Source organism: Arachis ipaensis, chromosome B6 (assembly GCF_059453495.1).
Source record: "Arachis ipaensis isolate K30076 ecotype BB chromosome B6, ASM5945349v1, whole genome shotgun sequence".
In the NCBI taxonomy this organism is placed as follows: domain Eukaryota; kingdom Viridiplantae; phylum Streptophyta; class Magnoliopsida; order Fabales; family Fabaceae; genus Arachis; species Arachis ipaensis.
In genome coordinates this window covers 146,016,927-146,133,017 of record NC_142441.1, presented here as the reverse complement: position 1 = coordinate 146,133,017, position 116,091 = coordinate 146,016,927, and the positions used below count along the sequence as shown (strand labels likewise).

Below are 116,091 nucleotides of genomic sequence, written 5' to 3'. Positions count from 1 at the left end.
CACCAGCGGTTCTATAGTGGGGTGCGTAACACAATGTCATAACATGAGTATGGCAATTGATGAGGGACATTGTCCGGCAAAGGGTGCTGTAAGGTGGATATTCCTACCGGAATGACAACGGCCACAATTCAAGTAGCAACCTATCTCTACTGTAGCTATTCCTTTGTCGTCAAGAATGGCAACTACTCATTTTCGAAGGACCACTTGGAGAAGCTACCATATCAGATGTTCCCTGTGGTTTTTGATTGGAGTGTTGAAAACGAGACGTGTAAAGAATCTTTGAGCAGAGGTACCAACGCTTGCAAGTGAAATAGTACTTGTGTAGAGGCAGAGAGCGGATATGGTTACCGGTGTCAATGCAACCAAGGTTTTGAAGGAAATCCATACCTTCATGCTTGCACAGGTAACTAACTAATTATATTAAATATTTATCTATTTTTATTTTGTTATTTTTCTTTGACAACTTCAATTTGTTTTCTCTATTACTGCAGACATTAATGAATGTGATGTGGGAAATCATACATGTCTAACTAGCAATAATTGTCTTAATACAATTGGATCCTACCAGTGCTTTTGTCCCAAGGGACAATCAGGAAATGGTACCAAAGAAAACGGTTGCCACAAGAAAAATTTCCTTCCACGTATTATCATTGGTAAGAAATTTAATTACGTTTACATTTATAAATAATTAGTCAGATATTTTTATTTAAATGCGTAAAATATTTCATATTTTTATTTTATATTAATAAAATTGTAGATATCAGTTTGTATTTCAATAATAAATAGCTGTTATTATATTCTAATGTATATATAACATCAGAAAAGATAAGATATACTCCATTTTGTAAAAGAAAATTAAAAAATTGTGTCCAACACATTACATGCAGGTGCAACTGCAGTAGGATTCATGGCTATTTTGGTGGGGACTGGTTTCCTATACTTAACGTACCAAAAGAGAAAACTCACCAAACTAAAAGAGAAGTTCTTTAAGCAAAACGGTGGTCTTATTTTGCTACAAAAACTCTCTACAAGAGAAGAGTCCTCTCATACTACTAAAATTTTCACTGCCTAACAGTTGAAGAAGGCCACCAACACGACGACAACTTAGTCGTTGGCAAGGGAGGTTTTGGCACAGTGTACAAAGGACTTCTAGAGAATGACAAAGTTGTTGCCATCAAGAAGTCCAAAACAGTTAATCCTACACAAGTTGAGCAATTCATTAATGAGGTTATTCTTTTTTAAAACCTGAATTTTATCAATGTTTTCAGGTATGAAATCAAGACTCATGAAACTAAGGTAAACCCTTTTGTCTTGGTCAATTTTCCAGGTCAACAGTGTAATTTAGTACTACTTATCTTTTAAAAGCTTCTTTTCATAGTTTTCACCTTTTAATTTGATTTTCCTTCTCAAAGTAAGAAAAATTCAGCTTAGAACATATCATGTACCATGTTCCTGGTAAGTGGTAAGAGTAGAACACATTTATGTTCTTTATTTTTTGAACCTTGTTATATAATAATCTCAGCATTACTTGCACATTTTGAACTTTTCAAAGTACATATTTATCATATGCATTGTTGCATTATTTAGAACCTATAGCTGTAAGGAATAAAGAATGAACATTATTATCACACTAACTAGATCACTCACCTACTTTTGCTTGTTTGGAATAACAAGCAGAGGTTAGGCCGTTGGAAAACAGTTATTTTGGTACAAATAGAATGAAAATCTTATTTTCAAATTGATGATGCCTCAGAGAGTACACTGCTGCTAGATTTTTGAGATCTCCTACGTTGCCTCTGAAAATAAGGGTGGACATCGCGAACTCCATCCAAGTACAATGGCGTTTGCATTTCCACAAGGCGCGAGACCTGCCAAGCATTCCAAGAAAGAGCCAATGTTAATGATGTTCTTTCAAAAGGTTAAAAAACTTAATCAGCAGTGTTCTTGCTTCCACCGAAACTAAAAGCTGGGAGGTCACTACTTACAGCTCTATGAAAGGCAAACATCTCTTCTTGACCGGATAATCTGGATGTGATACCAACAGGAGTACCTCCTGAGCCCACATTGCCTTCTGCTAAGACATCACGGCAAAGTTTAGCACCTTCGGTCTATTTCAAACTGGAAACTGAAACCAAGACGAGATGGCAGAGGTTCAGTTAGCAATGCAACATTTAATTAAGATAACTAGAATACCACCACCAACAGAGTTGATAAGGCTTATACAACCACTAGTTTATACACTACTGAGAAAATTTTAATAATAGGACATACATAAATCAGTAGCTATTCATCTACGTGCCTTCTATCCCAAGTTTGATAGAAACCTGAGATCTAAAAAAAATTTAGATTTCAAATACAGGGTATTTAGGGCGTCCAACTTTTTAACCAAATCAATAAAACATCACTTTTGGAACCTATCAGTACAAATACTGCATTTGCTAACAATAGATATTGGTAAAACTGTTATTAAAATTCCTTATTGCCTCGCCTCACATATTATGTATGCCACATTTTAGCAATTGTAACGCGGTTAGTACATCAGTCAACATAGAATTGCAGCACACTTCCGAGATTTTGAAAACAATTTTACAGGGTCATTCCAGGAAATAAATACATATGATAAATGTTTCACAATTTCTTTATAAACAAGTCCCCCCCAACACCAGAGAAATTGCAATTCATGAAACTACCTAGATTTGGGAATTCAATAAAAAATATTTATAATCTGAGCCATCTGTTCCCAGCTACATGGCATCAGAAGAAAATTTAAGACTACAACCATAAGAATCAATTACCAGGTTAGAGCTCCTCTAAAGGATTCATACCTTTTAATCTGAAAGTTCCTTCTGCACAACATAAATAACAGAAATCAACAAGGTTATCTCTCCAAGTCAAAAAGTGTGCCATCCTTAGTTCCATGAAATAATTCATCAATTGAGGAGGATGCCAAGCAACAAAGGCAGCAATGATGATTGTACAACTCGTCAATTAGGGTTATAAATCTCCTTGCCTGAAAAGTAAAATATATACAATATAAAAATCAAAACAAGACAGGGCTATGCAGAAACAATTGTACTAATTCAATGTAATTGCTGTTATTTAGGAATATTCTATGAAACAATGCAGCTACAGAGTGAGAGAATACGAATTTCATAACCTAAAATTTTCCTTCGTAGTAAAATAAGGCAATTATCAGTACAGTTGAGGTCAACTCAACCTTTCAGTAACCATACCTTGTCACAGATGCGCATACTCATCACTGGAATATCAGATATGAAAACAGTGTGATAGTTTTCAGCAACTGCAATATAGTCGGCTGCACCCAACTGAAAGCTGAGAGAGAGAGAGAGTAAGCAAGTTGTCGTATATGCACAAACACTAGAATAAAACTTGAAAGCAAGTTAACATTATGATAACCATAAATCAAGTGGTGGTGAAGTTTGAACTACAGGTAACATAGAGATTCATCTGAAATAAAGAAAAATGAAAGAATGAAATTACCTGTGCCAACATTGCCATATATGTAAAGTCCTTTTGGAGCACACCAGACGCTTCGGCACGGCGCGAGCAGAGGGACAAAAATGGAGCACAGCATAATAAGGCGCGGGCTCCAACTGTGAGAAACACCACGACGGGGACAGCAGAAGAGGGATTACATCAGTGCTGTGTTCCGTTATACCCAGAAGAAACATAGAAGATGTATAAGCCCGATTAGACCACTGATGAGCGAAAACAAAAAACTAAAACAACGGCCCTGCCCACCTCCCTAAATCCAGTTGGGGATCTGTAATATTGGCTTCTTATTCCATTAGCAGGGTCTCCCTTCCACTACCAAGGCAAACAAGATTATATAGCTCTGTCAAGCTTATTCCCTGCAACCATCATCTTGCCACATGTCAATACATCCTTGCATCAGCTATGTCTATGGTGGGCCCATCCTATGTTAATCCATGATAAACTCTGTGAACTCCTTTATCCTTACTCTAAACTCTAAACTCGTTCTATCTGTCGCTCTCTATCCCACGTTCTATTTTCTTCTTTAACATACCTTCTATCATTCAAGCAACCTATTTTTGGGAAAAATCCTAAAAATAGAATATTTGATTTGCAGCCATTACACGCGGTAGAGTTTTTTTGTCAATGCAAGACTGAAGTAGCTTTGACAAATAGTGAAAAATGATGTATTTTTTTAATCTGTAATTGAATCAGAATAAAATAGTCTTACTTTCCGATTGAACAGAAAATTATTCCCCTTAGAAATGAAAAAACGAAGAACAAGAAAAAAGTTCATGCATACAATGAATGATATATATATACTACTATCAGGAGCATTTCACTCAAACTGCATTTCACTCAAACTCTCTCTCCCTCACAACTCTCTCTTCCTCACACCTTTTGTCTACTTTTTCTCTCTTCTCATGGAATGGACACGTTATTTTTTACTGTTCTATTAGTTCTTGTACAAGTAGTAGTAGCTAGTAATCAGTTATCTCTTAGTGGATTCCAAAGTGAGTGTTATGGTATTCAAATTCCATATCCATTTGGCATAGAAAATTCATATACCGTTGTTACCTATTTCTTAGAAGAATCCTTTGAACTTACGTGCAACACTACTACTTCCAGTTTAATATGGGACAATAAGCCAGTCATAGTCATAAACGTCTCCCAAGGTCAATTAGAGATATTGATTTCTGCCATCGAAGTTTGTTATGATAGTCGCCTTGGTAATTTCGCTAGTTTGACCCCTCCCTTCGGAATCACAAATAGTCTTTCTTTCATCATTTCAAGCAAAGACAACAAGTTCATAACTGTTGGCTGTAGTACTTTTGCCTATCTTACTATCTACAGCAACACCAGCGGTTCTATAGTGGGGTGCGTAACACAATGTCATAACATGAGTATGGCAATTGATGAGGGACATTGTCCGGCAAAGGGTGCTGTAAGGTGGATATTCCTACCGGAATGACAACGGCCACAATTCAAGTAGCAACCTATCTCTACTGTAGCTATTCCTTTGTCGTCAAGAATGGCTACTACTCATTTTCGAAGGACCACTTGGAGAAGCTACCATATCAGATGTTCCCTGTGGTTTTTGATTGGAGTGTTGAAAACGAGACGTGTAAAGAATCTTTGAGCAGAGGTACCAACGCTTGCAAGTGAAATAGTACTTGTGTAGAGGCAGAGAGCGGATATGGTTACCGGTGTCAATGCAACCAAGGTTTTGAAGGAAATCCATACCTTCATGTTTGCACAGGTAATTAACTAATTCTATTAAACATTCATCTATTTTTATTTTGTTATCTTTTCTTTGACAACTTTAATTTGTTTTCTCTATTACTGCAGACATTAATGAATGTGATGTGGAAAATCATACATGTCTAACTAACAATAATTGTCTTAATACAATTGGATCCTACCAGTGCTTTTGTCCCAAGGGACAATCAAGAAATGGTACCAAAGAAGACGGTTGCCACAAGAAAAATTTCCTTCCACGTATTATCATTGGTAAGAAATTTAATTACGTTTACATTTATAAATAATTAGTCAGATATTTTTATTTAAATACATAAAATATTTCATATTTTTATTTTATATTAATAAAATTATAGATATTAGTTTGTATTTCAATAATAAATAGCTGTTATTCTATTCTAATGTATATATAGCATCAGAAAAGATAAGATATACTCCATTTTGTAAAAGAAAATTAAAGAATTGTGTCCAACACATTACATGCAGGTGCAAGTGCAGCAGGATTCATGGCTATTTTGGTGGGGACTGGTTTCCTATACTTAACGTACCAAAAGAGAAAACTCACCAAACTAAAAGAGAAGTTCTTTTAGCAAAACGGTGGTCTTATTTTGCTACAACAACTCTCTACAAGAGAAGAGTCCTCTCATACTACTAAAATTTTCACTGCCGAACAGTTGAAGAAGGCCACCAACAACTACGACAACAACTTAGTCATTGGCAGGGGAGGTTTTGGCACAGTGTATAAAGGACTTCTAGAGAATGACAAAGTTGTTGCCATCAAGAAGTCTAAAACAGTTAATCCTACACAAGTTGAGCAATTCATCAATGAGGTTATTCTTTTTTAAAACCTGAATTTTATCAATGTTTTCAGGTATGAAATCAAGACTCATGAAACTAAGGTAAGCCCTTTTGTCTTGGTCAATTTCCCTGGTCAACAGTGTAATTTAGTACTACTTATCTTTTAAAAGCTTCTTTTCATAGTTTCCACCTTTTAATTTGATTTTCCTTCTCAAAGTAAGAAAAATTCAGCTTAAAACATATCATGTACCATGTTCCTGGTAAGTGGTAAGAGTAGAACACATTTATGTTCTTTATTTTTTGAACCTTGTTATATAATAATCTCAGCATTACTTGTACATTTTGAACTTTTCAAAGTACATATTTATCAAATGCATTGCTGCATTATTTAGAACCTATAGCTGTAAGGAATAAAGAATGAACATTATTATCACACTAACTAGATCACTCACCTACTTTTGCTTGTTTGGAATAACAAGCAGAGGTTAGGCCGTTGGAAAATAGTTATTTTGGTACAAATAGAATAAAAATCTTATTTTCAGATTGATGATGCCTCAGAGAGTACACTGCCGCTAGATTTTTGAGATCTCATACGTTGCCTTTGAAAATAAGGGTGGACATCGCGAAGTCCACCCAAGTACAATGGCGTCTGCATTTCCACAAGGCGCGAGACCTGCCAAGCATTCCAAGAAAGAGCTAATGTTAATGATGTTCTTTCAAAAGGTTAAAAAACATAATCAGCAGTGTTCTTGCTTCCACTGAAACTAAAAGCTGGGAGGTCACTACTTACGGCTCTATGAAAGGTAAACATCTCTTCTTGATCGGATAATATGGATGTGATACCAACATGAGTACCTCCTAAGCCCACATTGCCTTCTGCTAAGACATCACGGCGAAGTTTAGCACCTTCGGTCTCTGTTTCAAACTAGAAACTGAAACCAAGACGAGATGGCGGAGGTTCAGTTAGCAATGCAACATTTAATTAAGATAACTATAATACCACCACCAACAGAGTTGATAAGGCTTATACAAGCACTAGTTTATACACTATTGAGAAAATTCTAATAATAGGATATACATAAATCAGTAGCTATTCATCTACGTTCCTTTTATCCCAAGTTTGATAGAAACATGAGAACTAAAAAAATTTTAGATTTCAAATACAGGGTATTTAGGGCGTCCAACTTTTTAACTAAATCAATAAAACATCACTTTTGGAACCTATCAGTACAAATACTGCATTTGCTAACAATAGATATTGGTGAAACTGTGATTAAAATTCCTTATTGCGTCGCCTCACATATTATGTATGCCACATTTTAGCAATTGTAACGCGGTTAGTACATCAGTCAACATAGAATTGCAGCACGCTTCCGAGATTTTGAAAACAATGTTACAGGGTCATTCCAGGAAATAAATACATATGATAAATGTTTCACAATTTCTTTATAAACAAGTCCCCCCCAACACCAGAGAAATTGCAATTCATGAAACTACCTAGATTTGGGAATTCAATGAAAAATATTTATAATCTGAGCCATCTGTTCCCAGCTACATGGCATCAGAAGAAAATTTAAGACTACAAGCATAAGAATCAATTACCAGGTTAGAGCTCCTCTAAAGGATTCATACCTTTTAATCTGAAAGTTCTTTCTGCACAACATAAATAACAGAAATCAACAAGGTTACCTCTCCAAGTCAAAAAGTGTGCCATCCTCAGTTCCTTGAAATAATTCATCAATTAAGGAGGATGCCAAGCAACAAAGGCAGCAATGATGATTGTACAACTCGTCAATTAGGGTTATAAATCTCCTTGCCTGAAAAGTAAAATATATACAATATAAAAATCAAAACAAGACAGGGCTATGCAGAAACAATTATACTAATTCAATGCAATTGCTGTTATTTAGGAATATTCTATGAAACAATGCAGCTACAGAGTGAGAGAATACGAATTTCATAACCTAAAATTTCCCTTCGTAGTAAAATAAGGCAATTATCAATACATTTGAGGTAAACTCAACCTTTCAGTAACCATACCTTGTCACGGATGCGCATACTCATCACTGGAATATCAGATATGAAAACAGTGTGATAGTTTTCAGCAACTGCAATATAGTCGGCTGCACCCAACTTAAAGCCAAGAGAGAGAGAGTAAGCAAGTTGTCGTATATGCACAAACACTAGAATAAAACTTGAAAGCAAGTTAACATTATGATAACCATAAATCAAGTGGTGGTGAAGTTTGAACTACAGGTAACATAAAGATTCATCTGAAATAAAGAAAAATGAAAGAATGAAGTTACTTGTGCCAACATTGCCATATATGTAAAGTCCTTTTGGAGCACACCAGACACTTCGGCACGGCGCGAGCAGAGGAACAAAAATGGAGCACAGCATAACAAGGTGCGGGCTCCAACTGTGAGGAACACCACGACGGCGACAGCAGAAGAGGGATTACATCAGTGCCATGTTCCGTTAAACTCTGAAGCAACGTAGAAGATGTATAAGCCCGATTAGACCACTGATGACCGAAAACAAAAAACTAAAACAACGGCCCAGCCCACCTCCCTAAATCTAGTTGGGGATCTGTAACATTGGCTTCTTATTCCATTAGCAGGCTCCCCCTTCCACTACCAAGGCAAACAAGATTATAGAGCTCTGTCAAGCTTGTTCCCTACAACCATCATCTTGCCACATGTCAGTACATCCTTGCATCAGCTATGTCTATGGTGGGCCCATCTTATGTTAATCCATGATAAACTCTGCTAACTCCTTTTATCCTTACTCTAAACTCTAAACTCGTTCTATCTGTCGCTCTCTATCTCACGTTCTATTTTCTTCATTAACCTACCTTCTATCATTCAAGCAACCTATTTTTGGGAAAAATCCTAAAAACATAATATTTGATTTGCAGCCATTACACGCGGTAGAGTTTTCTTGTCAATGCAAGACTGAAGTAGCTTTGACAAATAGTGAAAAATGATGTATTCCTTGAATCTGTAATTGAATCATAGTAAAATAATCTTACTTTCCGATTGAACAAAAAATTATTCCCCTTAGAAATGGAAAAACGAAGAACAAGAAAAAAGTGCACGCATGCAATGAATGATATATATACTCCTATAAGGAGCATTTCACTCAAACTGCATTTCACTCAAACTCTCTCTCCCTCACAACTCTCTCTTGCTCACACCTTTTGTCTACTTTTTCTCTCTTCTCACGGAATGGACATGTTATTTTTTACCGTTCTATTAGTTCTTGTACAAGCAGTAGTAGCTAGTAATCAATTATCTCTTAGTGGATGCCAAAGTGAGTGTTATGGTATTCAAATTCCATATCCATTTGGCATAGGAAATTTATATACCGGTATTACCTGTTTCTTAGAAGAATCCTTTGAAGTTACTTGCAACACTACTACTTCCAGTTTAATATGGGACAATAAGCCAGTCATAGCCATAAACATCTCCCAAGGTCAATTAGAGATATTGATTTCTGCCTTCGAAGTTTGTTATGATAGTCGCCTTGGTAATTGCGCTAGTTTGACCCCTCCTTTCGGAATCATAAATAGTCTTTCTTTCACTCAAACTGCATTTCACTCAAACTCTCTTTCGCTCACAACTCTCTCTTGCTCACACTTTTTGTCTAGTTTTTCTCTGTTCTCACTTTCTCTCACGGAATGGACATGTTATTTTTTACTGTTATATTAGTTCTTGTACAAGCAGTAGTAGCTAGTAATGAAATATCTCTTAGTGGATGCCAAAGTGAGTGTTATGGTATTCAAATTCTATATCCATTTGGCATAGAAAATTCATATACCGGTGCTACCTGTTTTTTAGAAAAATCTTTTGAACTTACTTGCAACAGTACTATTTCCAAGTTAATATGGGACAATAAGCCAGTCATAGCCATAAACGTCTCCCAAGGTCAAGTAGATATATTGATTTTTGCCATCGATGTTTGTTATGATAGTCCTTGGTAATCCCGTTAGTTTTACCCCTCCCTTCGGAATCACAAATATTCTTTCTTTCATCATTTCAAGCAAAGACAACAAGTTCATAGCTGTTGGCTGCAGTACTTTCGGCTATCTTACTATCTACAGCAACACCAGCGGTTCTATAGTGGGGTGCATAACACAATGTCATAACATGAGTATGGCAATCGATGAGGGACATTGTTCCAGCAACGGGTGTTGTAAGGTGGATATTCCTACCGGAATGACAACGGCCACAATTCAAGTAGCAACCTATCTCTACTGTAGCTATTCCTTTGTCGTCAAGAATGGCTACTACTCGTTTTCGAATGACCACTTGGAGAATCTACCATATCAAATGTTCCCTGTGGTTTTTGATTGGAGTGTTGGAAACGAGACGTGTAAAGAATCTTTGAGCAGAGGTACCAACGCTTGCAAGGGAAATAGTACTTGTGTGGAGGCAGAGAGCGGATATGGTTACCGGTGTCAATGCAACCAAGGTTTTGAAGGAAATCCATACCTTCATGCTTGCACAGGTAATTAACTAATTCTATTAAACATTCATCTATTTTTATATAGTTTGTTATCTTTTCTTTGGCAACTTCAATTTGTTTTCTCTGTTACTGCAAACATTGATGAATGTGATAGGTAGATTCATACATGTCTAAGTAAGGATACCTGTCTCAATTCAATTGGATCCTATTCATGCTTTTGTCCTAACGGGCAATCAGGAAATTGATTAGTAATAGGAGGCTGCCATGAGAAAATTCACAAAATTATGCTTCCAGAAATTGTCACTGGTAAGCAATTTCACCACGGTTACATTTATTGTGCAAGCTAGAGATATTAATATAATACAAAAAAATTGTGTATACATCCAATTTTAGTTACAAGTTAAAAAGATTACGGAATCAGTTGGTATCTAATTGGTAGATATTTAGTTACACTCATTTGTTTCGATATGCCACATGCATGAATCACAGCTGAATCATTCATCATATATTATGCTCTCCAACAACATACTCTACCAACAAGGTACAAGATAAAGTGCAATATTTAGAACTCGGTTAAGTAACATGTAAAGTCTTCGGAACAATACCTTTCACCGTAAATTTCTGGAAAAAAAATGCCAATAAAGCTACAAGGCTACAAGAAATCTAATACAAAAATGAAGGTAGGGGCATATCTAATCTACAGGATGCTAGAAAAGTATGATACCCTGATTTCTTATTGCCAAGTACCATGAGCTCCCTTGTTGCGCTTCTTCAGTGACTCGCAGAAAAAGGGAAAAAGCACCTTTCATTTCATCTGGAAGAGGGAACTGAAGGGGGAGTACGAGGGGCGGGCGTGTATTATGTTGCAAACTTGTTTTTCGGGAGATTGGAATCGCAAGTGCTGGTTGCTGCTTGTTTAGCCCTTCCATAATAAAGGAAAATGCCCCAAAAGTGAGGCAACTCTGCAAGAGAGCTTGTGGCGCACCTGGAGAAAAGTAGAATATGAGTCCTAAAAAGAGAGAGCAGAGAACAAAATTTATATTTCTCTTTCATTAAGGAATCAAGGAGCGAAACTTCTGAATTTTTTTAATGTATTCCAACGGATTGGAACATCCAAAGCTCATCTTTCCAGTGAAAAATAGCATTCTTAGAGCAATTGTTACCAAAACCCATTAAATAATACAATGTTGTCATGCCCTTTATATACAATTCCAATTAGTCGAATAATGTGGGACTCAACTAACAGTAAATCCAAATAAAGGGAGAAAAAAATGATACCTGAAAAGCCTAGTGCAAGGCCAGTACAACATCCAGCTACTCCAGCATTAATAATTGCAGATATGAAGTTTAAAGTAATCAGAAGAAGAAGATTAGCAAAGCAAGAGTGCCATTTACAGCTGAAAAAGTTCCCACTCATACCATCATCCTTTCCTCGAAGTCTTTTCAAGATGCAAACAACCAAACTATGAACTCTAGACAAAACAGCAAACGTCTAACAACACAATAGAAAATAATGTACATTTATCAGCCAAATTGAACAATTAAGAAAACACAAGACACAAATACCAAATCATTAGTTTATTCTATGATAAGTTATTTAAGTTATCTCCAACAACCTCCGAATTCACCATAAGTTGCTGTGCTACCCCGCTCCCATCCGCGCTGCTGCTCGCTGTGACTGGCCCAATTTTTCATGTATTGCTGTAACTGTTCCTCGGCCAATTCTTTGAAGCTTCCTTGTTTTCATGTCATTGTGTTTGTAGGTGACCCAAATTCACAGAATTCATCATCACATTGTTCGCCGAACCCTTCAATTGCATATGGTTGCGATTTCGCTGCGGGTTCTCCCTTGTAACGATATACATCAAAGGTTTCAGAACGCCGACCTGAGCACACCAGACGCTTCGGCACAGCGCGAGCAGAGGAACAAAAATGGAGCACAGCATAACAAGGCGCGGGCTCCAACTGTGAGGAACACCACGATGGTGACAGCAGAAAAGGGATTACATCAGTGTTGTGTTCCGTTAAACCCTGAAACAACGTAGAAGATGTATAAGCCCGATTAGACCACTGATGACTGAAAATAAAAAATAAAACAACGGCCCAGCCCACCTCCCTAAATCCAGTTGGGGATCTGTAACATTGGCTTCTTATTCCATTAGCAGGCTCCCCCTTCCACTACCAAGGCAAACAAGATTATGGAAATAGATCCTCTCTATTTTTTTTAACACGAGAGTATAAAGTGTGATCTCTCATCTTTAATTCTATAAGTGGGACCAAAATTAAATAGGAGAGAGAGAACAATGAAGGGTGAGATTTTACACTGGATACCATCCAGTTCTTTTTGCACTGGAGAGGATCTACTCCCCAAGATTATAGAGCTCTGTCAAGCTTGTTTCCTGCAACCATCATCTTGCCACATGTCAATATATCATTGCATCTGTATACATACACGTGTAGGTGGGCACATCCTATGTTAATCCATGATAAACTCTGCTAACTCCTTTATCCTTACTCTAAACTCGTTCTATCTGTCGCTCTCTATCCCACGTTTTATTTTCTTCTTTAACCCACCTTCTATCATTCAAGCAACGTATTTTTGGAAAAAATCCTAAAAGTAGCTTTGACAAATAGTGAAAAATGATGTATTCCCCTTAGAAATGGAAAAATGAAGAACAAGAAAAAAGTTAATGTTTGCCAATAATAAATGAAATAAGAGAAATTTGAATTGAATCCTTATTATATAGAACCACCCATGGATGCAATGAATGTTTAAAATTCCGAATATATATATTTCACTCAAACTCTCTCAACTCTCTCTTGCTCATACCTTTTGTCTACTTTTGCTCTGTTCTCACTTTCTCTCACGGAATGGACATGTTATTTTTTACTGTTATATTAGTTCTTGTACAAGCAGTAGTAGCTAGTAATCAAATATCTCTTAGGGTGTGTGTGGTTGGAGGAATTATAAATAATTCTTAGAAATTTTAAGATGGGAATATCATATTCTCATGTTTGGTTCAAAGTTTGAAAAGTTATTTCTAAGCAAGTTTGATTCTAGGAAATCAAAATACCATAATTTCAATTCTTACCTTTTCTTTGGGTATCTTTAATTCTCATAAGAATGGAATCTTTGTAACAAAGTAATATTTAAACCACACACAACTTTGATGGATGCCAAAGTAAGTGTTATGGTATTCAAATTTCATATCCATTTGGCATAAGAAATTCATATACCGGTAACCGGTGCTACCTATTTTTTAAAAGAATCCTTTGAACCTATTTTTATTTCCGGTGCTTCAGTTTTGACAATTTTTTTATAAAATATTATCTCAAATTATCAATATCTGTTTTGCTATGATTGGTGAATTCATCAAATAAGACACATGCTTGAATTACCATAATGCAGCATTATCCAACCATCTCAATATGAATAATCCGTGAAATTAACAATAGAGTAGTTTCAACAAATGTCAAGTGACAATAAACCCCCTTTTTTTACATTACTTTTAAAGCAAATTCTTCACACGTTTTCTAATTCTTAACCAATAGATTTAGGGTTGAGTTTTAAGAATGAAAAATATTCATTAAAAAACTCGTAGCTTTTATATATATAATTGAATTTCTGAAATAAGGTTCAGATATTAATGATTCACTAGGCAAAAAGGGGGTAAAGTATATATCTAACTTATGCTCCACGCACGTCCTAATAACTTCTTACCGTTAATATCAAATGAAATAATTGATATTATTATGATTTATCAATCAACGTAGGCTTTTGTCTTTTTGAGGCATTTGGTTGCTTGGATTAACATGCATGTCATTGTTTCCTTGGGACAAAGGAAAGCAATAGTGAGCTTAGAAATTGAAGGTTCTAAAGACACCCACCACCCACTTCTTGCATATTCCTAGGTTATCTTCTGTGCATCATGAAAGAAATGAATTCTTTCTCTCTCTCTCTCTTTTCAGTTGATCTTATAATATTCAGAAATTATTTTTAATACGAAAATAGAGGTTATGTTTTGGTTGAATATTGATATTTAAAGTGTATTATAGTATTGTGGAAATCATTCAACACGCTCCCCACGTGTTTCAATACGCCCCCACGTGTCCAACACACCCCCACGTGTTGGTCAGGATGCTGCCACGTGTCCAACACCCACGTGGTACAACACGCCCCCTGCGTGTTACCCTTCTACCTGATATCTCTATCCATGCGTAAATACACTAGGTTCATCCATTTCCAGCCAATACACCACTCAAAACCCCATAATCAAATTTTTGAGCCTATAATATTTTGCTTTTTTTTTTTTTTTGCGTTTTTCAAAGGTATAAAATTTCACTGAATGATTGAATAAAGAAGGTTGGTCCAGTGGATAACCCAAAAATAAATAAATAAATAAATAACAAAAAGTGGGATCTGATCTCCCAACTCAAACTCACAAGAGATGAAAAATAAAATTATACTTTAAAAAGGACGTAATAGAGTCTATGTTCTTTTTTGTAATTCCTGAAGAAGATATTTGGAAGTTTGGACCACATACACTTGTTGTGTATCTACATTCTTGTCTTCAAATAAAAAATAAATAAATAAATTGGGAGACCCTAATCTCTTTTATAAAATCTCAGTTAATTCAAGTTAAATTAGTCGAACTTTTGGTAAATAAATTAAGTAAGTATCGGTAATTTAACTGAAAACGAATAAAGAAAGGAAAAAAGGCCCTCAAATGTTCCTAATAAAGGTAGGTAAAGGACCAAAGATATACAGAGCAAAAGAAATTCAGATAAAATTGTTTGTAAACATTGATCACTATTTGTGATACAATAATTTCATTAATGAATACTAGACTTAGTGATTAAAACTTTTTTACTATTTGAATCATCATGGATTTGTTGCATTCTTTTTCTTTAGCTTTCTTTTTTTTGGTGAAATAATTGATTATATTTTAATTGTTATTAATCTTTGTATCTAGTGCAAAATTTAGCAATAATGTATATTAAGATGATTTTACTTGACACATGTTAATAGAGAAACCAATTCATAAAATCACCAAGGGTACTACTGTAAATTTGGATCTTCTAACAATATACATAAGGATAAGGGTAAAGTATACTTTTTGTCCCTAAAATTTGGTAAAAGTTTCAAAAAGATTCCTAAATTTTATTTTGTTTCAATTTTATCCCAAAAATTTTCGATTTGCATCAAATATACTTTCGACGGCTAAATTTTTAAAAAATTAAAGATCAATTTAACAATAATACATGAAAATTATGCTTAATTTGCTTGTGTTGAGAGTTGCCCTTATGAAGTTGTTGTTGAATTGGTCTTAAATTTTTTGAAAAATTAGTCATCAAAAGTATATTTGATACAAATCAAAAACTTTTGAAACAAAATAAAATTTAAGAATATTTTTAAAATTTTAATCAATTTTCAGAAATAAAAAATGTACTTTATCCTATATATAAATATACAATATTTTATTCTATCATTTAACCAGAGCATCTAAAAGGAAAAAAAAAATACTAAATAATATTCCATGAACGCCACAACAAAATCAATCTTTGTTTGATACGGTCCCAAAACCTATCTTTATGGCATCCAACTTGGCAGAAAAGTATACATGTCTTGTCATGTTGGTGTTACAATCCATTAAGCAAATTAATTAGCAAATCAAGAAAATAATATTATTGCTTAAACTAAACTCTGTTTGACCCTACGTGTGGCCCTATAATGGGCAATTCCTTTGGTAGAGTCAATAAACAGTGGCCTCTGGCCACATTATATTAACGCTTTAATCTCTTTATTTGTCACATGAAAAGAAAGCATGATTACATCAATTGATTATTAATAAGGCTAACTAGGAACAGCCTGCACAAAAAGGTGTTATTAAATTGAAAGGGGTCCAACACATACCAACTTTGTTTATCTTTAGATTTTAAAATTTGTATTAAACCAATTTAGTAGTTAATCCTTAAATAATTTTTATTTGATAATGCTATATGATCAGATAAATTATTTTAGTAATTAAGTTTAATTAAGTTAGTTAAATAACTTATTAACACAAAAAAATTAATAAAAAAAAGAGAAAATATATAAAAAATTTAATTAAATTCCGTTATAAAAATAATTTGTCACTTAGTATTTTTTCATCAAGTAAAGAATACTAAGCTTTTTGTTAATTAAATATATTTTAATTTTTTATTTATCATATTTTATATCAATGATTCATATTTAAAATTTAATATTTAAAATTTAAAATTAAAGATATTTTATATTTTTATTTTTAATAGCAAATTAATTTTCAAAGAACATTATATTTTTTTCTTTTTTTTTCAAGCACATTAACATTAGCCAAACTTAATTTGTTCAAATAATTGTTTTTAGTATTTACTATTTGAATAGACGAATAATCATTTAAAAGAAAATTTTAAATGATGACCATATAAATTATTTTATATTATCGTCGGTGTAACAAGTAAACTTTAATTTATATATAAAAAAAGTTAGAAAAGTTTTAGTTATCTTTAATCCACAAAATTTTCGTTTAATAACTAGATACCGCAAAATTATATTCAAATAGGCCTCTCCTAGTTGATGCCTAAATTATATGCAAATGCTACAAGAGTCTTAATTAAAAGTGTAACATAACAACTAACAACCAAGCATTATTCGATCTTTCATAAAGACAAATAGGCATAAGACTAAACCAGGTCCTCATCAGTCATCAACCATAATCATATCCATGCAAATACATCCATATTAGAAACTAATTATTCGTTTAGAGTAATTAATTTGGTGCTATATAATCATTTGTTCATTACCGGTCATGTTAATTTTTCAATGTTCCTTTTTTTATTTTATATAATTTCTCAAGTTGCACATGCTAACTACTATTATATTCCAAACTACCTGATATGAGCTCTTAACCACTGAGCTAGAGACGGGTTTGCCACATCAATCAATAAAATAGTAACACAACTTATTTATTTATTTTTTTTTTAGTTTGGGATGTTCTAAAATATTGTTATTAATGTATCAAAAAAATATACATAAAGCATTTAGAAGAGAAATAGAAATGAAGAGATTGAAACTGGGAAATAAAGACAAAAATTGAAAAATTAAGATGGAGAAACAGAAATTGATAGACAAAAATTAAAATAAATTTTAATATTGTGTTTGATATAAGATAGGAGATAGAGACTCAAATAAGAATAAAATTTTAATTTAATTTAGATAAAGTTAGAATTAATTAATTGAAATGAGGATATTTTAGGTATAAAATATTATTAAAATTTCAGTATTTGTCTCCAAAAATTTCAATTTCTTATGTCTTTATTTTTTGGAGATATTAAAATACTAAAATTTTGAAATATAAACTAAAATTTTAGTATCAGTCTCCAAACATAATATTAAATAATAATCTTTTGATATTTGAAATGGATTCTCTCCAGTTTTTTTAACACTTGACAGAATCCAATATGATCTCTTACTTTTGATTCTATAAGTGAGACTATAAATAAATAAAAAAAAATAATGAATAATTAGATTAAACATTACACACCATCTATTTTTTTTTTACCGAAAAAGATCCACTCCCCATCTCAATATTTTAAAACAAACACTATCTAAATAACTCACATGCATGCGGATGAAGATAAAATTAAACAAAATGTATTTCAAAATAGAGATATTTTTCCTATTTCTATCTATTTCATTTTCCAAAGAACTTAATGTTCTTCTAATATTGTACTTTATTTCCGCTTTACTGATTGTATTTTTTAAGGGAAAAAATCTCTAAAATTAAAGTCAAATAACGAATTTAATCAGTGTTTAGTTTTTTATTATCAGTATAACAAACAGTTATAAATACTAACTTTATTTAGATTAAAAATAATCAAATCTTTTAAAGTAGAATAATAAAAGAATTTAATTTTAATAAATTGACATATTCATTGAATCTTATTTTTTTATTTGAATTACAAAATTAATATAAAATATAATTATTTTTATTTATTTTATAATGTATTAAAATTAAAAAATTATAATATTAAATATATATTTTATAAATTTAATTTTAATATATTAATAATATAAATATTTTATATAATTATCTAATTATATTTTTTAATTATTAATATAAAAAATAATTATTTTTATTAATATTTATAAAATTATTTTGTATACGCATCAAAATTAAATTTATATTTTTTCGTGATAATTATGCATAAACATAATATGCTGGCGTAATTTTGATATCTGTGATGGCCAGTTGAAAATCACGTGGTACGTGGGTGGCACAGTAGTAGGAAGTTAAGTAACCGTGCCTGCTCATTTCCGTGGAAACCGTAAAGACATGTTTTCTTTTCCACCATTAACTGCACTCTTCACTCTTCACTCTTCACTTCATGCCTCTCTCTCTTTTTTCTCTGACTTCACTCACTCACTCTACTATCTCTCCATTTTACAGTCACAGAAAAAATAAAATAAAAAATAAAAAATAGAGAAAGCGACTTCACTCGCTATTGGATTTGAAAACCGCTCCTCTCTCTCTCTCTCTCTCTCTCTCTTGCAATCTTTCTTCTTCACCTCCTTTTTTTTTTCAACAATAATAAAAATAATTATACAATTAAGATTTAAAAAAAAGAAATATAAAAATAAATTAGATAAATCGACGAGCAACAACTACAGTTTGAGTGTTACGGATCTTGATGCTGTAATAGTAGTGTGTGTTTGTGGTGGATCTTCTGATCGTGATCCTCTGCTTCTTCTTCTTCTTCACCATTTCTAATTCTGCGCTTTTCTTTCTCTTAGATCTCTCTCTCTCTACTATCAATCTATCAATGGTGTTCTCTATCCAATCTTTCATGGCATTTTGACTATCCTTTTTACCAGGTAAACCTATCATGACTCTTGTTGAATTTCACTCGCTTACTGTCAGAAACTGATCGAATGTTCTTTTTTTCTTTTAATTTTGAAAACCGTCAACTTAAGTGAGATTAGGATTTTTGTGCCGATTTGTTTTGTTATTATTATGACTAAGATTATGATTATGATGGTGATGATGACGATGACGAATATGCGGTCACAAAAATGGGGATTGGGGTTATTATTTGATTGATTATTTTGTTTTTTTGTTTGTTTGTGTATTTAGGCATTGGATTTATTTGCAGTTGTAGTCATCAATCGTGTATTGTTCATGTTTGGCTTAGTAGTAACAAGTGCCTTTTCTAATTGGTTGATGAAGCAAATGCAGCATAAGTGTGTCAATTTGGATGTTTCAATTTCAATTGTATCAGCACTTTCAATTATTTGAGGCCTGGTTTTGTTTCACCTATTCTGATAGGAATGAATTTTCACTCTTCCGAACTTTTCTTTGTGCATTAGGTAAACAAGAGAGCATTACTTATGAGACTATACAAACAAAATATTAGACATTATTGATGAATCTCCACCCCATGGAAATGAATTGTTTGTATATATTTTTCAGTGATAAATGATTTTGAATTTGTACGTTTCTCACTTGGGAAAAAAATAAAAAATACAACACTTTTGAATTATGATGACTGTGTTGCTTTATTCAATTTGACTGGTAAGTAACTTTTGAAACAACCTTACAGGTCTTCTATTTTATCATCTCAGTCCTAGTTCCTTCGAGTGGGTAAGTGGACATTTCAGAGTATACCCTTTATTTAAATTTGCAATGTGGATAAGGAAAAGGAAGAACTTTTGTGAGAAAATAACACTGGCATTAGTGATGATAAATTTGTTTACTATATAACATTCTTGTATCTCTAAGCGGCTATTCATTGTTTTCGTGAAAATTGTAGCTTGGTGCGAGTGATGGATCCAAATAACCTTTCACCTGATGATGGGGTAGAAAAGGTCCACCAAAATGGTGCTTTTGAGGAACCTGAAAAACAAGAGAATGGCATCGCTTTGAATGATGTAGACCACAGTGTCACCCAAAATACAGAAGCTGCGTCTCCAACTGAAAATTCCAACCAGCATGATAGCATTACAACTGATGACTCATCTACGAGAGAAAATGAAGAATCTAATGACTACATGAGAGGAAATAATGTTACCAATTCAAAGGTGAGAACTGAGAAGTTTTTGTTTTACTGGAGTTGGTTTCATTAGTTAGCTATATTATTCAGATCTCATGTGTGTGCTCAATTCTAGGAAGAGGAATCGAAAGCCAAAGACCAAACACAGCAATCAAAAGCACGGAAGGCTCCTGTGAAGAATAACAATACCAAAGCACCAAGTTCCAGAGGTGTACATTCTAGTTCGGTGAGAAGGGGAAAAGATGGAAAAGCTGAAGAGACCACATCTGCTGTTTCAAATGGTGCTTCAGCTCGTCCACGACAGCCTGCTAAAACCAGGTCATTTAATGATCGGCAGAATCAATCGTCCAAGGTAAACACTGGTTAAATTTGTTTGCTTTCCAAAATGTTTACTTGGGAACTCAGATAACCATTCATGCTTTACATACCTTCTTTCTTTTTTCCTTTTCTATTCTGTCTATTTAAATGCATCACTGATGATTTTGTGTTTTGTTTATCTCAGCACTCTTCAAAATCCGAAGCAGCATCTTCTGAGATACCAACGTCCGTAATGTTTTCATTTATTTGTGAATGTTTCATCATATGAAACTTACATAGAATTGATTATTGTAATTAGCTGACTGGTGGACTATAATATACTGGATACAGGGAGAATACAAAAACAAAATCAGTGAAAAAGGGACCCTCTGAGAAAGCTCACGGAGAAACAGAATCTTCAGTGTATCCTTTTAAAAAGTGGGTTTATATATTATTGTTCCGCATAAGTGAAAAGAGGAATGTGATGCTGTGTTATCGTGGTTTATCTTTAATCTATTCTGAAATAGCGGTGCAGAAGATGACAAACCACGTAGGGTGGGGACACTTCCGAACTATGGATTCAGTTTCAAGTGTGGTGAGCGAGCTGAGAGAAGAAAAGAGGTAAATATATGTTAGCACTTACTTTGGATTTTTTTTTTTACTATTATTATTTTCCCAAATAAGGTTGTAGCCTTGTAGCTAATAAACAAACTGGTTTTTTGGAGGGCAGTTTTACACCAAACTTGAGGAAAAGATTCATCAAAAGGAGGTGGAGAAGAGTAACATGCAAGCAAAATCCAAGGTGAGAATATTTGACATCTGACATTAAAACTAGATTGTGGAGTTTGCCATTTAATCATGCCAATCTTTAACTTCTTTGTAGGAGACTCAAGAAGCCGAGATTAAGATGCTTAGGAAGAGTCTAACATTTAAAGCAACTCCAATGCCAAGTTTCTACCAGGAGCCTCCTCCTCCTAAGGTGGAGCTCAAGAAGGTAATCTCTCTCTCTCTCTCTCTCTTGAATGTGTATGGTCCTCTGCATGATTCATGCTTCTGCAGTAGGCACTAATTAGTTACAGAAGATTTTTTGTTCATCTGAAGCTATATTTTATGTATGTATTCTATATCTGTGCTGCTATGTGAATGAAAGGGTGCACGGAACCAAGCTATTTTGCTGATGGAAGCTTTCTTCCTACTGTATCCACTTCTAGACATCATTGTCTGTCACTTTGTTGTATAAGTTTCTCTGATGTTCTTAAGTATCCTGTGATCACAAAATGGTTGATAGGTGAAATAAAAGGTTAGCTATTTATGTCATATGTATGAGAGTTGAGATGCATACTTCTTATATTGATGTTCATTATGTTGTCAATTTCATTTGGCAGATCTCAAAGCATTCTCAAAACTAAACTAGAATTACCAATTCAGATATTACTCTTCATATCAGTTAACTGCTTTCTTCAATATCCATGGGGAACCTCTAGATTTGGATCGTGATACAGTATGCTGTGACACTGCCATTCAATGAAATGATTCTGTTTTTAATAATTTTTGTTTAATATAGTGGGTGGCTGGGTCACAGTGTCACACTTTAGGTTGATGTAGCTACATAATTAGATTTATTTCTAAAACTTTTATATATTGGCAAAATGCATTCAAATTAAATCCTTGGGTGAATTATCTGATTGAGTGCAACTATATACTTTTAAATTCTTCTGGATCATTGATATTCTCTTTTATTCTTGTTGTGTAATGTGTTGTCTTATCAATCAGAAAATTTAATATTATAATAATTTGGACATTACTGACGTAGATACCAACTACAAGAGCAAAATCCCCCAAGCTTGGTCGGAAAAAGGGCTCAATAAATCCAGACTCAGATGGAAATACTAGCAGCAGTTCTCAACAGGGTCGGTTAAGTCTGGACGAGAAGGCATCTCAGGGTAAATTGACTAAAGAAACTGTTCCAGTTGAGCAAAAGAAACCGCCAAGGAAATCTCTTCCTACTCGACTAGCTTCTGAAAGGATACGACCTTCCAATTCAACAGCTGCAACAACTAAATCTAAGGTGGTGAAGGGCGATAAGACCTTGCCTAGTGCAACAAAAAAAGATACCAACTCATCTAGTGCTACTGCCGGAGAGGAGAAAGTTAAGGTGGCTACAAAAAATGAAGAGAATACTACTTCAATCAGTGGGAACATTGAAGCTCTACCTCCTAGGGCAGTCCCTTCTGACGATCCAGATGAAGCAGAACTTCAGGTAAATGGTGATATAGAAGTTGAAGAGAACCCTCAGCTCATGCAAAAACCGATCACAGCTGAGCATTAAGCAAAACAGCATATTACATGAGAAATGGATAGATTCATCTGGTGAATATCATAAAAAGCATATAAACAAAGATTAATTGACAATGGAGGCTTGCAGATTTGCATTATGGTTTGTGTTGTCATTTTGTCCAAGCAGCACTTTTTTTTCTGTGTTTACTCTCTCAAGCTTGCTGGTTTGGTCCTTATGAAATTCTCCTTTCTTGCTTGCAGCAATGTATGTAGCTATTTTGTCAGGTTATAAATTGTAGTTGATCTTAATTTTGGGTATGCAGCACTTGTTCTGTTCAGTTGATATAGTTTGATGAAAACAAATTGGAGAAAAAGTTTGGCAGCTGATGATGGTACAAGTGAATTTTGTTCAGGGCTTGCTTTGTTAAAACAACTGACATTGTCAAAATGTACAAGATGTTTGTTTTTGTGGTCACCTTATGCTAAATTATACGGATCAAATCTCTCTATTGGCACTATTAGGTAAGACTAGATCGATTTTCAGCTCTAATTGTTACCCTTAGTTACTTGGTGTGTTTGGTTAGAGGGTGAAGTGGGAGAAAAGGGAAAAAAAAAAGGGGGGGGGGGACTTTTAGGGAAATGTTCCTATGATCGTCTTCATAAAAAGATGACATTGTGAACCGTTAGATGATTCAGTCAAACATATTAAACCATCTAATAATTTACAATGCCATTTTCATGTAAAGATAGGAATATCCACCAAATTTCTTTATATGTAAACGTATAGTTTATCTATGAAAATTGGAATGGATTTCCAGGGTTATTGTTACTAGTTTTAGTGGTGTAATTAAACTATTTTTATAAATGAACTTAAATTACTTGTTACAAATTCTGCAAATTGTGATTGTGATGATTGTGGGTTTTGTTGGTATGGTGGAGTTTTTAAGCCTTCACTCTATTCTCATTTTATTGAAATGCTTATGCTCGTAATTTGAATCTTAAAATTGTAAGAGAAGCACATTTGAGTAACCTCGAGTTTTACTTTCTAAACTTACATAAAATGCGGTGATGAGTTAAGCAGCATAGAATTAATAACTTCTATTTTATGAACTATTGTTTGTAAACAGAGTGCCATTTTGTGTATTTTAGAGGAGTCAAATCCACAAACTCCAATACTCCGTTCAGTCCGTTGATATATTAGGACACAGAGTCTTTTAATCTCTTTTAAGTCTTAACCAAAAACGATGACATGTCAGATTACATGCTGAGCTATGAGAAATAAAAAGGGATCTAATTGTCTCTAAATTCAAATTGATTAAGGGTTTATTTGTTCTTATTTTTTAAATATTATATTTTTTAAATTATTTTTTATTCATTATATTAATATTCTTTTTCAAATAAATTATTGAATATATGGTATATTAAATACAAACTAATTTAGTAAATTATTCAAATTTAAAAATATCGTATATTATAAAACTAAATAAATAATTTTTAAATATATAAATAATAAACATTAAAATACAGTTAATACATTAATAATAATATAATCCTATGATATACTATTAGTATTATAATTTAGATAATTTTTACAATAAAATAGAAATTAATAAACATATTATTTGATATATAGTAAATTATTTTGGAGTAATAACAAACTTAATTTTGATCTTTTTAAACTATATTAATAATCCAATTTGATATCTTTGAACTAAAACACACTATCAGCAGCCTACTAATACGAAATGAAATAAAACATAATATATGTATAAATTATGGAAACCATTTATAAATTCAACAAACTCAAAATATTAATAATATTATTAATTTATTAATAATACATATTATCATAAGGTTACAAATCAATAAAAATTTATCAATATAAGAATAATGTAGATTAATTAAAATTTTGCGTAAATTAAAATTCAATTGCTTGTATATATAGTCATATATAATGATTTTTAGTAAAATATATATATAAATTTAATTATTAGTTATACTATGCAAGTAATTGAATTTTAATATACGTAAAATTTTAATTAATTTATATTATTTTTATAAATTGATAAATTTTTATCGATCTATAATTTTAGGACAATATATATTATTAATAGATTAATAATATTATTGATACTTTGAGTTTGTTGAGTTTATAAATAGTGTCCATAATATATATTATATTTTATTTAATTTAATATTAGTAGTCTGCCGATAGTATATTTTAGTGCAAAGATATCAAATAAAATTGTTAATTTAGTTTAAAGAGATAAAAATTAAGTTTGCTATTACTAAAAGAAAAATTTAGTATATATCAAATAATGTGTTTATTAATTTTTAATTTTTTGTAAAAATTATCTACATCATAATACTAATAATATATCATAGGGTTATTATTATTAATAATAAATTATATTTAAAAATTATTTATTTAGTTTATAATAATTTTATTAATTAGTTTGTACTTATTATACTATATATTCAATAATTTATTAAAAAAATATTAATATAATGAATAAAAAATAATTAAAAAAATATTATTTAAAAAATAAAGATAGATAAATCTCTAATAAATTCAAATTTAGAAACAGTTAGATCTCTATTCATTTCTGATTATTCACGTTGACACATAAAGACCAACTTAACAAATATGATGTGACAACTCATGTATGTAACCAAATACGTCATCGTTTTTTCGGTAGGACTTAATAGAAAAATACCTACAGGGACTATATTATGTCACAGAAATAGAAAATAAAAGTCAAAGTAAAACATTTTTATTTTAAAAGATCGCATTATCATTTTAAAAAAATAGACAAAAATCGAATTGGTAATTCACTATTTCTATATTACAATATTAGCACACAAAATATAGTTTCATGTCTTCTTTTCCAATGACCTTGTAAAATAAATGTCGTCTCATCGAGAGTTTATAAAAATAAAAAGCAACTTAATAAATCCATCAACACCAAAATCCTCTAATGAGTAACCAAAGAGTTATAGCTCAAATGGCATAGTCTTTCCTTACTCAATTAAGAGGTTGCGGGTTCGAATCTTCTATCTTTTGGTAAAAAAAAAAAAAAAAAAAGCAATTATCCAAGCTGTCCATTATAATATAGCAAAAGAATCAAGTCATTCCTTAGAAATTTGGGCCTAATAAAATAACTCTCCAAGAGCCCAAATAGTGGATGGCCAATTGGCCATTGCCCATTGGTTAATTAATCATTCATAAAGATGGATTCTAGGTCCGTTGATTAAAAACGAAAGATGGATCCTAGGTCCGTTGACCAAAAAGAAGATTGATAATGCTGATATTAAAAGTGAATCAAAATATATAATACCAAAAAACAAAGTTAATCAAATTGCCCACGTCCAAAAACTAAATTGAATCAAATTGCCAATAAACTGCTCAAATGACACATGTCCCCTTCTCCAAATGAGAGGTCTTAACTTTTGAGCCTCTCAAAAAAAAAAAAAAAATCAAATTAGGTCGAATAAGAGTTAGGCTAAAAAAAAGTGAATTCAGTTTACCACTTGGCTTATTAATAATTTTGTCCAATTGGCTAACTCACTTAAAATTTAGAGAAAATGACAAATAAATCCCTAACCTTTTATTCTGCGGATATTTTCGTCCATAACCATTGAAAAATACTATTAAGTTCCTGACCTTCATAAAATTTGGACGGATCAGTCCCTCCGTCCAAATGCCTCTGTCAGAGACTGATCCATCCAAATTTTGTGAAGGTCAGGGACTTAAAAATATTTTTTAATAGTTAAAAACAAAAATGTCCGCCAAGCAAAAGTTCAGAGACTTTTTTATCATTTTCTCTAAAATTTATGAGTTGGTTTAAAATCACCAGCGCTTTTTAATAATATGCGCATCATTGTATAAATTATAATTTACATATTACTTTTATTAAAAAAAATTTGTCAACTCTCCGAATGAGAGGTCTTTGAGGCTCTCCTAATGTAGCTTGACAAAAAAAAAAAAAAAATCAAATTGGGTCGAATAAGAGTTAGACTAAAAAAAATTGAATTCGATTTATTAATAATTTTATCTAATAGACAACTAACTGAATTCGAGCTCACAAACACTTTTTAATAATATACACATAATTATATAAATTACAATTTACATATTATTAGGGGTGTGCATGATCCGACCCGACTCGAAGATTCGGCCCGGCCCCGAACATTTTAGGGGCTATTTTGGTATGATTTTACCGGGTCTAAGGTCGGATAAGTGTCTCAAAAATAGACCTGGTCATTATTTCGGGTCGGGTCCGGGCTATGGCTTGGGTCACCCGAAGTCGGTCTGGTGGCCCGATCATCATACACAATTAATATTTTGTGTTATTAGTGATGGATGATGGCTATTCTTATGTGGAATTTAAGTATTGATTATGGCTATCCTTAATATTTTGTGTTATTAGTTATTATAAGACTATAAGTTAATGTTTTATGTTTAAAATGCATAAGATTTTAGACTAATATATAATATTGTGTTATTTATATTGATTTAAATATTTGGTGTTATTAGACAATATTAGTATTGATTATGGTTATGCTTTAATTTTAGACAAGAGTTGGTTCTTGTTATATTTTTCTAAGTGAATTTTACCATGTCAAATAATGGTTGGAGTCTTGGAAATTTGGATATTTCACATGCTAGCTTATAAGAAGGTATCAAGATAATGTAGTGTTAACGGCCCGATTTTCACCCAGTTTTTACCAGGTATAATCGTGGCCCGAAAGTGTATAGGTTTCATCGGGTCTAGGGTCGGATTCGGGTCTAATAAATAGGCCCAGTATATATTTCAGGCCGGGTCTGGATCACATCAAACCCGGTTTCACCCGACCCATGCACACCCTACATATTACTTTTATAAAAAAAAAAAGGGTAAATACCCTTTCCGGCCCCTGAGCATTTTAAATTAGGACATGTCGCACCTTTATCATCCAGAAACCTCAACCAGGTCCTCAACCATCAACATTAGTGGACGTATCGACCCCTGTGACCGGTTGCCAACAGGTTGCCTGGATGACGTGTCAGGTGGAGGCTGAGTTGTCAAATGCAGGTGCCACGTGTCATTAGAAGTTGTTGCAGGGACTAAAAACCCCCCTCTCTGCCCAAACTGTTCTCAGCCCCACCGGCAACACCCTCCACTCACCACCCCTCCCCAGCACTCCTCCACCACCGCCACCGCCGCCACCACTACAACCGCCTCACAACCTTCGCAAACATATAACTTTTCGATTCTACGAAATGCTTCAATAGCTAACATATAACTTTTCGATCTAACCAAGGGGAGTTCTTGAATGATTCCCCAAACTCTTTCTAGCTCCTTTGGGCTCCCCAAATATCCATACAATATAAGTAGAACATCGAATGTTGACCAATTGTTTCCTGTAATAGACTTTTCCACAGTTTGAACATATGCTTCAGTTGCAGTATACAACCTTGCCACTGCATGAGCAATAGCTAAAATGCAGTAAGATATCTCGTTCGGTTCAACCTGTGGCTTCTTCATCTGAGCAAAGACCTTTACCAAGGCTTCAAGATCATGTTCATTGGCTTCTATTTTCATCAGAATATTGTAGGTGGACACGTGGGGGGTGACCTTATCTGCGTGAGCAATTTCGGAATCAACTTCTTCCTGGAGGGTGAGGAATGCAGGATTATGAGGCGGTTGAAGACCAAATGTGAGATGGGATAAGCCAACTCCCTCATTTTCTTCATGTACTCAAGTGAAAGCTTTATGACACCTTTATCCAGCATTGCAATGACCAGATTGTTGTATAGCAACTCATTCTGAAACTCGGTTGGAATGCGAGGGAAGAGCTTCTCACCATATTCAATCCCATGAAGCTTAATTGTAAATTCCACAAGATAAGAGTAATCAAGTTCCCTAGGCCTACAGGGCCTCTCTCGGATCACCCATTCCATCACCTACAATAATTGTAACATGAGTTCAACTTAAGGGAATGTTTTTGGAAGTAAAAATCATATTTTTGGAAGCAATAATGATTGGTTGTTACCTCAAGTGCGCGTTTGTTCATGTTGAGCTTGTGAAGACGGTTGATGGCGTGGAAGACATGGCCTCTGTGAACGGGGAATCCATCGCCCATCCAAGTGCGGAAGGCAGACCCAACAACCTCCCCTTTCCAAAGCTTCTCGATCCTTCTAGACAAGCTCTCTGAGTTCTGAGGGCTCTCAGAATCGCTTTCGGAGGATTCTCGCGGTGATTGGATGCAAAGGAATCTGAAACGGAGGTGGGCAGAAGGTGCTCGACGCATTGCCTCAATAAACCTGCGTCGCAGCATGTTTCTCTTTTCTTCCCTCGCCCAACAGAATTGAACAAATGAACAGCACGTTATGAAATAGGTATTTATATTGCTCGGAGAGGTGAAAGAGTTCTTCGAGATTGTTGGGAAGTAGAAGCGGTGGTGGCGTTGGTGGTGGTTGTTGTGGCGGAGGAGTAGTGGTGGTGGTGGTGGAAGGTGTTGTCGGGAGAGAGAACCTCCATTGGGTGAAGCTTTGGGAGGTTGTGGAGGAAGAAGAAGAGGTGGAGGACTCGCATGAGTTGCGAAGGTTGTGAGGCGGTTGTAGTGGTGGTGGCGGTGGCGGTGGTGGAGGAGTGCTGGGGAGGGGTGGTGAGTGGAGGGTGTTGCCGGTGGAGCTGAGAACAGTTTGGGCAGGGAGGGGATTTTTAGTCTCTGCAACAACTTCTAGTGACACGTGGCACCTGCATTTGACAACTCAGCCTCCACCTGACACGTCATCCAGGCAACCTGTTGGCAACCGGTCACAGGGATCGATACGTCCACTAATGTTGATGGTTGAGGACCTGGTTGAAGTTTCTGAATAATAAAGGTGCGACATGTCCCAATTTAAAATGCTCAGAGACCGGAAAGAGTATTTACCCAAAAAAAAATTCAGCATACAAATTCTTCATCTAATCCATTGTCATCCAATATTTAATCAACCAAAGACAAAAAAAAAAAGTAGTGCTTGTTTCTATTTCTATTTTTTTTCTCTTTTTTAAATATAAGAATAAATTTGGTTTTTGATCAATAATATATGAGTTGTTCCATGAAATGTTAGATTGCACGGAATATCAATGGGACAAAAAAAAGATGCATACATTGACATAAAACCGATAGAAGATTTGAAACTTCATCGCTTAATTTCAATAAATAAACAATGGTAACTAGACCTAAAATAATAAATAAAAAAATAATTGGGAAATGATGAGTAGTATAAATAAGGATGGTGAATTTTACCGTGCTTATGAACACTCCATTTATTCATATACCTCATTATAAACATCTAGCACAATTTTAGTCTAATTTGTGAAAATTAATTTCTTTTATTTATAGTTAAAAAGATTTGAAATGACAGAACATCTAAAAATATTTTTTAATCAACTATCTTATTTAGTAATAAGTTTTGAAGTAAAAAGAATAGGCCAAATATTACATTATAACTATTGGATAATAGACTCTTTTTTTAAAATAGTTTTATATTATATAAAGATTACAAATCACCTTTTTAAAAGACTTTTTTTTTTTCCTGAAATTTATAAGCTCAAAAATTCATCTTTTTCTCTCTTCAAATTTCTTTCATTGTTCTTCATTTTATTCATCAATTTCACAAGCAAAATTGGTATTCCGGAACACCCGACAGTAATTAATCAACCACTGTCCACTTAAAAAAAAGCTCATTCATCTTTTTGTGACATTAGTGAGGTCTCAACACTTATTCTCCACTTCTATTTTTTATCATTAGTTCTTGTATTGTTTATTTGTTATTAATAGAAGTATTTTCCTCACAAATTTATTTACTCCAAATCTTTCATCTTAACCATTTTTCACTTAATTTATTTTTCACAAATCTCAATCAATGTCACACCAACAACAATAATAGTTAATATATATTTTAAGAACACATGTTAATTATTATTAATAAAGTTTTGTTATTATTAATTTTAATAAATATATTAAAAAATTACTTTATATGCTTTTATAAAAAGTTTAATTCTTAAAAATTGTTAGCTGTTGAAATATTTAATCTACTAGTTGAAATAATGATATGGTAAATAATTTTAAGGGTTAAGTACGATTTGGTCCCTAAGGTAGGAGTTGAAATTTTTTTCGTTCCCAACCTTTTTTTCGCTACAAAATAGTCACAAAGATTTCAGTTTGTTTTAAAATCGTCCTTCGGACAAAAATGTCCTTCCCCCTTCTTCCCCAAAATGCAGAAACAAAAGCAGAATGCAGAAATAGTGAAACAACAACAACTAGAAGAACAACACCAACAACAACAATGGATAATGGAATCAAAGCAACAACAAAAGCAAAACCAGAAAAATTAAAGAAAAAAGAGTAAATATCTTTTTCGACCCCTGTCCCTTTTGAAAATTGACAAGCCGCCCCCTAATATTTAAAAAATGACAAATCGCCCCCTATCTATTTCTTCCATTAGAGACCCTTTTGTGGCCAATAGATAGGGGTTGATGTGTCTAGCGGAAGAAATAGACAGGGGCCGATTTGTCATTTTTTAAACGTTAAGGGGCGACTTGTTAATTTTGAAAAAGGACAGGGCCAAAAAATGTATTTACTCAAGAAAAAAATGCTGCGGTGGTGAACTGTAAATCACGAGGGGAGGAGAGATGCGGTGGTGGTGGTGGATCGCGTGAAAAGGGCTGCGGTAGTGGTGGTGATGCCGCGAATTGCGACGAGAACGGCGATGCGGTGGTGGCGACAGCGGCGACGTGGAGATTCCCCACTCTCTATCACAAGCGGCGGCGGATACCTTTTCCACCCCCACTCTCTTTCTCCCCCCTCCCCCGCCCCCAATTCTCTTTCTCTCCTTCACAAGTGGCGGCGCTACCTTTTCCACCCCCCTCTCATTCTTCCCCCCTTCTTTTTCTTCCCCTCCCTTCCCCCGGTTTCCTTTCTTTCTTTTGTTTTTTTAAATTTTATTTTATAATTTTTTTAGGGATAAGTATTGTTTTGGTCCCTAACGTTGAAGGTCAGAATCGAAACCGTTCCCAACGTAATTTTGGGTTTAAAATAATCCTTAACATTTTTTTTGTATTAAAATCGTCATTTTTAATAAAATTTTTAATTTTATTCCTAAACTACCACTATTTTAATAAAAAATTATAAAATTAAAAAAAAATAAAAGAACGCGTGTGTGGAAGGGGGAGAGAAGGGAAAGGACGCGGGCAATGGGGTGGGGGAAGGGGAGAGGGGGAGGGGGGAGGGGACGGCGGCGGCGAAGCCTGGAGCCGCCGTCGTAGCCGTCGCCGTTGGGAATCGCGAAGGAGAGAGGAGACGCGAGCCACTGCCGCCGCTGATCTCGCTGCTGCACCTCGCCGCGTCGCCGCTTCATCTGCACCTCGCCCCCTCGCCGCCTCGTTTTCTACTTCTGCATCTTGCTTCTACTTTCTTGTTTTCTTGATTTTGCTTCTTGCTTCTGCTTCTTGCTTTCTTGCTTCTGCTTCTTGCTTTTTGCTTCTGCTGCTTCTGTTTCTGCTTTCTTGCTTTTAATCAGAAATAAAATCAAGGAACATTTTCAAGGTTTATGATCTGAGCACGGGATCCTGAGCCAATGCTACGATTTGTTGATTTGTGGGAGAAGTTGCTTCCTCCTTCAGTCCTCACTACCATATTGGACAACATAATCTTGCCAAAATTGTTTGCAAATACTTGGAAATTACATCGAGAGACCATTCCTATCCACACTTGGGTGCATCCATGGCTATTAGGGGTGAGCACGGGTCGGTTTGGTTCGGATTTATGGTAAAGTTAGAACTGAACCGATCAAAATATAATTGGTTCGGTTTGGTTCGGATTTGTATTTTTTTGTACATATACCCGAACCAAACCAAACCGATTAAGAACGGATTGGTTCGGTTCGGGTAATTGGGTACCCGATGATTTTGAAATTCATAAAAAAAAACAAATTTTTATCTTAAAAATTCAACAAGTACAATAAATATGTAACATCAATAGAAATAATCCAAACATGTTAAACACCAAATACATTAAAAACTAAACTCATTAAAATCCAAACATATTAATAATGAATAATCATTGTCTAATAGAAAAGCCATATATATTTTTTTATTTAATTAATATATGATCGGATTCGCGGGTTGGTTCGGGTTCCGCACCTCCAAAACCGATACCCGAACCAATCACTAACAAAAGCCATCGATTTGGTTCGGGTTGGACCCGATTACCCATTGATTTCAGAACCAATTTAATTGGTTCGGTTCGAATTCAAACGGATAATCGGGTACCCGCTACCCGTGCTCACCCTACTAACAAGGAAAGAGCACAAGTTAGAAGGTATTTACCAGGTCATTCATTTTAAATTGAGTTCTGTTCTTGGTGCCTGGCATCCAAGTGATTCCAATTAAATTGATTTCATTTTTTTTGGGTAATTAAATGGGCTTCTGTTATTCTAATTCATATCATGGTGGACATGATGGAGAAGTTCTTCTTCACAAAGTGGCTTCAGGTTCTGGTTGTGTTCAAATTCTAACTTTGAAGAAGTTATGAAGTGGTATAATGAATGGTAGTGGAGGGTATTTTTGTCCAAAAAGTGTTAAAAGAACGATTTTAATATGAAAAAAAAACGTTAAAGATGATTCTAAACCCAAAATTACGTTGGGGACGATTTCGATTCTGATCCTCAACATTAGGGACCAAAATAATACTTATCCCATTTTTTTATTTAGGGGTGAAATAGTAATAAAAATAAAAAATTTGATAAAAATGACGATTTTAAAATAAACTGAAATTTTTGAGACCATTTTATAGCAAAAAAAAGGTCGAAAACAAAAAAAAAACTTTTAACCCTTATTTTAAAAATCAAAATCATATTTAACGCTAATTTTAATCACATACGAAATACTATTATCTAATATCTAATATGATAACTAAAATTCTCTAACGACATAAATTTTCGTTGACTTTGGTTACCTTTTATTTTTTTTGTGGTGGCTCACATTTACCCTCTCTCCTACTACGCTTTTCTCATGTCATTTTCAACAAATGTCCTTGTTTAGAAACACACCAACACAATGCATTGAATCTAACTTTCCAAGTAATTTGCGTAGAAGCTGCTGCTGCCTTCTTAATTTCATCACCAAATTCTCTTAATCCGGTACAAATCCATCCCACTCTTACATAATACAAATCTTATCTTATAGGTTTATCTAATCTAATCTTAAAAAGCCCTATTAAAATTAGGATTTAACTAACTTATGCCTTAAAAATATATTTTAAATATATAATAATAAAAAAAATTTTAAATTTTTTTATGTATTTAATTTATTAAAAATATACAAAGATTTAGTTTTTTAATAATTTTTATAAAATATATTTTTTAGTGTTTTTAACTTCTGTTCTTAGAATACAAATTAACAAAACTTTTAAGATTATTATTTATAAAAAAACTTTTAAATTACTTATTTTAATAAATATATAAAAATAAATTAAAAATTTAAACTTCGTACATTTATTTCTAAAAGAATACTTTAGTTAATAATTATAGCATGTGCAAGAAACACATATAGCTAAACTCACATCTTAATTATTTTAGAAATGATAAGAGTATAGTTTTCGATAAAGTTACAATTTGAAAAAAATATATATTAAAATTATTAAAATAGTATTGAAAAATTTATGTCAATGACAAAAATAAATTCAAAAGATAATATCAATATATAACTATATAAGTTTAAGGTTTAAGCATTAGTATCTTGGGCAAACGAAAAAAGAGCTCTCAATAAATTTTGCTCTTTTTTCATGCACCTTTGAAATAGTTATTGAAATTTTTCTACAAAAATTCCAATTAAATATATAAATTATTTATCAAATATAAAAATCAGTTATGGTAAAACTACCAAATTTAAAAGGTAAAAATATATCATTTCTAAGTATGGTTGCAAATTTTGATATTGAAAATCGATTTTGTTTAGAGTATTATTTTCTTACCTGATACTAGTTGTTAAATAAAATTAATTTTTGAGATTATAATGTCATTATTGTTTTTAGAGAATATTATTTTATCTAAAACTGAAATTTTTAAAAACTAAAATAGCAGTTTCATGAATGATTAGTAGTAGTTAAGAAAGAAAAGAAACCTTCACTTTATTGGATACCCTTCTTAATTAACCACTCCAGATTTGCCACAAAACCTCATCTTATCAATCGAGTTATTGAATAAAATCATAAATACTTCTCTAATCAAACACCAAATTGACATTTCTTGTCTGAAATCAAGCTCTGTCATGTATTAATCATATTTGGCATATCAATAACATTATTGATTTTATTAATAGAATACTAGATTTTATGCTTAGAGAATCCGATATCACTTATTCAATTTGATAATTATATTAGTTTCTTGATAAAAAATCTTGCGAGAAAAACCAAAACAGCACCTAACAATTATTTCGAAAGACAACGAGGCCAAAAAAAAAATTCAATCATGTCTCTAATAATTACCTCGAAAGGATAACGAGACTCCTGTGCCAAAAAAAGTTAATGTTGTTTCTTTTTTGCACAGGGATTAATCAGTCCCAAAAAAAAGTTTAGGGATCAGATTTGGTGTTTTTTTTTTTCTTAGGAACCTCATTATCCTTTCGAGGTAATTGTTAGGGGTCGGGTGGAGTATTCACTCAAATCTTGAATTTAAATTCTAAAAATAAAAAGATAATTTTACTAAAAGACTTCTGTTTTTTCATAAATCTACAACTATAAAAAATATTGACAATTAGGTCGTTAAAGATTTTAATCTCAGACTAATTAATTTTTGAAAAAAATATCAATTTAGTCCTCCATAATAAAAAATAGTAGACAAATTATATCCTTCCATCAATTTATCATGTAAAATTTAATAGTGCTACTTATAATTCCGTTAATTACTATGATATGTCTATTTATAAATTCGATATCAAATTACTTATTCAATTTGATAATTATTTTAGCTTCTTGATAAGAAATCTCGAATTTAAATTCTAAAAAAATATTAGAAGGCTTCTATTTTTTCATGAACCTACAATGATAAAATAAGATTAATCGAATTTTTAATAATAAAATTCAAATAATAATAGTTCAATCATATTTAAAAAAAATGTCAAATTAGTTTATTAGTGGAGGAAAATGGGACATGTCTTTCGCAGAATCAATTATTAATGATTTATTTTGTGGGGCCAAAAAATAAAAGAGGGTTCATATATGCTTAAGTAATATGGAGCTTGTGCATGAACCTTGAAGCATGACAATGCATGTGAAGTTCCATGTGCCATACATTTTTTTTTCCTTCTTCTGTCAATAATTGTTGTTCCACCAACCTAAGATTATGTAAGTAACAGATTCCAAAAGCTTCTTAAAGTTCCGTGTTTTGCACATTAAATGCAACCTGGACGATTTGTAAACCAGACCACAGATTCATTTCCCCACCACAAAAACAACAAAATGTGAATGGCTAGATTTCATAATATCTGCTATTTTAATCATTAAAATCAAGAGTTTTGTTAACGGATACTTATTCAGACTATTACAAGTTAAAGGATTTTATAAAATATGTAATATAATAAAAATATTATTCACACACTAAAATCAACTATCATATATTTATATATAAATACATATAGATATATATTTTATATTTTAATGTGTATTCTATTTTGATATATAACTAATTTTAATAATTGATTTTAGTATATATCTAACATAATTGATAATATAAATATTATTTTTCAAAATTTTGTATTCATCTAATTCGTTAAAAAATATTTATTTATTTTTTATTTTATTCTCTTAACCAATACTCTTAGGGTTATATTTTAGCCAAGTCCTTAAATTAATAGTTTAATACTACTAAAATTCTTAAATGAAGGATTGTTTATGAATTTGTTCGTCAAAATGATTTTATCTACTTGTAGTTATCTTATTATAATAAAAGTTTGAATAAATAGTTAAATTTATTCTTAAAAGATTATTCGTTCTTTAAATTAGTCTCTAAAATATTTTTTTAATCAAATTTGTCCTTAAAAAATTTTAAATTAATTATGTTAGATTTTTTATTCTTTTTTTTGTTGACGGTGCCAAAATTTGTGGCACATTAAGTAATATTACAACACACGCATAGGAATCTTAATTGGCTATTATCATAATAAATTTATGAAATTAAATCAAATCAAAATCTAACTGAAGGGATGACAATGGGGTAGGATAGGGGCGTAAAATGCCTCCATGCTCCCCGTCCCTGCCCCTAAATTTACTCTCCATCTCCGCCTCTGGTCTTTACCATGGGAAATATTGCTCTCATCCCCATTTTTCGTGGGATTTCATTTCTTATGGGGCTCCATTTTTTTATTTCTGTGATAATTCTGACTAATTATTAATTTTTATAAGAGTAGAGCTGCAAGTATCCATTTTATATAAAAATATTAATTTGTAGACGACGACTTCATTCGAACTGACGCAGTAAGAAGATGCGACAGCGAGGTAGCGCACAGAGCAGGAAACGAGATGGGGACGCAACAATGGAGAGGAGAATGGACACGACGACGGAATGGCAGAGAGGAGAACGGATGCACTATTAAAGAGGAGAAAGAACACCGCAAACAGAGAAAACGGCACGGTGAGGGTTGACAGCACGATGAGGGATGATAATACGGTGAGAAGGGAGAGTGGCAAGGGAATAGCTGTAGATAGGTTGGATGGAATATGGACAATACTAGGGATATCAAAATGGAAGAAGGATTATGCAAATGAGAATTGAAAATTTAAGGTTTCTCTCTCTACATATATGGCATGTGAAATGACTAAAAAAATATGAGAAATAAATTATTAAAGACAATTAAATAAATTTATGAATTTCGAAAATTAACAGAAACGGAGATCCCGTCCGGTCCCTGCGCTTGCCTCATGGGAATTTCGTACCCGGTCCCCATCTCTACGGAAAAAATTTTTCACAGTCAGATCCCCGCGCCTTAGAGAGTAGGAGAGAACTTAGGGCATTGAAATCTCTCGATTTGGGGTTGAATTGATTTAAATTCATAAAATTATCATGTTAGCCGCCAATTAGTACTACTAGATATGTGTTGTGGTGTCACTAAACGTGTTAATCAACAAATTTTAACGCCGTTAGCAATGGAAAGACTAAAATAACTAACTTAAAATTTTAAAGGACGAATTTGATTAAAAAAAATTCTGAAGACTAATTTAAAGAATGAGTGATCTTTCGAAGACTAGTTTGACCATTTATTCTAAAATTTTAGTTTATTTTAGTAAAAATAAAAAGTAACTTGAGAATTTTAATTAAAAAATAACGAATATTTCAAACATAATATTTAGTAGCAATGTTAGGTTGTTAATTAATTCGAAAAACTCTATAACTAAATGAATTATCTAATCAAGTCTAACCAAGTTGTAACCTTTTTTCACATCACGCAGTATTTACTGTACGCGTGATTTTCTTCATCTTCTTCGAAGGCGCTTCTTTCTCTTTTGTTATTGTTGTCATTGTCACTACCACCACCTCCTCCTCCTCCTTCTTTTCTAATTTGATTTATTCTTTTCCTTTTTTTCTCTTGTTCTTTCATCATCATCATCATCTTCTTCTTCTTCGTTAAATATCACACAATTGGTTTAACGACGAAAAAAATACATCATGCTTAAAAAATTTCAATGTCAAAATAAAAAATTTTTATATCCTAAATACAAAATTTAAATGCTATTTATCTGATAAAATTTTGCACAATTCAAAACGCAAAAAAAAAATAAATAAATAAATACAGAATACAAACATATTTTTACTAATGAAACTAATTTTTGTTAGACTTAAACCAATTTAATTAAATTTAATTGTCAAAAAGACATAAACTTAAAAAGACATAGACTTGTGAGGAGACTATAACCAATTATGGCATGATGATTCAAATAGCTATGCAAATTGAAAGTGATATTCCCATCACAACTAAAAATGAGAAACTCTCGTCTACATGATTTCAAACAATAAACTTTTTGACTTCATGAAATACATTAAAATAATCAGATACGTTAATGATGAATAAAGATAATTTGTGATCACTCTTAATAAACATTTGTATCAAAACTCTAATTAATGTTGTAATAGTGGAAACGACATGGTAAACGGAAAGAATAATGTCTCTACAAAGGATTGAAGCATAATTTATCAGCATACTGTGAGAAAAATTGATGATTTATAACATACTAGTGAAAACCATAATCAAAGTATATACACGCATACCTTAACACATTTGCATTTGGAACCAAACTACAAATTTTATTCATAACTTTCCATAGCATTACAGCACAAAGGGCACATATGAACATTACATTGTATAGAAGTTGCAGTTACAAGTCCATAAAAAAAATGAAGCCTTGAGAAAACTAGGACCTTGGAATATAAAAAACAACCAACTTCCCAAAGGAGAGAGAAGAAGTTGTCATGGCAGAACTGTATAACCTGCTGCCATGGCCAAAGCCACTATAAGGACAAGGCATCATTAACTCTGAACTCAACAACTGCAAGCAACCTAAAAACAACACAAAGTGGAACCTATTGTGCCCTTTGAGTAAAAGGGAGACCCAAACATTGTGGCATATTTGGTAAAACAACATTGAAAAGACTCTGGTAAAAGTAGCTGAAAAACCATAGACATGGTGAAGAAAGATTCCTAAATCCAGAACCAGGTAACTATGTTCTCAGAGATAATGCAGCCATTAAGGTGGCAATCCCATGAATGGGACGCCAAAAAACCTTAGAACAGGTTACCATTTCAAAGGAAACCTGCAAAAAATTGTGGTGAAATGGCTGCAAGCCCCGAAAAAAAGTGAACCCGAGTCGCTGGATGATGATCAAGACCCAAAAGTTAATGGACCCAAAAACTACTGTGCAATACTAATCATAACTGTCCAACTAGCGTTGAGGTTGTTCCGATCCTGGGCTAACTTGCGGGAGGGAGATTAGTTGTTCTTGCTCATGAGAGGATGTCACACCTCCAGAGTTGTTCAACAAGCATGTCGACTGTGCTGCTGCTTATTGAGTTGCAGTGCTGGATGTTTAGTCCCAGAAGGGTGCTGCCTAATTTTTTCAAAGATGGCAAGCTCCTATCTGAAACCAAACTGCAACCTGACAAAGAAAGAATCTGCAGATTGAACTGCTTCGCTTCCGCCAGGGCTGCAATCCCAGTATCAGTGATCGCGCACTTGGAAACATCAAGGTCACATAGCAATGGGCAATTTTCAGCAATTGCCACCATGCTAGCATCACTGACATTCTTACAACCATCAAGGTTTAGAACCTCAAGAGTCCAACCATGCAGATTGACCAAGGATGAAACAGCTTTGTCAGTCAGATTTACGCAATCACTGAGATTAACTTTGACCAGACCACCTTCGTTGCTCTCAAGCAATGAGAGAAGCCCGGCATCTCTCACACCATCAAGTCCACTCAGTTCAACATGTTGAAGCTGAGGACACTGCTTTCCCAGGACAGAGAGGGTAGCATTACCAAAACCAGGGCAGTTAAGGATTGATAAGGACCGAAGAGATTCACAAGGGGATGATGGGGGCAATACCATATTCAGATCCTTGAACCCAAAGCAGCTAGTCAAAGAAATTGCCTTCAATATGGCACCACAGTTAAAAAGAACACCAAGAAAACCCAATTGGGAAATTCTGTGGCACTCTTCCAATTGTAGGCTCTCTAGAGATGAAGTGGCCTTCACAAATGATACCAACCCATTGTCTGACAAAAGTGTAGACTTGCGAAGGTGGATGGCTTTCAGATTTGGGCAACCCTTCCCCACGGCTTCAAGACCAACATCTGTTAGTCCTAGGCAGGGCCCAACTGTAAGTGACTTCAGCTTCTGCAATCCATTACCATTGCCCATAACCCAGAAACCCCTCTCGCTGACATTTGGGAGGGAATTGAGGACAAGATCCGTAACTGCCTTTCCATAATGTCCAATAACAGCAAGCGATAGATCGGAAATAGTCAGTGCTTGTAGTTTCACCTTCGACAGAAGCAAAGTTGTCGAAGAAAACAAGCAAGCAATTCCCTGATCACCAACACTACTGCAGTCCTTGATGGCTATGGACTTCAGATTGGAGCAGCTTTTCCCAATAGCACTTAGACATTCATTACCAATGTTAGGACAAGATTCCAATGATAACTCTGTCAGATTTGGGCATTTCTTCACAACTGCAATCAAACCCTTGTCCGTTATTGCTGGGCACTTGCAAAGGTCAAGCTTCTCCAGCTGTTGACATCCATTTGCAATCTCAATTAAGCCTTCATCATCAATTGTAGCAACATTCCAGAGAGAAAGAGACTTCAAAGAAGGGCATCCATGACCAACTGCTTTGAGACCAAGATTAGTCACCACACGGTCTGAATTGCTTCCACGGATCGAAAGCTTCCCCAATCCTCCTCGAGATGCAGTTCCAACTGCAATTGCTGCAAGTCTAATATCTGTTGCCTTCTTTCCTTCCAAGCTCCGGGAGAGGTATCCCTCGCCACCAAATTCCTCATCACCCCCCTCTTTTACACTAAGGCTGCTCTCTGGTGCAGCACTTTTGTTGCAGCAAATTTCGCTCTTGCAAATGTTGCTTAGACACATAAGCCAGCGCTTGGAAACGCAAGCACAGGCGCTCCTATCTTGTCCTGCAGGCAACCGCCTAAGGATCTCAAAGAGGCACTCATCTGGTAATGATTCAATAGATGTCTTCTGTTTCTGTTCAAGCCATTCTCCATTGAAAACAAACGGAGCACTGATCCGCGATCTCTTCCGAGGTGGAAAGTAAACATCAACTTGTGGACCAAGAGGAAGGAATAAACTTGCTTCCTTGGGGTTGCCACAGGCATATATTGACCCACCAGGGCAAAAATTATCAACTCCTGAAAACCAAACCAGGAACAAAATCAGAAACACAGAGATCATTCATATATACGTAGCAAAACATGAAGATTTAACCACTGAAAGGAACAACAAGAACTACATATCCATTTGAAGAAATATTTGACCTTACAACAAAAGAACCATATTTGCTTGAAAACTCAACCTTAGAAATCAACAACAGGTTCAGATCCACTTTCAAGTTTCAACGAGATTAATAACACATAGATACACAGATAAAATACTCATGGCTCAGCCATCTTGGAAAAACAATACATGACATAAATCAAGGACAAAACACCCTATCTATATCTCCATTAGCTGTTCATATCTTTATCAGAACCACTAGATACCTATCCATTCTATCAAACACGGAGAAAAAAGTACCTACGTATAAAAACTATATCATCTTCCTCAGCGTATACATGCAATTTGATTACACAGCTTCAAAATCGGAAACTTTTGTAACTTAACAGTTAACAACATGATGAACCATCACAAAACACAAATTAAGATATTCAAAGCAAACACATGATAAAGTTTCATCTTTTACTTATAAAAACAACAAATTATCAAACACTGAAGTTTCTCAATTCTAACCACAAAATACAAGAAACAAAGCCATGAATCGATTAACTCACCGGAAAAGCCGAAGACTTTAGACATTGGCACAGCTCAAAAAACCGTGAGAGGTCAGATCCGCACCGTTCTCCACAAAAGAACCCTCCAAAGAGAGCAAAAAAGACGAAGAAGAACACGAAGAAGAACAAGGCGGTGACTTCAGTTTTGGCTGTGTTTGATTCTTGAGAGCAATAAAGCATGAGATGAATTTAGGGTAGAGAAGATTGATTTTTGATTGTAGAATGTTGAAACCCTAAAACATAGGGAAAAAAGAGAGAGAAGGAAGAAGAGATGGAAATTGTGTGAATGGAGGAAAAAATAACGGTTGGTTTGAGAAAGGGAAGGTTTTTATTTACAACAAGTTGAGAGAGAGAGAGAGAGAGAGAGATTCATAGAATTAGAAAAGACCAATGCATTGAATTGGGGGGTTTGTGTTTTGTTGGCACATGCAATGTATGTGTGCATAGAAAGTGGGGTTTTCTTATTGTTATTACTAATTATTCATTATTCTTCTTCCTACCATGAATACCACAAACCAGAAACCACAATGATTTTTTTTTTCAAATAAATAATAATATTTTTTAATATATTATTATCAATGTTTCTTGTAAGAAAATGATATGTTTAGTGGTTTGGGCACAGGTCATGTTAAAAAGATAAGCATGTTTGGACTTTGAACGTTTCTGTGGAAGATGAGAGAATGGAGTGGATTAGGATAGAAGAATATAGAGAATACATATCATCATCTCAGTTTATGAATAATGAGTAATTATGATTTGAATTTTTTTATATTTTTATTTACATGGTGTCAAATAACTTTTTTTATTGTTATTATTTAGTATACAGTTTACTTCCAATTCCAATTTTTTAAATAAATTATTTAATTTTTTGAATAAACTTACATTATTATTATTATTATTATTATTATAGTACAATCCTCATAATAGCATAACATAACAATTTTCTTGTGTGTAAGAAAAGAGGAGACTAGTGATAAATGGGGAAACACAAGAGGTTGGGACTTGTTGGGGTAATTGAAGAAAAAAGGACACTGTACTTCACTGTATTTTTGACCAAGGATATTTATTCAGCTACAATGTTTACCCCTTTTTACTAATTCTTTTAGAATATTTAAGCTTTGTGTATGGTCTTTTAACGGTAAGCATGCATTTTAGTATTTTTAATTTTAGACCAAATTTTTAAAAAATATTTAATTTTAATAAACATCCAACAAAAAACATATTACAGAAGGTATTCATCTTTTATTAATTTGTTATGTAAAAACATTGACTGTTATTTATTTATTTATTTTTTGTTAGTGGGACAAAATTGACTCACTAGTTGCAACTTTTAAAATGGGAGTATAATTATGGTGATAATGATGGAAATTGCGTTATTCAAATGATTTGAAAAGCATGGAAGATGTTCATGAACCTGCAATGAATCAACACCTTAATTTCACTTTCAATATGATCCACAATATTATTTTATATACCCAACTTGGGAAGCAGCTAACTACTTTTATGCGTTATCACAAGACAAAGCGACAAGCCCAACCCAATACAAAGTACAAACTATTCAAATGCAAGGAATGCATAAAAGTATAAGTATTAATAATTTATTAATTTTACAACAACTTGACCAAACAAATTCAAGCCACTTGAGCAAAACACTCTTTCCTTGTTTTGAATTGCTAATTGCCAATTTGATTTGCTGTAACGCTCATGAAGACTACACACATCTTCTAGGAAGAAGAAGGAAAAAAAATAAGTTGTCTTATTTTATTTACGTCATTTTTTTAAATATTTGTATATATTTTTATTTTTGTATAAAAATAAAGTTTAATTATCTGGTCAGTCTTTATAGTTTCACTAAATTTTTAATTAAATTTTTATATTTTTTTCTTTTAATTGAATCTCTATACTGCTTTTAATTTTATAATTAGGTCATTTTTATATCAAAAACATTAAAATTTACAGACTATTTTTTTTCAAAATACATACGATAAAAAGTCTAGTTAGATTTTTAATTATGAATATTTTTAATTTACAAAAAAATATTCAGTTAATTCTAATATTTTTATACTAAAAAAGATTTAATTATAAAATTAAAAGTAATATAAGAACTCAACTAAAAAATATATATATAAATCTAACTAAAAATTTGATAAAATTATAAAAACTAACAGAATAATTAAATTTAAAAATAAATATAATAAAATAAATAAAATACAACAATTTTGTTTTAAAAAAATTCAACACAATAGAGGTGAAGCAAGGTGAAACAGACAAACAGCCAAGAACTTAACAACAATATATAACAACAAATAAAAAATAACTCAAAAACAAAATATGCAGAATTAACTCCACTTAATCATTCCCACCAGAATGATATATAAGGAAAAAAAATTAGGATACGATATTTTTTTTATTAATATTACGCCAATATCTTATTTTTATAATAGAAATTAGATTTTTAAATTTTAATTTAAAATTTGATAATTAGAATATAAAATATTGACTAAATATATAATATAATGAAGCTTCCGGCACAATTTTTTAAAAGTCGGTGTATATATTTGGCATTATTATAACATTTTGCTAAAATAGGGTTAATGAAATTTGGAGGATGAAGGCGATACTATACATGTCTGTGAATAGCTTTTTCTTCTTTAAGCTTCTAAAATAATAACGAATAAGTTTTTAAAACAATTTATTATCAAGTATGAACATGAATAGATCCTTTAATTTTGAGCATTAGTCTTAGCTTATCAGTTATCATATTTGAATTAAATAAAAATTCAAAAACAATATTTATTTGGACAGAAAGGATCGCATCATCAAGAAATAGTTTAGGAGATAAGGTATTAAATAAATCTATATAGTTACTTGTCAATGAGTTATACCTCAAATAATATAATTTTTTTATACTCAATTAAAAGGTTGTGGGTTCGAAATAAAAATAAAAAAAAATCTATATAGTTACTTCTGTATTACACAACAACAGATGAATCGAAGTGAGAATATAATTTTAATTTTTATTAGAAATGTACATAGCTACGTACATGATTATATGTACGAGGAACATGGGGTATAGCCGTTTCGGTTTCCTTGTAGACAGAACAAGCAAAAATAATGTATACTATTAGGATTTTTTTCCCCGTAATAAAATATATAAAAAAAAATTATTTCCAAAAAAAATATCTTCCCTTTAATTTTCGAGATCTATTCTTTTTTTTTTAGCGTTACATGCAAGTTCGTCATTCCCCTCCGGGAACTTGGTCATTTTAACAAGATTCATAGTACCTCTGGCCAAACTTCATACATTATGTAAAGTTCATTGTCCTCTTTGACGAACTTCAAATAAGTCATAAACATTTAATTATTTTCATATATTAAATAACCTTTTTTTTGTGTATATGATGCTTCTTGAGGTGTGTGATCAGGTTAATTAGACGTCGTATATATGCTGGCCCACTCATTTAGGGTATAGTTCCACATAGGATCGTTGTGGCTAAAGTTTTTACTGCAATAGTATGCCTATTTTTATGCTTTATTATCATCGAGTGGCATCAGATAGACTGCGTTGTGCGTCAGTTTGGTGGCCTTCAACACATTTTGATCGGACCACTGAATATTGATGAAATGCATGGACACAATGACAGATTTGGCAGAGACGAGTGATTCCTTGAGTTCTTGAGGGGATTGACATGAGCTGTAGGCAACTTGGGAAGACCGTGGACTTCAGATACATCATGCGATTGACCTGCACCCATCACAACTATATTTGAGATGGTACTTCAGTGGGCGCACATAGAGGTGGTTGATCAAAGCGACCAACACTTGGTGGTTGGTGGGGTTGTGCCAGATGATCTCCCAGTCCATCACCCGGATGTGAAAAAGTGATTCAGATGATCATATGGCCGAAAAATGGCAGGCTGTGTCAGTGCGATTTGTATATCACTGTAGTAATTCATTTCTTCCTTCTCCTCTTCGTCCGGAATTTTTATTGGTTCAATCTCAGCATCTTCACTGTCATGAGGGTTAACTTGATAGGGATCTACCGTCAGGTCTCTAATGGCAGAATTCTCATGACTTTCAACATCAACTTGTATCATATATTCATACCATCTTCACTTGGTGGCATATTTAGGTCAACTATCGTACTTCTAATATTTCTTCTAACTGCTCCACTTAAAGGGGTATCATCAGCAGTATCTGCAGTTGATTCTCCACCCAAGTCGACTGGAAAAATAAATAGTTTCAACAGATGGACATTTGTCTAACGGTTGTACCAAGTCTTAATAAGACATATGTCCTCATCATCACGTAACCGATACCTAATTCACAAAAATATAAAATCTTATCAAAACGGAGATTTAGAATAAATAATAATAATAATAATAATAATAATAATAATAATAATAATAATAATAATAATAACAACAATTTTAATCTATGATATACCTTTTGTAAAATAAAATATTATCTACTTCGGACGGATATCTGTAGTAAATTTTTTTCATTCTTTTCGTGTATTGTTGGCCAATAGCATATAATATCAAATTCTTCAACGCTAATAGACTTTCGATTTCGAGTGCAATATATGCAAATACTGATTCAGCAAAGCTAAACACGATAGATCATGTTTCATCATATAATGTTTCACTATTATAATGAATAGATAACAATAGAATTCCAGACATTGTATAAAGTATTAAAAGATCAAATCAAGGAAAATGATAAGCTACTAATAGTAATTTTCGTTTTCAACTAGGCTCGATAAGATTTTATTGACGAACTTATTTGAATTGCGCTAAGAGGTTCAGCAAACCTTGTTAAAATGACAAAGTTTGCTGAGGGGAGCGGCCAACTTGCGTGTAACGCAAAAAAAAAATGGATCTCGGGAATTAAAAGTATATATATATATATATAATAACAAAAAAAATCTTATACTATTACAATATTACTAGAAATAAAGATATGTCGGTTTTTTTTAATAATTTGAGTGTATTTTCTTATTCTTTCCTAGTTTTCTTTTTCTGAAACTTATGATATCAGCTATAGCATCCAATTTTGTGGAAGATGTGTACTGATATAGACACGAAATATGACATACAAACGCAATATAAAATATATAGACATAAATTTTAGAATAATGATTTGAAATTAGTCTCAAAAAATTTTAAAAAATGACATTTTAATCCAAAAAAAATTAATACACAGATTAATTTTTAACATTTTTTTCGTCAGACATAATAGTCTTCCGTCCATTTTTCAACGTGACTCACTAATAAAAAATGTTGAGTTGGCATGCAAATTTGCACGCGTGGCAATGAAGTGTCCACGTGTGCGAGAAGGACAAAACAGTCCCCTTCATTAACTTGCTTCCCAATTCACTTGACTCACAAACCATCTTTATCCTCCTTCACCACCAAAGTAACCTTCATTTCTCACACCATAATCACTATGTTCATCTTTCGCTCTGCATAAAGAGGCTACGCAATCATCAGCACTCCTTCACAAACAGCCTCCAAGACTGAGTTTCAATCGTAGTGAGTCGCAAAACTCTCATCGAGTCATGACTCAGTATCACTGCCTGTAGAGCCCATTCCTTAACCACTATTCCCTTTTCTTTCATTCTCTTCAAGAACCCTTCCGAAAACAACTCATTCGACTCGGTTTCGAGTTATCTGACTCAGCCTTAGCTCTCACCACCCACAAGAATCTCTGCTTGCTCTTCTCCAACCCCATAGTTATCTTCTTTAACTATTTCTTCGAAAATCTTCCTAAACTTCCAAAACTCAGCAGCACCACGCTTTGACTCGACTGCGAGTCCAGCCAACTTAGACACCCTTTCTCATCATTCCCACCCTGGTGTGGTGTCAGTGAAGTTTATGAAGTCCAAAACAATGGCTTTGATGTTTGAGATTTTGGAAATGGAATGGAGGATTTGGTAAAGGTTATGGTTGCCGTAGCAAAAAAGTTCGATGTAGAGGATGTGTAGGTGGAGATTGGCGAGGACTGCGACTATAGGGAGGTGAATGAAGGTGATGGAGGGTGCGGCGGCAGTGGAGAGGGCAGAGAAGCATTATTTTTTGAGGGGGTGGATGTGAAGGGAGTGGAGATGAGGAAGGTGATAGAGAGTAAGTGCTTGTTTGGACGCTATTATTTTGATAAAAAAAGATCTTTTTATTTTGAGTAAATTACCAATTATGCCCCCGAATTTGTAAAAACGCTGACAAAAATAATCCTAATATTTGATAACGACAATCATACCCTCGAAAAATTTAAAAACGCTACAAATCTACCCAACCGTGAGGAGAACCCTTCTCCGTTTAACAGAGCTTGGTGATGTGGCAAACGAAAATCCAACGTGGCTTCCGTATTAGGATCTCAATCCCTTTTCTCCCTTATATAGAATTGAGAGAGAATGTTTTCCCCAATTTGAGCATAAAGCAAAACCCTAACCATTACCATGCATGGTGGATGCTCAGTCATGTCCAGTTGTAATCGAAGAACATAGTCTATAGAAAATAGTAGATCTGAAGAGCTCGAAGAACATGTGAGCAAGTCATATGATGGTACATGCTTCTGCCATCTTCAGGTAGTGGCGTTGAAGTCGAAGACGAGGAGAAACCCAGGAAGATGGTTCTTCAGGTGTCCTCTGTGGAAGGTATGTATTAATTTTCTGCTTCATTTGTTCCCCTCATTGACAATTGAGCTTGATGAATGATTTTTGTGTTGGGCAGACAAAGAACACTGGGTGCCGTTATTTGCAGGCATCTAGACAGATGTAAAGACTTCTAAACTTAGGCAACCCTTCTTGTTGTGGGGTTGTGCTCATACGGCAAGTGGATCCTGGGTTGGCCTTACAGAGCTCATTCAAGTAAGTCCTTAACTTCAAATATTGGGATCCTAATACGGAGGCCACGTTGGATTTCCATTTGCCACATCACCAAGCTCCGTTAAACGGAGAAGGGTTCTCCTTACGGTTGGGCAGATTTGTAGCGTTTTTAAATTTTTCGAGGGTATGATTGTCGTTATCAAATATTAGGGTTATTTTTGTCAGCGTTTTACAAATTCGGGGGCATAATTGGTAATTTACTCTTTTATTTTTATTTTTTAGCGTGTTTGGCAAATTTCTAGTAATAAAAGTAAAAGTACCAGGAAAAAAAAACATCTTTTTTGAGAAACTGTAATTACATCTTTTTTAAAAGATCTTTTTTTTAAAAAAAAAAAAGATGTTTTTCATGTAATAAATAAACAAAAAAAGTACTTTTATATTTTTTATATCCAAACATAATTGATAGATAAAAAAGATCTTTTTGCATGAGATACCCAAACATAAAATTACTTTTACTTTTCTATAATATCTTTTAAAAAAAATAACTCAAAAAAATATATTTTCTTAAAAACTCACCCAAACAAACTCTAAAAGATGGTGAATGGCAACGAAATTTGCAAGTTCAAGCATGGAAAGGAAGTGGCCTCTATATGAGAGTTGGGCATAGAATAATGGCGTCCTTCTTCATGTTGAAGATGCAATAATTAAGAAGGTGAGTGTTAAACGCAACATTTCATACCAGAATTTAACGACATTATTTATTAGAAGGTGGAAATTGTTTTATCCTTTTCGTATACGTGAACATTTAACTGCCACGTATGTGAGTTTGCGTGTCAACTCAGCATTCTCTGTTAGTGAGTTACATCGGAAAATGGACAAAAATCTATTATATCTGATAAAAAAAACATTGAAAATTGATCTTTGTATTTTTTTTTGCCAAAAATGTCTATTTTTAAAATTTTTGGAGACTAATTTAGATAATTACTCTAAATTTTAAATTATTATAACATATAGATACTATATATATAATATAATATATATTTTAGATAAATTATAATAATATTTGATATTTTATTAATATTAAAATATAAATTAATTTTTATTTTTTTATATTTTTTAATTATATAAATATTTTAAAATGATATATATTATTTTTAAATTCAAAAAATATCTAACTGACACGTAATAATATTTAGACATATCAACACATATCTAAAAAATATTAATGTTAAACAAGAAAATGTCTTAGGTGGAGAAAGTATTTTTAAGTAAAAAAATTCTTGATGGAGGGTCTAAATTGCTGCAGGACACAAGTTATTAATATTGTTAAATTTGATCAAATATTAAATACAATTATGAACCGATATATGAGAATATGAGATGGTCTGCCTAAATCCACAATTTTATGACTTGATTTTATTTTTGGGTTAAAAAAAATTATTGATAGGTAGTTAGATTTTTTTGTTGGATGGCCTGTACCGACACAGTCCACCCAAACAATATTGTAATACATATCCATACCCTCAAAATTAGATAAATGAAAAAGTAAGAGTTAATTATTTTTAAATTAAGATAATTTGATTTATATACGATAGAAATTATAAATTTAGCAGTGATTAATTACGTACTTTATATTTTATAATTCTTTTTATTTTAAAAGAATTTTCTAAATAAAAATACTATATATATATATATATATATATATAAACCATTAAATTAATTATTACATATTTATATATAATAAAAATTTTATGTAAAATTGATAATTAAAATTTGTTAGATGATAATTTAGCCAAATTATTTAACGACTTTCAATTATCAATTTTACATGATAATTTATGTAGTTTATTCAAAAAATTAGTATCTATTTATCTATTTATCTATTAGTAATTAAAAAAGAGCTAAAAGTAGTCTATAAATTTATTATTAACCTTCTACGTTTTAACTATTATGCCACTTAGGTTTAAGTGATTAATTCACACAACTTGAGCATAATCTTCTATCTTTGCATTATGCCATAAGATTCTCATTGTATTTTTATCTTCTCATACTATCTTTGTGTTATTGCTTTCAATGTTAATATTAATTCTTTTCAATAGATATTGATATGGTCGTCATAAACGAGCTATAACTCGGCATGATCCGTTATAGCTCCTCCATTCATGAGCCATAACTCAGTCAGATAAATGCTCCCATCATAATCGACGATAAAACGGTACACAATTAAGATACGTTACCCACCTTTTCACAACCGACCATAATGCTAAAAACGTAACGGCAGAACAATTTACCATATAAAGCAAGATAAAGTATTTTCTTTGAGGTAAGTAAGAAATAGTACAATATACTGATTTAAGCTTCGGAGTGCCTTTGCAAGTATACTCCCCCCTCATTTGTTCGCACTGTTCACGTCACATTGAGAAGAAAGCTCGGACTCAAGGATTGGACGCTCAGCCACGGAGGTGATAGCTCGGCAAACATTCATCATCAAAGGCCGATCTATTTTGCAAGCAAGAACATGTATAATTTTAATTAAAATTTAATTCCTTCTCTTCTCCTTTCATACTCATCACTCATTCTTATATTTACTGTATAAATAAATATTCACTTCACACATTTTTTTTATCTCCTCTTATATAATCCCATACCTCATTTTTTTCTCTCCATTTTTATTAATTTTTTGTACAACTAAAATTTAGTTGATGACCATAGTTTTTATCTTTATTTTTTTAATTTGCTAAACATATGTATTAGGTGATTATGTGATTGTATTTATTATTTTTTTATTTTTTTTGTATAATTATATTCATGAGTTATATAATGTCTTTGTTGTCTATATATCACTTCTTTTTTCTTTCAACAATTTATATTTTTTTAGTATCATTTGGTTGTAACAATACTATTAAAAATATATTTTGTCATGATTCATAAAAATTAAAATTAAAAAATTGAATATCATTCTTAATTATCAAAACACTAATAATATTTACTGTGTAAAGCAACATTCACTTTACACATTTTTTTTATCACTTCTAACATAATTTCATACCTCTTTCTCTATTTCTTACTCCATTCTTGCTAATTATTTGTAAAACTAGAATTTAGTTGATGATCATAATTTTTTTTTTTAATTTGCTAAACGTATGTATTACGTAATTATATGATTGTATTCATAAGTTATATAATATTTTTTTGTCTATACATCACTTCTTTTTTTCAGCAATTTACATGTTTTTAATATTATTTAATTAAAATAATATTATTTAAAATACATGTTATTATTCATGAAAAATAAAATTAAAAAATTAAATGTTATAACATCCCAAACTTTTGAATAATTAAATTTATTATATTTGTTGAAGATTTTATTTTAAGAAAATTATTTTACTGAAAGTAATTAAATAAAATTTTATGATACTTTAAATTTAAAAATAATTAGGAGTTATATGTAATTTTTTATAATAATTTGAATTTAAATTAATTAAAATTTTTATATAATTTTTATTGGATATTTGGTATAATTGAAATTATAATTTTGGTAAATAAAAAATAAGAAAGAGTTGTATACTTTAATTTAAATAAATTGTATTATGAATGAATTATGTTATTAATTTGAACTCTTAAAAATTAATTTATTAAAAATGATTAGCTGATTTCTATAAATACTTTAAGTTTAAGCCAATTAATATTTATGTACAATTTTTATAAATACTTTAAGTTTAAGTTTAAGTCAATTTTTATTACGATGATATTGACGTGAGTATAACTAAAGGCTATTAATTTGGCCCTTATCATCGTCACTCTATTCAGAATATTTCATAGGGGTGGCAAAACAGGTTGAATCCGTCGGGCCGACCCGCTAAATATGCTAAAAAAAGCGAGTTGGGCTAGGATTTGGAGCCCATCAAATTAAAAAAACTGCTAAACCCGCACCGCCAAATTGGCGGGGCGGGGCGGGGCAGAGCGGTCCATCGGGCCGAAAATTTTTATTTTTCTTTTTTTATTAAATAAAAGAGTGATTACTATTATAAAATTAATAATTATGGAATTTTCAAACACTTGTATTTTGTTTTTGTTTTTATTCTTCTTTTAGTTATTAACTTTATTTATTTTATTTTATAATTTCGTATATTTGCTCAAATTATGTGACTTATTTTTTAAAATAAAGATGTTCTATTGACAAATATTATTTTGAATAATTTTATTGAAGTTAAAAATTAAAAAAAAAAAGATAACGAACAAAATTATATTATAATTTGACTATTTTTTATTTGTATTTGATTTTTTAATTATTATTTTTTAGTTAATTTTAATGAATTTATTTTTCAAAAAAAAAAAAGTCAAACGGACTAGCCTGTTGACCCGCCAATCTATCATAAAGCAGAACGGACTAGCATTTTAAATTCATCTTAATTGGCAGAACAGGCCGGCCCTCCCTGTTTATAGGGCTGGCCTAGGCGGGGCGAGTTGGCCAGCTTTGCCACCCATAACTTTTATTTCACTTGCTTAGATTACGAGTTCGTATGGGACAAACAATAAGTAGATCATGTTTACCAAATAATTGAGTTATAAATCTAGTTAACCACTAACATTGCCAAAGGGTACCAAGTAGATAGGACAAACACATTGATTAATCACATGGTCAAATAACTGCTGCACCAAAATTTTTGCCCATTTATACTACTGAGCAGCTATAGCATAGAATAATGAATAAGCTCCAAAATAAAATAAAAGGTTCATAAATATACCAATGATGATTTATTTTATAAGAATCGATGTCCTATCAAAAGTTCAACCAAGTTTAATAACTAAAGCTTAAGCTAGTTTTCCACATAACAATGATACAGAAATAATAGCGCTCTTTCTGTACTATATAATCTCTGGTGTCGCTTATCTCTCCCTTCTCATTTCAAATAACAAGAATTCTGATCTGCAAAGCAAGACCTGTGCTGTACATGCTACAATAAGTCAAAAGCTGTGACAAAACTTGTTCCGGCCTCCATTCCAGGACACCTGCAATATAGTGGTTTTATACAATTTTAGTCATTTACACAAAAGAAGATTCATCATTCACAAGAGCACTAATATGCAACATTCTCAGTATAAATACAATACATTCAAATCAAGCGTATTCCTTTGACTTTCACTTCCTTGAAATCTATATCCCAATGTAAACTGGAGACCAAATGAAACAGGCATAAACATGGCAGAAGGGAACTAAAAAGAAGTGAAGTGTCATAGTAATGAACACAATTCATAGTCAATAACAGGAACAGGCATTATTAGACCCAAAAAAAAAGAGAGAGAGGGGGGGAACCATAGATTTGTTAGCAAGTGATAATCTATTCTATGCATAGAATTAGTGATCAGTGCATCAGCATTTAGCATATGACAAACTAGTACTAATGAGAATAGATTCCCATTGATTACTTGAAAAGAAGCTCAGTCACAAACCTATTGTCAATTCAATGTGGGTAAAACTTAAACGGTAATTCACTAATTCAACTCAACCCCCCCCCCCCCCCCCTCTTATTTCTTCAGTTCTTCTAAGTTCTATATGCAGTCCAACATGTGAGCATGGTCGGCAACACCAAAACCAATGGTGGGGGAGGTATGATATGCAAATTGCAAAGTGAGTGACTATACCTATCAGCTATATCACATACCAATAATACTCCAACAAACGTATATATAAGACACACTATATGTTGATTTAGGGTTAGGGATTAAAAGTAAACACGATACAAAGACAAAGGTGATAAATTTCATCTCTAAGTTACATAACTTTAGCCAAAAGATTCTCTTTCTATCTCTAATATACTACTCAACAAATTATTACAAAGAAAAAAAAGAAAGAAAAGTTGATACATAAAGTAAAACACACAGATTAGTGCAAAAAACAGTGCAATTAAGCTAAGCGGCAACAGAAAGGAAAATCGATATGAGAAAACAGGGATAGTAACCTGAAAATTCAAGCAACGGTGAGGGATTGGGGATTTGAAGGTGTTAGACAACATATAATTTTTATAAGAAAATTATAAAAAGAAATAATTAGTTATTTGATAATGTTCCTATATATAATATTTATATATATTTTAAATTAAATTAAATCATTTGATAGTTGGTTATTTATTTAAAATTTGAAATTAACATCAAGCAAGAAGTGCAGGAACAGTTACAAGAAATTCAAATTTTCTGCAAGTGGTGTACAAATGGTAACTGTTAGCTGATATTAGGGTAGTCTATAAATAGAGCTTTAGAAAAACATTATAATCAGTTCAGTTCTTCTTGGAAAACGCTTAGAAACCCAAAAAACGCTCTCAACCCCTTGGCATCACAGAGTAAAATTGGGAATCTTAAGTAATTCCTCTGAACTCAAACAATTGTACTTTGCTTTTTTCCAGTTTTTATTAATAAAATTTCTCTACTTTTACGTCTTTTTCTCCTTTACGTTCATGTTTCTTCCTTCAACTTCTTTTTAATTTTCTGTTTGCTTTAATTTCTGCATTTTATTTTGCCTCCGACACCTTGCATGTTTTCTTTTCATCTTTAATTTTACTTTTGTTTTACTCAAATTTTTGTTCCATTGTTAACAACAAATAAATCAACAATTTTCGAGTTTTGTTTCACAATCTTAATTTAAGGAGCGAAAACGACTCCTTTTGTGGATGTCTCAAGGTCTCAATTGTAGTTTCGAAAGTAAAATTAAAGATGAAAAGAAAACATGCAAGGTGCCGGAGGCAAAGTAAAATGCAGAAATTAAAGCAAACAGGAAATTAAAAAGAAGATGAAGGAAGAAACATGAACGTAAAAGAGAAAAAGACGTAAAAGTAGAGGAATTTTATTAATAAAAACTGGAAAAAAACAAAGTACAAGTGTTTGAGTTCAGAGGAATTACTTAAGATTCCCAATTTTACTCTGTGATGCCAATGGACTGAGAGCGTTTTTTGGGTTTCTAAGCGTTTTTCAAGAAGAACTGAACTGATTACAATATTTTCTTAAAGCTCTATTTATAGACTAATCTAATGTCAGCTAACAGTTACCATTTGTATACCACTTACGAAAAATTTGAATTTCTTGTAACTGTTCCCGCACCTCTTGAGAATTTCAAAAGTTAAATAGATAACTGTTTTACTCAAATTTTAACGCTCCATGTTGATAACTGTTCCTGCATATAGCACGTCCTATAATTCAGGCTTAATTCAAATTTTGAATAAAAACTGCTTCTTTGCTAGTGAATTAGAAGCTTCCCCTAATATATTGAATCTGGCTTCATAAGTTAATAATAATATTATTTTATATTTATTTACTTAAAACAAATTATTTTTTCCTAAGTGATAATAATTTTTTGCCTAACAAGATGTCCCCCAAGATTTCTCACTTGAAGATATGCAATGATTGAAAGTGAGAAAACTTAGTTGTTTATTGACATTTTTCTTATTTTTGATATTGAGAGTCAATTGACATTTTAGACACATCCGCTTGACAGATTAAATACCTACTAGTAATAGACTTAACAGAATTTCTAAGTCTATAAAATTTTTACATTATTAATAGTTGAACTGTCAATGGGGTCTATTCTTTTGTATGAAATTTTTAAGTGTGTCAAATGATATCTGTTCTAATTTTGGCACATTAAATGTGTATCAATTGACCTTTGTTTTGACCTTTAATATTTCAATTAAGAGTTTTTTCACACACACTTTCATTGTTTTAATTGACACAATTTTCCTAACTTCAGAAGTAACAAAATCTTAACTTCGTGAAGTCGTTTCTTTCATATGTAAAACTCCAGGTGTCAATTAAATTTGATAAAATTCCTAATCCTATAAAATCTCCACACTAACATTCTAATAGTTTTGACTCCAAGCGCTAAGAGACTCAAGAGAATTTCTAAGTCAATTAAGCTTTTGTATTTATGAAGTACATAGCCAAATGTCAATGAGAGATTATTTTTGTCCAAGATTTTAAACTTGATGCATTTTTTTAAATAAAAACATTCATATCTATTTTACACATCTCAATATTTTCAGGATTAAATGCATTGGTATCCACTGTCAGTGGCTTGACTCCAGGATTATACATCCTGAATTCCACATGCATCTCATCATAGTAACATGTACTATTGTCAGTAAGAACTTCTTCCACTCCTCCATCTTCATTCCAGAAAATCAATTTTTGATGTAAAGTGGATGGAATAGCACCCATTCCATGAATCCAATCACGTCCCAAAAGCAAGTTAAAACCAACCTTTGAGTGGACAACCACAAATAGAGTTGGCCTATTGACAGAACCCAACCTCAATTGATAGCAGAACCACACCTCTAACAGAAGAAGTCCTTCCACAAAAGGAGTCGTTTCCGCTCCTTAAATTAAGATTGTGAAACAAAACTAAAAAATTGTTGATTTATTTGTTGTTAACAATGGAACAAAAATTTGAGTAAAACAAATTGGCACGCCCAGTGGGACTTTGTCAATAGATTGTAGTTTGTCAAAAGAAAAATCAAGATTTTTTGAATTTGCATGTGGTTGCGCAGTGGTAAGTTCGTGCGTCCAGAGCCAAGGAAATCAGCGTCAGTTGACATGTCAAATACTTCTGTAGTATCTTCTTCTACTTCTAGTAATGAGATTAGAGGAAATGAATCCGAAAATTCTCCTGTGGTTTCAAACGTAGAGCCTACCTTGATATCAGTGAGGCATGATGGCGTTGGCCATGCCCATACAGGGTTAAATGCAACTCACATAAATACCGTGGGGTGGCCGCCATATGGCTTGCCACCGGGGTATGTCCCCTCCATGGTGACACAAGGATTGCCTGTGCCTCTCTACTCAACTTTTCAAAATCCTATTTATCAAAATCCATATGGCATGTCAAATGTACCTGTTTCTGGGGCGTCAGGTTCACACGTATCACAACAAAATTTTTCACATTCTATTAATACAGGAAATAACAGTGCATCTAATTCTACTACATCCACTGTCACTAGGGTAGAAAATTCTAGACCTGTATTTTCTGACATGTCAAGAGCAATGCCTGTTAATCAACCTATTCAAACTGTGGGATCTTTAGCAAATATTAGGCAACAGATGGATGAAAGTCACCATGATCTAGTAAACATGTTAACTCATCAAATGGTGACAGTTTTAAATCTTTTTTAGAAAACACAAACACTAGAATTGAACAATTAAATAGGCAAGTTAATAGGATTGCTACTGTGGTAAATTTAGAAGAAAATGATAACCAGGGTTTAAGATTTGATAATGTCAATCAAAATGGTGGAGCAATTCCTAATTATGATGTCTATATGCCTAGACATGGTCAAAATGCTGATGATATGTTAGAAAGACTTAGGCAAAACAACTTAGGGGGCATTATAATCTAGCAAGAAATATTGAACAAGTTTTAAACCGTTTGGGATTTAATGTTGGTTGCTTAAATAGGCCATATTTTGTGTCTGCTTTTCCTGAATGTGTCCAACAAGCAGAGCTCCCAAGGGGTTGGAAAATTTCAAAATCCCTTACAAAATTTTCTGGAGAAGAAAATGAGTCTACAGTAGAGCATATTGCTCGATATACTGTTGAAATTGGGGAAGCAGCTTCTAATGAATATCTCAAGATGAGATACTTTCCTTCTTCTTTAACAAAAATGCATTTACATGGTTCTCCAACTTGAGACCAAATTCTATTCATTCTTGGGCGCAGTTAGAAAGAAATTTTCATGATCAGTTTTTCTGAGGTGAATTGAAAGTTAGTCTTACGGATTTATTCTCTGTCAAACGTGCAGAAGGAGAATCCATTGATACTTATTTGGCACAATTTAGAAACATGAGAAATAAGTGTTTTACTCCGATTCCGGAAACTGAAGTTATCAAAATGGCTACTAATGGGTTAGAATTTGGAGTTAGGAAGAAACTTGTCAATCAACATACTTTAGATCTTTCCTAGTTAGCTGAAAGAGTAAGACAGATAGAACAAATTAAGAAAGAAAAAGAAAATTTTAAAAAGGGTTCAAAAAAGGTTGCATATGTTGATTGTTTTTCTGATAGTAGTGATTCAAATGAGAAGGAGATTTATATTGCTGAATTACGTGGGAGTTCTCCTTATGTATGCAAATCTTTGAAGCCTGTTAAAGGAAAAGAAAAAGTTTCTTCTTATTCTAAAGTTGAAAATAAGACTTATTCTTTTGATATTTCTAAGGCAGATCAAATATTTGAGGTTTTATTAAAAGATAAACAGCTTATTTTACCAGAAGGAAAAAAGATGCCTTCAGCTGATGAAATAAAGAATAAGAAATTTTGTAAGTTTCATCAGGTATTTTCTCACACCACTAATAATTGCGTCCGTTTCAGGGACTTGATACAAAAAACAATTGAGGAGGGAAGATTGAAGTTTGAGGATAAAACTACTATAAAGGTGGACACTGAACCATTTGCTGCTGACTCAAATTATGTTGAGCCATTCAATTTGTCAATCAACATGGTAGAAGTTGATGCCACAATGGTTAGTGCTAAAGATGAAAATAAAGACCTGAGAGTCTTTGAGCAAGATAAGAAGCCAGTTTATCCTCGTCCTGGTGAGGATCTGTTAGATTTTTTGTTGAGAATTAAAGAATCTGACAGCACCATCACCATGTGCCCAAAGTGCAATGATGTTTTTGACAAGAAAGCTGCAAAAGAGTTTGAAAAGTACAAAGTTGAAGAGAAAGATAAGGTTGAGTTGAGAAAGAAGATTTCTGAAAAAGAAAATGAAACTAACGAGTTAAAGCGGAAGATAGCCGATGGAAAACAAAAGTTGGGCGGTCAAACTCCTTTGAACAAGTGCGTCAACAACACTGGGGTACAACCCGTCAACCAGAAGATGAAGACTGTGGTCATGATTGGTGGAAAACCTGATGGATTTTCTCAAAAGACAAGAGTTCCTCCCACCAAAATTTCAAACAATAAATGGGTCCAGAATGTGAGAAATGTACAGAATCAACCTACTACTTTTGCAAGAGGAAAAAACAAATGGGTGAAACCTAGACCTTTTAAGCCCAGGTACTATGAGTCTCAGTTATGGAACATGAATCATGCACAAGATGGAGGGAGTATATATATTCCAAAAAATGTGCCTGTTCCCTCAAAGCCAATTTATTCTTGTTATAATCCTAACATGCAGCAGGTTCCTAATTATTCTCCTTGGCCAAATTGTCAAAATATTCCAAAATATTATCCTTTTACAACTTTTGAGCAGAAAGAGAATATACCTGAGTATGTTCCTTTGGATCCATACAAGGGACATGAAGTAGATTTTTCTCCTTTGCCAATCATGGCCAAGTCTGTAGAAACAGGCAATTATTCTAATCACCCTAAATGCAATAAAAATGTCAAGATGAATCTTGTTGGGAAGAGGGTAATGGTTGAAAACAAGGGAGAAAAGGATAAAGATTTAATTACTGATAATTTTGACACTGATTTTGATGACAGCTTAGAAGAAATATTTGGTGTTAAGCAACCTATAGCTGTGGTGTCAATACTGCATGAGAAGTATAGTCAAGTCCATGAAGTAGAGTCATTAGAAGATGATTGTTATGATGTCTTCCCTGGAAGCGAATGCTTATTGCTAGATGACAATATGTGTGGTGGAGGATTATTTGAGAAGCCTACTGAAAATGATAAGGAACACTTGCGTCTACTGCATATCAAGGCTCGTGTTGATGGAAGGATAGTCAATAAGATTTTGGTTGACGGGGGAGCTGCTGTTAATCTCATGCCTGAAAGAATGATGGGAAGGCTTGGAAAGAATGAAAAAGATCTGATTAAAAGTAGCATTGGGGTAACAAATTTTAGTGGAAGGACTTCTTCTGTTAGAGGTGTGGTTCTGCTGTCAATTGAGGTTGGTTCTGTCAATAGGCCAACTCTATTTGTTGTGGTTCCTTCAAAGGCTGGTTTTAACTTGCTTTTGTGACGTGATTGGATTCATGGAATGGGTGCTATTCCATCCACTTTACATCAAAAATTGATTTTCTGGAATGAAGATGGAGGAGTGGAAGAAGTTCTTGCTGACAATAGTACCTGTTACTATGATGAGATGCATGTAGAGTTCAGGATGTATAATCCTGGAGTCAAGCCGCTGACAGTTGACACCAATGCATTTAATCCTGAAAATATTGAGATGTGCGAAATAGATATGAATGGTTTTATTTTGGTCCCTAAGGCTGGGGCGAATATGGCCTCAGGAGAAACTTAGATGAGCTTGACGAGCCAACTGGCTCGGCTGTTAGCCTATATGGCAGACAGAGAAGGGTGCATTGACAATGTACCTTATGATTGTATATATGATGATGGTCCTTTAGGTTTTGAAAAAAATAACATTGACACTGTAAAAAAGTTTGAAGTGCAGGATCCTTTAGAGGAAGTAGATATTGGTAACGGTGATTATCCTAGACCAACATATGTGAGCAAGATGCTGCCTGATGATTTCAAAAAAGAAATGGTGGAGATTTTGAAGGAATATTGCGACTGTTTTGCATGGGATTATGCAGAGATGCCAGGCTTGAGTCGTGAATTAGTAGAACATCAATTGCCATTGAAAGCCAATGTTAAACCTGTCAAGCAGCCACCAAGGAGATTTGCTCCTGAAGTCGTGCAGAAGATTAAAGAAGAGATTGAAAGACTTCTTAAGGCTAAGTTTATAAGAACAGCAAGGTATGTCAACTGAATTTCTAATATTGTCCCTGTCATGAAAAAGAATGAAAAATTAAGGGTTTGCATTGATTTTAAAGATTTAAATTCTGCAACACCAAAAGATGAATATACAATGCCTATAGCTGATATGTTGATAGATTCTACTGCTGGTCATGAAATGTTAAGTTTTATGGATGGATATTCAGGTTATAATCAAATATACATAGCTGAAGAAGATGTGTCAAAAACAGCATTTAGGTGTCCAGGTGCTTTAGGAACTTTTGAATGGATTGTGATGCCATTTGGGCTAAAAAATGCTGGTGCAACTTATCAAAGGGCGATAAATAAAATTTTTTATGACTTTATTGGAAATTTTATAGAAATTTATGTTGATGATGTGGTTGTCAAATCAAATGCTAAAAAAGAGCATCTAGAAAACTTAAAAAAAGCATTTGAAAGAATGAGAAAGCATAAGTTGAAAATGAATCCCTTAAAATGTGCTTTTGGTGTGAGTGCAGGAAATTTTCTTGGTTTCTTGGTACAGAAAAAAGGGATTAAAATTGACAAAAATAAGGCAAAGGCTATCTTAGAGGCTCCCCCTCCAGCAAACAAAAAGCAACTACAAGTATTTTTAGGGAAGGTCAATTACCTCAGAAGGTTCATTTCCAATTTTTCAGGAAAAACCAAGGTTTTTGCGCATCTGATCAAGTTGAAAAAAGAGGAAGAGTTCCAATGGAAAACAAAGCATCAAGAAGCTTTTGACAACATCAAGCAGTATTTGACTAATCCTCCTATTATGACACCTCCAAGGCACGGAGCACCTTTAAAACTTTACGTGTCAGCTTCTGAAGTAACAATTGGTGGAATACTGACTCAAGAAGATGAGAATGGCAACGAGAGAGTGATTTATTATCTAAGTCGTGTGCTAAATGATGTTGAGAGCCGTTATTCTCCAATTGAGAAACTTTGTTTAGCTTTATATTTTTCTTGTTTAAAACTTAAGTACTATCTAATTCCTAGGAATGTTTATGTAATTTCTAAGTTTGATGTTCTTAAATATATGTTGTCTTCTCCAATATTGCATGGTAGACTAGGAAAATGGATGCTGGCCTTAACAGAATTTTCTTTACATTTTGTTCCTGCAAGAGCCATTAAGGGTCAGGTTCTAGCTGATTTCCTGGTTGATCATCCTTGTATTGACATTGATGAGAGTTTACTGAGTTTCATTGGTTTGGTGCCTTGGAAATTATATTTTGATGGTTCATGCCATAAGGGTGGTGTTGGTATAGGAATTTTAATTATTTCTCCAAGTGGCGAGCCAAGCAAATTCCTCTTTGAATTAAATTATTCATGTTCCAACAATGAGGCAGAGTATGAAGCATTAATAATGGGACTAGAATTATTATTAGAAAGAGGAGTTAAAAATGTGGAAATTTTTGGAGATTCACAGCTTGTAGTCCGTCAAGTATCACTTGAATATAGATGTGTTAGTGAAAATTTAAGAAAGTATTTCGATGTGGCTACAGAGTTGTTGAGTAAATTTGATAATGTCATTGTAAGGCATGTTCCAAGGAAGTTAAATCAAGAAGCAAATGAATTAGTTCAAATTGCTTCAAGATATAAGATCAAGCCCTCAACACTAGAAAAATTGGTAAGGATAAAGGACATATTTATGCATTTGAGAGAAAGAAAAGTGTTGTCATTAGAAAAACTAGACCCAAAAGATTGGAGAGTACCAATTGTAAAATATTTAAAAAATTCAAGTCTTAGTGTCGATAGAAAACTTAAATATAAGGCTCAAAGTTATGTTCTAATAAGTAATGTCTTGTTTAAGAAATCTGTTGATGGAAACCTCTTGATATGTTTGGGAGAAAAAGAAGCGTATAATGCATGAGGGAATTTGTGGTGCCCATCAATCAGGGAAAAAATGAAATGGGTGATAAATAGGAGAAGATTGCATTGGCCAACTATTCAAAGAGATTGTATAAATTATGCCAGGTCCTGTGAAGAATGCCAAAAACATGGAAGCCTTCAACATATTCCAGCGTCAGAACTGCATGTTATAATTAAGCCATGGTCATTTAGAGGTTGGGCTCTAGATCTTATCGGACAGATTCACCCACCTTCTTCTAAAGGTCATAAGTTCATTTTGGTTGGTGTTGATTAATTTTCTAAATGGGTAGAGACTATCCCTCTGAGGGAGGTGACTCACAATGAAATAATAGATTTTGTTGAGAAGCATATTGTGCATAGGTTTGGAATTCCTCAGTCTATTACCACTGATCAAGGAACCATGTTTATTGGAAAAAAGGTCATGGAATATGCCAAATCTAGGGATATAAAAATGCTTTCTTCTACACCATATTATGCCCAAGCCAATGGACAAGTGGAGGCAGCGAATAAAATTTTGATTGCATTAATTAAAAAACACATTGAAAGGCAGCCAAAAAATTGGCACCAAACTCTCCGTCAAGTTCTTTGGGCTTACCAAAATTCTCCAAGAGGTTCTATTGGAACCACCCCGTATAAGTTAGTTTACGGTCATGATGCGTTGTTGCCAATTGATATTAATCTGCAAAGTGTAAGGGTGGCTAGACAAGACGAGATACCAGTAGTAGATTATTGGAATTCTTTGCATGATGAGCTCAATGAACTAGATGACGAAAGGTTGAGAGCTTTAGAGCGGGTGATTCGACAAAAAGAGATTATGTCAAAATCATACAACCGTCGTGTTAAAGCAAAGACATTTGCAGTTGGAGATTTAGTGTGGAAAACAATTTTTCCTATAGAAAAAAAGTAAAAAACTTATGGTAAGTGGTCTCCAACTTGGGAAGGACCTTATGTAGTTGACAAAGTTTATTCTGAAAATGGCTATAAGATTATTGAAATCGGATCAGGAAGAAGAATTCCTTCAATAAATGGAAAATATTTAAAGATATATAGGCCAGGCATACATGAGATAAACATTCCACATGTTTAAGGACACGAAAATATCTAGTTGAAGTGTCCAAAGAAAAAAAATATGGCAAGTGTCCAATCTCCAAAATAAGGATAGAGTGCATTCAAAAGAGCGAATAATAAACAAAATTCTAAAAGTTCAAAAAGTGAAGATTGCAGACACATATTAAAATCACAAAGGTTCACATACGAAATGCAAGAGTAGGTTTCAAAGATCTCCTTCAAGCGAATAACTTCAGCTTGGAGAGCGGTTTGGAAGTTCCTGACTTCTTTGGCAGCTTCCTGTGAGGAGGGCATCTTCTCTTCAAGTGACTGTAAGGCTGCATTGCTACTGTCAAGCATGCTACTTGCTTTGGCAAATTGAGCCTCATTCTTTATCAAAGCAGCATCCAACCTACTTTTTGCTCCTCTCTTGACAGTCAGCTGTTGTTCTAAGTCTCGAATCTCCTCAGATAGCTCATGAGCCCGATCTTTAGCTTTTGTAATATGGGCAGCCAGGGTAGCTTTGAAAGCCTCAAAAGAGGAGGTGTCTTGTTTCAATTTAGAAAGAGATTCAGTTAATTGTTGACACGATGAGATGGCTGCCTGAGAATCTGGAAATTTGGCATAAAGATCCTCATAAACCTTTCGCAAGTGAGCCAACAAAAGATCAATAGTCTCAGGATGTGGTGTAGTTGAAAAAGTTTGAATAATAACAGAAATCTGAGCCTTAAACTGCGGATCTATAGCAAGTGTCAAAACAGGTTTGGATAGAATGACACTGAGTTGTTGGCTTAATGGAAGCAGGATGGAATTGTCAACAATCTTGGTTGTGGGAGGTGTAGTATGGGGCTGCTCTGTTGAAGGGTGAATTTGAATGGTAGAACAAGATTCAACTATGGCCTTCTGTGTATTCATGCTACATGCATATGCTTCATTTAGAGTTTCTAAATCAGCCAATAAATCATTCACCACATTAGGGGTCTGAGCATGGATGAAAGTGATGGGTATTTATTTTTCTGACCGCTCACTTGGGGGGATTTCAGAATTTTGAAGCTAGACAAAAAATACAAAAGCAAATGTTAACATAAAAATAAAGAAGATACAAGGAAGAGATACCAACCATAAGGCTAAATGACATGTCATACCTTATTTGCATTGGTTTTGGGTATAGGCTTATTAGATGTGGCAGCCATCATATTTTCAGTATTAAGCACGATCAAAAAAATGGTAGGAGTCACAGTAACCTAAATCAAAAAGTGAAATGAGGACAAAGGTAATAAAAAGGGGACTCAGCATGAGAAGTATCATCACCATGTAAGTTCTTTAAGATGATGTTATTTCAATATGGAAGACGTGAAAATATATAAAAATACCTGAGAAGCAAGCCGGTCACTGGGGCTAAGAACATTGACATCTTCTTCTGAAGAGAATTTACTGACTGATTTATCACTTGACGAGGTGTTCTCGTTGTCCCTTTCATTGTGTTGAGAGATTACCAATCCATCAAGATTGTCATTGGATGTATTTGATGTGTCATTCTTATCATTACTACTTGAAGATATTGAAACTTCAATTGGTTCAAGTCTTCTTTTTACCCGGCAGTTTGAACAATTAAAATTGCATTTCTTTTTTCCTACAAGCTTACTAGAAGACTTTCTCAAAAGAGGATTTGCGGCAAGTGGGGTAGTTGTGTTCTCTGTAATAATAAAAAAAATATATAATAATAATGAAAAAATAATTAAAACAGGTGCCATTGTGATAGCCTTAGAAGACATTGTGCATGAAGAAAATTAATAGCAACAACACAGAGAGGACATGTTACTAATAGAGAAAATTACCCTAACTAATAATAATAATAAAATGAGCAAATAGTTTAGTGGTAATTACCCTTTTTTGCTCTTCTCACTTGTTGCATTACAAGAACAGTGGTCATCCTTTGACAGCAAGTACTGAAAGCAACTTCAATAGAGGAGTAATAGTTTTTCCACCAAGAAAAGAATGAATACATGGTCAACGGACAAGGCTTGAAAGGGAACAAGTGGAATTTATTCCTCCGCGCAACATTATCTTTCTGAATGCGCAGCAGATCTTCTAGTGAAATAGCTTTGTCATGCAAAGATTGTGACTCTTGATGATGGTAAGGAGATGGAATGGCTTGAGCTAACCCAAATTGTCTTGAGACGACATTTGGCATATAGACCGCTGTTCTTAGGTCATCCTCACCCGGGAATCCAGCAAAAAATAATTGGGGAGTTAAGAACTGTGACCAAATAGTGATGCTTTCTTTTTGTGTAACCTTAGCTGGGGTAAGCGATTGTGTCAACCATTCCGGACCAATTTGATAATTAGTAAAAGGAGTCAAATTGATGTTGTGGTCTTTCTCTGGCAAGTGATAAAAAGCACGGAAAAAGTGTTTCATCTTATCATGTGAGGGCATCAACTTATCAGGAAAGACTAAATTGAGCAAGCAGTGTCCGGCAATTGCAGAATATGTAGGACCTTTTTGGGTCGAACGTGGTTGTAGTTCAGATTCAAAAATAGCGGACAGCCACAACTGAAAAAACCAAATGGGACCGTCAACATTAGTGATTCTTTTCTTCTCCCTCATATGGGCTGTGATCCAATCTAGAGTGAGATATAGTCGAGCCAGGAACAATTTGGCCAAACACAATCTCTTACCTTCAGCTAACATAACGGCCAATGGGACATAGGTGATTTCAACTTGAATACTTATGGCACAGAAAACAACGCCACTCAACCAATAGATAAGAAAGGCCATGTGCTCATTATCAGAAACAGGTTCTCCATCTCGACCTCTGTTATTAAAAATGAAACTCTGGTAGGTAGTGGAAGAAATGTCAATGGCATACTTAGCGCCTGTGGTTGACTGGGTAGTGGTTAAAATTTCCTCTCCCAAGGGAGGTAGGCCAGTTATTGCAGCCACATCCAGAAGAGTAGGAGTAATCATACCGTAAAGGGTGTGAAACGTATGATAAGTCTCGTCCCAGAAGTACAATGCACCTCCCATTAATCCTGAATTAACAGTGTAGGAATTTTTACTAAGCTGAATTAGGTCATATATCCCAATTTCTTTCCACAAGGTCTTCTTCTCAGTTTCAACCCTACCCAACCAAGCATGGTAACCTCCAATGTTGGTCTTTGGAGAATTTCTGAATAGTCTATTGTTGGAGTCGAAGTATCCAATAGGAATGGAGTCTTGAAAAGCAACAAGTTTTCTTTGAGGGTGACCAGGAAAAACACTTTTTATCCCGTTTGCTTCTTTAAGAGAGACAATAGGGCCAACAAAAGCTGAGTCTACACCGTCAATGGTCAAAGGGAGTAGCACCTGAGATTCCCATAATTTTGATTTCGAGGCCTTTGGTTCAGGAGCAAAATCCTTGCCATTCTTGACAACATGCTTATCGCAAGTGGCCACGTTAGATGAAGAAGGAAGAATTGTTGACAAATGGTTGCTTGAGGTTGCCATAATAATGCAGATTGAAAAATTCAAGTATTGGATGCTGAGGTTGTCAACGATCAACAAACAAGCTGTAAAAAAAAGAATGTTCTTTAGAGTAAGATTCGAGTACTCATAAATAATACAAGGGATACTTTGCATGCCATTTTTGGGGTTAAGGTTCTTCACAATCATTAATGGAAAAGAAAAGATAAAGATGGAGCTAGCAGTAAAACCTTACCTGAAATATTGAAAAAATTAGGTATAATCAAACCCTTGTGAACAGAGAAAGCCAATCATAATAGATAAAATTTGGGAGAGTACGTGGGGATACAGAGTTGAAGAAAAAGTTTAACACTAGCGTATTATCTTTCTCACATGTACCACAAGAAGATAAGAGGACTGAGTGATTTTACTTTTTGTTTAGCCAATTTAAATAAATAAACAAAATAACAAAGAAAAAGAAAAAGAGTACAGTAATCTTGTGTACTTTCTAAATGGTGTTTCAAAATTTCATCCTTATCAACATTTATTGTTATCATTTATATACTAAAAAAAACAAGAAGATAAATAAATAAATAAATAAATAAGCATACGTTTGTATATACTTTTCTTATTATTATAAACAACAAAATTTTTTCACTTTCAATCCCTGTATGACTTCAAGTGAAAAATTTTGGGGCATTATGTTAGACAAAATATAATTCTTATAAGAAAATTATAAAAAAAAATAATTAGTTATTTGGTAATATTCCTATATATAATATTTATATCTATTTTAAATTAAATTAGATAATTTGATAGTTGGTTATTTATTTAAATTTTGAAATTAACATCAAGCAAGAAGTGCGGAAACAGTTACAAGAAATTCAAATTTTTTGCAAGTGGTGTACAAATGGTAACTGTTAGCTGATATTAGGCTAGTCTATAAATAGGGTTTTAGGAAAATATTGTAATCAGTTCAGTTCTTCTTGGAAAACACTTAGAAACCCAAAAAACGCTCTCAGCCCCTTGGCATCACAGAGTAAAATTAGGAATCTTAAGTAATTCCTCTGAACTCAAACACTTGTACTTTGCTTTTTTCCAGTTTTTATTAATAAAATTCCTCTACTTTACGTCTTTTTCTCTTTTACCTTCATGTTTCTTTCTTCATCTTCTTTTTAATTTCTTATTTGCTTTAATTTTTGCATTTTACTTTGCCTCCGCACCTTGCATGTTTTCTTTTCATCTTTAATTTTACTTTCGAAACTACAATTGAGACCTTGAGACATCCACAAAAGGAGTCGTTTCCGCTCCTTAAATTAAGATTGTGAAACAAAACTCGAAAATTGTTGATTTATTTGTTGTTAACAATGGAACAAAAATTTGAGTAAAACAGAAGGTTGGAGAGATTTGTTGTTGCGATTGTGATCGGAGAAATCTTCGATGTTGTAGATGACGGTGATGTAGAGGGAGCAGCTAGGGCAGCGAGCGATTTCCTCGCCAAGCTTCAAATCGTCCTTGGTGATCTGAAAGAGGTCGCCGCAGGGGCAAGGGTACGTGTACGCTTGAAGCTCCGCGTTCCACTCCATGTCCTCGATCTCAACGTCGTTGTACGACATCGTTTCGTTTTGCCGCTTCTTCTTTCTTTGGACTTTCGGAACAACGAACAAGAAGAAGCCGAATAAGAGAGCACCGTGGAGATTCTGGTTCTCTTCTCTTCTCCTTTATAATTATTCAACCTAGTAATTCACAGATTAATTAACAATTATTTACCCCATAACAAGTTCACAGATTATTTAATAATTATTGTTAAAATAAAAATACCTGGCAATGAAGCATAGAATAGAGGTGGCGACGGAGGCAGGAACAGAGATGGTGCCGGCGACGGTGGAAGAGAGCTTCGCGACGGAGACAGGAGGCGAGCCCGGCGACTGTGCTTCCACTGCTGAGAGTCTGAGACGTTAGCTACACGAGCAGGAGTGAGGGACCGAGTGAGCTTCGAAGCCCCAACTTGCGACGGCGTCAGGACCAGTCCAGCGGCTGAATGAAAAGGGAGGGACTGATCTCGCCGGCATTGAGAGGAACGACCAGCTCGAGGGTGATGAGAGGGACGAGGGAGGGAGTGTGTGCTGCTGCTGCTGCGCCGTTGGAGACCTGGAGTGAGTGAGGGTTGGTAAGGGTTGGGGAGGTTACTGGTTAGTGGATCGTAATGCTAAACGGCTGCGTTTTCGCTTTTTTGGGCAAAATAAGAGAACCGGCCGGGTTCCAGTTCGGTTCGATCAACCGGTTGCTGGCCGTTCAGCAGTTCAACTTCGATTTTTATTTTTTGCGGTTTTAAAATATAACTGAACTGTAATTTTTAGGGATGTCAATAGGGCGGGGCGGGGCGGGGCGGGGATGCCTCCCTACTCCCCGTCCCCGCCCCCAGTATTAATCCCCGTTCCCGCGGGGAATAATTGTCCCCATCCCCGTTCTCTGCATTCCCCGCGTTCCCCATGTCCCTATGTTTAATATTTATATGGAAATTATAATAAAAAATATCAAAAAAATCAAAAAACAAACTACAAAATATTATTACAAACACACAAATATATCGTATCCAAGATTATAAATTTAGAAATATAACATAACAAATCATAGTCCATAAAATAAAATCTTGAGCAATAGGGTTAGTGTTTTTCAATGAGTGAATTACTAAAAAAAACCTATATTAGAAATAAAGTAAGGGTTATTAAGTAAGTTCAAAAATTCGGGGAATTATTGGGGATGGGGCGGGGATTCCCGCTCGGGTCCCCGCGCCTGTCTCGGGAGAATTTCGCTCCCTATCCCCATCCCTACGGAAAAAATTCTCCACCATTGGGGCCCCATTCGGAGCAGTCCCCGCAGAGATTCCAGCCTCCTGGAAATTATTGACACCCCTAGTAATTTTCATCGATTTTCGATTCAATCGATTCGAACCGGTTTTCATAACATTGTTTATAACAAAAAAATTAAGAATTAACATACACATTGTTTTTAATTTTTTTATTCTTATGAAATACAAGTTTTTTAGACTAAAATAAAAAAATATATTTTTAATCAATCATATAAATTTTTTATTAAATAATATAATTACAAAATTTGTCAGTATTAAATTATTATGAAAAAAATTATACGATTAAAACTAAATTTTAAAATTTATAAAAATATTTGTATTTAAATAACTTGTGAAAAATATAACTAAAATTAGTGTTTTAAAAAAATATTAAAAAAATTTAAATTTATAAAAAAATGAGGAAAAACTAATGAAGAGACTAATTTAGTGTACAACATTCAATTTTAAGGACTAAAATGAGTTTCTTAGTACAAAATTAGGGATCAATTTAATACATCTACAATGATGATATCGTAGATAACATGTGGACGAATAATATGTGACATATCATAAAATAGTGTTATAGCACATGACATAACATCCACGTCAACATGCTATATGTGTCACTAATAACCTTATATCGCTACACGTGACCAGGTGACACATGTCACTAAAAGGCCACGTCAGTTCATCCAGTGATAAACCCAAAAAAAATTAGCAGTGGAGACAAAAATATAATAAAATTTAGATATATATAAATATTTTTGTTGGCTTCCCACAATACCTAACAAATTAAGGACTAATTCATCGTGAATTTGAGTTCCATTTATGAGTCTGCAATTGGCCGACAATGAGTTGCTACACATACGAGACGGAATTCAAACTCCCAATACTTACTTAAGCGAAAGACTAAGCTGATCACTTGACAAATCTAAATTAGTTTAGATATATTTAAAATATTAAATTAGAACTATCTATACATATTGATAAGAACTAGAAATATACACACAATCACTTATTATAATATTTAAAATAATAAAAATATAATTTTATACGCACATTATAAAATTTAAAATAACAAAAAAAGTAATTTATAATGTCTTTCTTTTTATTTTTAACATGACTAAATATTATTTTTTTATATTTATTCTTAAACAATTATTTTATTTTTTATTATCTCATATTTAATTATCAAATCTACTTATTACAGCCTTTATGATATAAATAAATTTTTTAATCAAAATAATTACAGTATATTAATATATAAATAATATGTTTTTTTATCTTAAATAATTTTTAAAAAATACTAATAATTTAAGTTGTATTTAATTAAAATTTTAAATTTTAATTTAATTATTAATTCATTAGATAATATAAATTATTTTTTGAGTTTATTTATTTATTTTTATACTAAATTAAATTTAACAATATAATTATTATTATATGTTAAGTTTAACAAAATATTATTTTAACATAAAACACAAAAAAATTATTTATGTTTTATTTTAGGACAAATATAATATTGTTGAGCCATCGTGAGAAACTCTCAACCACTGGAAAGATTTTAGAGAAGAATCAAGTGAGAGAACATAAAATGAGAAGACACCACATTTAACTCAAAACCTTTAGGTAATAAGTTAATGTGTCTTTCATCTTATAAACTCCCCACTCTTTCTTATTTTTTTTAATATGAAACTAATTTCATACACTATATCTCACACTTACAATATTAATAAATATAACAAGTGGTATATATATATATATATATATATATATTAGTTTTTTTAAAAAGAATTTGTGGAAACAAATGTCTCTTTATTATTGATTGTGGATCTGTCCCTAAACGCAGAGGCGGAGCTTTATTAGGGCAATGGGGCCATGGCCCCCCAAATTTTTTATAAAAAAATTAGTAGTAGTTCTTCAAACAATAAAGAGTAATTGAGTTTGCTTAAATATTTTACTATAATTTAGAATAACTAGGTTCAATCTCTATCTCATACTTTTATTGCATAATAATTTTTAGTTTTAAAGTGAGTCTTTGTTGGCTTCACAACACATTAAAATTAAAAGATAAAATCAAATCATATCAAAAAAGTTATCTAACAAAAAAAAGATAAGAATAAAAAAATATTATCTAACAATCAAATCAAATATAAAAAGTTATCTAACAAAAAGAGATAAGAATAAAAAAAATCATCTAACAAAATAAATAATGATGAAAAATCAAAGAATTGATGTATTTTTTACGAGGAAGTCTAATATTTAAGAAGGAGAACATATAACTTCTACAATATCAACACTTGGAAATAGTTCTTCTACTTTAATGAATTACGAAGAAATTGAGATACAACTTTAAAAAATTCAAAGAGTTGCATCTGATGAGTTTGACCTTAATTCTTTGGAATGAGACCCTGAAAAACGGTTTTAAATTTGGCAATATCACCCAAACCAGAGAGATGAGGTTAGACGAGTTTATCTTAAATGGAGTTTATATTAAAAGTATTTTGACAATTATCCTCTATCTTGTAGAATTATTTATTTATTATCTTATTAGTAACAAACTTAAAGAATAATTATATTTATAAATTTTATTTGATATAAATATTAGGGATAAGTAATGTTTTGGTTCCTAACGTTGAGGGTCAGAATCGAAACCGTCCCCAACGTAATTTTGGATTTAAAATCATCCTTAACGTATTTTTTGTATTAAAATCGTTCTTTTTAATAAAATTTTTAATTTAATTCCTAAAATATCCCTACTTTAATAAAAAAATTATAAAATTAAAAAAAAGAAAAGAACGCGTTTGGGGGGAGAAGGAAATACTTTTTTTTGGGGGGGGGGGGCGAAAGGAAACGCGACGGGGGGAGGGGAGGGAGAGGGGAAAGGGAAAAGGAAGAGGGGGAAGGGGGGAGGGGACGGTGCCGGCGAAGCTTGAAGCTGCCGTCGCCGTCGCCGGAAGAAAGAAAAAAGGAGAGGGGCTTCGACGGGGGAGAAGAGAAAAGGGGAAAGAGAGAGGGAGCGTTGGTGGAGGGGAGGACCGTTCATGCATGCTTCTGCCGCCGTGGAGTGCGTCGCCGGGAAGAAGAGCCCAACACGAGGAGGGCGGCGCGCAAAGGAGAGAGAGAGAGAGAGGGATCCGAGGCTGAGCTGGTCCGCGCACGCTCCGTCACCGGTCCGCGGGTGATGGGTGGCCGAGGAGAGAGAGGGATCCGAGGGTGGAATGCGTCGCCGCCGCTGCTGATGGGTGGCCAAGCACCGGTGGTTTTATATCTGCTTCTTCTGCTTCTTCTGCTGCATCTGCTTCTGCAGCTACGGCTTCTGCATCTGCATCTTCTTCTTCTGCATCTGCTTCTATTTGAGTTTCTATTTCTGATTCTATGACTGCCTCTGCTTTTGTTTGTGTGACTGCTTCTGCTTCTAATTTTGATTTGTTGTTTTTTGATTTGGTTGTTGAATTTGGGTTGATTTGTTGAATTTCTCATTTCTGGATTTGTTGAATTTGGGTTGATTTGTTGAATTTCTGATTTCTAGATTTGTTGAATTTGTGTTGATTTTATTGATGTTGTTTTTCTTGGTGGTGGAGGTAAAGGTGCTAGTAGTAGTGGTGGGAGTAAAGATAATAGTGGTGGAGGTAAAGGTGCTGGTGGTGATGGTGGGAATAAAAGTGGCGGTGATGGTGAAGGTATAGGTGTTGATGGTAGTAAAGGACATTTTTGTCCAGAAAAATTAAAAGGACGATTTTAATACGAAAAAATATATTAAGGATGATTTTAAATCCAAAATTACGTTGGGGATAATTTTGATTCTGACCCTCAACGTTAGAAATCAAAATAATATTTATTCCTAAATATTATTATTAAATTTTTATGTTAAATTTTTGCTCCCAAAATTTTGTTTCAAATTTTGACACTGTCTAAACGTATCATTAATAGAAAAAGAGTTAGAGATTAACGTGATATAATTTTACTAATATTAGAAATATAATGAGTGTAATTGAAATTTTATAAATGATTTTAGCGTATGATGTGGTTGTCGAAGACAACTTTGGAGAGTTACTCCATTCAAATTAAAATTTTTAGTGTACATGTGGACTGCTCTAATTAACTATTTTCTATAGCATAATTAATCACCATGCCTCTAATGACTATATGGTACCTTTGAAACGTTTCTTATAGTATAAACTATGTTTAAAAGGAAAATTGAGATGGAGATTGAGATTGAAAAATAAAAATTAAAAAATAGAGATAAAATTAAGTTTTAGTATTATATTTGATATAAAATGTATTAAATTGAGTTATATTTTGATATTATATTTAATTTAAGATAACTATAAAAATTAAAAGATAAATTTAAATGAGAATATTTAAAAAAATTAAAATTTTTATTTTTATTTTTTAAAATCTTAATATTTTATATTTTTATTTTTTAAAAATATTTAAAAAATAAAATTTTATATTCAATATCTAACCAATAAATATAATACTAAATTCTAATTCTCAAATTTCAGTTTTTAAAAATAAACGCTACCTAAAACGAAGTTATTCATTGCTCGGTGTAGTTAGCATATCGCATAAGTTATACGTCATGATTTTTTATATATATTTTTATAATTTCATTAGATAATTAACAAAAATATAATCCACAATAAATTAACAACTATTTTTAAATTGTATTTTATATTAATTAATTATTATTAATTAATAATTATTTAAATTTTATTTTTTTAAAAATATAAAATTATTAATTATTAATTATAATTATTTAAAATTGAATAATTAAAAGTTATTTACCTATATTTTTCATATTTTTATGGATAGTGTTTTGTTAACGGTAAAACTTTGGAGGTAAGTGAAGTAACACTAACCAAGAGTCATGTCTATTTATATTTAGACATTGTCTCCGAAATAAAAATATAAAAATAATGAATTTAGATATTTATTTGAACAGTTTTTTCTTTTTAAAAATAGAGATCAAATATTTACATCTATCTATCCCTTTATTTTTTTTAGGTGAAAATTCAGGTAAAGTCGACTTCACGTAAAGTTGATATTTAAAAACTGTTAGATGATTTGACTGATTTGACTAAATTTTCATCCAATAATTTTCAAGTATCAATTTCATGTGAAGTCGACTTGACATGAGTTCCTACCATTTTTTTTTACCTCTTATTTATATTTTAGAAAAAAGAAACAGCATTGACATACAATATAAAATCATTAGAAGAAAAAACAGCAACGCATGATAGTGAATATCACGTGTTGGCACCGTGCATGTACTAGCTATAGCGGAGATGCCTGCAGGCCTTGATTGAAACAATACACGGGTGCCTGGGTCACCGATGAATCCGGCAAAACAGCACCAACCTCAAACGTCATCACGTGTATCGATATTCCTGAAAAACGACGTCAACACCGCCAATTATAACTAGGCTCATTTTATTATCATGGAAATATTCTTAATATAAAGATAATACTTAAAATCTTAATATATATTGTATTCATTATGTTACATGATTAATAGCTAGTAGCTACTGCACACTTAGTTGAGAGTCAATTATGATAAATTAAGTTAGTTGAGCTAGTTTGTTAGTTTGTTAGAGTTTTGACCCATAACTTATGCATCAAATAAACTTTAGAGTAAATAATTATTTTAACATCCAAAAATTTTGATTGACAAAATGATATCTAAAAAATATTAATAATAAAATAAGTAAATAACCTTTAAAAATGGATCCGATTTTCTCTAAAAGTATAGTCACTTTAGAAAAAATATACTATTAATCACCTTTGAAAATTAAAATAGTAAAACTTACAAATAATAAATATTACAAATTCAAAAGTAATTAAAGTACCACCTTATTATTTTACTAACATTGTCACTTTTGAGAATTTTTTTTTCAAAAATTATATTTTTTGCGACAAACTGATTCAAACGTTAAGTCAATGATTAATTTATTTAGTCAATTGGTAAAATTTACATAAAAATATTAATTTATCTTTATCTTTTCTTATAAAATTACAAATTTATCCATACATTCTTCGATCACCATTACTTACTATTAGCATTAGGGGTGGCGAGCCGGTCCGCCTAAACCGCCCCTCTCCGCCTAGGCCCACGCCACAAACGGGACAGGCCGGCCCGCCCAGCCAATTAAAATAGGTTCAAAATGCTAGTCCGCGCCTGCTTTATGGCGGATTGGCGAGCCGGCGGATTAGCCCGTTTGATTTTTTTTTTGAAAAATAAAATTTATTAAAATTAATTAAAAAATAATTAAAATTTTAAATACAAATAAAAAATAGTCAAATTATAATATGATTTTTTACTATTTTTTTTTAATTTTTAACTTCAATAAAATTGTTTAAAATAATATTTGTCAATAGAACCATCTTTATTTTAAAAAATAAGTCACATAATTTGAATATATATACAAAATTGTAAAATAAAATAAATAAAGTTAATAACTAAAAGAAGAATAAAAACAAAAAAAGTATTTGAAAATTATATAATTATTAATTTTGTAGCAATAATTGCTCTTGTATTTAATAAAAAATAAAATAAAAGCCTTTGGTCCGACGGGCCAACCTGACCCGCCAAAAATTCGCAAATTTGGGTGGTGTGAGTTTGACAGATTTTTTTTATTTGGCAGGTTTCAAATCATAGTCCAACCCACCCTTTTTAACGAGTTTGACGGATTCGACCCGTTTTGCCACCCCTACTTACTATTATCTCCCTTCATTCGCCCACTATCCCTATTCCAAATATGTGTAACAGTACCTCCTCTTTTTGTTCTTGTCACCCCCACTTCCACTACCATCATGATAACCAATTCAGTTTTTTAGTTTTTCACTGCCTCAACTCCATCCTCCTCAAGCGCGCGCGCTCTCTCTCTCTTACACACAAATCAAACTAATTTGTGAGATGTGATAAAGATAAATTCTGACTTCTAAGAATGGAAATTAGGGATTTTACTTCTTTTGTTTTATATATTTTTTTCTTCTTTACTAGAGTGTTCAAAGGAAGGAAAGAGTTGCTAGATGTTTTTGGCGGCGCCATAATCCAGAGTCTAGAGGAAGTTGCTAGGTGTCGCAGTGACTAGCGGCGTCGGTTCTCGACGGCGACGTCAGATTCGAGCAAGGGATGACAGGAGAACTGGAGAAGGCGATGACAGGAGAACTGGAGAGGGAGAGGGGAGGAGAACTGGTGTTGGAGGGGCAATGACAAGCAGGTGTCCTTTCGATGATGGAGCACGATGAAGGGGCGACATCTCTCTCTCCTTTGTCTCCTTTTTTGATGCTCTCTTTGTGTCTCTATCTCTGTTTCAATCTCCTCAATCGTTTTCTCTATCTCTATTTCTACCTCCTCTCCTCAATGATTTTAATATGTTATTGTTGATGATGATTTTAGGTGTATGCGGAGATAAATGTGTTAAGAGTTTGATGTTTCACGATAGAGGTTAGAGTTGGTGAGAGATAGCAGCAGTGGGTGGAGTGTAATAGTGCTGGTAGTGATGATGATGGTGATACCAGTGAGTGAGGCCAGTGATATAGGATGATGGCCGAGGAATGAGGATAATGGAGATGAGATTATGATAATAGAGGGGGTAAATTTGTAATTTTATAAAAAAATTAATTATTAATAAATTAACCATTGACTTAACGTTTGGATAATTTTATCAAATATAATATATTCTTTAGGGGTCATTTTATCGTTAATATTTTTTGAATATCATTTTGTTAAAATTACAATTTTACGAGTGCTAAAATGACTATTTACTCTAAGTTTTATAATTGCATTATAAGTATTGACGTGTACCCCAACAAACTCGGCAACTATACCACTAACGTAACAGACCTAATAATTCGGGTTTAACGGCACAAACTTGATCACGATTCTGTGCAAGTCAAAGATACCATCAACGGCACTCACCAAGAATATCGGAACAAACGGACCGAAACTAACACACCATTCGCTTATAAATCCAAGCCAAATAGTCCATGAACACACAGGTTATAGAGCTCACTCTAATTCATTACTTTCACTTCTTATAACTCACACACTTACTTGAGCGTCGGAGTGCTTTTTGCAGGTGCTCCCGCCTTCGTGTTTCAGAGTGCCGAGGTCTATTCACAGCGCAGTCCCTGGACGACGTATAGCTCCGCTCAGGAACCAAGTAACAGTCCAGGAAGCCACACACCTCGGCTCGTTCAGGACGAAACATTTGGCGTCCACCGTGGGGTCCGAGAGTAAATCTTACCCCATTATTTCTTATATACTGCACATTGTGTTTCTCTTTTGCGCATGGTTTCTCAACCTTTCAATATGGCCGATAACGGAGTTCACCAACTCACTCAGGCTGAGCTTATAGCCCAGATGGCCGAGCTACAAGCAGAAGTTTGAAGACTCGCTGAATTGTCCACCCAAAACAACGCCAGTAAACATGAGGAAAACAGTTCCAAAGGACCAGCCAAAGGCAACGCAGACCTTCTAAGCGTCAACCCACCAAAAGAGAAGCTGACCTTAGATAACCCATTCTCGGAGGAAATCACCAACTACCAGATGCCAAAGAACTTCACACTACCTTCCTTGCTCGAGCCATATAAGGGGATTGGTGACCCATGGGCTCATATTAAGAAATTTCAGTCTATGATGTTTTTCAATGGCCCTAACAATGAGCCTGTACTTTGCAGAGCTTTTCCTACTTACCTTGACGGCGCTGCGCTGCTTTGGTTTTCAAAATTACCTGCAGGTTCAATCTCTTCCTTTGAAGAACTGGCAAAGTCCTTCATCGACTACTTCGCGGCAGCACGAATATACGTGCATGGATCAGATTATCTCGGCACCATCCGCCAAGGTCCCCAAGAAAGCTTGAAAGACTACCTAACCAGATTTGCAGAAGCAACCATGGAGATACCCAATCTGGACCCCGCTATCCACCTACATGCCCTGAAGGCCGGTCTCCGACCCGGAAAACACAGGAGAGACGCATTAATCGCAGCACGCCAAGCGAGACAGAAAATCCCTTGACTCCCTTTTACCACTGAAACAAACTAGGCCCAACAACCCAAACCCAACCCAAACAAAAAAACAAAGAAAAGCCCGGTTGAACAAAGCTTGCCTGCCACTTAAAGCACAGAGACAGACAAGCTTGGAGGCTATGACGTGTACCCCAACAAACTCGACAACTATACCACTAATGTAACCGACCTAATAATCCGGGTTTAACGGCACAAACTTGATCACGATTCTGTGCAAGTCAAAGATACCATCAACGGCACTCACCAAGAATATCAGAACAAACGGACCGAAATTAACACACCATTCGCCTATAAAGCCAAGCCAAATAGTCCATGAACACACAGGTTACAGAGCTCACTCTAATTCATTACTTTCACTTCTTATAACTCACACACTTACTTGAACGTTGGAGTGCTTTTTGCAGGTGCTCCCGCCTTCGTGTTTCAGAGTGCCGAGGTCTATTCACAGCGCAGTCCCTGGACGACGTATAGCTCCGCTCAAGAACAAAGTAACAGTCCAAGAAGCCACACACCTCGGCTCGTTCAGGACGAAACAAGTATATATTAGACAACACCTTAGTAGTTAGTAGTTAGTTGGTTCATTTCCATTTTAAGAAGCTAATGCACAATGTTTTTTTTCTCTTTCTTCAAAATTGATTTCATTTCTCTCTTTTTCTTTTTTTTTCTTTTATCTGAAACCTCCTCCTTGTTTTCCACTCATTTTTTATATTCTTTAGTTCATTACAAAAAAATTGTTAATGACCATTGAATTTATCATCAAATTTACTGTCCGATTTTGGTACACAGTTTCGTCAAATTTTACATAAAATTGTTATAATAATTTGCTTGGCCAAAATATTACCGTCAGATTTAATCACTCATCCCAAAATTCGATGGTAAATTTTGGCACGGAACGAAAATTTGATTGCGCCAACATTGATGGCCACTGCAACCCTCCTCAACGCAGCCTTTCCTTGGTTGTCGCCGCATTCTAGAATGTAGCCATCGTTGTTGTGGGAGTTTTCGATCACAACTCGCCACGTTTCCACCCCCGTTATCACTGTGCTGTCGCCGTTGGCAGTCACCACTGCGTCACCATCATTGCCACCGAGATCCACCGCGCCAGAGGGTGACCAGTTTCTCCATTTTTTTACCTTTTCAAAAGAGAAAAATCCTAAATCCTATTTCACTCAAACAGATTCCACTCTTTACCCCCATTCACTGCTACACCACCCCACCACCGCGCCGCCACTCAACCATAGGTAAATTTTCATTGAATTTTTCTTTTTACAGTTTTTTATTTTAAGGCATTATTATAACTTTTATTTAATTTTTTATGAAATGTGTAGTTAGGATTTTAATGTATCGTTTGTTAGATTAATTAGTCTAATTGAAAATTAAATAAGGTTAGGTTAGGTTAGTTTTAAATTAAAGTAATTAATTAGATAAATTAGTTTTTAATTTTTTTATTAATTTAGGATTTTATTAAAATTTTTATTAATTTTTTATTAAATTTTTTATGAGATGTGTGATTTGGGTTATATTGTATTGTTTGTTAGACTAATTTAGTATAATTAAAAATTAAACAAGGTTAGGTTAGGTAAATTTATAAATTAAAGTAATTATTTAGATAAATTAGTGTTTTTTTGTTAATTTAGAATTTTATTAAAATTGTTATTAGATAAGGTTAAATTTAGTTTACGGTTGAAGTTAGAATAATTTAGGGTTAAATTTAGGTAAAGTAAGTTAATTTAGTGTTAACTAAGATTTTGAATTAATGTTAAGTAGTTAATTATGTAGATTTACGGTTGACAACTTATTGGATTAGTTTAGAATAATTGGGTTCATTAATTTTTATTAGTATTTTTAAAAATTTTATTAATTTTGTTTATTAGGTTTTAATTTTTACTAACTTCGTGTCTGTTTTAAGATTTTTTTTTGGTTTGAATGTTGTGTAGTGTTATCATAGATTGTTCGTGCTGCTTATATAGGTGGTTGTTTGTGTTATACTGAAATTTGTTTTCTATTTCTAGACATGTTAAATTGTTTAAGCTTTACTTAGACTAACTTTTTTAGGATAAAGTTTTAGAACAAAAATGGGAAAGGTTGCCTATGATACTTTTTCGAAACTCTTGTTTGCTGAAAAATTATGGAGTAATAAAGGGTGCGCACTAGAATGACTAAAATTTTATATTTGCTTGAATGTTTATTTGCTTAATATATGCTTGCAGTTGTTTAAATTATTAAAACTGAGAAATTTTTGTGGTAAAGATTCTTGAATTAAGAAAAAATTCTGCCGAATTGTTGTTATAATTGTTTAAGACATGTTTAGTTTCAAAAAGTTCAAAATTACATTCGGTGGAGGTCGTTAATTATAGCTAAAACTTTGCTGAAATTTCTGAAAGAATTTAAAAGATGTGGTAGTTGTTTGTTTTAATATATGCTTGCAATGATTTTAACTATGAAAATTGAGAAATTTTTTTGTGAAGATATATGAATTAAGAAAAAATTCTGCCGAAATTTCGTTAAAATTATTTAGGATATATTTGGTATTTAAAAGATAAAAATTACATTTGGTGGAGATCGTTGATTATAGCCGAAATTCCTAAAAAAAATTAATAATTAAGTTGTATTGTTTGTTAAATTTCTAGGTTGTTTGTAGTAAAATGATTCTAAATCATCACTTTTGGATGTATGATAGGGAGAATGGCAAATGAGGGGAATAAAACTTGAGTTTTTTGAGGGGTTGATCAATTTGTTTCGTATGTGTTCAACATAAAATTTTATAGGTCTCAATGGGTATCTAGGTATCCATGTTATAAGTGGTGGCTGATCAAGTGGCTAGAAGCTTTGGATATAACCATGCACCTTTATTGTAATGGGTTCAAGAATGGGTATTGGGTGTGGACTGAATACAGAGAAGTTGATGAGCAGGAAATCAATCGGTCTGTACCTATTGCCAATTGGGACGAGAGTCGGTCAAAAAAGGTTAACCAACTTAGTTAGAGAAGCAAATATGGAAGATGTGAATTGGGAGGGTAACTAGTAGAGAGGCAATGAGATGGTCTTTAATACAGTTTGAGTTCAAGATACGGAAAGTGTCGAGAAATAGCATAACCTGGATGCGGCTATATTTTATCATCTGTTAGAGTCTGCCGTACAACTGCTAATTGATGGTTGTGTTCACTTTAAGTTAGTTGCCTATGTCCGAATGATGAGTATTAAGTCCGAGTCAACCACAACCAAGATTCATTTAATAAGTGAGCCATCCTTTGTAATGAATTAGTACTAGTTGGAACCTCTGGGATCCTTCATAACCATTATGAGGCAAAGAAGCTTGCTTTGAAGCTAGGAGTAAATTCGGTAAAAATTGATTGTTGCACGAATGATTGCATATTTTATTATAAGAGGGATGTAGAACTCACCGCTTGCAAATTTTGCAAGACACCGAGGGATCAAGCAGGGAGAGAAGATCGGTAAACGTAATATAACATACTATCATATCTATAGTTATCTTAACATTCACATTGAATGTGTTAGGATTTATACACCCAAAACTTTGAGTCCGTGACACAGCAATCTTAGCATACGGCAGACGATGACAATGCCTCGAACATATTTGTGATGGATCCTGATGTCGTGTGGCACCAGACCATATCCGAGCCGTAGAAGAACTGCATCTTTAGAGTGGATGTCCACCTTCAGGCTTCCTCCACGTTGGCCACCAGCACTATAGGATCAGAGTCACCAACTCCATTTGTCTGAGGAGAGGTACAATGATATCCTAGCACGCAGAGTAGAGAGGGATGCTTGGGATGCGGAAGTGGGGTCCTTGAGGTATGTGCTTAAATAGGAGCTGGGGCACATACGATGCATGCAGCAGCCGATGGCGGTCTACTATAAATAGATGCGCGCAGGGACAACGATGTTGGGGGGTGACTCCTCATCTCCACTTGCATTAGCACGGACACTAGCACTCATAGTGCTGCCGCATCAGAACCAACAGCGAGACCATCAGGTGGAGGAGGACGACGACAATTACAAGGACTCGTAGGATTTAGTGTTTTTTTATGTAGTTTGACATTATTATCCATTTGGATTATATTGTAATTTTTATTTTAATTAAATATATTTATTTTTTATTAATTTTTAATTTGAATATTAGTTATCACAATATTATTTAGTTTTTATCAAGTTATAGTTTTGATAATCATAGCTAAAAAATATTAAATAAAATTTTTTTATTGAAAAATATTACCGTTGAATTTTGTATGGAATAAATTTAACGGTATTTTAATTTATTTTTTAGTATTATTTTATTACATAATATTACCGTCGAAATTTCAAAAAAAAATCGACAATAACTAAAGCACAAAAATTTTAAATGGCACCAAATTTAACGTCAAATTTTGTCTAACAATAGTAATGAATAAAAATGGTCATCTTAAAAGAAATTATTGTAAAAAAATTCCAACAATAATTAGCTTTGGATTCTTAAAATTCGCCAATAAATAATTACCGGCAATATTTACATTGTCAAATTTCATCCAACGATGTCACCAAAAAAAAAATTTCATCCGACAATGACATTATTACCATTAGATTTTTTTAAAAATTTTACCGATAAATCTGACGATTTTAAACTTTTTGATAATGGTTTTTTTCTCCCTTCTTTCTCTTTTCTTTAATCTAAAGATTACATACTAAAATTGATGAGAGTTGCTTCACCTTTAAGTCACAGTTCTTTAACAAATTAGTTTAAGAAAAAATGTCTCAACTATCATCTATTACTAGTTGAAAATAACAATAAAAATTGGTCCTTCAAAATTTATTAATGATTAAATTCTTCATTTTAAAAAATGAATTAAGTTAATTGTTTCTTTAGTAATCTGCGTGGCATACTTTTAGACAAAAGGGACATGATCGATAATTAAAGTAAAAATTTACATTGTTTTTTATATAAAATTAATAATTAAAAATATTAAATAATTTAATATATTTATTAAATTAATATTTAATTATTTTTAACCATACTAAATATATATTAAAATTAATTATCAAACCCAGTTATTAATATAAAATATATATTAAAATATAAATATATATTAAAAATAAATTAAATAATATATATATTTATACATAAATATATTAGTAACTAATTATAATGTATAAATAATAATTTTTTTTAACTACGAATTTGATATAAAGATAATGCATCTGAGTTTTTATCTTTAATTAATTTGGTCTTTCAGAACTAAATTGAACACAAATGGTTAAAATGTGTGATCTAGAAGTTGAATTAACTAATGGTCGATATTGTCTAGCATAGTAGCATGTTATCTTGGTCCTAAAATAAAATGTAACGAAAAGTAAAAGAATGAATAACACATACCGTCATAGAAATCCATGCGAACAGGGATGTTGGAAAGGACATCCTCGTAGTACCAAATGAAGTCAATCTTCTCCCAAACATTACAAAGGATGCCATCAGTGACCTGGGTTCCAAGATAAACAGAACCATCAACCATGAAATCAGGCCTGGGAATCCCAACCTCGAAATCCTCCACCCTGCAGGTTCCGTTAGGCCCCAAAGTGTAGTAGAACGTGGTGCCATTGTTCCACTCGATGTCGTACAACACATCACTTAACTGTCTCTGGAATATGTTCACGTTGCGTCCCTTTGGCCAGTCGTACCACAGGTCACTCAGTTGGAGCCGCGTGCTGCTCAGGTTCATGTACAGCAGCGCGTGGAATTGCTCCGGCCATGGTGTAGGACTTGGGATTGGGCTTGGGCTTGTAAAACTGGTCCACAGGAGGGTAAGTATTAGACAATTTGTGCAGAGTTTGATCAGCTTCATTTCCGTTTTGTCCCCACGACCCCCCCTTATGGTTTGTGTTTGTGTTTAAAGAAGAACAAGCTAAAGGCTGTTGAGGATAACTGCCATATTGAGTTGAGTGGTTGTAAAAAATAGACTAATGAACACAGCTTGATTGGTCGAGTAGTCAACACACTCATTCATTTAAGTAAGTATTAGAAGTTCAAATTATGTCTTGTGTATGTAACAATCCCTTGGTCACCCTTAAATGGAATTTAGACAGCGAATAATTAGTTCTTGACATGTCGAACTAAAAAATATCATGGGCAAAAAAAACACCTAACAAATAACAATAAAAATGTAGATAATTTTAAATTTCTCTATAAAATTTATACCTTATTAATTTAGCTCTTGAAGAATTAACACCTTTAACATCTATTTCATCAATTCTCCTAATTAGATGTTTTTTTTTTGTTTTTTCCATACAAAAATATTTAAAAAAGAATATAAAATCAATTCAACTAGTTTAACATTAATTTACATTCTTAATTTGTTTCTTATTTTATATTTTTTAATTACTACTAAAATAATTAAAAAATATTAAATATAATAAATGTATACATGTGTGACTACGTAAATACACAAGTGACAAAACTGTGTAATTTGACTTTTGAGTACTCAGGAAAAATACACGTCGTCTTCTAAATATACGACAAGTGAATACACAAATACAATGACTCGGCGATGATTTGTCTTTCTAAATATTCACCTAGTCAGGTTTTGCTTGGCACCGTTGCTATGCTATCATCGTCATTTCAAGCTCGAAAAAATTTACAAGAAAAGAGAAACCAGATAATTTGCAGTAGGAATTTAATCAATGGACATTATAAATTAATTTAATCTAATTCATTTAGAATAGAAGCCTCATAAAGGGAGTAACAATAGCTTGCAAACAGTTACACCATTCACAACAATTCTCTTGTTTTAAAAAAAAAGATCCTTGGTCAGTCATATAGACCCTCTTGCTCCCAAATATCAACAAGAAAGTCAACCATTTCCTGACACCAAAATAATCAATTAAGGATATGACACAAAATGAAAACCTTGTTCTTTAAGCAGTCACTTTACTTTGAATTAATACTGTAAGAGAAGAATGTAAATAGATGAAGCAGCAGGTGCTTACTCTCAGAGGGATTGGTTGAGGAAAGTGTTTGTTGTTTCCGAGAAGGTTGTCGTAGGTGGCGTTCGAACTGTGGAAAATAAACTCAGAATTAGAGATTGACATAAACTTCAAAGGAGTAACCGTGGAGTGAATGCTAACTTTCTGTCTGTTTACCAGTCTCTTCATATATCAAGAGTGCTTATGCATGAGATCAACAGTCAAATTTTTGTCCTTGCAAAATTTGTGATTTTTCTATTTTACTTTCTGTAATATTTTTGTTTTGGTCTTAGTTCAGAAAAATTAGGAATCTTCGGTTTTGGTCCTTGCAGTTAGTTTGTCTCTGTTAGATGCTGACATGGCAAACCAGATGCGGCATGCTAGAATTGGATATCCGTCTAGCACACCAACATTTAACAAAGAGAACCTAAAGGCAAGGACCAAAGCCAGACATTTTAATTTTCCTTGACCAACAGAAACACAAATACAAGAACAAAACACAATTTTACAGAGCAAAACAAATTAATTTAACCCTTTTAAATTGACAAATATTGACAAATACAAAGGGCATTCTCTTAAATTAAGACTTCAACCATATAGATAGGAGACATTTGGTAAAAAGATGGCTATCAGCTAAAGCATACCCAACAAAATAATAATCTTGTCAGCATGGATGGGTGCTTCTTCCATGAAATTTTTTAAAAACGGATTCATAAACTAGTTCCCAAAGAGGACAATGATCACTAGTTTATGTAAACTAGCAGATTATACTTTGAAGCAAGTAGTCAAAGATACCAAACATAACTCCCTTTGAATATGGATGAAAGGGAAATAGGGAATGCTACCATTTCCTTTGTAAGATGTTTGATATTACAGCCCAATACTAACTCCTCACTTAAGGAAGCTAATATATAGATATACCTTATTCTCGGTTCTCGAACTTCCTTCTGACTCTCGGAGATTTTATTCCCAACCCATTGCTGTCTTATCTGATGCCAGAGAAGAAGACCTGCACAGGTGAAACTTCTTTGTCATTAAAAATAACTAGTATGGTTGATATGCAAGAATATGTTTAGAAAAAATAAAAAAATATATAAATAAGACATCGGAAAACATATGAAACAAAAATAAAGAACTACATACATAGAAGCAAGAATTTTTACTCCTACACAAAGATGGGAAAAACTATGTTTTTCAATGTCTTTTTCAAAAGGGGAATATGAAGCAAATGATAGCCGCTCATGACAGTATGATAATTCAAATGAGGCTCTCACAGAGAAAGTGGGTACCAATAGAATATATGCATACTTTGATAAAAGTTTAATAGTTAATACTGTCAAATGAAGCAACAGATGAAAACTTGCCATGGTTGACAAATTCAGCCGGACCAATTTCACTCCCGGTACTACTTTGAGGATCAGAAGGATTATTTGACATTACGATCGATGAGATGCTTCTCTGGGACTGTGCAGCACTATTATCCATTTCAAAAGTGCTGCTGCTCCAGATATCTTCTGTTCTGTTGTCTTTATTTACTGTTTGACCTTGAGTTCTTAGTCCTTTAGATGGCTCATCCATTGGAATAGTTACTGAAGGTTTTGTGAAGCATCCAAGGCAACCTCTGCTCTGTTACAAAGCAGATTCAACCAAAAGTATGATTAACACCAACTAATAACTATACTTAGTTTTTTCGGTGTTGAATTAGAACATGATGTTAATGATACAGCAATGCAGGTACCAGTTACAACTCAAATTGAATAACACAACCTGGCATGATAGCTTCACTATATTTGCAGCACTTCCGAATAGATCCACAGAAAAGGTATCCCTTAAGCAGAAACTAAAATAAAGAGAAATGTAATTGCCTAGTCTGTTTGTAAGTTTGTTGAATCCTTATACTAGATAAAAATTTTCAATGAGGTCCTTGCTAACTGTTTTTTGTTAAAAAAAAAATGAAATATTCTTAGAATATTCTTTTCGTGTTTGATGTAGGATGAATTGTGGAATATTCTAAGATTGCTTTTTCTAAAAGAGTAGAGGATCTATTTAAAAACTTTTATCTAATATAGAGAGCCAATCATTAAACTGTAAGGACCTAATTAAAAATTTAGTAAAACTATAGGAATCAACAGAGTAATTAAACGTTCTTGATATTAATCAATTGACTAGGCTAATACCACATGCATTATTATGAGAACAACCTCTAAAATGCACCATTAAAACTAAGAGACCTCCTTAACAATTATTCTCTTTAAGGTTTTGAACTAGGAACTTCAATATTCTTCTTGAAAATGCAACTCGCCTACTATAGTTTGTTTGAAAAAAATACAAACTATTGGTATTAAAAAATTTATTTGTTTGAATCAGTCAATTCAATCCATATTTCAGTTACAGAAGATTATCTGTTTGATTATAACCATGCATTAAAGGTTAAACAGTACATACTTTGATTAGTGTTGAATAATGCCATGGCAAAAAAGAAACTAAAGTTAAACACGCGTGCACAAATCATTTTGTGCATAGATTACCACTGGAATTTATAAACATATACAACAAAAATCTAACAAATCCAATTGTTGTAATTGATATACACATATAAGAAGTATTTGTAATAGAAAGTTATGCAGTAAAGTATCCCAAAACTTACAACATAATCTCCACTTATTCGAATTTTTATTACCCAATTACCAAACCTTGAATTTAAACACCGAAACACAAATCAATTAAATCTATTATAAATGAGATAAACCAAGCCTAAGGGACCTGAACTATTCAAGTTTCTTGACACTTAAATCCTTCTACTCTTCTCATATTAATTAAAAAGAAAAAAGAAATCCACCATTTACCTTAACAATAAATTTCCTGAAATCAAAATTAGCATATAATCGACTCTCACTTACACAGAAAACCCCCTTGCATTTGAGCTTTAACTTTTCCATAGAAGAAAGCAAGAGAACGCGAAAACAGGCACAACAAAACAGTAAAAATGACCAGCACGGTTTCTTCCCAGAGCATACACCAAAATGTGCTAAAAAGCAACATCTAGAATACATACCTCCCTATAAAACCCTATAGAGGAAGCAAAATCTATCTATATATCTTAATGGAAAACTTCCAAAGAATCCAATGAAAGAATGACAAACAATAAAGCCTTATCAAGGGTTAACCCTGTTCACTACATCTTATTTATTATGCTTGCTTGGAAACAAAGCAAGTACAAGCAAAGATTCCCAAACATGATTAGAAAAACACAACAAAACTATAGAAAAAATATTACGACCTTAACTTGCCTAGAAAGGTATTTGATATGAAAAATAATAAAACTTTCAAATTAATAGATTGTAGTCTCTTGAAATTCCAGAACTACAGCATCACATCAACTAAGATAACTACTGATTTTGGATCTTTCCTACCCTAAACCCTAAACACAAAAATTCAAAAACTCACTTGGCTGATTATTCACTTGCACAGATAGCTAAAAGGACTGAAACTATACTAATAAATAACAATTCTATATTAAATTAGAAAAGAAAAAGCATTTCAGTTCAGATTAACAAGAACGGTATATGCGAGATTCAAATGGAAATCGAGGTTTTTGTTTTTTCCATCTACCAAACAAATAGAAGCAGAAAAAAAGAGCATAGAACTCACCCCATATACGCAAGAATTTGACAAAACCAAGGTGGAAAGTATCTACAGAATTGCATTTACAAGTCAAAGAAGAGATTTTCCAGCTAAAATTCTGAATCGCCGAAGAGAATTTAATACCCTGCAATCACAATAACAATAATAAAAAAAAATTAAACATAAAAATATAAATAAATAAATAAAAAGCAGAGAATTTCCTGGACTTTAATAAAGAAAAGAAATGGAGGTGGAGTGGGGGGACAAAAAGCAATGAAATATTCGAATTGTTTGGTTCTCCAATGTATAAATAAAAATATTGGCATGTTTTGGTTTCAGAAAATTATTGTAACGGAAACCTGAAAGATGACATTTTTTATTTTTCAAATCTGGGGACAAAAATTTAATCCTTTTTGGTTGGAAATAGCAGCGCAATCGATTTTTTGTCAATCGTATTATGCTGATTTTGGAGAAAGAAATGGGGTTTGGTTTGGGATGATTGGATGAAAATAATAAAAAAAAGAGCTGAGAAAGAGAGAGCGAGACTGGGAGAGTTCGGGTCGGTTGGCGCCTCCGGGTAGCGGATTTTTAATAAATAAAATAAATAAACAAAAAAATAAAACAAATATTTTTTTTTTTCCAAAATAGAGTGGTTATTTCACTGAGTTGCTTAAGCAAATGTCAAGATGTGCTTAAACACATCCAAATAACATTCAGTGTCGTTAAATATTTATAATTTTTTAAGAAAGAAGTATTAAATAAGTTATTAAAATTTACCATTGTAATCTTTTCAATTTTTTTTAATAATTTTGGTGATTAAATAAAATTAAAAAAACAATAAAAAAATAGAAGGTCTCTTAATATAATAATTAAACTCAGTTCAGATATAATAATTAAACTTAACTTGATTTAACTGATTTAACTAAGTTATTTGGTCAGTTATTCGATTATCTATTTGAGTCGAACAATTTTTTAAATCGCTCTTACATTAAATTTAGTAGAATCTGTCTTAATCTGATCGATTTTTATAGAAATCCAATAACTTGGCCGATTTTTAAAATCTAGATTTAGACAAATTTATTTAAAATAAAAAATATAAACAAGATTATTTAATCTCAAAATTTTAAAACTGTATTTAAAAAGAAGACTAAGACTGAAAAATAAAATTAAAAGACTAAAATTGGTTTAAATTTTTATATTGTATGAAATGTAAAATATATTAAATTATGTTTGATTTTAGATAAATATAAAAATTAAAAAATAAATTTAAAATTTAATAAATTGAATAAAAATATTTCTAAAAAAAGATATTACAAAAATTTTATTTTTTATTTCTAAAAATTTTAATTATCCGTATCTCCAAAAAATATTAAAATTTAAAAGGACTAAAATTTGACATCCAGTTTCTCGTGTCCAAAACAGAGTCTCCCAATTTTCCAGTTTCTTGGTCTTCATTCACAAATCACAATCGCTGGCGTTCCCCCGTAGTTCGTGTATCGCCGCCCTCCTTGGTCTCGTCGTCGCCGGATCAGTCGAGAAGAAACAGAAGCAACCAGCAATCGCCGCCTCTGGTTCGGACATCGTCGTCTTCTTGCTTCGTCGCCTCCTTCTCGCCGGTTCCGTCGCCAAGCCGCTGTGGTGAGTCCTTGGCTGCATTCCCCTGTTTTCCCCCTGGCCCTGTCTTCCGTGGTTCACACTCTATCCTTCACAGCTTCTTACATTCTTCTTACCTAATTAATTAATTTGTCATTTTGCTGTAATTGTAATGATGAAGTTGATTTAGGTGTGGCTGTGCTGAAGCTCCGAACTCTGAAGCTGCTCCACCTCTGAATCGACTTCTACTTCTGCTTCTGTAGGTGATTTTTTTTTTTTCAGTTATTCTTTAATATCTATTAATGTTTTATGCTTAGTATTTTCAGTTTTAATGTAGTTTTGGATAAATTGATGCTAATTGGTTTAGATAAATTGATGATTAGTTATAGTGATTAGATAATATGTTATGAAGATGAATAACTCTCATGGTAGTTTTGATGGAAAGGATTGTTCTGATATTGTTCTGCAAAGCTGTTCAAGGGGAAATTATTCAGGTGTGTTGCTTACTTTGGCAGCAGCTATGCGCATTGTTTTGAGCTTATCAATAGTGATAAGTAGGAAGATGATTGGGTCAAGATTGGCAATATCTAGATTTATTAGATAATGAAATGAGGAAAACTTTGTGATGTTTATTTATCTATCAAGTAAGTAAGTTGTGTGTGAATGTATGTGGATATCATAAGAGAAGAAACATTGAATTTCTAAGTTTGGAAGTGACCACTACAAACTTGCGGATCATAATTCTATGGAAGAGAAGCGTATTAAGGAGTGTTTGTTTTGTTCCGTACCATGCTGAATCAATTGTGGAAGGCGAGAAACTCCATGGTGTTTGAGGATTGGGAAAAGCTAGATCACTCTTTGAGGAATTTTAGCAAACCCAGATCAGAGAGGAAACGAGGACAAGAGGGAATGAGCAGCAGCGTCCATCAATGCAAAATTGGGAGTGCCCACCAGACTCTGTCCTGACTCCTGAAAGTTAATATTGACGCTGCAATCTTCAGAAATTTTAATGGTGGTGTGGGAGTGGTAGTTAGAGACAATTGGGGCCAAATAATGGCAGCAGCTTCATGGGTCATACCGTACCCACTTGAACCCCGAGAGGCAGAGGCTTATGCAGTCTTTGTTGGTATAAAATTAGCAATGGAGTGTTGTTTTACTAATATTACATTAGAGAGTGACAATATAGAGGTTGTGAATGCTCTCAAAAAAAAGAGGTAATTTGGACTCTTGTTTTGGAATTTTCATTGTTAATGCTCTAGATCTAGTAAGTAATTTTAGATCAGTTAGTTTCAATCATGTAAAGAGAGGTGGAAACAAAATTGCTCATGAATTAGCACAATTAGCACCTGCCAATCCAAATTCTTTGTGGATGGAGGATGCTCCTATTCATGTACTCAATTTGGCGTTGCTGGACCTTTTGGTTCCCGTTGAATGAATTTCCTCCCTTTCCAGTAAAAAAAAAAGTCTCTTTGCTTGTTTATATCACCATGCCTTTTGATTATTTAGTTAATATCATTCTTAATTTTGTTATATCAAAGTCTGTACTTGTTTACATAATAACTTTTGAGTGGTAATTGAGTTTATATGCTTCAAATTAAGTGAAGGAATACATAAACAACCATGGGTAATTGGGTATGTCCTTTGCATTTAATGTCTATTTTTTATATATGTTATTTTTAGGAAGAGAATGTCTTAGGAGAGCCAGCACTTTTTATTATAATTCCATACTATTAGATATAATTTTACACTATTAAAAGTATTAATAATAGTTAATTAATGAGTATAAATTACCAAATGTACTAATTCCCTAGCACTACTGTTTTAGAAATTGAATTGAAATTTGATTATTGTTAAAGTGTCAACAATAATATATATTTTAAATTTTAATTTTAACCTTTTAATTATTTTATATCTACCAATTCTAAATTCAATACTCTTGAACAATTTGATTCTAATAACTATACCCCTAGAATGAATTAGCATCGGTCTCTCTTGGAAATTTGAGTAGCTTCCAAAATACTCTTTCCAGGTTCCAATCACTCTGAATCCGAGTAGATCACCGGACTCCACGTCCTATGACTCCTATCTTATCTAAACTAATTTGACTTTTATAATTTTATACATAAGCAACATAACAAATAAGGAGTTAATACTCAAATTGGCCCCTAAAATTTGACTCCCCGACTCAATTTAGCCCTCAAGGTTTCAATTGACTCTAATTGTACCCTGAAATTTTGCCTCGAACCTCAATTTGGCTCTTTCGGCGTTTTCCGTCACCAGAGAGTTGACCTGACAAATTTAAATGACACCTGGCAGTCTCAAAACGACGCCGTTTTACTGTTGGTGCCGAAATTGTTAGAAACGACGCCGTATCCCTTAAGAAGGGGTTAAATGAAAATCCAAACACTAACCACTCCAAAGGTGAGACTCAGTTGACCATTTCTCTTCCTCCACTTCCTCTCGTTTTCCTTTCCGTCAGAGAAGCACCATGGATGTCACAGTAATGGAGCTTTGAAGCTTTTCTTACTTCTTTCTACTCCCATTGTGAAGATTAATTACTTGGGAGTCATCTTTTGAAAAATAGGTTAGTAACAAAATCGATGCTCTCAACTATCGTGCTCTGTTTTTATCAAAATGTTGGTTGTGTGTTGTTTTTCATTTTTTTCACACTACTTGATCAGTGAAACTTTGGGAGAATGTGGTTGATTATTGTTGTTGATGATGATAGAATTTTTGTATGTTAGGATTTAATTTTTTTGCATGTGTGTGACTGTGATCAACTGAATCGTTCAATTCTTTATCCGTTTGAGTAGTCTTTGATTCTTCATATTCCATTTTAAAATAACAATTATACTCCTTCATATCCCATTTTAATTTAATTGTTGATTGGATAATTTCTTGTAAAAATAAAATATTTTCTGTGCTGAACATTATATGCATCAATGACCACCATGAATGTTTAAGTGATAATCATGAACTGAGGATTTTGTATTTTGGCCAGTCATTGTAGTGTATTTAACTTTTGATTATTGTTTCGTTAACAGAGTTTATGCTAATTTTTTTCATTATGTTCGTCTTGTTCTAGATATTCCTTTCTTCCCTTATCCTGGCATAGTTTTCTACGGATCCTTATCACATTAAAAAATGAGCTTGTTTACATATTTTCATCTAATATAACAGAACACATAAATTGTTAATATAGGACAATTCTTAAACTCAGTTGAACACCATTGTCAACTTATATTATATTGATAAGATTGTAGATTATATTAATAATAGGGTTGAATATATGCATGTGTGAATTCTATGGATGAATCTTGTGTTTATCCTAGAAGGTGCTTCATTAACGTTAGTTGACTTCAAATCTTTGCATATCAATTTGTTAAATGGAAGAATGTGCTATTTTGGTAAAAAATATTTGAAGAAGTTTGAGTAAATGGGGATTATACCGTATCTTTAACTTTTCTTCTTAATGTTTTAATTTGAATAGTTTCTCCCATTAATCACTTATGATCACTTTTAATATTCCCTTTAAATGGGAACAATTATATATGTAAGTATATTCAAATTTTGTTGATTTTACTTGCTTTATTCTTTCATGTTTCATGATTAAGGATTGCATGAGACAAATTGAAATTAGTGTTGTTGTCAATTTATTGAAGTTAATGTTGTTTTTAATCATTGTCTCCTGAATCTTATTTATAGATGGATGAACGTATAACGATTGTGTACATCATAGAGGCAATTTTGTCACCAAATCAAATGACAGTTTGGTTTATGACAATGATCACACATTCACACTGATGAATTGACTGGGCTGGATGAGGACGTATTAGAAGTATTTTCACTGAGAGACTACTACAAGGTTCTAGGTTATGATAACATGGTTGAGTGTTGGTGGCTTGTTCCTGGTAGATCTATGAAGAGTGGACAGCGAGCACTAAGTCATGACAAAGAGCTAGTAGAGATGTGCTTCTATGCAAAGAACAATAGGGGAACAATGCACATATACTATGAGCATGGAGTTTCCCAACCCATGGTAGAGGAATAAGCACCTGAATTGAGAGAGCTAACACCCAATGCCACTGGTGTAGAAAACGTTGTCGAAGGGACCACACCTAACCCAAAGAATAACAGGTACTGAGGTAGCCAATAATTGCTTAAACATAGTTTAGATTAGATAGTGACTGGTTTGTATTCATTTAATTAAACATAGTTTAGATTAGATAGTGACTGGTTTGTATTCATTTAAGTGTTCTTATTTGTTTCACTATGTTTTATGTCTCTGGTGATTAGTCTCTATTTAAATAGATTGTTGGATACTGTTTCATAACATCTGTCCTTGTAGGCATGCCGTGTGTCCATGCATGTGCAGCCATCTCCAAGATAAATCGAAATGCTGGGGATTTTTGTCATCATTGGCTGACCATGGAAGCTTATAGAGATACCTACAAGCACTCTCTCAATCCAATACCAGGACAAGATCTTTGGGAGAGAAGTGAACAAAATAGGTCTTATGCACCTAAAATGAAGCGAAAACCAGGGCCAATAACCCAAAAAAGACAGAAGGATGCTGATGAAGAGTCATCTAGTGTTAAGAAGTCAAAAACTGAAACCAAGCTGAAGAAGAAATACAAAGAATTCACATGTACTTACTGTGGTACGAGAGGGCATACAAAGAGGAGTTGCGCTCATAGGAAAGCTGATGACCTTGCTAGTGCCCTTGTTAATGCAGCAGCGGCTGTTGTTGCAAAAGAAAAAGGTTCTAACTCTGGAGAGGGTACAGATCCAGCAAACGTTGCTACTACTAACACCCAAGCTGCTGAGATTAATGAAAATGCTCCATTAGCACCAGGTCAAGCTGTTGCTGATGCAAATTCTTCAGAGTTTGTACTCACCCAACCCACTTACTCATAGCCGGAAAATCAAGAACAGGTAGTGTTTGGTTTCTAATATTTGATTAACTGTTAACTGGTTTATATTGGTTTATAATACACGAGTAAATGTTGGGTAGATCTAACTGATTGATACTATTTGATAACATATTGATTGGTTTTTATTGGGTTGTATTGGTCACTATTTCTGTTCACAATTTTACTAGGTCCCTCCATCAGACCCAACTCCACCTCCACAACAGGTGACAAGGCCTCACAAGTTGCAATCTAAGAGGAAAACAACTTTCAATGTGGACCCAATGCAAGGAACAAGTTCTGGGATAGCTGCATGCTTGGTAGAGTTTATGACATTTGTTCCCACCCCAGGCTTCAAACCACCAACAACAAAATAGAAAACGCTTTGCAATATTGACTGGAAGTTGTGTAGAACATATTTTGTAGAGAGCATTTGATCAAATTATGCTCTTTTGATATTTTGTTACTATGTTATGTAGAGTAATCTGTTTTGGTTTAGGATATTTGAAACTATGTTATCTAGGGTATCTAAGGTATGATACAGATACTGCTATTGCTAATGCTGTGATATTGACAATGATTAATGACTATGAATTACTTAATGAATTACTTATTTTTGGGTCTTCTGTCAAGTGCAAGAACCACACAAGGTTCTATTAGATTTTCTTTTGTCAAAACATCTCATCTATTTATATCTTTTTTTACAAATGAACTATACACTTAAATTTATTCACTAATAGAAGTGCATACTACATATATAGTTATTAGAGCCAGCTCCTGATCTTGTCTTCATATACAGACTTATAGCAGCTTCATATATAATCTCAGTTTTAAAGAATTTTTACAGGATATATCATTAGCAAAGAGAACATAAAATTTCATTTCTATTTTCTCATTAAATACATAACAATGCTTCATTCACATAACTGATATACAGTTACATATATTTCATCCCACCTAATCCACAAGTTACAATCACAATTCCAAAAATAATAACAAACACAGACAACATAATATTCCACATTTTTAATATTCTAATTTCAGCTTCAACTGCACTAATTTTCCATCCCAGAGATATTTTTCAATGATCTTCACTAACTGAACTTTCATTTCTTCCAACTATGGCTTCTTCTTCTTCAACATCTGCCCATTTAAAAAAGCCACACCATCTCTTACCGGTAGTCTACAACACAAAAAATCCAAAAAAAAATTGAGAGGAAAAACAGTTACAAAATCAACAAGCATTTGAGAAATAAGACACACAATCAACTTGCAATAATTCAACCAACTCACATTATAGTTAGAGCATCCATAGAATGGTCTTTCTGGATTGGAGTCCGTCCCAGACCACCGAAGAATAGGACGCAACCCACAACTGCACCAATGCGGAACCTTCCCACCTCTGTCACAATGTGTGTTTTTCACCCAGCCACCATGCGAACGAGCTCTACTAGAGCTACCTGAGCTTTGGCTGCTGCTTCGCAACATTCTTCTCACCTCTTGGAGACACTCTTCGATTTGGAAAAATTGGAACTTCTAGGTTTTATTTGAAATTTTTAGGGGTTAAAATGAATCCTTCAAATATTTTGCCACGTCATCTAACTGCTAGGGTGCCAGGTGTCTACCAAAATTGCCAAGTCAGCTCTCCGGTGACGAAAAACGCCGGAAGGGCCAAATTGAGGCTCGAGGCAAAATTTTCGGGTACAATTAGAGTCAATTGAAATCTTGAGGGCTAAATTAAGTTGGGGTCAAATTTCAGGGGCCAATTTGAGTATTAACTCAATAAATAAGAGTAGATTATACTAATATATTTTTGGTGAACAACAGATTATACTAATATATAATTATATATAACGTTTTTTTGTCCAAAGTAGTATATATAATGTTAAATAACCAAAAATGAACTCATAATCTGGGCCAGATTGGGATGAGCCCACTTGATCTGTGCTCATCCTCTTAAAAAAAGAAAACAAATTTTGGGTGATAAAAGTAGGGGTATACATGGCCCAGCCCGACTCGAAGACTCGGTCCGGTCTCGAACATTTTAGGGGTTAATTTAGTGTGATTTCATCGGGTTTAGGGTCGGGTAAGAGTCTTAAAAATAGACCCGGTCATTATTTCGGATCGGGTCCGGGCCATAGCTCGGGCCGCCCGAACTCGGCCCGGTGGCCCCGTCATCATACACAATTAATATTTTGTGTTATTAATGATGGATGATAGTTATTGTTATGTGGAATTTAAATATTGTAAACCATAATATTTTGTGTTATTAGTCATTATAAGATTATAAGTTAATATTTTATGTTTAAATGCATAAGACTTTAGACTAATGCATAATATTGTATTATTTGTATTGATTTAAATATTTGGTGTTATTAGACAATATTAGTATTGATTATGGTTATGCTTTAATTTTAGAGAATGGTTGATTCTTGTTATATTTTTTTAAGTGAATTTTACTATGTGAATTGTGAAATAATAGTTGGAGATTAGATAATTATTACATGCTAAAGACCCGGTTTTCACCCGATTTTCATCCGGCCCGAAGGTGCGTAGGTTTTATCGGGTCTAGAATCGGGTTAGGGTCTAAAAATTAGGACCGGTCTATATTTCGAGTCAGATCTGAGTTAAGCCAAATCTGGTGTGACCCGACCCATGTACACCCCTAGATAAAAGTATTATATTTTGTTTTTTTTCAAATATTATTATTTTTTATTAAAAGATCATCAAAATTTTATTAATTTTGGTTATTAGTCAATCATCAATATTTAAATATATGAGATAAAGTATATTATTGGATTATTAAACTAAAAAAATTAAACTAAAAATTAATAATAAAATAATAACTAAAAATAATAAATTTTAATAATTTTTAATAATCTTTGGTGCACGGAAAATAAACGGTGATTTACTTGATCAAAGTTTTGGCACAATAATCAAATTGATTTGGTAGAGTGATTATTTATTCGGAAAATATTTTAGTACAGTGAACGGGAATTGGGTTATGTCTCAATAATCACGCTAATCCCGTCCCCCATTCCTTTCCGTTTCTTCTCGTTCTTTCTCGGTCCCTATTTCTTTCTCTTCTCTCTCATTCTCAGATGCTCTCTTCTTTTCGATTGTTTGCGTCTCCCTCTTCGCCTTCGAACCTTAACCCTCTCCTTTGGTGAGTTGCTCTTCATTTCTATTGGTTTGATTATCATTATTCAATTTATTTATTCATTGCTGATTCCATGTTATATATAGCAACCTACCTTCTTCTCTGCTTGTGTTGCATGATTCATTGAGTTCATGCCAGGCTAGTTGTAAAGATTCTATCTTCTTTACAATTGAACTTTAAAAATTAGATTTTGATTTTGACGGGGATTAATAAAAATCGAGTTAAGTAGCTTAATGTTTCATGCTCTTATCTAACTCGGCCTTCATTTCTCTCTCTGTTGCAGGGTTGTTTGTAATAATCGTCATTCGAAGCCTTTTCTACTACTTCATTCATGTTCTTTTAGTTTTTCTCTTTAATTCATTTCACCTACATAAATTCTGAAGTTTTCCATTTATAGGCCTTTTTGTAATCCCTGTGAATTTATCATGGGTTCTTATAGAAAGGGAAAGGTTGCTCTTGATTGTTTTCGGACCTTGGCTTCAAAGGTTCTTCCCCAAAATAAAAATTTCCAACGTGGTTCGAGGATATTCCAATCTAGGTATTTGGATTCGGGTTCTAAGGTGTCGAATGCCAATGGGTTCAAGTCTTTTTCTTCAATTCCTACTAGGGTAGTCACATGGGGTGGTGGATTTAATAGGAACTTGCACAACCGGTTTAATGTTGGGGGTAGGAGGTTCTATTATGTGGATCCCTACAATGTGCATCATTTCAGGCCTAGAGGGCCAAGGAAGTGGTTTGAGAATCCTAGACATGTATTCATTGTTGTGGTGGTTGGGTCAGGGATATTGATAACTATGTATTTTGGGAATTTAGAAACAATTCCATATACCAAGAGAACCCACTGGATTTTGTTATCTAAAGCCATGGAGAGGCAACTTGGGGAGGCTGAATTTGAGAAACTGAAGGCGAGTTTCAAGGGAAAGATCTTGCCTCCTATACACCCTCAGAGTGTGAGGATAAGGATGATATCAAAGGAAATCATTGATGCCTTGCAGAGAGGGTTGAGCAAGGAACAAATTTGGAGTGATGTTGGTTATGCATCAGCACATGTCACAGGGTTTGAAGGGCATACTGAGGAGACTTTGAAATCGTTGACTGATGCTAGTGCTGATGGCAAGGCAGAAAGTGGTTGGCCCAAAGAAGATGAAATCCTTGATGACAGTTGGGTTCAACAAAGTAGAAAGAAAGGCCACGAGAAAGGGCCAGCTACCTCGCATCTCGATGGATTGAATTGGGAGGTGCTTGTTGTCAATGAGGAGGTTGTCAATGCCTTTTGCCTACCTGGTGGTAAGATTGTTGTATTCACCGGATTGTTAGAGCATTTTAAAAGTGATGCTGAGATTGCCACTATAATTGGACATGAGGTATAATTGTGCTTTCTTTAACTAATTCTTTTTTCAGTTTAAGATTTGTAGGAGTTCTTTTATTAACTTGTCTGAAAGATATCTATGCTTATTGTCTGTTTTTACTTCTTAATTAGGTTGGCCATGCTGTGGCCCGACACAGCGCTGAAGGTATGACGAAGAACTTGTGGTTTGCTATCCTGCAGTTGATTCTTTATCAATTTGTCACCCCCGATATCGTCAACACAATGTCTTCTCTTTTCTTGAGGCTACCATTCTCTCGACGGTATAACTTCATTCATGTCTTTCTAATAAGTCAATTTCAGCGGGTGGTTCTTTGATTACACTTGTTGCATTTTACTTAACATCATGTTTGTCATGACTGTCAAAATAGTGTAGAATGCTGTTGTGGATTGCTTTAGTGCTTTATTCCAGATAACATATTAGTTCATAGAAGATTTTGATTGTTCCAAGCAAATAAGAACTCCATTTCATTTACCATAATTTCAATTAAGTGAATGATAGTTAATATATTTTCTGAATAAAATTTGAGTGAGATGGGATTTAATAATTCATTTGAAACTGTGGTGTTGTGATACAGTAATCAAATTTTGACATGTCTTTTCTCATTCATCCTCAATTGTAGTTTCCTTGAGATATTATTGCGTGCCCATCTATCAGCATGTCAATGTTGTTTTAAATTTCGTATTATACTTGAATAATCATGTACATGCTGCTTGTACTTGTTCCTCGTGGTAGATATTTTGTTAAAGTGGACACTTTTTCTTCCTTCAATTTTTTATAACTAAATCCTGTTTTCAGGATGGAAATGGAAGCCGATTACATTGGCCTGCTCTTAATTGCTTCCGCCGGATATGATCCACGGGTAGCACCCACAGTGTATGAGAAGTTGGGAAAAGTCACCGGTGGTGACTCCGCACTCAGGGACTATCTCTCTACTCATCCATCTGGAAGAAAGAGAGCAGAGTTGCTCTCCCAGGCCAAAATAATGGAAGAAGCATTCACCATATACAAGAATGCTAGGTCTGGAAGAAGTATTGAAGGATTTCTTTAGACTAGCATAACTTGTATTGGCACACCAGAATCAATAAAGAACCTGTAGATGAAACTGAAAGGAATTCTGTTTTAGCCAAAAGAAAAGTTAGGCGATTTTCTGTATGCTGAATTTTTTCAACAATTTGGTTTCATAGATAGATGTTTGCTATGTGAAGTGTTAATTGTACAGCGTTTCAAAGAAAAGTATTGATTAGATCATCTGTTGTAACATCTCAAAAGTATTTCTAAGGTAAAAAGTGACTATTTTTTTCATGTGTTCAATACATGTTATTGCAACAACCAAATCAAGTGTATACATGCTACTATGCTCATATAAAAGGTTAAAAAAGTATTCGTCAATGTATTAGGGAAGTTTTCTCTATTTGGGAAGAAAGGTAGTGCTGCTTTGATAGAGTGAAAAGGCTTTTGATATTACACTGTTGAGAGATGGGGAAATGGTAGTGCTGCTTTGATAGAGTGAAAAGCTGTTCAGTCAATTGAACCTCAAGTTTATGACTATGCATGCAAGGTTGATATTATCATGCTTACAAAGGATTATATGAAACTGGGGGCAGGATAAAGGATTAGGAGACAAGACTTTCACAACCGGTTAAAAAAAGAGGAGGAAGGATGCTTATGGGTTCAGCCTCAATAGGTGATGATGGTATCGATGTTGACAAAGGAGGTGGATGACAAACAGAAAAAGAATGTTAAATGCCATATATTTTGTTGAGATAGTTAGCACATTTCTTTGAATGATATATCAGTATTCTTTATTTTATGATGAAAAATATAATAAATCATGAAGCTAAACCACCTTTCTAAGTATTCTTTTTATATAATTTTTCAATAAGAAAAAATAGTTAATTTCCATATAATTTCTTTGTTTTCAAAATAATTTTTTTTCAATATTTACTTATTTTAAAAATTAACAGATTGTTATATATACAATTAGAACTCCTTACATATCCTTAAGAATTTATCATTGGCCAATAGAGTATTACATGTAGAAAGGAAGATTAATGAACTAACCACTCAATCGCACTAAATTTTATTATCTGTCTTATTTATATCCAAAATATTTTAAGAATCTTTGAAAATAGTATATTGTAAGTCAATATCCTTATCCTTTAAAACCTTGTATCAATTTAATTATTATGTTATTTTCTATTAAAAAAATTTGCTTATCAAATCTGGTATGGTCGATCTGATTTGCATTAAATATTTGCATTTTTTATGATCGAATCTAATATCTATATTCTTTATGCTTGAATCCGATTTGCACATTTACAATATATTTATAAAATAAAAAATATATTAGAAAAATTTATTTCTACATAAGAAAAAGTTAGTAAAACTCTTTTTTACTCTGATAAACCTCTTTTTTTACCCTTTTAAACATATTTATTCTAAAAATATTATTAAACAAATTTTTTTAAATAACAAAAAATAAAATAATATGATATATATGAATAATAATTATTAGTAGAAATAAAACATAAAAATAACATATATATATATTATTTATTTATTATTTATTATCTTCCTTTGTTCTGAACTTCTTTTACCACCGATTCCAACAAATAGTCTCTCTCTTGCTTCTTCGTTTCTTGCTGGATGTTTTAGTTTTAGCCTTTTTCTGCTTCCTCTTGTCATATTATTGCTACCGCCTATTGCGAGTTCAACATTTGAGACAATTTGCATTCCGCCATGGTCTTCTTTCACTGCTGGAATTGGTTCAGGTAAGGCATAATTAGTGTGATACTGTGGGCTATGGGTATTGGTGGGAGGTAGGATGTGTTGGTGGTTGTGTGAGAGGTCTGGTTCTGTATTTTGGTTTAAGTTTTGATGTTGCTTAATGATACATAACGTATACCTCGGCAATCTTCACAAACTTACATCTCGGCAGTCTTCACAAACGAATATCTCGGCACAAGACAGGATCAAACAATAACTAACCCACAAGATCCGGACGAGCTATGTAAAACTCGACAACGTCATTGACAAGTCAAACGTAAACATTAAGGATAACTTCCGGCAAAAACGGAGGATCCCGAGATAGGCTATAACCGAACAACCTAAAACGCCTATATAAGCAGATAGGTAACCTCGGAGTAAAACAGGTCATATAACTCACTCTGATTTATTATCATCACTTCTCATAACTTATATTCTTACTTGAGCGTCGGAGTGCTTTTTACAAGTGCTCCCGCCGCAGTGTTTCAATTCAGCCGACGTGTAACTAGGGCTGGCAACCCAACCCGCGGGTTGAAAATTCTATTAAAACTCTACCCTACCCTACCCGTGGGTTGAGAATCTCTCAACCCTAACCCTACCCGCACCCTAAAGTTCTAAACCCTACCCTACCCTACCCTACCATACCCGCAGAAATATCAAATTTTTTCAAAGTAAATATAAATTTCAATCATTTCAAATTTTATACATATTAATAACATAAAAAATAACTAACTAATGCTCTAAATTACTAAATTAACTAACTAGTTTAGTAGTTGTTCACTTATTGTAAGTCATTACATAAGAGAGGTTGTGGGTTTAACTCTCACTTTCTTCACTATATACCTAATTTTTATAAAATATGTGTTATATTTGAGGTGCGGGTAGGGTAGGGTACACCCTAACCCGTACCCTACCATACCCGCAGGCATACCCGAACCGTACCCTACCCTACCCGCAGCGGGTAGGGTATTCTACCCTACCCGAACGGGTTGGACCGGGTTGGGTACCCGCGGATAGGGTATGAATTGCCAGCTCTACGTGTAACTCTCCCACCCGAATTCGATCGGCAGCAGAAGAAGTTACCATACCTCGACTACATATGCACGGAACACTTAGTATATTGAAATGTGTGGTGGTCAGGACGAGGTTCAATATGGACCAGGGTTAATTGGTTTTAGTGATTTAGTAGGGCTTTATTTGTCTCATTAACTGCAAGGTTTGAAAAAAATTTTAGGAGGTTTACAGATGTTGTTTTCATAGAGGGCTTGTGCTGATTTGATTCCCGTTTGGTGTTCTTTTGGTTTGAGTTTTTTTTGGTCTTTAAGTCTCCATCCTATTTAAGTGGCTCTCAACTCTGAGCTCCAAGCCTCCTTTACCCCTTGATTCCTTGCAGCAACTTCAATAAATTTAGAGCAGTTTCTGCTTTCATGTTTTATGGCTTAGTTTGGGTAAACAACTTAAATAAGCTCTTTTGGAAATTCCAAAAGAGCTTAAAAGTATAAGGACTTTTATTAATAGCAGCTTATAAATAGGTTATTTTGTGTTTGGATTTTTAGTTATAGAAGTACTTATTTTAAAGTTGTAGCGTTTGGATAAATAATTCAAAAAATGGATATTAAAACAACGATGATAACAAATACTTTTCAATATTGAATATTAGATTTTCTATAACCTAATCACTAAGACTTAGTGTTGTCAGAACCGGACCGAACCGGCCGGTCGGACCAAAAAACCGACGAACCGGTGCCATAATCGGTTTGGGTAAGCTTTCGAACCGAACAAAGAATCGAACAGGATTGAATCGGCCGGATTTGATCAGAACCGGCGAACCGGCGGGTTTCATTTAAGCCGGACCGGTTCGAACTCTTTTTTTTTTTAAATCCTTCGCTTGAAACGACGTCGTTTCTTATTAAAAAAAAAACTAAAGCTGCTGATTGCTGAAATGGAACCCTAGCCCCATCGTGTTCACTCCATTCCCTGTTTCCCTTCCCAACCCTTTTGGCCATGAGAGACCACCATGACTCCATGAGAGCTGAGGCCTGAGAGATAGAGACTAGAGAGTCTGCTTCAGTTTCAGCCACCTCGTCGCCAGCGCGGATCGAAGACCTGTTCAGCCTCAGGCAACGCGGCACTCACCACCGCAACCACACAGCCACACCAGTGCACCACTCACCACCTCCAAGAAGCACGTCCACGGTCCATCGAAGATTCAAGTCGTCGCCTCGTCGCCTACTACCTTCTGCTCGTCAGTCGTCAGTCGTCACCTTCGACCTCCCTCTTCTTTGCTCGAGTGCTCATCCCTCCATCCCTCTAGGTCCAGCCCAGGTATGTATTTTTAATTTTTTGAAGTTATTCAGGATATTAAATTTTCAATAATTTAGTACTGGTAGTTAGAATTAATTGATTATTGTAGATTGATTATGTATGTTGGTTTCTGTTTGAGATTGTTGATTGTTCACATAATCACATATGTTTGATTTCTGTTTAATTTCTGTATGTTGGCAGATGAGAACATGAATACTTCCACATGTTTTTCTGTTTGATCTCTCTTGTTTGTTGATTTATTTTTTATTTTTGTCCAGTTTGTTGATTATCCATTGTTGTTAGATTATTGATTGTTGATTATCTGTTATAGTGTTATATATGTTGGTTGCTGTTGTATATTATTCTTAGTAGTTAGTGGATTGTTGTTGTGCATTATTCTTGGAGATTAGTGTTATATATGTTTGCACACATAGGACACTCCTTGATCCTGTTTTCTTAAGCACTTGTTTGGCTAAGCCTTTGATTGCAGTCACATATAGCTTGAGTAAGGTGTCAGAGTTCATAGCTCCAATTAGGACTGTTAGACTCACAAGGGATAGAAAACAAGATTGTGATTTGGTGTGTGGAAAACAGGTGACTTGGTAGTATGTCCAGAAGGAATAACTTGTAGGGAGCCATACCTATTAAGATTTAGCTCATTGTTTGCTGTGTTGCTGATGAAATAGTTTCTGTGGCTATGAATGCTCATGTCAGCATGTTCTATGGGACCACAGCGGCAGGCTTGAAGTGTTTGGACCCCATCTTCTTCTTCATGAATCCTCGGCCATGTTACCACATTCACATTATGTTTATTTTCGTATTACTACTTATTTTTAGGATTTGAGACTTAATGTTTATTAAAATGTTATTGGAGATATGTTTTTAAACTGTTAATTTTTAAGTTTTTAGCTATTTTATACGTTTTACTTATGTGGGACCGGGTTAATCGGTTGAACCAGTGACCCACCGGTTGAACCAGTGACCCAGTGATCCAGTAACCTGACCGGTTTGATCACCGGTTCGGTTCTGACAACTATGCTAAGACTACAATTGTTTAGGTAATTAATTCTTTATTTGTTCTCTTATTAGTTCTATTTTTTAGGTAGAAATTGGTCCTTCTACTTCATCTTCATCCATAACGGTGTTGTTGTATGTGATAAATAGTAATAAAATTTTAATTCACAAGAGGATACCTTTTCTATCTTTATGGCGTCAGATTCGCGTTCGAAAAAGACCTGAAACACATTGTCACCATAAGCATTGACTCAAAAGCCATCGGAATGGTTCCAGATTGCACTGCCTCCATTATGCCCCCACTAAAGCCTCTATCCGCCATGAGTCTTCCTATTAGACTTCTTGAGCAATTTTCAATTCCTTTACGTACATCTTGCTCTTCCATGTATACTATCTCCTCTTCCTCTTCTCCTAACAAATCTGGATTTTATGTTTGCCTTACTTCTTCTGCTGCCATTTATTGGTTAAATAAGATGTCTTTTTGTGATGAAGAACAAAGTGAAACTCTTCCGCAATTTTCTTATTGTGATGTAGATTAATGGAATCCTCAATTGAAGAGAAACAAATAGGATCTCTCCCGCAATCCCCAGTTGAGATGCAGCAGAATTATGCCTCACTAATAAATCAATGTGGCATAAAAATGAATGTGTGTTCACAAACTAGGATTCTCCAAAGAATAGTCATAGCAGAGCACAACTAGCCCTAGCACAGCACAACTAATATATTAACATACAATTTGTTTTTTTTTAAAGATAGTAGGTTATATTTTATAAACATACAACTAATATATTTTTTTGTCCAAAAGCAGGACAGCATAATAAAAGGTGGGAATTTTCCAAAAACACTACACTAAAGGTATTCATCCAACGGTGCGTGGTCAAAAAATGAAGAAAATTCTTAAAGAAGAAAGAATGATAAATCAAATTGAATGAAACTAAGAGCTTGCCTCATGGATATGACGACCTAAACTGAGAGTTCTTTGGATTTTACGGAGCAACTTGACAGAGCTTGCTAGAATGGCAGACGGCATTAAAGTAGAACCTTCAAAAATCAACTGGTTGCAAGCTTTCCAGCAGTTCCAGCAAATGATGGCAAGCAATTGAGGATTACGGTCAGCATTCTTCAACGGGTTAAGCATCTCTGTTGATGCAATCCACCATGTCCAAAAGTCGTTAGGACTCTGAGGGGGAAGACAATCACGAAGATAAATCTGAGACCATACATCTTTAATTCTAGAGCAATCGATCAAACAATGAGTGACTGTTTCTGTTGCTTCATGACAGCAGCGGCATATTGGTGATATAGATGGGATGCGGTGATGAATCTGAGCAAGCACCGGAAGCCGGCCATGGAGAGCTTTCCAGATAAATAGCTTAATTTTGTGAGACAAGTTCAACTTCCATAGATCAATCCATGACTTTTTCTGATGCATATAATTAGGGAAAAGTTCCAGAGATGGATGGTAAAATAAATAGCCAATTCTGTAACCTGAAGCTATATCATATTGCTTGGATTTGTTCAAATCCCATTGCAATTTGTCCCTTCTCTGCTGAATTTTAACTGACAAAATTCTATTTGCAACGTCTTGGAGAAATAATTCTTGAATGAGATTCTGATTCCAATTCCTATCTTCAGTAATTAGATCTTTAACTCTTGGAACCAACTCAGAAATAGCCTATCTATTTGGCATGTCAGAAATCATTAAAGGATACGGAGGAGGCAGCCAAGGATCCTCAAAGATTCGGATATTCTCTCTAGTACCCACAGCCCAATTAAGACCTTTTTCAACAATCTTTTGGCCTTCCAGTATGCTCCTTCATCCCCAAGAAGGTAAGACTCCAATTTCTGCCGTTATAGCATTACCATTGCTAAAGTATTTACCTCTTAGGATTTTGGATAATAAGGAACTAGGCTGTGTTACGAGTCGCCAAAACTGTTTGCCTAAAAGCGCTAGATTTTGGATTCTGAGATCTTTAAATCCAAGGCCTCCTTCTTTTCGTTGGTGAGTCATAGTGTCCTAGCTAATCCAAGCCATCTGCCTTTCAGAACATTTTTGTCCCCACCAGAACTGAGAAAGTAGAGAGTGAATTTCTGAAATTAAACCATCATGCAACTTGAAGCAAGACAATGTATAAATAGAAATAGCTTCTCCTACTGCCTTAAGCAATATGTGTCTACCACCTGATGATAGAAGATTGCGCTTCCATCCTTGGATTCTTTTCCGAACCTTTTCTTTGATCATACTAAAAGAAGCTTTTTTCGATTTAGAGACTGTAGAAGGCAAACTAAGGTATTTATTCTGAGCCCCAATATGATTAATATTCATAGAGTTAGCCAGTAGTGTACGAGTAGTGGAGGGAGTGTTGTGGCTAAAGAATACAGCAGATTTATTAAGATTTACCCTCTGACCACTGATGCTTTCATAAGAATTCAATAAATGCAGGATATTTGAACATGCTTCAGGATTAGCCTTACAGAATAAGATGGAATCATCAGCAAAGAGGAGGTGGTTGACCTTGGGACATCGCCTATGTATCTGAAGACCCTGAATTAGTCTGTTTTGTTCTGCCTTGTGTAGCAAGAAGGAGAGACATTCTGCACAGAAAAGAAAAAGATAGGGAGATAGAGGATCTCCTTGTCGAATACCACTATTTGGTTTGAAGAAACCATAAGGTTATCCTTTCACAATAACAGAATAAGAAACAATTGTCACTAATTCTCGAATCTACATGATCCACCGGGAGTCAAAACCAAACTTCTCCAATATAAACCAAAGAAAGTACCATTCCACCCTATCATATGCCTTACTCATATATAATTTTAGTGCCATTTCATTTTCGAGTCCCCTTTTTTTATTCTTCAAGTAATGCATACACTCGTGAGCAATTAGGATATTATCAGAGATTAATCTGCCTTTAATAAAAGCACTCTGCATAAGGCTAATTAGTCTATTCATCATACCCTAAAGTCTATGTAAAAATACTTTGGAGATAATCTTGTAAAAGACTGAAGATAGGCTTATTGGTCTTACTTGAGTCATATCTTTAGCATCATAAATCTTGGGAATAAGGCAGATCTGAGTGTGGTTAAAACTCTTCAAAATTATGCCCCCTGAAAAGAAGCTCTTAACTGCTCAAAACACAACACCACTAAGTATGTTCCAGAAGCTTTGAAAAAATTTTGTTGTCATACCATCATCTCCTGGAGCACTTTGAGGATGAATGCTAAATGTTGCACGTTTCACTTCCTCCATAGTCACTAGTCTTTGAAGCCTACGGTTCATGTGAGCTGTAACCTTAGGTTCAAAATCAGTAAACAGAGGTTCAGGGTTCTCATAAAAAGTGGAGGAAAAGATGTCCTTGAAATAAGATTCAGCCATAGAAGCAATACCAGCATTTGAAGTAGCCACTTCACCATCACTGCCAGTTAGTTGCCAAATTCTATTCCTTCGGGTTCAATTTCTAAATTTCTGATGGAAGAAAGCTATATTCTGATCAGCGGATTTGAGCCATTTGACTCTAGACTTATATTTCCAATAAGATTCCTCATTTTGCAATGCTTTTTCAAATTTGTCTTCTATTTCTGAAATGATGTCACCTCCATAAATTCTTGTTAAATGAAGTTCCTCTAATTCAGACTGTAGTAAATCAATCTCCACCTTCGAATTAGATCTGTGTTCTTGATGCTATCTGACAATCTTATGCCAACAACGCTTTATTTTTTGAGCTAGGATATACATGGCTGAACCATCAATCTGTTCGTGCCAAACTTCTCTAACAATCTGCCTTATTTCATCATTGCAACACCATCTTTCTTGGAATTTGAATCGGCGTTTAGATCTCTTAGTTCTCGGATTAAAGTTGATGGTTTCAGTGGCTAAGAGAAGGGGGTTGAATCTTAGCCCCTTTTTATGTTGCTAACACTTGCTGAACTCAGAGGAGACTTTTCTGTTCTGGCTCATCTCTAGACATGAGACTTTTTCTTTTATCTCGTCCCTAACCACGAGACTTTTTGTTTTGTCTTGTCACTTGGCACGAGACATTTTAGTTTTTGCTCCTGTGCAGTAGTAAACAGAAATGGAGTTGGAGAGAAGAAAGATTACACCCAGATATATCCTGGTTCAGCTGCTAAGTGCAGTGCAGCCTACATCCAGTCTCCATCACAACAATGATGGAATTTCACTATAATCAACTTTATTACAAACTGTAAAGTGCTAACCCAACTTACAAAGGGATTCCCACAGAATCATGAAACACAACATAGATGAACAAAGGAACTCTAAGACATCTATGGCTTTTTCTTTTAATTTTGCACTCTCTGCCTTTTTCCGCTCTATGGCTTTTTCATACAAACCTCACTGTTTGCCTTTTTCCATGAGACTCAAGACATGACAAAATTAAACAGAAAATTACAAAACAAAATACATTGAAGGAGAAGAGAAAACTGTTAGCTCAGGTAGCTCTGAGAACTCTGTGCCTTGCACTCTCAAATTTTCTCCTTGCTCCAAACAGTGGCTGTTCTCTCTTTTTATAGAAGAGAGAAGCCTCCACATATTGAAGCCAACAACCGAACCAACTTCTTCCTCCTCCAACAAACAGAACCGGTTCGGCCACATAGAGAGAGAAGAGATAACCATGCAAAACCCAACATGCAATTACCTCTGGACCTTTCTTGATCATCACCCTTCATCAATCTGAGCTCTCCATCCTTGGCTTGCTCTCCAAGATGGATTTCTGGCCCTTGATGCTTCATGATGATAATGACTTCATCTGCTTCAATCTCTGCCTTAACCATCACTTCGCCACTCTAGCTACTCCCTGTGGTGGTTAAACAGAATCAAAGACAAGCCATGCTTCAAGAATCTCCTCCATACTGGCCGAATCTTCAACGTCCATTTTTGAGCATGAAAGGCTCAAGATACCTCACCAAATCTAACCAAATATGGTGAATATCTCAGCCACAGCTCATTTTTATTTTAGTATGTTTTCTTGCCATCATTAGCTTGATGGTCTTGATGCATGCAACTTCTTCTTTTTCTTTGTTGATGAGCACAGCGTCCATGGTTTACTGGACAAAGACCGAAGAAGAAACAAGAAAGAGATGAGAGAAAGAAAAGAATCTGAAGAAAAGCAATACAAATTGGTTAAACAAATTAATTGAGAATAACTTTCTTTTACTTCCCTAGCTTAGAGTGGCGTGTTTGTCATAATAGCCATCAATCAATTCAGCTGAATTTTTCTCTCTCATATTCTCCATGCATTAATCAACAATGTAATAGATTTTGAAATCCATCACATGGTTAAAGGCTTGGTTCCGTTGGAAGCACTTTGCTTTCATTTTTCCTTGGTTTCGGACCAAGATTGGAACCATTTATCACTAATAGAATTTGGGCTTGTAACATTGAGATTAAGACTGGCCCATTTGGTTAACATTTGCTTTCCTGATGAAATTTTTGGATCAAACATAGAACACATAAGAAAGCATCTGTTTGGGCTTGCAACAATAATATTTATTTTGGCCCATTTAATATTTCAGCCTCATGGTATGAGAAACATGTAGCAAGGCTGATCATTGGGCTTAAACCAGAAACTCATTTTTTGGCCCAACATTAAAATCTGCACAACAAAATTATTAATTAAGCAAATATGAATTAAGATCAAATTAATAATTTTGTATTTAAATATTTCAATAATATTTGTTCATCATCAAAATTAAATAAGAGCTTTCCAAACTCATCAATCTCCCCCTTAATGACAAACATTATCAAAATTGAAATGGAAAGAAATTTAAAGATTGAGTAAAAAATACTCCCTTTGAATTTGAATTTCTCCCCCTTTCTAAATGTCACATTGCTCCCCCTTGATGTGTGCTTATTTTACCAAGGGAAACATTAACCTGTAACATTTGATTCAAGCTTCAAGTAACAATGTTATTTAGCATATTTTATGATGCTAAATGCTTGATTTATGAGCAGTTTTAATTGATATTCAAAACTCATTTGATATCATAACTGATTTACTGCTCAAACTATTTCATACCCAAAAAATATCAAAATGTTTTTCAAACCCTTTCCTGTTGAGGATATCAGAGCAAAACAACATGATGGAAAAGTATTTGATCAAACAAACAAGGCAGTTTTAATCTATTACACAGTTTAAAGGAACTGCCAAAAATAAGTTTTCAATATAACAAGTTTATCAATGATGAGTCAACAGCTGGGCATCTCAATAAATCAAACATAATTATAAATCAAATGCCAAATGAGAATTAACTGATCATGATAGACCTAGAATATTTTAAACAGCAATCATAGTGAATGCAATATCAACATGCATTCTTTGAACAAGGGTGATCATGAATTTTCAATCTTGAAAATTTCAACCCCTGTTCCCCTGTTTTTCAGCCCCTGTTTCGTTCCAATTTCAATTTTGGAACCTTAAATTCCTCCCCCTTTTGTCATCACGAGGGCATCTGCACAAAACATTGTTATAGAAAACAGAATATGCAATATAACAGTCCAAAACATAACCAAACGGTGTCATCAAAGTATCACCTAGGTAGCTATTGTCAATTGCAACCCTAACAAAAAACAAAAGAACTAATTGAGCCAAAGTGTGCCAATATCAAATAGTAACCAGAGAGTTAATCATCAGAAAGATTAAAGGCAGATCCCTCCTCGGCGCCATCACTGCCAGCTTCTTCTTCAAGGCTTTCCAACATTAGACTGACCCTCTCTTGGCATTTCTTCCATGCCAACTCATTCTCATAAGCAAGTTTGCGAGCAGACTTGTGAAATTGAACCATGAGATCGGACATATTGGTGAATTCTGTGAGAATTTCTCTGAGGGAACCAGTCGTCTTTGAGGATTCTGGGCGGCCTTCAAAGTCATCATCAGACGCCATTGATTTCTTTCCCTTTTTTGCAGCTCCGCCTGCTCTGATCATGGAAACTCTGTTCTCTACATCCTCATTGGTTAAATCTACCTTAAAGTACTCAAAAATGCATGTAAGAAACATGCCATAAGGTAGATTGGCCTTTTTTGTACTTTTCACAGACTCCCATATGTGACGAATCATAATATAACTAAATGAAATAGAAGATGAAGTAACAAGAGCAAATAGTATGAGACAGTCAGATACGGTTACCCTGTTGTGAGAACCACTTTGAGGAGTGAGAATGTGAGTTATGATGCGGTGCAACAGAGAGTTAGTTGGACCCAAAGCCTTATGAGTCGGAATAGTTCCATCTAGGCCAGACAAATTTTCACAGATTTGATGAATCACCTGCTTGTATGTAACTCCTACATGTGAGTCCCATTTATCACTCATGTAAACCTTTGGCCCTTCATCAATGTATCCAAGGGCAGAAGAGATGGTTTCTGAATTCAGGGTGATCTGAACCCGTTTCACATAAGAGTGAAGGCTACCATCAATAAACCTTAGATTTGCATAGAACTGTCTGACCAGCCCTGGGTACACCATTTTATGAATATGAAGCAGAGGTGACCATTTAAGACCTTCAAACATGGGTTGTAAATCGATTCCTTTGGAGGCCAGAGATTTTATATTCACTAGGTAAGAGAGACACAAATGCCGTTTCTCCAGGACTTCATTGTGAAATTCAAAGGCAGCACACGTAGAGAATCTGGAAGGATCGAAATGTGAGTGTGGTTTGTGAAACTTGTTCTTAAACTCCATTGACCCAAGGTTCGTGGATTCTCTGGTCTCATGGAACTCGAAACCCTTCGTCTTCTTGGAACTCTTTCCGGATGCATGTGGGGTGGTTCTTTTCGGCGATGATGGAAAAGGTGAGGTATGAGACTCCTCTACTTCTTCTTCAATGCTGGGCTCCTTTGCCTTCTCGCTCTTTCTTCTTCCAGAAGAT

The 116,091-nt window shown here is 33.7% G+C and overlaps 6 protein-coding genes, 1 long non-coding RNA gene and 2 pseudogenes across 11 annotated transcripts; 4 read left to right on the top strand and 5 right to left on the bottom strand.

The window, feature by feature from the left end:
- The first annotated feature begins 10,007 nt into the window (after positions 1-10,007).
- LOC148563066 (wall-associated receptor kinase 2-like) lies at positions 10,008-10,692 on the top strand. Its single transcript, XM_088491139.1, has 2 exons — positions 10,008-10,560; positions 10,673-10,692. Exons 1-2 carry the CDS (start codon positions 10,008-10,010, stop codon positions 10,690-10,692), a joined length of 573 nt encoding a protein of 190 aa, XP_088347265.1.
- Positions 10,693-18,898: 8,206 nt separating this feature from the next.
- Positions 18,899-23,635, top strand: LOC107605359 (protein WVD2-like 5). Of its 2 annotated transcripts, XM_016307221.3 has the most exons (10): positions 18,899-19,411; positions 20,137-20,177; positions 20,347-20,614; positions 20,702-20,938; positions 21,089-21,129; positions 21,235-21,306; positions 21,411-21,504; positions 21,614-21,685; positions 21,767-21,877; positions 22,697-23,635. In XM_016307221.3, exons 3-10 carry the CDS (start codon positions 20,360-20,362, stop codon positions 23,210-23,212), a joined length of 1,398 nt encoding a protein of 465 aa, XP_016162707.1. In that variant the 5' UTR covers positions 18,899-19,411; positions 20,137-20,177; positions 20,347-20,359; the 3' UTR covers positions 23,213-23,635. The 2 variants fall into 2 exon arrangements, with proteins under 2 accessions (XP_016162707.1, XP_016162708.1); XM_016307222.3 differs by lacking the exon at positions 20,137-20,177 and having other exon boundaries at positions 19,124-19,411.
- A 4,663-nt stretch (positions 23,636-28,298) lies between these two features.
- On the bottom strand, positions 28,299-29,454 carry LOC107647639 (pentatricopeptide repeat-containing protein At1g07590, mitochondrial pseudogene; annotated as a pseudogene).
- Positions 29,455-39,472: 10,018 nt separating this feature from the next.
- Positions 39,473-43,196, bottom strand: LOC107605358 (EIN3-binding F-box protein 1). Its single transcript, XM_016307220.3, has 2 exons — positions 42,752-43,196; positions 39,473-42,112 (listed from the first exon to the last, which is right to left on the bottom strand). The coding sequence occupies exons 1-2, from the start codon at positions 42,774-42,776 to the stop codon at positions 40,191-40,193; spliced, it is 1,947 nt and encodes a 648-aa protein (XP_016162706.1). The 5' UTR covers positions 42,777-43,196; the 3' UTR covers positions 39,473-40,190.
- A 26,789-nt stretch (positions 43,197-69,985) lies between these two features.
- Positions 69,986-70,271, bottom strand: LOC148563065 (diphthamide biosynthesis protein 3 pseudogene; annotated as a pseudogene).
- A 6,279-nt stretch (positions 70,272-76,550) lies between these two features.
- On the bottom strand, positions 76,551-86,437 carry LOC107605357 (uncharacterized protein At4g14100). The gene is made up of 2 exons (XM_016307218.3): positions 85,883-86,437; positions 76,551-76,868 (listed from the first exon to the last, which is right to left on the bottom strand). Exons 1-2 carry the CDS (start codon positions 86,346-86,348, stop codon positions 76,756-76,758), a joined length of 579 nt encoding a protein of 192 aa, XP_016162704.1. The 5' UTR covers positions 86,349-86,437; the 3' UTR covers positions 76,551-76,755.
- A 760-nt stretch (positions 86,438-87,197) lies between these two features.
- LOC107605355 (uncharacterized) lies at positions 87,198-91,664 on the bottom strand. Of its 4 annotated transcripts, none has more exons than XM_016307217.3 (6): positions 91,449-91,664; positions 91,117-91,234; positions 88,830-89,091; positions 88,387-88,474; positions 87,490-87,556; positions 87,198-87,364 (listed from the first exon to the last, which is right to left on the bottom strand). In XM_016307217.3, exons 3-6 carry the CDS (start codon positions 89,041-89,043, stop codon positions 87,311-87,313), a joined length of 423 nt encoding a protein of 140 aa, XP_016162703.1. In that variant the 5' UTR covers positions 89,044-89,091; positions 91,117-91,234; positions 91,449-91,664; the 3' UTR covers positions 87,198-87,310. The 4 variants fall into 4 exon arrangements, with proteins under 4 accessions (XP_016162703.1, XP_016162700.1, XP_088345369.1 ...); XM_016307214.3 differs by having other exon boundaries at positions 88,830-89,086; positions 91,449-91,585; XM_088489243.1 differs by having other exon boundaries at positions 91,117-91,575.
- An 818-nt stretch (positions 91,665-92,482) lies between these two features.
- On the top strand, positions 92,483-94,080 carry LOC107605354 (uncharacterized). Its single transcript, XR_001612503.3, has 2 exons — positions 92,483-92,727; positions 92,864-94,080. It is a non-coding gene; the product is annotated as an uncharacterized LOC107605354 (long non-coding RNA).
- Positions 94,081-100,490: 6,410 nt separating this feature from the next.
- Positions 100,491-103,433, top strand: LOC107605353 (Peptidase family M48 family protein). The gene is made up of 4 exons (XM_016307212.3): positions 100,491-100,758; positions 101,036-102,116; positions 102,233-102,381; positions 102,918-103,433. The coding sequence occupies exons 2-4, from the start codon at positions 101,178-101,180 to the stop codon at positions 103,168-103,170; spliced, it is 1,341 nt and encodes a 446-aa protein (XP_016162698.1). The 5' UTR covers positions 100,491-100,758; positions 101,036-101,177; the 3' UTR covers positions 103,171-103,433.
- The last annotated feature ends 12,658 nt before the right edge of the window (positions 103,434-116,091 follow it).

Coding starts and splice junctions, on each gene's coding strand:
- LOC148563066 (XM_088491139.1), top strand. CDS start 10,008: ATGTTTGTTATGATAGTCCTTGGTAATCCCGTTAGTTTTACCCCTCCC. Junction 10,561..10,672: donor ATACCTTCATGCTTGCACAG/GTAATTAACTAA, acceptor TGAATGTGATAG/GTAGATTCATACATGTCTAA.
- LOC107605359 (XM_016307221.3), top strand. CDS start 20,360: ATGGATCCAAATAACCTTTCACCTGATGATGGGGTAGAAAAGGTCCAC. Junction 20,615..20,701: donor ATAATGTTACCAATTCAAAG/GTGAGAACTGAG, acceptor GCTCAATTCTAG/GAAGAGGAATCGAAAGCCAA. Junction 21,686..21,766: donor ACATGCAAGCAAAATCCAAG/GTGAGAATATTT, acceptor ACTTCTTTGTAG/GAGACTCAAGAAGCCGAGAT.
- LOC107605358 (XM_016307220.3), bottom strand. CDS start 42,776: ATGTCTAAAGTCTTCGGCTTTTCCG. Junction 42,113..42,751: donor TAAAGTCTTCGGCTTTTCCG/GTGAGTTAATCG, acceptor TTTGGTTTTCAG/GAGTTGATAATTTTTGCCCT.
- LOC107605357 (XM_016307218.3), bottom strand. CDS start 86,348: ATGAAGCTGATCAAACTCTGCACAAATTGTCTAATACTTACCCTCCTG. Junction 76,869..85,882: donor TCGCATGGATTTCTATGACG/GTATGTGTTATT, acceptor GTCGTTTTTCAG/GAATATCGATACACGTGATG.
- LOC107605355 (XM_021105167.2), bottom strand. CDS start 90,518: ATGTATTCTAGATGTTGCTTTTTAGCACATTTTGGTGTATGCTCTGGG. Junction 89,092..90,365: donor AATGCAAGGGGGTTTTCTGT/GTAAGTGAGAGT, acceptor GCTTTGTAACAG/AGCAGAGGTTGCCTTGGATG. Junction 87,557..88,386: donor GTTCGAGAACCGAGAATAAG/GTATATCTATAT, acceptor TATTTTCCACAG/TTCGAACGCCACCTACGACA.
- LOC107605353 (XM_016307212.3), top strand. CDS start 101,178: ATGGGTTCTTATAGAAAGGGAAAGGTTGCTCTTGATTGTTTTCGGACC. Junction 102,117..102,232: donor CCACTATAATTGGACATGAG/GTATAATTGTGC, acceptor CTTCTTAATTAG/GTTGGCCATGCTGTGGCCCG. Junction 102,382..102,917: donor AGGCTACCATTCTCTCGACG/GTATAACTTCAT, acceptor TCCTGTTTTCAG/GATGGAAATGGAAGCCGATT.